The sequence below is a fragment of the Corapipo altera genome, unplaced genomic scaffold, assembly GCF_003945725.1.
Source record: "Corapipo altera isolate COAL_440 unplaced genomic scaffold, ASM394572v1 77b, whole genome shotgun sequence".
NCBI lineage: Eukaryota > Metazoa > Chordata > Aves > Passeriformes > Pipridae > Corapipo > Corapipo altera.
Genome location: NW_020884933.1, coordinates 3,515,245 through 3,644,714, shown reverse-complemented (window position 1 = coordinate 3,644,714; position 129,470 = coordinate 3,515,245). Strand labels below are relative to the sequence as shown.

The 129,470-nt window shown below is 57.0% G+C and overlaps 5 protein-coding genes across 7 annotated transcripts in view; 2 read left to right on the top strand and 3 right to left on the bottom strand.

The window, feature by feature from the left end:
• Nucleotides 1-19,041: 19,041 nt before the first annotated feature.
• FOXP4 (forkhead box P4) lies at nt 19,042-55,751 on the top strand. 2 transcript variants are annotated; one of them, XM_027659604.1, is made up of 16 exons: nt 19,042-19,233; nt 27,274-27,363; nt 34,564-34,686; nt 36,349-36,435; nt 41,743-41,890; nt 42,376-42,580; nt 42,868-42,972; nt 45,262-45,349; nt 47,241-47,324; nt 47,697-47,898; nt 48,000-48,076; nt 48,297-48,398; nt 52,389-52,510; nt 52,637-52,703; nt 53,057-53,223; nt 53,440-55,751. In XM_027659604.1, the coding sequence occupies exons 1-16, from the start codon at nt 19,048-19,050 to the stop codon at nt 53,582-53,584; spliced, it is 1,998 nt and encodes a 665-aa protein (XP_027515405.1). In that variant the 5' UTR covers nt 19,042-19,047; the 3' UTR covers nt 53,585-55,751. The 2 variants fall into 2 exon arrangements, with proteins under 2 accessions (XP_027515405.1, XP_027515404.1); XM_027659603.1 differs by having other exon boundaries at nt 19,048-19,233; nt 47,241-47,330.
• Nucleotides 55,752-62,201: 6,450 nt separating this feature from the next.
• MDFI (MyoD family inhibitor) lies at nt 62,202-78,981 on the top strand. The gene is made up of 5 exons (XM_027659646.1): nt 62,202-62,302; nt 67,050-67,105; nt 73,946-74,128; nt 77,236-77,487; nt 77,861-78,981. Exons 1-5 carry the CDS (start codon nt 62,202-62,204, stop codon nt 78,115-78,117), a joined length of 849 nt encoding a protein of 282 aa, XP_027515447.1. The 3' UTR covers nt 78,118-78,981.
• Nucleotides 78,982-98,928: 19,947 nt separating this feature from the next.
• TFEB (transcription factor EB) lies at nt 98,929-113,376 on the bottom strand. The gene is made up of 9 exons (XM_027659612.1): nt 113,196-113,376; nt 104,058-104,297; nt 103,722-103,976; nt 103,555-103,635; nt 102,783-102,903; nt 102,547-102,603; nt 102,068-102,143; nt 101,764-101,911; nt 98,929-101,430 (listed from the first exon to the last, which is right to left on the bottom strand). Exons 2-9 carry the CDS (start codon nt 104,250-104,252, stop codon nt 100,990-100,992), a joined length of 1,374 nt encoding a protein of 457 aa, XP_027515413.1. The 5' UTR covers nt 104,253-104,297; nt 113,196-113,376; the 3' UTR covers nt 98,929-100,989.
• A 1,784-nt stretch (nt 113,377-115,160) lies between these two features.
• Nucleotides 115,161-120,211, bottom strand: PGC (progastricsin). Of its 2 annotated transcripts, XM_027659613.1 has the most exons (9): nt 119,931-120,210; nt 119,503-119,656; nt 118,985-119,102; nt 118,244-118,362; nt 117,734-117,933; nt 117,439-117,561; nt 117,087-117,231; nt 116,319-116,417; nt 115,163-116,167 (listed from the first exon to the last, which is right to left on the bottom strand). In XM_027659613.1, exons 1-9 carry the CDS (start codon nt 119,984-119,986, stop codon nt 116,015-116,017), a joined length of 1,167 nt encoding a protein of 388 aa, XP_027515414.1. In that variant the 5' UTR covers nt 119,987-120,210; the 3' UTR covers nt 115,163-116,014. The 2 variants fall into 2 exon arrangements, with proteins under 2 accessions (XP_027515415.1, XP_027515414.1); XM_027659614.1 differs by lacking the exon at nt 116,319-116,417 and having other exon boundaries at nt 115,161-116,167; nt 119,931-120,211.
• A 4,346-nt stretch (nt 120,212-124,557) lies between these two features.
• FRS3 (fibroblast growth factor receptor substrate 3) overlaps nt 124,558-129,470 on the bottom strand; it is a 10,223-nt gene continuing 5,310 nt past the window's right edge. The window contains exons 5-7 of the mRNA XM_027659605.1: nt 129,149-129,310; nt 128,465-128,622; nt 124,558-127,496 (exon numbers count right to left, since the gene is read on the bottom strand). Coding sequence (XP_027515406.1) covers nt 126,633-127,496; nt 128,465-128,622; nt 129,149-129,310 — 1,184 coding nt within the window. The 3' untranslated portion in view covers nt 124,558-126,632. The remainder of the gene's footprint in view (nt 127,497-128,464; nt 128,623-129,148; nt 129,311-129,470) is intronic.

Below are 129,470 nucleotides of genomic sequence, written 5' to 3'. Positions count from 1 at the left end.
GCGCCCTGGGAAAATCCATCGCCGTGTCCAAAAGCGTAACCCAGACTGCAAGGTGAGGGAGAGGAGGACAAGGCACGGCTTCGGATGGAGCTGGAGAATATTCCCGAGGAATCCCGGCAGGTTTGGATTCCGGAGGGGGTGACGGCAGCCGGCTGCCCCGCGGTTCACCCGTGCCTGTGTTTCACCCGCTTGTAAAGTTTGCGAGGGTTCGGTGTGTCTTTGTTTGGACAGGGAGCGAGGCTGGGGGGGTTTTCCGGGGCCTCGGGGGGTCCCTCTAACCGGACACCGTGCCCGGTGCCGCGGGAGCTCGGGGCGGGCTGGCTGGGACGCCGCCGGCAGCGGCTGCTCCTGGTATCGGCAACAATAATGGGCTCGGAAGGAGTTTTTATTACGGAGCGTCGTCTTCTGGGAGTTCAGAAATTCCCGGGCAAATAGCATGTGGCAGAGCTGGTGGTGGGTCACCTGGAGCCCCAGATCAGCCTCTTCCATCCCCTTCCCGCCCCGGTGTCCGCCGGCGTTTTGAGATGCTCTCCCGGCGCTGGCAAAGTTCAGATATTTCTATTCTTCCCGGCTCCCTCTCCCCGGTCCGTGGGATAAACAAACGCGCCTCTGTCTCCTCTCCCCTCTCCCCCTCTCAAGGAGAAAAGGCACTTGGGGAAGTGCCTCGTTCATGGCTCTGGATATTTCTTTTGGTGTAGGAAATCTGGTTTGAGTTGGCAGGCGCGTTCGGAGGTGTGGATGGGAGAGAACAAGTGGAGCGTAATTGGGTTTTCTTTTTCCATTTGGGAGTGATTCTGGTTTTTTTCTTTCCCCTTTTAAAACAGAAACGAGCCAAGGGCCGAGTCTCTCCCTGTCTCCCTCCTGTGCACTTTTTAATACAAATGAAAAATGTGCTGAGGAGAAAGCAGGAATAATTCAGAGGCGCCTGCGAACCCCACTTTGCTGGGAGTCGTGGTCGGGAAGTGCCCGCTTGGAAAACTTGTGCTGGGATTATTTTTTTTCTTTGCTGCTCTTAATATAGTCCTGGAGGAATTTGTGTCCAGATTCCTGCCTGGGATTGCTCCTTGGCTTCAGGCAGCTCTTCCCTCCCCATCGGTTGATACCCCAAGATTTGCCTTTCCCCACCCTCCAAACCAACTTCCATTGGATTGAGACCTCACTTTTCCACGAGCATTGTAAAGCTGTGGGGCAGACAATAAAATTGTTATTAGTTTCTGTATTAAAAGGTTGGGTTGTTTTTAACCCAAACCAGAAGGAGGATTTACTTTTACAAATTTCTTCTGGTGTGTTAAAAATTTACACGAGAAATACGTTCTGTGGAGAGCAGGGATTTGATGTTAAATCAACCCAACATGTGTCTGGCGCGGGCGGTGTGACCCGGTCCCGGGTGTCGGCGGGGACGTGTTCCCTTTCATGCCTCCCTGTATCCTCAGTTAAACATAGCAAAGTCTCAGGGTTTTGTGAGATTTAACTCTAAATTAGGTGTTGTTAATTTTTTTTAATTTCCACCCCACCTTAAAGTCCATCCAAAAAAAAAAAAAAAAAAAAAAATTTAACAGGCTCCAGGGGTGGGTGGATGGAGAAAATAATCAGATTTGGAAAAATTACCTCATTCTCCCCCTTTTTATTTATTAATTTTTATTTCCCCTTTCAGGTCGCTTAAATCGAACTGGGAAGGGGGAAAATGTGGGGGAGAAGGGACAGAATTCCCTGTGCCGAGCCTGGGAGCTTTGTCAGGTCTTGGAGCCCTGGGAGGCTCTGGCTCCTGCCTTTCTCCTGCCCTTTGTGGAACCGGGCTGGGGGCTGTGGGGAAGAGCCCGGAGCCCTCCCGCTGCCTCTGCTCCGAAATAACGCTCGGGAGCGCCCGGTTTGAGATGCTCCCTGTTCATTTTTATTTTTTAATTTTAATTTATTAGTTGTTGTGGGTCCCCCCCCCATCCCGAGCCCCTCGGGGTGGGGACAGGGGTGGCTCCGCTCCCAGCCGGACCGAGCATCACTCCGCTGATAGAAGCCAAGGCGGCCCCGTTGCACAGCACGAAGTTGGGTTTGGTGGGGGGGGAAAAGTGCAGGAGGACGGGATCGGCGTGGAAAAGCCCCCCCTGAACCCGTGCAGCCCGGGCTGTGTCGCCCAGCGGGGTCAGGGAAGGCGAGGGGAGGGCGGGGGTCTGCGGGCGGAGGGGGGAAGGCTGAGCAAACAGAGCGAAATGAAATAAAACGGATTAAAGTTGCTGCTGGGGGAGGCGGGGAAGGGGCTACTCTCAACCCTGGAAAAAGATAATATTGGAAATATCTGTGAACGCCGTGTCCAGCCCTGCTCTCCTCCCTGGAAGCCGGGCGGCCGCAGGTTTTGCGTCCCCTTCGGAAAGGGAAGAGCAGGGAGCGTTTGAGGGGGGGAAAAAAAATCTGTGCAATGTATAAAATCAAGTGACACTAAAATATCTCCTCGGGCCCTCGGCCTTTCTCTCCTAATAACCCGGCAGGAATGCGAGTGCACTCAGTTGTGAAGTTGCTGCCCGGAGAGCCCGGGAGCTTTTCTTTTCCGCCGCTGGCGAGGGGGATGCTTTGAGTCTGCTGATGTTTGTGTCTCGCTGTGGGGCTGGGAGGGGGGGCCCGGGCTCCGGCTTTCAGGGTTTTCTCTCCTTTTATTTTATTTTTTTCCCCCCCCTCCCTTTCTCTTTTCTTGTCGGTCCGGCGGGGAGCGGGGCCGGGGGGAGCGGGGCCGGAGGAGGAGAGGTGCGGTGCTGGGCTGGCCTTTGTAGCAGCAAGGTGGGGGGCAGGCGGTGCCCCCGGCCGGGAACCGGCTCATTCTTCCCTCCGGAGAAAGGCGGGAGAGCCCGGAGGTCCCCGCGGGCAGAATTAATACACGGTTGTGGCTCTTTGCGCCGTGTTTCCCACTGCACGGGCGGCTTTGGGAGCCCGAAGGATTTGGGAAAATTCCCTTATTGCCAGAAGGGAGAGCTGGGGTGGTTTTGCCCCTCCACCCCTGTTCCCCGTGGTGGGTTTGAAGCCTGGGAGAGCCCTGCGTTGTGGCTGGCAGGTGGTTCGTGGGGGTCTTGAGGGGATGCTCCCTGTCCTGGCATCTCAGCGTCTCCCCGGATGCAGGGGGGGGCTCCCATCTCCTCCTGGGGGGCCACCCTGGGTTTATCCTCCACTCCTGAAGTGACCCTGCGGCCGCCTCGGCATCACCTGCCACTTCTGGGAGTGGAAACTTGAAATTTCCTGTCCCGTCCTCTTTGATTTCCAGCTCCTCCAGCACAGGCACTGGGATTCCATGGGCTGGGGGGCTCGGTCCTGCCCCAGAGGGGTGTTCCATGGGCATCTTCCCCATGGAGGGATGAGCTCTGTTAGTGGGAGAGGAAAGGAAAAAGGGGGAGAATAAAACCGTGAATGCACTCAGAGCTTGAAATTCCATGGGTTTGCCTCGGAAGGTGTAAAAATCCTCCTTGAGCTACTTCTAGAGCTCCTGATGCACCTGATTGAAACTCGGGGGTAGGTGCTGGCTCAACAATAACCATCACTGGCTGGTGACCCTTGGGGTGGCCCCTGGCCCCTCGAGCTGCCGCAGGGCTGTGGCCAGTGCTGGCTCCTGGGCTCGCACCCATTTTATCGCCTTGCAAAACCTCCCCTGCTCACTGTGCTGTACCTTTTAAAGTCAAATAGAACAGCTGGAAAAACTTCCTAATTTTTTCCTCCCCCCCTCCACGAGTGTTTGTTGTATAAAATCCAGCCAAGATGCTGCTCGAGGTTTGTTTTGTTTTTTTTTAAAACTTTTCCTTATTCAGACTGCTTTTGGCATCGTGCAGACGAGTCTCCACGATAAAACACGTTGCTGGTGATCCGGCTGCCCGTGACAAAAATGTGTTTGCAAGTGGAATGGCATCGGGGAGAGGGGAGAATGGAGAAGCAGAGGAGGGAGCAGAGGAGGAGAGCTGCTCCCTTGGGAGTGAGGAAGAGGCAAGGACAGGCGTCCGTCCATCCCGTGATTTATTTGGTAGAGATCCTGCTGGAGCAGAGATTAGATCTGGGACAGAGCTGGAGGGAAGTGGAGGGAAGTCATTAAGGGATTACACCGCAGTGGGCACGGGGCAGCCTGTAACGGTCCCGGGGTGCCCAGGGCAAGGAGCCCGGCGGGAGTGGAGCACTCAGCCCGGGGAGTCGGGATCCTTTCTCCCATTTCTTTTATTTTTATTTTTTTTTTGAGGAAAAAACAGTGCTGTGTTTGCAGGGTGTGCTGCCGAGCCTTCCCCGGGGTGGAGCGAGCGGGTGCCGGCGTTCCCCAGCCCTGGGTGACACTTCCCGCCGGCTCTCCTGCCCTGGCAAGTTGGCAGCAGCCCCTGGCAGCGTGTTCCGGCGGAAGCTGTCCCTCCTCCCGGGCCGTGCAGCCAGCCTGGCAGCAAACACACGGGTTTTTGAGTAAAATAGGGAGTGGAGGGTTGCTCTGGAGGGAATTTCACCCGGTCCCGGCTCTGCTGGGGGCTCAGGGTGTGTTTATCAGAGGCAAAAGTTAGGGTAATAAAATTATTTTATGGAAGGTTACTTGCAAAACTGTGGAAAGATGGGGGGAAAAAATAATTTAAGGTGGTAGAGGAGGAAAAAAAATCTCGTGGGGGGCCCTGATTTGGAGGTGGTTTGGAAGCTGTTTGTTCTGCCTTGTTTGCAAACCTTCTCCATGTGACTGGCTCTGGTGGGGAGCTGGAACTGGGCGGATGGGGCTGGAGAGCACTGGGATGGTCCTGGTGGGAGCAGGGGAGCTGCAGCCCCCGGGAGGAGGAGGAGGAGGAAGCCCCAGTGTGGTGGGTCTGTGCTCTGGGTGCCGTGCAGGGCGTTTGGCAGCTCTGAGGCTCAGGGAGATGCTGCTCCCATTTAAACAAACATGGATCCGTGGCCGGGATGGGCCGGGATGAGCCGCTCCCCCGGAGCAGGTGGTGATGAAACAACTTATTTCAACACACCTTTGCCAGGTTGCTGCAGAGCCGGGTTTATCCAGTGGGACTTAACTGCTCCGAGGCTGATAAAGGCACGGAACAGCAGCGGTGCCACCTGGGGCAGCAGGCAGCTCCCAGGAGCCTGGGCAGGACTGGCTGAGCATCCCACTGCCACCTTCCTTTGGGATCTGTCAGCTCCGATCCCAAACGCTCCCTTCACTTGCTTTTTCCAAGCCTTGGTTTATTCCACGAGCTGTAGATTTTAGGTGAGTGATTTTCATTTTGCTGCTTACTGTGAGTCTGTGAGCCAGGGACTGGCCTTTATTTGTTCGCCTGTAGCGAGATGTGGATGGGACCACCTGGGAGAAGCTGTCATGGACTGGGAAAAGATGCCTTCATCCTTGGAAAAGAGGGACAGCGGAGGAGTGCTTGAGGTTGGTGACAATGCAGAATACAAGGCTGGGACTGGTGCTCGAGAGCGAAGGATGTGCTGGGATTCCATGATCCCGGGAGCATCTCCTTCGTCTGGTGGCCCCCGGGGTTTGCATTCCTGCCTCCCAGGTGTCTGCTGTGCCTGTTGTTGGGGATGTGTTTGCCCAGTGACCTTCTGCTGGTGCTCAGGGAAAGCTCACTCGTGTCCTGGGGCTGGCACTGGGCTCGTGGCTCGGTCAGTGCCGCCCATCCTGTGCCGGGATCATGGCACATCCATTGGTTTGGCCACCGTGGGATGGGGGTTCCAGCATGGGGGATCCTGCTTTGACCATGGAATCCTGGGTCTGCTGGGAGGATGCTGCTGGTGCAGGACTGTCCCCAAACGCTGCAGGGATGGGGGGCTTTGGGGGTACCTCAGCTCCTGGATGCTTCACCTCCAGCTCCTGGGGAAGGAAAGGCCTGGCTGGGATGGCAGAGAGTGGCCATGTGGGAATGTCTTGCCGTGTCTTGGGGTGTCACGAGTGTGTTGGAGGAGCTGCCCAGGGTGAGGGCACAACTTGTGGCAGGAAATACCTGGCAGAGATGAAGTTTCTTGTTGAGCATTGGGAGTTTTTGGCTGAACTGGACCAGGGTCAGGGTGGGAATATTGGGCAGAGACTTTGTACTGGAGAGGGAGAAGTGCTCTCCTGTGACCTGGGGTGTTGTGTCCCCTCTGGGTGCCACTTGTCAGGCTCTGTCCCTGCAGCCACCGTGTCCCAGCCGGGAGAGAGGCAGGAGGAGGTGCTGAGGTGCTCTGTGCCACCAGGAGGGTTTCCCAGTGGGTCACCATCACCCAGCAGGTTGGTCCTTCCTCCAGAGTGTCCTAGCTGATCCCTCTGGGATGCTGCCAGACCTGGCAGCAGGAGGGAAATTCCCTGGAACGTGGGGTAACTCAGGTCTGGAATAGAAATACGGGCCTATTAAGAAATGGAAGAAGAAGAGAAAATAAAGGTGTGGGGAGAAGTGCCCCATAACTTTTGTGGCAGGAAATGTGGATTTTGGAAATGTGCTGTGCCAGGCAGAGCTGCAAAACCCCTGATTTTTGCCAAGGTGGATTCAGGTGGGGGCAAAGCCGAGGGTTTATAAAGTGCTGTCTCCAGCTTCACGTTTCCCTGGGATTGTTTCCCAAGAATTTACGCTTTCTCCTTTACACCCCAACCTGCTTTCCCTGCAGTGAAATCTCTTCCTAGATGGAGCAATCCCACCTCTGTTCTGTGTTTCTGCAGCAGGGTCCTGGTGGGATGTGGTTTGTTTTGTGGGCAGGGGATGGTGTCCCCCTCCCCATCTCCTGCTGCTGTGCCCTGTGCTCGGCTCCAGCTCTGCCAGAGCAGGGTTTGGGGAGCCAGGCTGCCACAGATGTTCACTGTTAGTAAATTAAACCCTCCAAATCGGCAGGATTTCTCATTTGGAAAACAAAAGGGGCCCTTGTCACCTGCTGAGGGGGTAAATCTGGGGCTGGGGGAGAAGGAGGAGGGTGCTGCTGTGCATCCTATCGCTCCCAATTTGTCTCAGCCTCTCAGCACCTCCAGTCGGGTCCATTCCCATCCTGCAACCCAGCTCCAGCACTGGGGTGGTGGGTTTGTAGGGTGCTGCTTGCACCCCATGCAGAGGTGAAGGAAAGGAACAGGCAGGCTTTGCATGGGACCTGATCCTGACGGGGTCGGAGCTGACCTGGTTTCCTCAGGAGCCCCTGATGGGTGGGGATGAAGCCTACGGAGGCATCTGTACGGTCTTGGGGAAGCTCTCCCCAGTTTTAGGTTTGTTGTGAGTGTTGGGGAGGGGAGATACCCAGTCAATGCACTCCTGAGAGAAACAGGTTGAGGAAAATGTCCTAAAATCCATCCTGTGGGGGGTGGGGGTGCGAGCGTGCCAGAGGAACCCTGGGAAGGGATTCCTGCTCTGGTGGCGTGACACAGTGTTTGTTTCATCCCTCCTGTGCCGCAGTGACAGGCGGAAGATTTGTGCTGAAATTTGGGTCTGAGTTTTCCCGGCTCCTCTGCTCCGTGGCTGCAGCTGTGGGGCTGCAGGGTCCAGCTCAGCTCCTTTGCACAGGATGGATCCCAGGGCCGGGCTCTGCCTGCCCTGAAGGATGCTCGGGACCCTCTGGCTGTGGTGGCAGGTCGGGGTCAGCACAGCTCTGTTCGGGTTATTCACACTTCTCCTTTGAACCCAGGTTTTTATTTATACCCAGCATGGCCTGTTCCAAAATCCTTTGAAGTCTTTCCCTTGATGCTGGTGGGCTCAAGCCCTGAACAAATGTGTTTTTCTCTGGAAGTGGAGCCACAGCTCCAAAACTGGGTCAGACTTTGGAGCTGTCGGAGCAGCCCCGTCCATGGATCAAACCCCACCTCATTCCTGCTCCACACAGGAGTTACCCCCGTGCCCACACCGGTGCCGGCAGCGCGGGCTGCGGCTGGGCGGGAGCAGCTGGAGCGATTCCCCTCTGGTGGGTCTGAAATATCCCTGATGATGAGTCTGGTCCATTTAGGAGTGCAATGGAGTGGAGTTTAACAGGTGAAGGGGTCATTTGGGGGTTGTTACTGGCTTTGGGGAGGTGGTCCCTCGTGTCCCTGCCGTGCAGGAGCAGCGGGTGCCGCGGTGGGGAGCGTCGGTGCTGCTGAATTTCCAGCTGTAGATTTGGGATGATGCAGGAGGAGACAGTGGCTGTGCCCCTTCTTCTGGGAAAGGTGCAGAAGGACAGACCCCTGTCCCCTGCCCTCAGAAGGAACGTGTGTCTCCTTCCATGGCAGGGTTGGTCCTTTCCGACCGCAGTGGAGATCTCCGCTTGTCCTCGCTGTTACGGATACAGATGCTCTGGGAATCACTCTGGGAACAAGCACAAGTTACTGGTTTTAGAGAGAGGCTTTAAGTAATAATTGGTGATTGAAAGCTCCTGACAGTGGACAGGAGCCGTGGACTGTATTGGGGCTGGAGTGGACAGGTGCTGGTGGCTCGGGCAGGGAGGTGGGTTGTGTCCCTGGGGGACTTGGTGATCCAAACTGTGTCCTCTCCATGTCTTGCCTGATGCTGTATCCTGATGCTGTATCCTGATGCTGTTGCCTTCCCTCACTCTGATGTGATGATTTTTGGTCCAGGGAGGATGAGGGCTGTCCCCTGGGTTTGTGACAGCCCCCGTGGCACCGTGTCCTGCAGCGAGTGATCCCAGCTCTCGCTGCCTGCCCAGGGCCATGTGCTCTGGGGACAGGGGAGGGGGCTGTGTGATGTGACCGGGTTGTGGGGGAGTGGTGCTGCGGGGAACCGGGAGCTGTGGTGCAGCTGCCAAGGGCAAAGCTTCCCGTGGGCACCCTCATCTGTGACCCCATGGGAGAGCCCTGGGCTGGAGGTTTCTGGGTTCCCCCCTAAAGAGAACAGTTTGTGCCTTGCTGTGCTTCCCATCGGCCAGGAGGGAGTCTTGCCCTGTCCAGGGGACACAGTGGGAGCCAGAGGGGCACTGGGTACCTTGAGCCCCTTTCTGCCCCAGCACCCAGAGGTGCTCGCAGGGTCCCTGGATGGGGCAGCAAGAGCTGGGGTGAGGTGTGGGGTGTTACTGCAGTTGGTGAATCATTGACTGACATTTTAAAGGCTGAGGGTTATTTTCAGGAGGGGTGGAGGGAGCACAGTTAATGGAATAACCCCCCAGATTTGCACAGTGCTGTCTGTCCCACGCCTTCCATGGCTGCTGAGCCTGGAGAATCAGCAGCTACCTGGATGCTGCTCCTGGGGCTGTGCCTGGTTCCTGAAGCTGGGCTTGTTTGGGTTCTCGCTGTTCTTGGGATGAGCAGGGATTTGGGAGGTGCACAGCACCTGTCCCAAACGAAGCTGCCTGGATTTGGGGAGATGCTGAGTCCTGCTGTGCTGACTGGTACGGGCTGAGCTGTGGGGGTGCACAGGGCTCAGGAGTGCGGATGGATTTGGATTGGTGTGACCTGGGAATGCTGAGGGTGATATTGGAGTGATGCCATGGGACCAGATCGCCTTCCCATGAATGTGGCTCATCCAGGTGACAGAGGGAAGGAACATGGGGCACCCTTGGTGACCTTTTGACTTCAACACAGGGTTTGTGTGGGGAAACACTTCCTACAGCTTGGAGGGATGCTCTGCTGAGCCTTGCTCTGTTCCCGAGCACCCCAAATGTTAAATGCACCTTTCCACTCCCCTCTGTGGGCAGTGTGGCCCTGTGGCCACCCAGCACCATTCCTGGTGCAGGATCCCAGCACAGCCTCTGCTGAGCACGCTGCTTCCCAGCTTTTAAGAAAGCACTGGAGAAATGTCTGGTGTTATTCCTGTGCCAGCTCCGAGCTGAGCTGTCAGGAGCTGTGTTCGTCTGCGGGGCTGGCTTTGCTCTAAGAGGGTGCCAGGTGCCCAGGGAGACCAGGAGATGTTGAGTCTGTGCATGGAGGAGCCGAGCTGTGCAGGAATGAAATCAGGGAAGTTGTTTGGGAGTGTGGAGACGGGCTCTGGCAGGGCTGCGAGATGGAGCCGGCCTCGGGTCACGGTGCCTCCGATTGGGATGCAAAAAAAAAAGGACTTCAGACCAGGAGTTTGAAAATGCCCAAGGATAGTTCTCCCCCGCACTGCCTTTTTCTTCTCCCTCCTCGTGAGCAGCTTAATTTCTGGATGGAAACCAGGCCTCTTCCTGCACAGGAATGGGACTCGCAGTGGAAAGCATCGGCGTGCAGCAGGGAGCGTTTAACCAGAGCGTTTTCTGGATGAATTTCTGCACAAACATGACGGAGTCTGGGAAAACTTGTGGCATCTGAGTTCCTCCCTCCTGCTCAATAGGCGCTGTGACTGTTTTTTCCTTCCCTCTGGATTATTTAAAGGCCAGAAGAGACTTTCAGCAACCTCCGGTCTGACTTCACACGACTCAGCTGGGGAGTTTCGCCGGGGTGTGACATGGGAACTCGAGTCCCAGCGCCGGGTCTCTCCTGGGGATGGCCCTGCTCCTCGTCCTGCTCCGGTGTGTCCCTCACCTGCTCCAGGTCATTTTCTTCCTCCCTGGCTCTTTCCTTGCCCTTTGCAGCCTCTCCCCAGGGGATGGGGCTAGGGCAGCTCCTGCAGTTTGGAGTTAATTTCGATGTAAGATCTTCCCCCATCGCTCTCCCTTGCTGGGAACCTTTGCCCTTCCCAGGGGTGCCGGGTGCTGCTCTCGTGCTGCCGCACGCCTTTCTCCCAGGGAAGTTGCGATGCCTTCCCATGGCCCTCCTCTTTCTCAGCTTGCAATGTCCTTTGTGCCTCTATCCAAGAGGAAGATCTCTCCTCTCCCTGGGGTTCCCCAGGCTCTGGTAGGCGGGTGCCTCCATGGGGACACCCGTGAGTGTGGGACCATCCAGGCTGGCTGCCTGCAGGAGGCACGGAGGTGATTTTGGGGGGGTGTGGAGTGTTCCGTGTGCTGCGGGTGGGCTGAGGGCTCTGGCACCGCTGGGATGCTGCAGCAGGAATGCAGGGTGGGATGTAAACCAGGGCTGTGTGTCCCCACTGCACCTGTGGCCGATGGGGTAAAAAATAGTGTGAGCCGGGCACTGGGTGTGTAGGCAGAGGCTTGGACGGAGTTGGGATTTTTGGGGAGAAACCCTTGGAAAATTCATTTGGGATGATGGCTGCGTTGGTGGCATCTGCATCCCACCCCACGCCAGGGATGGGAGCTGCTGTTAATTATTTTAGTAGGATTTGGGGGGTGATTGTGCTGAAAACCTTGTCCCATATCCTAAAACCCTCGTCCCATGTGGAAGCACAGAGCGGCTCTTGGCCGCGAGTTGTGCATGGTGGGAACTGCACCTTCTCCATCCCGTGTTATGGTTTTTTTTTTCTCCCTGGGAGTTTGGAGGGCTTTTTTTGTTCCCTATGATTTTTTTTTTTTTTCCCCACCCTCTTCATTATCATTTTTGTTAATTAGATTGTGCTGGGGAACAGTCTCTATTCAAAAGAAAAACCTCCGAGATGGGTTTTTACAAGTGCGTCTGCGTTTCGGGGCGGGAGAGGGGGGGGGAGAGCAAAGATGCTTGAAAGAAATAATTTTTAAAATAATTTCTTCATAAAGCTCTTTTAAAAAGAGAACTCCAGGTCCCCTTCCCCCACCACGGCCACCTCCCCTCGCCCCCCCCCAATTAAACGATTTGAATTTTCACGTTAACCGCTTGGTGCTTCCTCGGCGCCTCAGATGATTAGAAAGGGATATTCATTTATGCCTTTTAAACGCCGCCCCGATTAAAATCAGAGAGATTTTTTCCTTCATCAAAATCTAACATCCTTGAAAAATTAATTTGATGCCTCTTGTTATCAATTAATTGAATCTCGTTGGGAGAGAGGCTCGTGCGGCGGGTGGTTGGAGCTGGCCCTTCTGTTCTTAGTTGCTTTCCCCCCTCTCTGCTCCCTCTGCTGCTTCCAAACACTGTGACATTATAAAACTCTGCCTTTTTTTTTTTTTTTAAATATATTATTTTTAGTCATCTCATAAAATAAAATAAATGAATAAAACTTGGTCTCTCTCCCCGCCCTCCTCCCCCATTCCCTTGAGTTCCTCTCGTATGAAAGACCCTTTTTTTTCCCCTTCTTTTCTCTCATCCCTCTTTCCTATAACTTCCAAGGAAGGGGGAGAGAAAGAAAAGTTGGGGCTTTAGCAATTTCTCAGCGTAGCAAAGCGGCCAGGGTCCGTCTTTCTTCCTTTCTTTAACGGGGGATATTGGATATTTCATTTGAATCTCCTTTTTTTCAATTAAAAGTGCCCGGCTCCTTCTCTTCCAGCCTCTCTATTCTCCTCCTCTGGCTCGGCAGCCAGAGAAGCGATTTTCCTTTCTTTAATATTTCAGCTCTTCCCCCGAGACGGGCTGCCTGCCTTATTTTTTTTTTTTAATAGACTTTTTCTCCCTCTATTAAACTTTTCCAATCTTCGTCCCTTTATTTTTTTTTTTCCCTTCCCACCTCTTTAAACAAAAAAAAAAAAAAAAACAACAGAGAAAGAGGAAAAGTTATAAAACGTGAAGAACTGGGTCATTCAGGAAGTTATTGAAATAACTTAAAAATTAGGCGTTCGCTTCATTTTCACTCTCCTTGGAGTCATTTTCCCTGGTTGCTGTTGGATTCAGACCCTTCCCTGGTGGCTCCATTATTTATGTCCTGTCGGGAATTTGGGATTGAAGGTTTTGGGGATAACTTGAGTGAGAGCTGAGAGGTGGTTTGGTTTTCTCCAGAGGACGGATCTGTACCGGACACTGGTTGATTCCTGCTGGGATGGGGATGTAGGTGGGAGTGTCCCATCCATGGACTCCTCATGGCTGGTGAGGGGACGTGTCCCCCCAGTCCAGTGCTCTGGGCAAGGGGTTATTTGGTGCCAAGACCCCTGGTGGGGGCATTCCCTGTGCCATGAGGGGGTTTGTGCCAAGCTGGATCTGGGATCCTACAGGTGATCCTACAGGCCTTTGCCTCTTCCTGTCCTCACTGAGGTGCCTTTTCTGCTCCTGGGAGGGTCACCAAGGATTTTAGGGATGCTCTTGGGAGGTGACCCTGTTTCCATGGGTGCAGAGGGCCACGTCTGCATTTTGGGATGTTTTGCCTTTGAATTCCCATTTGGAACATGCTGGGCAGAGGGAAAGCAAGTTTGTTTTGGAGATGAGGAATTGGGGGCTGCTTTAAGCTCCCTCCCTGGTGCCAGGGCCGGACCTGGCACTGCAGTGGCTGGTGTAGCTCCACAGGGACTTCCCAGAGCTTGAGTCAGGCCTTGCTCCCAGTGTGCATCCACTGGGACACGGGAGCCAGACCTGCATCCTGACCTGATGGGACACGGGAACTAGACCTGAATCCTGACCTGATGGGACATGGGAACCAGACCTGCATTCCAACCTGATGGGACATGGGAACCAGACCTGCATCTCGACCTGATGGGACATGGGAACCAGACCTGCATCCCAACCTGATGGGACACGGGAACCAGACCTGCATCCCGACCTGATGGGACACGGGAGCCAGACCTGCATCCTGACCTGATGGGACATGGGAACCAGACCTGCATTCCAACCTGATGGGACATGGGAACCAGACCTGCATCTCGACCTGATGGGACACGGGAACCAGACCTGCATCCTGACCCACCGGGCTGCTCCAGCACCGCAGAGATGATCCATGCTGGGTGCAGACCACGGGCACCCACCAAGGGGCTGCCCTGCCCAGGGTCCCCTGGGCCCCCACGTGTGGCTCTGGAGCAGCGAGGCGGGAGCCCCCCATGCTCCACGTCACTATTTAATTAGACATCCCTGATTAACAAAACTTGGCGTTCGGCTTCCTCCTGCCCTCATCTTTCCTGGCTCCGAATCAATGGCTTTGATATGCTAATTAGGGAGTAATTTAATTTCAAAAGGCCGCAATTAACAAGGGTGTTGTGGACATGCTGTAGTTAAGCGGCGTAATCTAATTTGCATTAGTAACAAGCAGGGACTAATTAGAAGCTTAATTAGACACTTAGACGGCTCTTGTGTTTACTTTCTTAATGAGATGGAGTGGGGCTCTTTTTTTTAATCTTTTCAAGAGCACAGCGAGGGAAGCCAGGATGGAGCGGGATGGAGCAGCAGCCCCGGTGCCTGGCACGTGCCCAGGGAAGCCAGGATGGAGCAGCAGCCCCGGTGCCTGACACCAGCCTGCCTGTGTTCAGCCCGTCCCATGTCCGCTCTGGGAGGGATTTGATATTCCTTGAAGCTTGGCAGGGCTTGGGAGAGGTGCCAGCCAGCCCTTGGTGTCTCTGGGAATGCCCTGCGTGGGATGGTTCACTGGGATGGGCACAGGGATCTCCCATGGGGTTGGCTGTGGTCGGGGTGTCTGCTGTGAGCTCTGGAGAGCAAAGGATGCTCGGAGAGTGATATGGTTTGGAGAGGCAGGTGGGGCAGTGCCATGTCCCGCTCACAGGCACTGTCCCAGGGCTTCCCTGCTGGAGGTGCTCGTGCTTCCAGCTGATCTGACCCCCCTTCCTGGGGAGAGGAACCTCGCTGGGGTCGTTCCTGCTTGGTTTCTGTGGAGCAGCAGACGCTCTCTGGTGCCCCACGGTGATCCCGTGAGCGTGGCCAGGGTGTGATGGCACCAGACAGGTGAGGAGAGCCGGGGGGGTGAAGGTGAGCACTGAAGGCTGGCTCTTCCCAAAGAAGTTGCTGGGAGCAAGATGAAAGTGGGAGATGAAAGTGCCCAGAGGTGAGATCCCATTAAAGCAGTGCTTGGGCTTAGCCAGTCCCTGGTTCCTTAAATATCTTCTAATTTACAGTAATGCTCTAGATTCGTCTCAGCTCCCCCAGACTTTTATTTTAATCCCCTTTCCACATTTCCATGTGTTTATGTGTTAATTAAAGGGTAAAAAGCCACTCTCGGAGCAATCCTGGCTGCTGCTTCTCTTCCAGCCAAAGCCTTTCAAGATTAGGAGCCGCTTCCTAAAGCCGGCGGTGCCGGAGCAGGACGGGCAGGCTGCTCAACTTTCCATAGCTCGGAGCAGATCCGGTGCCTGGGATCCATCCTCCCCGAGTCCTCTTCTCCCAGCTGTGCAGAGGAGCATCCCACAGGCTTCCAAGAGCTCTGGGAGGATTTGCTGGGTCTGTTGCACCTCCAGCATTTGCTGGTACCTGCGGGAGCAGCTGCTGGAGGGAGGACCCCCAGCGTGCAGCCTCAGCTCCCCTCCAAGTCCTGGACAGGCTGGGGCTGGAAGGAAGGGTCTGGAAAACGCGTGTTGAGGCTGGGATGTGGTGGGAAGGGTAGAAATAGCCTCTGGAGCGTCTCAGTGCTGTGCTGTGTGTCAGATTAGAGGTGTCACCTCTGCTATCCCGTGCTGGTTCATCACCAGGGCCTTGCTGAGCTCGTGGAGATGTGGGAGCATTTTCCCACTGGTGTTTCCCACCATTCCTCCTCATCCCTCCTTGGGTAACGGTTTTGAACTCTTTGGGTTTGGATCTGGGGAAACTGAGGCCGAGGGGCACCCCCAGTGGTTGGGGACAGGGATTTGGAGACAGGGACTCGAGGACAGGGGCAGTGGGGAGGAGGTGCCTGTGGCACTGGGTCCATACGTGGCACTGGTTCCTCTGGCAGCCTGTGAAGGGCAGCCCAAAGTTACGGAGCCCCTGAGGATCGTGGTATCGAGGATAATTAAAAATAGGGAAAGCTGCTAAAATAGGTGTTGAGGCAATTGCTCTGAGGAGCTCGTGGTGGGGCTGTACCTGTTCCTGCGGGTCCCAGGGGCCAAGAGGTGCCATTTAATTTTCGTGTCCGTGGAGCAGAATCAGGTGGAGAAGTGGCATCGCTTTGGGTGGGTCTGGACACCCCAAAATTCCTTGGGAGCTTTTGGGGAGAAATCACTGTAAATGCTTCATCTGCTCTTCCTGCTCCTGAAGATCCCACATCCTTTGGTGCAAGTGTTTGTTCCAAGTCCGTCGTCTCTCTCTTGCCTCTGTGTCCATCCTTCCCTTTCTCCCAGTGCTCCAGAAGGCTCCGTGGCAGTGCCAGGCTCCGTGGCAGTGCCAGGCTCCGTGGCGTGGCACACACGTGGTGCTCCCAGGGGAAGCGTGGCACACGCGTGTCGCTCGCATGCGGCGGGAGCCGTGTCCAACATCCCGGCGGCTGATCCGCCCCCTCCCTCTCAGGGAAGCTCCGGGCATCCATCAGCCTGTTAATTGCGCTAATTAGAGAGTGTGGAGGTGTTAATTGGAAAACTCTGGGATCGTGCCTGTTTGCGGGAGGGATGGATGTCAATAAAGCGGGATTGATGACTCGGCGTGGCACGTGCACCGCGCAGGTTCGCGGCGAGTCGGGGGATGTCAAGGAAATGTTACTGCTCAGACGAAGCAACTGTTAATTAAAAGCAAGGGTAATTAAAACACCCTCGTTGCCATATGGTCCCGCTGAAGGCAGGGGGATTCGTTGCTCCGTTTGTAATCTCCGTTTCCTTTTCTTTGTCCTATGGAAGGTGCGTGGTTGAGTAAAAGGGAAAAAAAAAAAGGCAGAGCGGTGGCTCAGCGAGGAGATTTTGAGTCTGAAATGGTAATTAATGGTAATTAATGATCCACTGGCGCAGCTTCTGTTGCTGTTGCCATTGGAGGGGGCTCCTCCCTCCCTCCCCTTTAACTAAACCAACCCTTTCCCACTTTATCCGGGTGTTGCATCTTCCCGCTGACTGTGTGGACACAGTCCCTGCCTTTCTGCCTGGGGGAAGGTCTGATCCTGATTAGACCCTCCGGATACCAGCGTAGGGAGAATCCCTGAAATCCTGGCTGTGTTTGAACTGCAGTAGATGAGAAGCAGGAGCTGGGATGCTGTGGATCCCCCCTGGCTGTGTGCAGGGCTGCACGTGTGCTCGGCATCGCAGCCGCTCGCGAGGCTGAGTTTCACTCTTCCCAGAGTAGCCTCAGTCATCCCGGATCAGTCCTGGCTGGAAAAGTGCTCATTCCTAGTTTAAATCCACTTTATAACGGTGCAGACACTGGCTTCATTTTTTTTTTTCTTTAAGGTTTTGTAAAACTTTTATAGGAATGGAAATATTTTCATTATTATTATTATTATGACTTTCTTTTATGACTTCCCTTGCAGCGTTGGGATCCCAGACGCTCCAGCATCCCGTGGGGTTTGGGAACGGGAAGTAGAGTTTTACTAGACTTGGAGAGGGAACCCAACTGGCCCAGTGTCCCCGGCTCCGGGAATCACCCGGCCTGCGGGAATCTGCTCCAGCATCCCGCCTCTGGCAGGGCCGGGGCCGCCGGAACGAGCCCACAGCTCCTCCACCAGAAGAGATTTCCTCCTAATTCCCAATAGTTAAGCTTCGGTTTATGCCCGAAGCCAGGAAAGTTTTATATCCTTTCCAAAAACTTTTTTTTTTTTTTTTCCCTTTTTTAATACTTCCTGTTGTAACTCTGGATATTCTTGTTCTCCGTATAAAAGTCAAATCCCTGTTTGAATCCCGACGAGTTTCTGGCCGTGGTGATGCCGTGTGACTGCTGGACATGGGCAGAGCCCGGCACTCCCCGTGGTGCCTGGTCAAAACATGGAGCAGGCAGTGGATTTCAGAAGGAAAATGGGAATAGGAACAGCAATAATTTAACATTTCTGCAGGCATTTGTTTGAAATTGAAAAGGGGGAAGGAACAAATGTAGTTTTTAAGGCAAAAAGTGTTGTCTTTCTTCTAGATTTTTACTCCTGACGCAGCATCCTGTGAACACCTCATCCTTTCTTGAACCTCGGGAAGCTGCTCCAACCGTACCATGCTCTCATTCCTTCTCCTGTGCTTCAACCAAACCCAAATCCCAGTAATCCCGTTAACCTTGAACTGTCCCGCAGCTCCTGGTGTGTCACCCTGTGTGGATTCGGGAGCACCGGGACAGTGGGAGGGAACCAGCAGCTCCCCATGGGAATTAATGTCAGTCATATACCCTGCGGAAATGACTTTTGAAATGCATATAATCTCAAACATGCAAATGAGCAGCTCGCTGCACCCTGTTTAATATGAATGATCAGCCCTGAATAGCGATTATTACACGCCACATTTCAGCAATTATGTTGTTCGTGGTTTGTCTCTCCAGCTTTTGGGGCGGGGGGGGGGGGGGAAATGGGGAAAAAAAGAGGGGGAGAAAAAAAAAGGGAGAGAGAAGCAGTGTTGCTTCTCCCTGTCCTCTTTATTCCCCTCTTGTTTCAAACTCTGTGAGCGGCGCTAGGTGAGACTGATCCCACACCGGCACCCACCGGCGGGGATGGAGAGGGATGGAATGGGATAAAACTCTCCTCTGCTTTTCCACAGAGGAAAGTGTGCTGGAAGGAGGGAGAACCCCTCACTCTGGGGGTGCTCCCTCGCCCCTGATCACTCTGTGTGTGTGTCAGGGCTGGATGTGGCCCCGGGGGTTCTGTGGATGCTGTCGGAGTGGCAGGAGTTGATGTTGGATGCGGTGCTTCTGTTTCCTCCAGTGCCAGCCCAGATTCAGGAGTTTCTCCCAGAAAAGGGGACCCTCAGGTTCATGGCCAACAACCTGCCCACTAATCCAAGCCAACTGAGCAAAGGCTGGGAGGAAGGGAGGATTTTCCAGCTGATGTGTCGCTGTGTTCTCGTTGCCGCGTCCCAGCTCTGCCGAAACTTTGGGCTTCCTCAGCCTGCCAGCAAACCTTCTGCCGGCTGGTTTTTCCTGCCAGGTGGTTTTTCCTGCTGGGAAGTGCTGGTTTGCTGGGAGCTGAAGCACTTTGAGGAAGTGTTTCAACTTTGCTGGGATTTTCACAGTGAGATCTGTGGCACAGGCTCCTCGCACTCCGTGTGCAGCCTCGCTGGGACTCCAGCTGTGCTGTCTCCAGCATCTCAAAGTGAAATGTTTTGGGATTCAGTGAAAATACCCGGATTCCTGGGGCTTTATGTCTTGCATCAGGCTCAGAGAAAGCTGGAATCATGGGTTTTCCTGAGGAAGGGGTTGCACTTGCCTTGCCCAGAGATGTGCAGGGCCGACAGAGTGTCTGTGGCACCTCGTGCTGCTGCACGTTTATTTTTTGGGGTAAATTGAACGCAGCTAAAACTGGACAGGGTTTGACATCCCACCCCTGCAGGATGTCACGGGGATCAGGGGCAGGGCAGGCGGAACGGGGATGCGGACCCCGGACTGCGTTCTCAGCCCCTACTCTCTCCTTCCTCCTCCTCCTCAGGTCCTGCTAGCGAGTCATGATGGTTGAATCTGCCTCGGAGACGATACGTTCCACTCCCTCTGCCCAGAACGGGGTGAGCAGCCTGAGCCAGCAGCCGGATGGCGGCGGGGGCAGCGCGGGGGGCGGCGGGCGCGACGGACCCGCCGGCGAGGCCAACGGAGAGATGAGCCCCGTGGAGCTCCTGCACTTCCAGCAGCAGCAGGTAGGACGGACATCCCCGTTCCTTCTTGCCAGCCTCACACCAGGCAGCACAGAACTGGGTCTTTCAAGGGTGTGGTTTGGGGGCAACACTTGGTTTTACCCCTCCTCGTCCCCTGGGTTCCACCAGGCTTGGTCGTCCCTGTTGAGGCCGGGGTGCAGATGCTGCCCCAAAAAGCAGTGCCTGTCCTTGGGGTGCACGTCCCTTGGGAGATGGAGCCCATCTATCCCTGGGGTTCCTGATGCCCCAGAGGTGGCTCTGTTTTGAGGGGGGAGATCCTGCCTGCTCTGTCCCCCATCGGTCTGGGAAAGCGGTGAGGAAGAGGAGGAACGTGAGGCCAAAGCCTTTGGCTGTAGCACAAGAGCAGGTGTTCTCCAAGTCTGTATTTGGTTGTCCAGGTGGGTGAGCCAAGCTGGTCCCCCATTCCCTGGGGCTCCTGTAGCCTTCAGCTGAAGAATTAACCTCACACACATGGCTGAGAACACGTGTGACTGTGACATGTGTGTGCAGCAGCTCTGTCCCTGGGCACACGTGTGTGCCCCTCGGGGAGCCCCTGGCACACACGTCCCCTCGGGCAGCCACAGGGAGGGGGGGCCGTGCCTGCAGGTTACCTTTCAAAACAAACTTTGGCAAAAACATAAATTTTCCTCCTCGGCTACTAAATAAGGCAATGATCCCTGCCTCGTACGGAGATCGCCTCCCTGAGCCATAAATTCCAGCGTGAAAGCTGTAAAAAATTGCTGTGTCTGATACTTTAGTAGTGAGTGCTGTAAATCCATTACCTGGATAACAGCCGTTTCGCACGCAGTTAAGCCCCTGTTCCCCGGATCCGAGGGGTAATCATGCGTGTAATGCTCCTGCCAGTGCCCGCCGAGGAGCCGCCCGCGCTCCCCTCCCCGAATTTCCCCTCCCCGAATTTTGCCGCCCGGCACCCGGAGCCGGGGATGGGGTGGGGGTGGAACGGGAGACCCGTGATCCCACACAGCCAAAATGATGCAAATCGTGGGTGTGAAACAGGGTATCTCCTCCAGAAAATCAGCATTAAAAAGGCTTTTCCGAAGCAGAGCGCTGTGCTGTCGGCTCATCCCTGGGGATGCTCCCCGATCCCGCCCTGCCCGAAGCAGGGCTGATGTTTAATTTCACCCTTTTGCATTTCTTCTGTCGGGTTCCTGCTGTGATCACCCTGGGAAGCTTGTTGGCACATGGAATTATTAAGGCAGAGGGTTTGGTAAACTTCCAAAACCAAATGGCATCTGCAGTGCCAGCGCCTTGGGAAGGGGGAGGACCCATCCCCAGGACTATCAATCTTCCTGCTTCAGGGAGCAGGCTGAGCACCAGCTGGGGTCAGGAATAAATGTCCCCATATCGGGAGTTTTGGACAATTAGGTGCTTTATGGAGGCTTTGCACCATCCTCGGGAGCATCCCAGCGTTCGCCCCGGGTTCTCGGACCACTGGGCTCTTCCCGACTGATCCATCCCGGCTCCCGAAATGTCGGCACTCAATCCTTATTCTTACTGAACTTTATGAGATGCCCAAGAAACCTTTGGAAGCCTGGAAGGGTGGGGGTTTGTTTGGACGATGCAGCTCCCGGGGGCTCTTGCTCTGCCCCCGTTTTTGTCCGGTTTGGACCTTTTCCAGTGCCCGTGGCCCCTCTGCTTTCACCCCCTTCAAGGGGTGAACCCAGGCAGCTCTTTGCAGGGACTTTGTGGGTTCAGGCTCCTCTCTGAGGGTGCTGCTGGAGATGGGTGCCCTGGGTGGGATCTTGAGGGGAGAGGGGGGTGTCATTGGGTGCTCAGGGACCCCTGAGGCTGTTTTGTGGCTTCTGGGATGTCCCCAGAGCAAGAGGCTGTGGGTGTCTGGCAGCACCAGCCTGGTTTGCTGAGACAGGGTGGGCTCCCAGCTCAGTTCCAGCTCTGCTCCCCCACGGAGCACAGCGTTCCATCACCATCCTTGTCCGTCTGTCCTTCCCGATCCGTGCGACTGCAGAGCATCCCATGGTCTGGAGTGTCTGAAGGGAGAGCAGGAGAGGAAGAGGGGCAGGTCTGGAGGGAGAGTGGGATGGGGTGGGGAAGGAGCATCCCCCTCCCCTGCCTCGCTCTCCCCCAGCCTGGGGGCTGGCTCTCGGGTAAATCCCTGGATTTCAATGGTGGGATTGGGCTGAAAAGCCTGAATAGCTCCCGCCCGCTTTGTGCCGGGGTTGGCGGAGGGGAGAGGTCGGCCGGGGGCACGGGAGGGCCCGGGACCCCCCCGCTGTTGCTGTGGGAACGTGGTGGGACCTCCGGCACTGCCGGGCTCCAGAGGGCCCCGCTGGCCCCTCCTGCCATGCCAGACCCCCCCGGGATTCCTGGCAGAGGAAGGCTGGGCAGGAAACGGGGGCAGTGGGGTGATGGGGGAGTCACATCCCTGGGCTGGGAGCAGGAGGGGGATCCTCTGGTTTGGGTATCGGGAGTGATGCAGCGAGGGGAGACCCAGGGCTGGGCTTTGCACAGAACACGGCTGCTGCTCTCCATGGTTTTGGGTTCTCCAGGGTTTCCTTGATTCCTTAAAAAAACCCCAGGTTTCCAGCTCTTATCCTGGAGCTGGAGTTTAAATCTATGGTGTGCAGAGAGCCTGGGGCTTGGGGGTCGTTGCAGCTTTGGGGTGCAGGGGTGAAAAGCGTGGAGGTGCTCGTGCAAGGATGTCCTGGGAGAATTGTGGGGAAAATCCCCGAGGCCGGCACTGCACGGGAGCTTCTTCCAGCTTGCAGTCCTTGGAAAAGGAGCCATCTGGAAAATCCAGCTGCTCTAGCGTTGTTTGGTGTTATTTTATTATGCAAAAAGTACGTTAAAAAGTGCAGTTTATTGCAGACAGACGTCAAAGAAACGGGGAATAATAAACAAAAATAAGTCTTGTTTTTGAAAAGAAGCAAATGGGACCTTTTTGGGAGTTGAGGAAGGGTGTGGAGGGGGGAGGAGAGGCACTTTGCTGCCCTCAGAGAGATACCATTCCATAAAACATGTGATCACATCTCAAATATATTGTGTAATCCGCTATTATTAGGGTATTTAAGATAAAAACGAGGCTGGAGCACTTAAGTGAAACTCATCTCTCTGTTCGCTTCCCTGATTCATATTTCATATTTTACTGAGGACAAACGCAGGAGCCTTTTTTTTTTACTCTTTTTTCCTCCTTTTTTTCCGGGGAGTGGGATTGTCAGGAGCATGTTCCCTGTGTTCTTCATTAGTGGGCATGGGTTTAACCCCTCGCCTGCGAGGACTGAGGAGGCAAGAGCAGATTCATAAAGTGCAGGAGCGTTAGAGCAGGGGAGCACAGCTGGGGCTGAGACACAGACATGGAGCTGGGTGTAAAAACTACTTTTTTTTTTCTTTTTTTATTTCCCTGTGAAGAATTGTGTCATTTTTGTTAATTTGGATCTCTTGGAGTCATTTGGTTCTGGTTAAGCGGGGCCGGGCTGGGCTGGTGGAAGTGCTCCTCAATATGGCATCATTTACTGTTAATATCCAGCTAAAAATATCCCTCTGTGTTGTTTTAACGGCTCTAATTCTGGAATGTGACGATGTCATTTTTATGAGGTTAGTGTAAAAAATCTTCCTTTTTCTTTTTTGCCATTTTTTTCATCCCTTCCCAACCCCTTTCCACCCTCTGAAAGAATCAGAGGGAAAAGGGAAGATGCAAACTCTCTTACAGGTCCTCTTTCCCTGCAGAATTCTCGGTCTGATGTCATGTTCAGGTGGTTTTTCACTCGTTGGAGGGTAAAACCCCATGGAAAGCTTTGATCCAGGTAGAAAATCCCTTGGCTAATTTTGGGCACCATCCTTGGTGGTGACCCTGCTCCTGGCTCTGGCAGCTGGAGCATCTGGGCACTGCTGGGTGGAATTAAAAGCTCTGTCGTCATAAAGTGAAATACCTGGTAAATAAGGGAATTTAAAATGTCCCGGGCAAGATTTTCCATTGTACTATGATTTTTTTGTTGGGTTTGTTTGGGTGGTTTTTGGGGTGGTTTTTTTTGGGAGGCTGGGGCTTGTGCTTTTAGGAAGACCTGTGGATGTCTCCACCCTCTCCAAACTTTTTTGAACCTCTTGACCTGTTTCTTCCCAATTGGGAGGCCCTGGAGAGGCTCTGCTCGGGCAGGTTTTGAGGAGAAGAGGGCAACCAGGCAGAGATGAGGGGTTAATCCAATGTTATCCAGGCTGTAGAGTGGGATCCTGGATGGGATGGGAGCCGCTGTCTCCTCAACCTGGGCTTTTCCAGGGCTGGGACCAAGTGGGACCTGGTGTTCCCTGTGGGAGAAAGGGAAGTTTGTGGTGTTTGCCATGAGGAGGGCAGCCAAAATCTGCCCCTCCTGATGTCTGGAGGAGCTTCCATCATGTGCAGGAGTGAATTTATGGAGCCTCACAGGCTGGAGCACAAGCCTGTGGGGGAAGAATTAAGGATTAATCCCAGCAGGGTTTATTTATTGACCCCCTGCCCACCCCAGCACCCACCTTCCAGCATCTCCCATCTCTCCCTGCAATCCCTGGTGTGTTCTGTGTCCCTGCACGGCCAGAGGGAGTTGTGGGCCTTCCCCAGCCTGGGTCACCTTCCTCTTCCTCAGCCCTGGAATGTGCTGCTGCTCTTGGGGAGGGCAAAGCCAAACCACATCAGCTCTGAATGTGCCTGAGACATTACAAACTTTTTATGGGATAATTTGCTGATCAAAGGGAGCCATCCAGGAGCTGACACAACCCATTCGTTCCCAATTACGGGTCTCAGTGCTAACCACTGCTGGATGACACCGTGCAGCAGGAGAGGGGCTTTTTTAAAACAACCACTTTTTCTCTGGTTCCCAGAGCTGGGAGGTGAAAGCCCATCCACTCCCACGAGGGGACTCTTCCTTCTGGTTTCCCATCTCCTCAGCCCCAAGGAGAGCCTGTGGACGACGCCTTCCCTGCTCATCCCTACAGAAAGGCTTTGTCTCCCAGCATCTGGGCTGCTCCTCCTGCCCTGGGAGGGCAACAAGTGCAGATAACCAGGGGCTCTGCATCCCAAAATTGGATCCCAATCCCATCCTTGGTGCTCCATGTGCTTTGTGCAGCCGTGCAACAGGTTTTCATCCCTTGTTTGCAGGCTGAGCTCAGCTTAGGCTGGAGTGGGAATCGCTGCTGGGCGGTGAGGGAGGGAGGGAGGGGGCAGCTCTGGGGCTCTGGTGGAGAGGCCCCTGTGTGCAATTGTAAGGCCATGTCATTTTTTTCCCTCTAAATCTTGTAATTTCGTGCTTCAGAGCACAACAAAGTGAGAGAGCCAGCGGGGAGTGAATTAAATTCCCCCCTGAGAGGCGGCGCGGTGGGGCCGAGCCGGGCGGGTGCTGGGGGCTCAGTGGCAGCAGCCACTGTTTGGGTTTAGGAAGAGAAATTCTGGGAGAAGTCCCATGTGGCACTTAGTGCTGGAATTATGTCCCTTCTGGTTTTCCCCCCTTTGCTGTTTTTTCTGTCCCTGTTGCACTGATTTTTGCTGGGCTGGGGCAGGGACCTGCCTTGTCAGGTCACCTCTGTGAGATGGCCCTTACAAACACCGCAGGAATTCCACGTGGCGTGCATGGAGAAACCAAATCCCTGCAAACCTCTGTTAAAGGACAGGTGGAAAAGCAGATAAGCTGAGGCAGTTGGTGCATGGACACAGGGTGCAGCCACAGTCCAGCACCCATCCTGGTGGGCGCCTTGGACGTGCCGCGCGCCGGCGCTGAGCAGCCGCCGGTTGAATTCCTCCACCCTTGGCTTTTAACTGGAATTACTGTTTTCATTTCAAAAAGTAATTAAAATATCAGACCTTGAGCTGTCATAACTGTCACATGGTTTTTGTGTTCGCATTACCGATGCACATCTATTCCTGTTAATAACAGGGAAGTAACGTGCCCGTGGAGAAACGCGCTGGGGCTGCGGCGGCTCCGCGATCTGGACCACGGGCTCGTTCCATCGGTGATTCCCAGCAGGGAATTGCCGTGTTTGTCCTCCAGGATTTTAATTTTTAATTGTTTGGATAAAGTGAGTTTGCTGGTTAGTGGTTGTGTAGTGTTTGAGTACCCCCAGGGGTGCTCACTGGCCATGGAGCAGCCCTGGGTGTTCCCGTGCTGGGCACACCGAGCTGGGGGCAATCCTGGGATGCAGCCCTGGTGATTCATCATAGGAGTATAAAATTAGGATCCATCTGCTTTTGGAACTCCTTGTTTTTTTACTTTCTTGGGGCTGTTTGGTTCGTATGATGGTGACAAACACAGCCAGGCAGGGCAGAGGGTGCCCAGTGCTGCGTCTGGGGCACAGCTGTTGGGTTTGGACCCCTTGCTATGAAATTATAATTTTTTTAGTGATATAAGCGAGACTGTATCTGTTAAACCCTTTGCTCAGCCTCCAGATTCAGCAGCAACTTTAAATTCCCTCTCATTTTGCAAGTGCTCTTGTAGTGCCTGTCCTCCTGTATGGAGCAGGTTGGGTGGATTTATCCACCAAAAAATAACATGGTACAGCTCAGGCATCCTTTGCTTTAGATCTGTTCATATGCTCTTCTCAAAAAACCCTGTGCAAAGGAGCACAGGGGGGACCTAAAATGCAGGGAATGAGTTTTCTTGGATGCTCCATTTGAGGAGTGGCCCTGTCTTGGGGTGCTGTGGCTGCTCCTTGGTTTCAGTCACGGGGTGAGCTCTGTGCTGAGGTGCATCCACGGGTGCCATGGGCAGTGCTGCTCCATGTGCCAGTGGGTTTGGGAGAGAGGGATGGAGAGGCGGTGCACAAGGCTGGGATTTATTCTTTTTAACTGGAAACACAGGCATTTAGCAAGCAGCCCTTCCTCGGGGTGCAGGGCTGCTCCTGGAAGCCGGGCAGGGATTTATGGGGGATGACAGGCAGGGACCCGCCGGGCTCTGCCCCCACCCTGGCCCTAATGCAGCCCTGTCCTGCAGGCAGGGCTACAATACCCTGCTTGTTCAGAAACGTGCCCCAAAAAAAAACAGAAGGAAGGAAAAGAATTTTTTAAAAGCAGAAATAAGGAGCGAAGGAGGAAGCAGGTCTGAGAGCAGTGGGTTGTTTTCCTCAGAGCTTTATTCCTTCTCCTGGCTCCCAGCTCCTCAGTGAAACTCCTTTTCTCAGCTCACACTTGCTCCTCTCTCCTTCTTGTCTCTTCACAGGATTTTCCTTCATTTCCCCTGCTTTCTCCAGCTGTCCCCAGTGCTGTGCACAGCTCAGTTGTGCCTGGGTGTGTTTCACAAGTGTATTTGATCGATTTATGTTGGTTTCTCCCTCTTTTGCCTGTGGTGTGATTCCCAGTGAAATGCCTTCATCCCTGTAAACAACTTAAGGAAACTCATCACTTTTTTTAGACAAACACCCCCAGAAATAAACAGGTTTAGTGGGAGTTGCTTGTGGGAGTTGCTGAACATCTGCATCACCATCAACTCCATGCAGACACATTCATGGATTGATTCAGGGTGTGATCCTGCACTTGGCCTCACCCAAGTCTGGGTGGTGACTGGAACTTTCTGGTGCTCCAATGTAACAATCAGATGTAAAATTAAATATTCACAGTGCTTTAGACATGAGGGACATCAGTGGCAGCAGAACTGTGGTGGTGGCTCTGTGCAAGGCTGGAATAAACCAACCTGGAGCTGGAGCTTTGGTCAGGTACTGGTTGTGCCTGGCCAGGGGACACCTGTGCCAGGGCTGGAGTCTGGGAATGACCCTCGGGACAGTCTGCCAGTGGCACGGGGCTGCTGGACCTGGTGACTGCTAAAGATGGGGCGGGGGTTTCTGGAAGAGGATGGAATTGCTCCCAGCTTCCCCTGGCCTTCCATGGCTCTGGGGGGGGGGTAGGAGTAGGTGCTCTGTAATGGTGTGTACTGGTCATACTGGTGTGGCAGAGAACACTGCCCTCCTCGTGCATCCCTCGCACCCCGTGAATCAAAACCATGGAGAACCAGAGCTGGAGGGGGAGTGTGCCCAGAGGAGGAGGAGGAGGAGGAGGAGGAGGAAGAGGGCAGCCTTCCTCCTGCCCACGGTGCTGTGTCTCTCTTGCAGGCTCTCCAGGTGGCACGCCAGTTCCTGCTGCAGCAGGCCACGGGGCTGAGCTCCCCCAGCAGCAACGAGGGCAAGCAGCCAGCAGTGCAGGTGAGCCCCCAGCACGTGTTCTCTGTCACCCCCTGGGTGGGAAGGGCTGGGCTACAGGCGTGGGACAGGCCACGGGTCACCTCCCTGGTCGGGATGGCTGGAGCACACAAAGAGTTAAATCCTCTGTAAAGTTCCTGAAATTTCTTGGGAGTTTTTTTTTCTGGGGGTGGGGGGTGGTCCCCGTTTTGTGCTGATGTGGTGGGAAAGGGGGATGCCAGGGAAGGGTTGGCTCCAAAGGAGAAAGGAGTGGGGAGGGGAAGGTAACCATGTGCCACCTTACCATGGGACACACTGGGAGGCACAGTTTCCCAGGGTTCAATGCTGGGTGCAGTGAGTGTGCCACAGGGGCTGGAGCCAGGGCAAGTCCTCCCACGTGGGACAGCTGCTGGGACAGAGGCCTGGTTGAGGTGGGATTTGTAGCACTGACAGGGAAGCAGGGCTTTGGGTGGGCACAGCATCCTGCTCCCAGAGGGATGGGGGAACCACCCCTTTGCTCCACTGCTCTGCCAAAGGAAAGGGGCTGAAAATGGGAAGAGAAGGAGCAGAAGAGGGGGGAAATCTGGAGAGAGGAGGAGGCAGGAAGAAGCAAAGCCCAAGCGATGGAAAGTGACAATTTAAATAGCTGTGTGGAGGGGCTCTCCCTTCAGGCTAATTAAATTTATCGGAGAACAGCAGGTTACCTTATTAGAGCCACGTGGGTTTAATTAACAAAGGAAAGTAATTAGCACAAGCGCTCTCGGAGCTGGAGGTCCTGCCTGTGCCAGGCTGAGCCGTGTGGCAGTGGGAGGGCAGCGGGAGCCGGGCTGGGATGGGCAATCCCGGGCTCCTCTCCCAACTTGGAGAGCCAGGGCACGGCTGAGCCAGCCGGCAGCGGGTCCTGGGGCTCCCAGGGATCAGGGCAGCCCGGGACCCCCGGCTGCCCCTCCGGATTGGGAAGCAGCAGCTGGGTACGAGCAGTGGGAATTAGTCAGGGCTCCTGCAGCACAAACAGGCGGCTTTTTCCAGCGGTGCTCGCAGGAAGGAAATGCAGTCACTGCATGGAAAATGTCTGCAGAGGACAAAGGCAGCGAGGGTGAAGTCAGATTCCGGTAACTGGCGCCTCGCTCCCCTCCGTGGGTGTGTGTCCCTGCACTCCTGCTGCCTGTCCCTCGGTGCTCTCCCCACCGTATTCCCGGCTGGATACACGTGCTGCTGCTTGGACATCCCGTCCTCCCCTTCCCTGCTGCTCTCCAGCCTCCCCTCCCTGCCCATCTGGCCAGCGGCTTCGCCGGAGCGAACTGGATCTCCTTCCTCTCCCCTCCTCCCTTTCTGTGTTGCAAAAGGACTTGTGAAAGTTGTAGACGTGAGTCAGAAATAGCTCATAACTCAGCAGCGACCGGCTCTTCCCCCCCCCCGCGGCCCCGCCGGCAGCTGGAGCGGGATCTGACCGAGGGGAGATAGAGGATTAAGCAGACTCCTTTGAAAGGAAGTTTATCTAACGGCAGAGTGGTGTGGATGAGACTGGCCAGGACGGCAGGAGGAGGAGGAGGAGGAGGAGGAAGGCTGGGTCCCAGCGCAGCAGCCCCTGGCTGGGGAGGGAGCAGGGAGTGCGGCAGGATGGGAGGGTCATGGAAGTGTTTGGGAACTGGGGTGTCCGTGGGGTGCCAGCCTGGGCTCCCATGGGCTTTGCCTGTGGATGTGCAGGCTGGGGAATGGATTTTCACACCGGTTGGGTATTTTGGGGAGGGGGGAGAAGTTGTGTCTGTGGCCTCCCCTCAGCTCTGTGCCAGCCAGCTCCTGGCCCCCAATCCCAGGGGGAGAGAGCAGGAGGGTCCCAGTGCTGGCAGAGAGAGCAGGAGCCCCCACAGCCGGCAGTACCACAGACCCCCGTGCTTGCCCACACTGTGCACTCTCCCTGTCACCCCCTGATGGGGACGGGACATTTCTGGGGCACCAAGCCAGCGGGAATATTAATGACATTCCCGATGGTGTGTGCTTAAAAACAACCAGGGAGCTGCTGGGCTCCGGAGCATCCTGGAGTTGGTTTTTTTTGGAGTGTGGACCCTCTCTCTCCCCAGATGCTTGGAGGTGTGTGTGGAGAGCTTCATGCTGACACTCGAGTTACAGCTGCAGCTAAAAAAAAGGCAAAAAACCCTCCACCTTTGGGTGTTTTAAAAAATGTAAAAATGGTTTTATTTCTTTGCAACTTTAAAACTCTTGGAAACTTGGTGGGTGCTGACAAAGTGTTGCATTCGGGGACTTTTGGTGCTGATGGACCACAGGGTGTTCCCATCCTGCATAGGGCTGGTGGAAGCCAACATATCCCCCTGGGATCCTGCTGGGATCTGGGGACTGGGAAATGGAATGAAGTGCTGGAAAGGCAGCACCCGTGTTCTCAGTGCTGGCTTGGAGACCCCTTGGAATCATGAGGTGTCCTCTTTGGGGTCCCTCAGCCCTCGGAGCTGGGGGGTCTCCCCTTGCTGAAAGGGGGAGAGGGGCTGAAGGGTGCCAGGGGAAGGGAGAGGAGTTTGGAGCAAACTGCGGGAAATTGCTTTTCTTTTGTCTGCTGCGCGGGGAGGGCAGCGGAGCGGAAAAGTGTATTTTGTTGATTTGAAACTTGAGTGAAATGGGTAATGAAGACAGATCAATACCAGCCCTTCTGCGTTCCCTCTCCAGGAACAAGCCCAGCAGCCCGTCCGTCTCGGCTCGCGCGGCACTAGGTTTTTCCATTTGAACTTGCAGCATCACTGTCTGTCCCTGCTCCCACTCCTCCTTCCCAGAGCCCCCGCCACCATCCTGCTCTGGGATTGGCATTTTGCATAAACAGAGGAGCAAAGTCACTTCAGTCCCTGTAGATTGGTCAGTGTGATGAGCTGTGCCAGTGCCCCGTGCCCGTGGTGTCCCCCCAGGGACACTGCCTGGGTGATGCTGAGGGCAGGGGCTCACCAAGGAGGGGGCTGTGGGTACTCCAGCACTGTCACCTCTGCTGCCAGTATCCCCAGCCAGCTCCTTCCAGCTTCCTGGAGCCCAGCCACGTGCCATTAGTGCCTCCCTGGTGCGAACACCATGCTAACGAGGATGCACTAATGAGGATGCACGTTGGGCTGAACACGCTAGGGATTGATTCCTCCTTTTCTTTACATGGAGCTGAACATCAGAGCCTGGTGTCCTCTACGCTGGTGTCTGTTCCCTTGCCCTCCTGCTGCCACCCCCACCGAGGGCAATCAGTCCTTTGGTGCTGAGGCTGTTCAGAGGGTTCATAAAACAAACCACAGCCTCAAAACCACACGGAGCTGAGCTCAGTTTCCCCTCTGACCCCGGACAGACTTTAGTCCGTCCTCTCTGTCCCGCCCTGGTGAGGTTCAGACACAGTGTGGTGTGAGTGGAGGGGTGGCAGAGCAATGTTTGGGTGGCCCTGTGCCACCCTCAGGGTTTATAGACCATGGCTGGGGTCACATTGGTGTCAGTGGCATCAGTGCCTGGCCCCGGGCACTCGGAGCTCTCGCAGACGGTCTGAGCCAGCTGGATGCTGGAGCTCTCCCAGGGACAAGAGTGCAGGAGAGGACGCCTGGATGTGCCTGGGGGATTTGGTTTGCTCTTCTGTGAGAAGTGGGTGTTCTGGGGTGGGGATTTGCTCATCCCCTGCCCCTAAAACAGCAGAACTTGAAGCTGCTCCTGGTGTTTGTTTCCCCTCTTCTACTTGCGACCTCCTTGGTTTGTTTCTGTTGGGTTTGGATTTGAAAAGGGTGTTTAAAATTAGGAAAAAAGAGCACAAACATGTTTTCTGTTGTTTCTAATGGGGACTTAAACTCCAAGATTAGATCAGAGCGAGGATGTGCAGCCTTGGGCTCTGTGGGAAGCCCGGAGCACTCCAGGCAGCTGCTGTGCACAGGGAGAGGTGTGTTCATCCTGGTGGTCCCCGAGCCCTCCTCGGGTCAGCAGGGCTTGGGGATGAGCTCTGGGCTGTGCCTGCCCTGGCGAGGGAGCTGGGCTGTGTGGTTTAGGTGTGGTTTAGGTGTGGACCAGGAGATGCTCCTTCCCGTAGCTCTGGTGACGTGCTGCCTCCGGCTCCCCGGGGACATCGTGGCTCCTGTGATGACCTCCTGGCGTGGGTGACGGCACAGCTGGGAGGTGATGGTCGGAGCAGGGATGCTTTGAGGCTGAGCAAACCACGGGCTGACGGAGGATGTCCCCACGCTGTGCCAAACCAGCTGTCCCTGGGGTCAGGAGGGCACTGTCCCTCTGGCAGCCCCACCGTGCTGAGAGCCAGGAGCAGCCGTCGGGCCGTGGCTTTCCCTGCTCTGCCTCGTGCCTGAGAGTTCAGTCTGCTTCCCATAAAAAAAAAAAAAAATCCAAGAAAAATTTCCCTGAAGAGCCTCGCTCCCTCTCCTGCTGCGTTCCACCCAACCAAATCCTGGTTGTTCCCTCAGCTGGCTTTGGCAGCGCTGCTCCAGGCTCCCGCCGAGCTTCCTTGGAATACCTGCCTCGTTTTCCACCCACTGCCTGCTGATCCGTGCCCGCCCGTCCTCTGGCACGCAGGGATTACGACCGGGACCGCCTGGAAAATCACCCCCGGAGATGCCGCTGGCCGGCGGGAGCAGCGCCGGGTGTTTCTGGGAGCAGCCGGAGCTGTTAGTAAGCAGTTCTGCGGAGTGGCAGCCGGCCAAGGCATGAGTCAAACCCTTCCTGACTCGGTGTCTGGCAGATGCCAGCCCGTGACGCGTCGGCCGGGGACCAGCCGCTGCTGGGACCTGCTTCCCGAGGGATGTGCCGGCTGTGAGGACATTCCCCAGCTGCTCCGGTGCCCGGGGGTGTGGAGGAGGCAGCTGAGTGACACTCACCCCTCGTACCACCCCTGCTGCTCTGCTGGTGCCCTTTGGCTCTCGCTCGCCTTGTTGACCACTCTGTCTGCCCGGGTCTCGGCTTTTGAGGTGGTTGTTGCCCAGAGCCCCCCGTTCTCCAGGGATGCCAGGCTGGCCTCCATTCCTGCCGTGGGGAATCTGGCACACCAGTGGTCACCGAGCGCCGTGGCTGCAGGTGAAGGGGTGTCCCAGGGCCACATGTGCCCTCACCCTCCCCACTGGCAGATCAGCTACCTGTGGGTGCCCCTGTGGGGCATTTGGCCAGGTTGGGATGGACATTTCCATCCCCCTCTTGTTTTGCCAGGGCAGCAGCTGTCACCTCCCAACAGAGGTGTCTGGGATGAGTGGCTGCAGTGGGAGCAAAACTGGCTGTAAGTGGGAATTTCCCCTTTTACTAAAGAAAGTTTCCGCTCTCCCTGGAAACCTTCACTGGGAGAAGGATGTTTTCCGTGCTGTGGGGAAATTCTTCATGTGTCTTTGGCATCCCCTGGGGCTCGAGGAGGCAGCAGAGCCGGGATGACCCTCACAAACACCAGCACCGGTTCGCCCCGTTCCCACCTCAGCCCCGCACGAAGCCACCACCATTTCCCCATGTCAGCTCTGCATCCGAGCACAGAAGAAAAAACCATTTAATGCAGACAAAGGTTGTATGAAAATATAATTCTGCTTTTGTTAGCAGCCATCAAACTCTAAAAAGCGTCACTTTTGTTTTCTTGTAACATTGTGAAAACCTCGTGTCGGATCGAGAGCTGGGGCCCTCTTGACTAATCGCCTCTCCTTTGTGTTTTTAGATTATAGGGGCAATTAGTGTTGTCAAAACCTCTGGCAATTCTCTTTGCTCTTGACAGGGTGTCAGTCCGCTGGGCGAGAAATGGAAGGTGTTATAACTCTCCGGTAATTAGGATGCCTCCGATTTGAAAATGCCAGCAAACGTGTTGGAGGGGCCGCGCGGTGGGGGCGGGGAGGCCGCCCGGATGGGGGATGCGGATGAGCAATTAATTAGGGGCTCTCATTCCGAGCACGTTTGCCAGCTGATGAATTGGCAGAGGGAAATTAGCAGGATGCTCAGCTCCCGGGAGCGGGCGCACACCCCGCCGGTCTCGCCCTCCTCGCCAGCTCCCCTCCTTCCCAGATGTTCGCCGAGGGCTTTGCACAGCTGGCTGGGAGCACCTGAGCACCCAAACAGCAGCTCTTCACTGCTGCTGCTGCTGTGGGGGGCTTGGGGCTCTCTGGTGGGTGCTGGAGCCCTTCCAGGGTGCTGTGGCTCATCCCTGAGGATGCTCCCCAGCCTCCGAGCCCTCCACGGCCGGAGCAGTGGGAGCAGCCCCAGCCCTTGGGTGGGAACTCGCAGCAATTAATCAATAACTGTGACATGAGGGCGGCTGGAGGGGGGATCACAAATGGAGCTCGACCCGTGTCCCACGCCTCTCTCCAGCAGAATGCCTGAGTAAATAGATAAGCCTTGGCAGCCTCCCTTGAAGGTCAGAGCGCTCTGAACACCCACCACGGGTGGGAGGGACTGCACGGGGCCACCCTGTGGTCCCATCCCCACTGGGCTGGCTGGAGGGGGAGGCAGCAGCCATCTGCTTTCCAAGGAAAAGGGGGGCACCCAGGAAGGGTTATTAAATTGCAGCGAAGCCATAACTTTGGGCTGGTGGGATCAGCGGAAGACTGGGACGAGGCAGCTCTCGATGGCTGTGATTGGGAAGGCATCATTGCTCCACATGGGCAGGACTCAGTAGGGCTGGAATCCATCACTGACACCTTCTCTGGAGCATTGCTGGGGGTGTGGACCCATATTTTGATAACCAAAGGCAGGGGCTGGCAGGTTCTCTCAGCCCTCCCTCCTCTTGGCATGGTAATTACGTGGGTTACCAGTGTCAGCTGGAGGTAAAGCTTTGATGTGTCTGTGGAGAACCTGGTAACCTCTTCCTCCGTGCTCTGCTTTGCGAAGTTATTTGGGTGATCAGTATCTTCCCACTTCCCTTGTGTTTCCCTCTGCCCTGCATGCTCCGGCACCTCAAGGGAAGGAGCTGTGGTTTGATGCCCAGTTCCCCCAGCTCAACTGCATTTAAAGAAGAGCACCCTCTCCTCAGGGTGGGGGAGCTCACGGTTTAGGAAGCTTCACCCCAGTGCCAGCTGCACCACGGGGCACCTCCCTGCCATTGCCATGTCCTGGCAATAGCCTTGGCGTGCCAGGATGGACCAGGAGCCAAGAGCTTCACCTGAAGGTGAGGCAGGGATGGAGGGGCTTGGAGGATGTTCCAGGAGAGGTGGGAGGCACCTGTAGGCTGTTGGCATTTGGGGAGGGTTTCCCAGGGGTGGAATGGGGAGTGGTGACGTGTCCTTGCTCTCACAGGTGCCCGTGTCTGTGGCCATGATGTCCCCGCAGATGATCACGCCGCAGCAGATGCAGCAGATCCTCTCTCCGCCCCAGCTCCAGGCCCTCCTGCAGCAGCAGCAGGCAATAATGCTGCAACAGGTAACGCTGCACCTGGGCTGCATCCAGCCAAGCAATTCCCACTGGGTCCAGGAATGCTGGAGCTGGCTGTGGGCAGGCAGATGGGTCCCTTCCTCCCTGGGTTCTCGCATTCTCCACATATTTCCTTGGGGATTCCCAGCACGTTCAGGGACAAAAACAGCTGCAGGTGCTGACAGTGCTGGCAAAGCTGGATGCTGCTGCTCAAAGCCCAGAAAATTCCTGCACGAGATCTGGTTTGGGGCTGCCCAGCTCCTGGGAAGAGCTGTGGTTGGGGTGGGTGCTCTTGGCTTGATGCACCCCAAGCAGAGCCCCTGTGGCTGCTGCTGGGCCTTGGGCATGTGCCTGTGTCCAGCTCCAGACCTGAGCACGTGGGTTTGTTTCTCATGGCCTGCTCAGCTTTTCCGGAGTGTTCAGTCGGATGGGGAGGGAAGAAAAAAGAGGAGAAGAAAAATAACAAACCTCAACTCCGAAACAAAACAGGTCTGCTTGGGTAAACACCTCCTGCCAGCGGGAGGGAGAGAGGGAGAAACCCCACAAGCATCCTCCACACCCTTCCTCCTGCCTCCAGTACCTGTTTACTCCAAACAGGCTGATAAGGATTCAAGGTTGGCCCCAGGGAAAGAACAAAGGGTAAACACTACCCTGGGTGGGTCCTTCCACAAGCCTCTTTGGAGCCGGATAAAGAAACACGTTTGACTGCAAATTAAACAACCCAGGCCGGAATAGCTCGCATTCTCCACCGGCAGAAAACCAAACATCACACCTCTCACCCCTGACCCAATGTTCCTGCGCCTGCTCGGCCCCGCTGCAGCCCTGGCTCCGGCTGGCTCTGGGGTAAACACCCAGCCCCTCCAAACCTGTTCTCCGGCAGAAACGGCGAAGTTGCTGCTGTCAGCGCTGTCAGCCCCGAGCTGATAAAGGATTCCCGGCATCCACAGGGGCATTCCTGAGCCCCTGCCCGGGGTACGGGCGGGTGGGAGGGGGCTGCGGGGTCTCGCTGACCTCCCCGTGCTCTGCCCCCCCTGCACACACCAAATCCATCACCCACAGTTTATTTAGGGCTGGGGGGGAGCTGCCTGCGGACACTGGGACCCTCTCTGGTGGTTCATTGTGGGGCTGGGGGTTTGTCCCTGTGTTCCTGGACCAGCAAAGCTCTCTGCTTTGGCTGGGGGGCTGTGAGGGGCTGGGCTGCCCATGGAGGGGGTGCAGGGCTGAGCCCCCAGCACTCGTAGGGTTGCACCAGCCAGACCAGGGGCTGTGGCTGCTTCTGACCCCTTCCCAGCTGGGAGTCCCCCTGACTCCCACTGCGATTGCCAGGGGGGTTTTGGGGTCCCACTGTGCCGAAAATGGGGTTTCCCCACTGCTGAAACACCCTGCTGCCAGAGCACCCAGGGCTGCTTCTAAGGGACATTAAAACAAGCAGCGGGTTTGGCACTGCTGATGTTGGGAGATTTCACTTGCTGTGGGGATCCAGAGCCTTTGGGAACATGTGCTTAGGGTTCTTCTGGTGCCCTGACTCCTCTGGTGGGTCCTTTCCCTCCACCCTGCAGCCAGGAGCCTACCCTGATGACACAGTGCCAGGAGCTGACGTGGCTGTGGCAAAGCCTGGTACTGGGCTTGGGGTGTTTCTGCTGCTAATCCGGTTGCTCTCTCCCCTCCCAGCTGCAGGAATACTACAAGAAGCAACAGGAGCAGCTTCACCTGCAGCTATTGACACAGCAGCAAGCTGGAAAGCAGCAACCCAAAGAGGTGAGCTCACGTGGAGGGCACTGGGCCATCAGATCTGGCGGCAAATTAAAGGAGGACCGGAGCACAACAAGGTGTGCAGGAACCCCAGCACCCCGGGCAGCAGGGAGCCAGCAGGGATGGGACACAGGGGCATCCTGCTCCGGGGGGTGTTGGATGGCCAGTCCAGGTGCTGGGAGTTGTTGTTCTTCCTCCTCCTGTCTGTGATCTGGCACGTGCACCGAGCTGCATCGTTCTCAGCAGCGTGTCCAGAGACTGTGGGGTGTGTGGGGAGTAGTGAGGTCAGGGCTGTGGGGCTGCTGGACCCTCCCCAGGGACAGGGGCAGGTCACTGCCCCCAGCACAGAGCAAGGCTCCCCAGTTCCCCCTGGGATGGGGGCAGAGGAGGCTCAGCTCAGCCCTTGCCTGGCACAGCTCGAGTTGGACAGCCCAGTCTTGGCTGAGCTGGTACAGCAGCACCCTGGCAAGTAGGCAGGGCTGGTCAGATGGGAACCCAAAGCAGGGCTTTTCCTGCCAGGAAGGGCGGTTTTCCAAAACCCCAGCACTGTGTGGAGTAGCAGTGACGCCAGCAAAGGGCTTTTCCAACGGGAGACACTCAGCCAGGGGATGCTCTCAGCCCCTGCTGGCACCGTTTTGGCAGCAGTGGGCCCTGTGCTGGGGAGGTGGGTGCCTGGTGGAGAAGCATTTCATGCCCATGTGATTCCATCAGTGTTGTATAACTCCCTTTACACAACAGTTTTTGCTGTCCTTTCCCACAGTGATGCCCTGCCTGGTGTTGTGGCTGTATTTTGGGGATGTGCCAGTCACACAGAGGCTGGGGACCAGCACCAACTGGCAGATAGCACCACTCCCTTCCTTTTCCTTATATGTTTTTGCCTCTCTCTCTCCCCAAATTGCTGCACATGGTCCTGGGTGGGGTGTTCTGTGCAGTGCACGTGCTGATTCATACCTGGCATTGCTGCCCTTCTATCCAGTGTCCTTCCCTGGGTGCCCAGCACAGAGGGACGTGGGGCTGAGCCACTCACTCCACGTCCTTGGCCAAGCATCAGTGCAAGCAGGGGATTGGGGTGCTGGGGCTGTTCGTGGCAATCACCCCTCCACAAATCCAGCACCCTGATTAATACTCACCCGTCCTCAGGGCTGAAATTCAACTTTTTTGGGGGGGCAGGAAAGATTTTAAGCCCAGACTCTGCATTGGTGTGGCAAAGAGGGGACTTGATGGCAAAAACACATTGGCATCAGAGGACCAGGGTGGCTGGAGTGGCTCAGGGTCGGGTTGGCACCTACTGCAGTCTCTGCAGACTGACCTGGGCTTTCACTGCGGGGTGGTGGCATATTTACAGGGTCAGGTTTATCAGAGCCATCTGCAGGAGCTGGAGTGGCTGCTGGTGCTCCAGGAACGGGGGAGGCATAAATCTGAGCTTCCTCAAGGACTTTCCTCTTGGCCGTGGCGATGTTCTGTTGCAGCTCTGAGCGGGGATATAATTAAGCTCTAACAAAGCACTTGCTTAGCGGGCTCCGGTTTAAAAAGCACGTGTTAACTTCTAATTAAATGGTACAGAGGAAACGGGAGATTCATCCACTAAGAAAGAGAGGCTGGTGGGGGGGAAGGGGCATCAAATGCTGCTGGAGAGGTGTGTATCCAGCTCCTGGCAGCATCATGGCTAGGAAAAGCACCCAGGGGGTCCCAGCAAGTGGATGTCAGTGTTTCCCCTCCCCAGACCCCCCAGACGGGCTTTGTGGGGTTGGGCTCACCCCAAGAATGTGGGCAGCTGCTGTTCATAAAGCCCGTGCTCTGCTTTGCCTGCCGTGGCTGCCCCGATGGCACAGGGAATAGCTGGCGTGTCTGGGATGCCGCCGGAGAGCCGCTCTTGGCCGGCGTCGGCTCCTTCCTGGAAACCCGCGGCCGGGTTTCATTACAGCCCCGCTGCGAGGGTTGTAAACCTTCTGCTTCCCCTCTGCCCCATTCCGAGGGCTCCTCTCGCCGTAACTGTGAGCCAGCAGCTCGGCTGCGGGAGCAGGAGCTGGGAAGGTGCCGAGAGCAGGGAGCAGCATCTCCTGGAGGAGCAGCTCAGATCTCCTCGGGAGCAGCACAGTTGGGAGTCCCCCAGCAGGGAAGGGGAAGGGGAGAACAGGAAAGGAGGATGGAAACGTGTCAGAAGAGCCTGTTGGCAGCATCCTGTCCTGGGGGTGCTGTGTGTCCCTTGGCTGGGGGAAGCTGTGCCACAGTGGGGGCGTGAGGAAGGGGCCAAGCAAGGCAGCTGATCCATGAATCCATGAATCCCACTGGGATGGGGCTGAGCTGCAGCACATCCCAGTCCTCCTGGAGCATTTTCCTGTGCTAGGGTGTGATGGTGAACCCCCACCCCCAGCAGCATCGTGGGTGTGGGGGGAACAAGGAGCTGTGGTGCAGGGCTGGAAGCTCCAGGCAGCCCCTCACCCTCATATCCTGCTCTTCCCTGAACACTTGGCTTCTCCAAGCCCAGTGCTGCAAGGGGCATCCGGCTGCAGAGGCCCCAGTATTCCCTGAGGGCGAGGCTGGAGGGTCTCTGTGTGCCCCCAGAGCTGCTGGGGGCGGGGGTTTGTCCCTCTGCCGAGGCAGGAGGGGTTGGGGAGGGGGTGGCGCAGGGGGGCTGCTGGCGCCTCACCCCAGTGTCAGCTTAATGAACTGCTCCTGTCAGTCCCGCGTGTCACAGTGAAACTCCTCCTGATGTGCTCATAAATCAAAGTGACGGCGGCTCTTACCCCGTAGCTGCACCCGCTCAGCTGCGTCTAATGCACGGCAGCGCTCGGGACCCTGGCCCTGCACTGGGACGGGGGCTGGGAACGGGCTGGGGGGGCCCCAGTGCAGGATTTGACCCTTACACAGAGCCAGCTCCTCTGGTGGGTGCTGGGGGCCCCCTCTGGGGGGGACTCGGGTGGCTTTTCCGAGGGGAGCAGAACTCGTGGGGTGAGGACTGGCACGTGAGGTTTTCCGTAAGGCTGGGGCTGTAATCCAGGTTCTCCCTGCCCTGCCTTCTCCAGGGAGAATTTGGCATGGAACCTGCAGGTTGGAGGGTGAGTCTGCAGGTGGGTGCACCTCCTCAGCCTTCCTCAGGGGTTTAGAGGTCTGTGGTGCCACAGTTGTTCCCCAGTGATGGCGAATTGGCTTCCCCGGGTCCTTGGTTTGACTCAGAGCAGCACCAGGACTCATATTCCTGGGGTTGGTCCCTGTGTTTGTGGTCTGGTGAACTGGAGGGATGCACATGTGGATTTGAAGCATGTCAAGGTCCAGGTTCAACCTGGACAACACCATCCCTGCCAGACCATGTGTGGGTCAGGGCTGCCCGGGGGCTCGGGGTGTCCGACTCCACCGGCCACAGCTCCGGTCAGGCCGGGCTGGGAGAGCCCAGCCAGGCTGTGGGGCTCAGGGACATGTGCAGGGATCCTCATGACTTCATCCCTTCATCCACTCCCAGTTCCTCCTGCTCCACAGTCTGGAAGTGACGTGAATGAGGCTGTGCTGGAGCAGAGCTCGGGCTTGCCCCGGGGCCCCCGGGGAGGGCGGTGGCGGAGCCGGGAAGAGGAGGAGAATCCCATCCTGTCCCATCCCATCCCAGCTGCTGTTTCTAACCAAGGCAAGGGCACTCGTGTCCATCCCACGTGGTGGCAGAACTTTCTCTTGCCGGGAGGGGACACGGTGGGGGACAGAGCTGCCTCTGTTGAAGCCCTCTGGCTGCAGCCTGGTCCTGCCTGTTTTCCTGTATCCTGCTGATCCCATGGCCTGAAGCCTTCCTGGCTCAGAAGCGAGGGTGAGCACAGGGATTTCTCTTCACTGAGCAGAAATCGCTTTGATTTGTGCCTTAATCTTTAAGCCTCAGAGGTGCAGGGCTGAGGCAGAGCCAGGGAGGATCTAGACCTGACGCTGGGGAGGACAATTCCACCGTGGCCCAGAGGTGGACAGGGCAGGGAGGGTCTGCATATTCCTCTGAGGCTGAAGAAACTGGAATAAACTGTCTCTGTGCCCTAGATAGGATTCGTGGTTGTGCCTGACTTTGCAGAGCATAGGGGTTTGTAGGGCAGTGTCTGGATCTTGTCCTCTCCCTCTGATTCACAAAGCCACGGCTGAGCATCCACAGGGATCCGCCTGCATCCCATGGGCCCATGTGGGTACAGCAGCATGTGCTGATTCCAAACTCAGTCATGGACTGGGATTGCCATGGAGAGTCTGTCTACTGTTCTCTGCTGATGTAGCCTCAGGGACCATCAGGAGATGTGCCAGGTCCCTGGGATTCCCAGTGCATCGGGGCCTGAATCCCTATAACACTCAGGAAGAACAAGGACATTTCCCATAGCACAGCTCTTGTGCTCATCAGTAAGGACACGGACATGGAAATACATCTTTGGGGGGCTGCAAAGTGCCCCCACTCCCGAGTGCAGTGAGGTGGGGGATGTGCTCCAGCAGGGGCTTGGCCGGTGCTCTCCGGCTCCTCACTCCCTGCAGGCACCGTCTGCCCAAACAGGGGGGTTCGGGGGGTTCACGGGGTCACGGAGCCGCCTGCCCCGCTAATGAGGCCGGGCAGCCCCGGGGCAGCTCCCCTCTCCTGCCCGGCTCGGATTAGCAGCTGCCTGTCCCCAGCCCTAATTGAATTCTCTCCCCTTCACTTAATTCTCATGGATTTCTCGGCGCCTCCCCAGGGACCCGTCCTGCCTAACTAGTTTAGGGCCAGCGATGCTGGTCAGAGCACGGCTGGCTCCTGGGGATGGGGGGAGAGTCCCCTACCCGGGGGGTGCCTGTGGCTGGGGTGGGGGCAACGGTACTGGCACTGGGCACCCCCTCCCTGCAGACAGTTGGCTTCAGCCCCTCACCACGGAGGGGCTCATAGCGGTCGATTTTGGCAAATAGGGATAATTTTCTGGCTTAAAGGAGGGTCCTGTGCATCCAGGGTGCTGGGAACCCCCTTTTTTTACAACGACATTGCAGCTGAGCCTCCCCCATGGTACCCCACAGTTGGGGTTCACACCCACCTCCCAGCACAGCTGGTTCTTTGCTCCGAGCAACTCCCAGCTCCGCTCACTCCCTCTCTTTCCAGTGCTTTATTTTCCCTTCCCCTTTTCCTTTCCTTCCCCTCCTCTTCCGATAGATCAAAGCCTCCGTCCGGCTCAGCCGTGAGCTGAGCAGGCCCGGCAGCAGGATGGGGACAGGGGCAGCCCCAGTGCCCCCACCACGGGCACCCCTGGCTGCCAGCACCCCTCCCCTCGGCCCCCAGCCCCTGCCTCCCCTGCGGGGCTGGGAATAAGGCGCCTGGATTTGTCCCTTTTGTCTCGGCAGCCGTTGGGGAACAAGCAGCTGGCCTTCCAGCAGCAGCTCCTGCAGATGCAGCAGCTCCAGCAGCAGCACCTGTTAAACCTGCAGCGCCAGGGCCTGGTGAGCCTCCCACCAGGGCAGGGCACGGTGCCCCTGCAGACCCTGCCCCAAGGTAAGGACCCCCAGTGGGGTGCCCTGCATGGGGGGGGCCCATGGCTGCAGATTGCCCTGCTGTGGGTGAGGGGGGCTGGGGAGGGGCTGTGCTGTTGCTTTTTCTAATGCCCCCAAAGTTGGGGTCTGATGGCATCAGCGGGCAGAGCTGGTGCAGGGTTGGGCTCCGTGTTCCTTTGGCAGAGCAGTGCAGGACTGGGGCACCTCTTCCTCTGGCATAGGGGTGCCAGGGTGTGGGGAGAAGGGGTCGCCTCCCTTCTGGGAACAGCTCTGTGTGGCTCCCTGGGTGCTGAGAGCACCTTGTTTTGGGCTCCCTGATGGGGCTGTGCAGCCTCCCCTTGCCACTGCTGGTGTTGTGGGCTGGACCTGGCTTTGGGTGATGGTTTCCCCGTGCTGGGCGAGGTCTGGGGAGCTAAGCTGTGCCAGGGGGCAGGGAAGGACCCTGTGGGTGCCCCTGCTGACCCCGAGCTCTCTCTCCTGCCGTAGCCGTGTGCCCCTCAGACCTCCAGCAGCTCTGGAAGGAGGTCACGGCTGCCCAGCCCGTCGAGGACAGCATTAAGCAAGAAGGTCTTGACCTCACCACCAACACCTCCAACTCTACCTCGTTTTCGGCCGCCAAGGTCTCGCCTCCCATTTCCCATCACCCTCTGCCCAATGGACAGAGCACCATGCACACGCCCAGAAGGGACAGGTAGAGCCGGGTCGGGCCCTGGCACTTTGTGTTTTTATTCCTGGAGAGGTGGAAGGGGCCGGGGTCTGTCGGCTGTGGGGTTGGCAGCAGGGCTGGGCTGGGTGAGGGGAGATTCTGCCTGCCCCATAATCGAGTCCTGTCGCTGTTTTGCTGCACCCGTGTGCCCGTGGAGGACAGTGAGACGTCACTGGGGGATCTCCTGTGGGTGCCCCAGGGCTGTCCCTGTGCACGGGAATGCTGGAGCATCCCAGCTACCCTGTCTCATGGCCCCTTTCCCTCTTCTGCAGCTCTTCCCACGAAGAGACCCCTGGCTCCCACCCACTCTATGGCCACGGAGAGTGCAAGTGGCCTGGCTGCGAAACCCTCTGTGAGGACTTGGGACAGTTTGTCAAGTAAGTGTCCCTTTTTTGAGGGAGGTTTTTTTTTTTTGGACAAGGGGACAACCCACACTCTGAGGCTGGGGCAGAACGGAGCTGGTGGAGGGGAAAACTCTGGAAGTAGGTCCAGACACCCCAAAGTGTCTGCCCAGAGCAGGGGGACCCCATGCAGAAGGAGAAAACGCACCAGGGGTTGCTGCTGGAGTCCCCCATCCCTGGAAGTGTCCAAAGCCAGGTTGGACGGGGCTTGGGGGCACGGTGTGGGCTGGTGGAAGGTGTCCCTGCCCATGGCAGGGGCGTGGAACTGGATGGGCTTTAAGGTCCCTTCCAACCCAAACCATTCGATGAGTCGATGACTCCAGAGAAGGAGAGACCCCGTGCAGGAGGCAGGAGCGGGCAGGCGCCGGCAGCAGGCACGGGGGGCTCCCAGCTCCCTCCTGGGGGGCGCGGGGGGAGCAGATGGCGGCGCGGGAGCCCCGCTGACACCGCTTGTGGGCTCCGGCGCTGACTGATTAACTCTGCTGTCGCAGAGCCCTCTGCCAGCGTCAGGGTCAAACAAATTGTTTTCACGCTTCGTCAGAGGTTTACTTAATTAGTTCATTTGCAATTAGATCTCTTTGTAGCCAGGATTTTTAGCAAAGACATCAGAAGGAACTGACGGGCTCGCTCGCTGCTTCCCCCGCCTCCCCGGCTGTCTGCTCGGCCGAGGCGCCGGGCTCTCCATCAGCCAGGTTTTGGGGTTTTACAGACTGACCCTGCCCTCTGCCACGCCTCTGGCTCCGGTGAGAGCATCCCTCGGACCTCACCAGCCTCCTCATTCCCAGGGAAGGAGCTGGGCAGAGGCCTTACACGGGAGGATGAGGAGGTGTGAAGGCAGCCTGGGGAGGTTGGGGTGGTGAGTGAGTGAGTGATTCAGGCTCCTGTGTCCTCTTTCCTCTGCCTCTGACTCATGGGGTGAACCCAGATGAGGCATCTCCTCCCACCTTGCAGGGCATGTTTGAATGGCACAGGGCAGATGAGTGAGCTCTGGTTTGGAAGCTGGAGCTGGAGTTGGCAGGGGATGGCCAGGGCTGGGTGACAGTGTCAGGAGAGCTGTGCTGTGCCAGCCAGGGCTGTGGGATCCCTGCGTCCCACCTGCCTGTCCCCCTTCCCAAGGGACAGCCTCCCAAAAACACTGGTGAAGGGCTTCTGTCCCCTCTCTGCTAATGTGGGGACATGTCAGGCTGTGGGACAGGCAGATAGAAAACTTCCAGCTCCCAAAGGCCGAGCCCAGCTGGAGAGTGGGCCTGGCCTTGAGTCTGAGCACTGGCTTTGAGCCTGCTCTGAGCATCACCTCCGTGGAGCAGCTCAGAGAGCCCCAGGGTTGGGGTGGAAAGGGGCAGCATGGCCTTTGAGCAGTGATTTATGAGGGACAGGGTCAGTGGGAGATGTCTCCATTTCTGTTTGGCACAGCCTGGGCTCTGACAGCCTTTTCCCTGGAGAAGCAGCTGTGCCCTTGCTCTGCTGTACAGGGAGAGGAGCGGGGCTGGGGCACAGGGGGGTTTGCTCACTACAGGCTTGGCAGCTGGTCCCAGTTACCTGCCTTGTTTGTGCAAGTTGGGGCTGGAAGTCTCTCACAAACAGCCGGGTGAGACTCCTGCCCTGCTGCTGGGGCACCTTCTCCTGGGGGCATCCCCAGGCTGCTGCTCTGCTGGGTTTGGGGGTGAGGACCCCCACAAGGGGCTGCTGGGATGTCCCTGCCTCTGCAGCAAGTGACATCCCCAGGAGTCCTACCCCTCCCCGAGGAGGAGGGAGAGCAGTGAGGACCAAAGGTCCTTCTGCTTCATAAACACAAAGCGCCTCATAAACACGAGGCATGAAAGTGGTAGGATGAGGAACACCCTGGAAATGCCACCTTCTGCCTTCGGGGGTTTCCTTAGAGGGTGTAAGTCAACCTCCATAATCACACCTTTGTCCTGGAAACCTGCTTCTCAGGTCTTCCTGGCACCTCCTGCCAGCAGCCTTCTCCAGGAAAATCCGTGGGCTTTCCATCAGGCAGTGGCTGCTCCTAAACACCGTGTGGTTGCCACAGGCAGGGCTGGGTGGGTATGGCCCTCTTCCAGCCCAGGTCTGGGGAGATGGCACAGCCTGGTTTGCTCAGTCACTTGTGTGCCTCAGTTTCCTTTCTGCTCATCCCACTTGGGGCACCAGTGCCAGACCATCCCTGAGCAATTTGCAGGTCAGGGCTGATCCCAGGTGTGGCCCCAGCTGAGGGGGAGCATTTTGGGCATGTCCAGGCATAACCCTCTGTGTTCTTCTCCCCAGACACCTCAACACAGAACATGCACTTGATGACCGAAGCACGGCCCAGTGTCGAGTCCAGATGCAAGTGGTACAGCAGCTGGAGATACAGGTGGGTGCTGCCCCTGCCTCCATGGACATGGGTGTAAAAAGCCATCTCCTTCTCCCTCTGCACTCCATGCCTTGGCTGCTCTCCTCAGGGGGCAGCAGGGAGGTTGGGGACCATAACCACCCACCTGGGGACTCATTTCAAACATCCTTCCCAAACAGCAGTGTTGGCCCTGGGCTGCATCTGGGTGGAAATGAAGCCCTGGGCAAATCTCAATATGGTCCCCCCATACCAGCATCCCTGTGATGGGGCTGGAGGAAAGGACAAGCCATCCCTCCTGCCCAGAGTGTCCCTGTGGGTTCAGGGAGATGCCACAGATGTGGGAGGCACGTGCTGCCAGGAGGGTTCATGTCCCACAGGTGGGACATGAGCTGTGCCACCTCCGTGAGAGCTGCAGGGCCACTGGGGTCCTTGGAAATCAGGCCACTTATTTTGGTGGCTGAGCGTGGTCTGTGGAGCCCAACTTGGGGTGCTATTTTTGGAAAGGCAAGTTCTTTAAATAGAGCCTCTCTCAGCATCTCTGGCTCCCCGACGTGCTGTGCATAATTCGGTTAATGGAGAAGGGAGGGGGGGAAGAGGGGAGGAAATGGGGAGTTTTCATCTCAGGACTTGAAAGAGGGACAGGGCAGGGGTCTGTCAGGGGGTCAGTCACCAAGACCCCCGTGGTGTCTCAGTGCCTGGGTGCCCGGCTGGGGCTGGCAGGAGCTCAGGGCAGTGTGTGCGTGACATCACAGGGTACACTGGCCCAGGGGACAGTGGGATGTGATGTGGGGCACCCTTGGGAGCCTCCACCCTGAGTCACAGCAGCTCGGGGGGAGCTGTGGGATCGAGGAGAGGCTGCAGCCTCCTGGGTGATCCCTGCAATCCATCCTGCTCGCCGGCCCTCGCCAAAGCGAGAGGTTGAAAGCAATTACTGGGGCTTAAAGAGGGGAGGGAAAGGGAAAAAAAAAAAAAGCTGAAGGGCGAGCAGAGCTGTGTGTGCAGAGAGGAACCTGCCACGGAGCCACCAATTATGAAGTTTAGAGCGCGGAGCTCCCGCTGTGCCGGCGCGGAGCGTCTGCATCACGAGGGGAGACCTGTCAGCTCTAATGAGCACCACGACAGCACGAAAGCATCTGAGCTGCTCCAAACTTGCAGCAAACTCCGCTCTGGCTCCTGCCTTTAACTCCTTCCTCGCCTGGCCCCGGTGCCTGCCCAGGGATGGGGCTGGGCTGGGCTGGTGGGAGCTGGCGGCGTGCGGGGAGGTGGCCGAGCCCCAAGCTTTGAGGGTCCTGGTGGAAAGGGAAGGTGACGGAGGAGAGAGCGGGTGTCAGGTCCCATCGCCTCCGCCGGGCTCAAAATCTCTCCTGGTGCCACAGTGAATATTTCACCCTGCTCCGCACTCCGGGGAGTAAACAGGAGGGAGGTGCAGTTAGAGCAATGTTGGGAGTCCAGGGGGATGGATGGAGGGCTGGGTGGGGGGACAGGGAGCTGCTGGGGAGCAGGAGGAGGGCGAAGGGGACAGGGGCAGCAGACACCAGGGCACAGGCATGAGAGCACCTGGGAAGGGAGCATGAGAGCTGCAGTGGGTGGCCTTGCTGGTGAGTGGCAGCATGAAGGGATGGGAAGGGGCTCCCTTTCACCATAGATTTTTCATCTAACTGCACACACGGAGCTGGAATGGCCCCCGTGCCCCCCACAATGGGTGCTGCAGACCCCATGGAGCCACAGCCCCACTGGGGCTCTCAGGAACCAGCATCAGGCAGGAGGTGGCACCTGGGGAGACACAGAGGGTCTGGGCTGCCTGCCCAGACCAGGGCTGGGGGCTCATTGGCAGCTCCTCCAGGCCACGGGCACCTCCATGGTGAGTTGGGCACTGCCTGACCATCTCCCTCCTGCTCCTTGCCTCTCACAGCTGGCCAAGGAGAGCGAGCGTCTCCAAGCAATGATGGCCCATCTTCACATGAGACCTTCAGAGCCAAAGCCTTTCAGCCAGCCTGTAAGCGTGAGTTCCCTTCCTGCCCTCTACATCCCCACAGCCACCCCCTGTCCTCCCCTTCCCCCTCACTGCTGTCCCCTCTCTGCCCTGTGCATGGTCACCACCGGGTGGGCTCTGTGGTATGGACAGAGTGGATGCATCCAGGCCCGTAGGTGCATCCCATCCCATGGTTGTGTCCTCTCCTGCCGTTGCATCCCCATCCCTTGGTTGCATCCCATCCCTGCCAAGCCCAGCAAGTGTCCCCCCTGCGAGCCCCTCCCTGCCTGCTCTGGGGCACGAGCCAGCTCAGCCCTCCCAAGCTCCCGCTGTGCCGGGGGCTCTCCCAGCCCCTGCCTTCCCAACCACCCGTCCTGCCTTCCCCTGTCTGTGCAGCTGAACCTGGTCTCCAGTGCCACCCTCTCCAAGAGCACTTCCGACACGTTTCCCGACGGTTTACCTCATCCCCCCACCTCAGCCACGGCGCCCATCACCCCCCTGCGGCAGGGCCCCTCCGTCATCAGCTCTTCCACTTTACACAACGTGGGGCCCATCCGCAGGAGGAACTCGGAGAAGTTCTGCACCCCAATATCCTCAGGTGAGCTCCGGGCTGGGGCTCAGCACCCTCCACGCTGCAGTCCCTGGGTCCCAAAGCGGGTCCCTTCACCCCTCGCCCTCCCCTTTCCTGTCTCCCCCCAGAACTTGCACAGAATCACGAGTTCTACAAGAACGCCGACGTCCGGCCGCCCTTCACGTACGCCTCGCTCATCCGGCAGGTCAGTGGCTCCCCGTGCCCTGGGGTCCAGCTCTGCACCCCGAGACCTGCCTGTGGAGCACCTCGGGCACAGCTGTGCTCTCCCCCACTCTCTCTGTCCTGGGGGAGCCCCCACATCCACTGAACCCCCCGTTCTGCCCCTCGTGCCTCACCGTGGGACGGGTGTCGAACCCCAGCAGGGCATCGTGAGTGATGCTCTTGTCCCCTCTCTGGTTCCCCAGGCCATCCTGGAGACCCCCGACAGGCAGCTAACGTTGAATGAAATCTATAACTGGTTCACGCGGATGTTTGCCTACTTCCGGAGGAACACGGCCACCTGGAAGGTGAGAACAGCCCTGCTTGGCACCGTGGGCTCACCCCATCCCACCCAGGCTCACCCCATCCCACCCGGGCTCACCCCACCCCACCTGGGCTCACCCCATCCCACTGGGGACTCCCTGCTGCAGGAGATGCTCCAGCTTGTGTGGGCACCTCTGGTAAAGGATCGGTTCATTGCACAGCTCTGAGATGGTGCAGGAGATGATTTTATGGATAAATCCCCCATTTTCCCTGCCCAAAATGCATCCCTGGTCTGTGAGGGCACATCATCCCTGTGCTGGGCTTTTCTGTGGAGCTGAGGCTGGAGGAGAAGGGCAGAGACAAAAGAGAGACACTTGAAATAACAAAGAAGGTTAATGATAACCTGGGGGCAGGTGACTCTGAGAGATGAGGTGGCTGGGCCTCAGTGGTGGCTGGGGGTGCAGGTGCTGGGCCAGGGGGATGAAGGAAGAGTGGGGATGGCAGGGGGACCATCAGTAAGGGGAACTCCTCTGCCAAACCCCACGCAGGTGCCTGTGCCCGTCAGGTCCCCCCCACCCGGTGCACGGTGCTGTACAGGCAGGTACTGAAAGAGGGGGGGGCTGATGGAGGTGAATTTGGGGGCAGCACGTGGGTGCTGGGGCTGCTTCCCCCTTGGTTATTTAGAAATTGAGATTTGAGAAAACACATCTCAGAGGAGCAGGGAGTTGTGGAAGGAGCAGTTCTGTGATTTAGTTATTGCCTCGTCCAGGGAAGATTCACTTATTTATTGTTTCCTGCTGCAGCTCCCTCCTGCTCGGGGCAGCAAGGAGTGAAGTGGCAGAGAGACACGTGTTAGTTTAAAATAAAAATAATTAGAATCAGCGAGGTGCAAGCGAGGTGGAGCATTTTGAGAGGGTTGAGGAGGAGGAGGAATCAGTTCTCCCAGAGCCCAGGGCCCCCGTGTGTCGCTGTGGCAGATCCAAACTGGGATCTGCAGAAAACTTTTGGGTGAATAGCAGGGGTTTTGGCTCCCCAGCACTCTGGGTGGGCCCTGCCATCTGGAGCATCCCGGCACTGGGATGGGGCTGGGCAGGAGCAGCCGGGTGCTGGGGCAGTTTTGGGGCTGGCCACGGGCTGTGTCGGTCTGGAGTGCCCCTCGCTGCACACGGGCAGCACTGCAACTGCACCACGAGAATCGCTGGCCCCTGCCACTGCTGCCACCACTGCCACTGCTGCCACTGCTGCCACCACTGCCACTGCTGCCACCACTGCCACCACCACCCCGGCCTGGGGACACCCCACACTGGGCACACGGTGGGCAGCAATGGGGAGCACTGGGGCAGAGCCCACTCTGGCTGTCACTGCTCCCAGCACTGTCCAGGGCAGCACTTCACCTGCTCTGTGCCTCAGTTTCCCCCTCTCTGGAATGAGATGATGGCAGGTGAAACGTCTTTTTCCCACCTTTTTATTAGCTGGAAGGAATAAATATTTTGGGAGGTTTTTTGCGGCTTCCCCGCACCCTGTGTTACCAAGGGCAGGGTTGGAGAAGGGCATCTCCCAGCCCTTCTGCTTCCCATTGTTTTTTTCTTTATTTTTTCCTATTCTATCACCAAAGGGGATGGCAGGAGATTAAAAAGAGCTGGAGGGAGGGATACTTCTCTTCATAACTTCCAGTGTCCAAGGTCAGGCTTCTTCTGAAGGAGTGGGATACATGGAAAAAAATTGTGTATTTCCTCTCTTTGAAAACCACCATTTCTGCTGCAGCTTCTCCCTCATCTCCTGGAGCTCCCCTGGGATGGGACAGGGGTGCTGGGGACCAGGGTGGGTGCCCCATCCCCATAGCAAGGGGGACCCACAGGAAGCCCCCAGCACAGCCCAGGGAGTGGGTGGAGGGTGTAAAGCAAACATCATTAGAGGAGAGAGATGAGAAGCAAACAGAGCAGCCGGGTCTGGCTCTGAACAAACACTGTCGAAACACAAAAGCCACGTTGGGCTGAGGCACCGTGGGGGTGGATCCCATGCCATGGGGGGCTCACCTGGCACCTCCTCCGTGTCCTGGGCACAGCACCCTGCCCAACACCCAGCACAGGGATGGGGCATCCCAGGCTCTGGGGATGCTGAACCACATCCTGCCCACTGCCAGGATTTATTTTACCTCCTCTGGAGCCTTTGCAGGCACATCCCCACCCGGGTGCTAGGGGGTTGTCACCAGGGAGAGAGGGGGATGTGGGCACTGCTGGGCCTGTGTCTCTGTGGGCAGGGAAGGTTCTGCTTTGCCATGCTCGTGGCTGCAATCAGGGCATTGCTTGGATGAGGAGCCCCCTGCACAGGGAGGAGGGAGGAAGGGGAGTGTGGGCAGGATCCGGCCAGGGAGGGATGTCCTGTGTTTGCTCACCAGGGACAGGGTTCAAGGGCAGTGGAAGGCCCCAGCCCTGGCTGGACTTCAGACCCCAGGCAGGGGATGGTGCAAGGACAGAGTGGGGTACAGGGGCTTGTCCTGCTCCCCCATGGGTTTCGGGGTCCTCCTTGGAATTCCAGGTCCCTGGGATGTCTGTCTTCACAGTGCTGTGCAGCCCGACCCTGGGAGGTGCCAGCACAGGGTTTGAGGCTGAGTGGTGCCTCCCAGCAGGGCATGGCCCAAATGGAGCATGTCCCTTTGGGTGACAGTGACAGTGGCTCTGAGCTGGGACCCCAGGACCTGGCTTCAACCACGCCTGAGAGGCTGGGTCAGCTCTTGATTTGTGGGGTCCTGCAGGGGTTCCCCCCCAAAAATCACATCAGACAGCACTGGCTGGGCCCAAATCTCCTTCCCCGGGAGCTCTGAGAGCTGCTTACAAAGTTTCCCCTTTGGACTGTGCTCTGCCAAAGGGCCAGAGGAGCCAGAGCCCGGCCCTGCTGCCTGTCACCGTGTCACCTGGCCGTGGTGTCAGCACAGGGCACTGTGGCACGGCTGGAAGGGGGTTTGGGGGGGAAAGGATGGATGGAGGACAAGGGAAGAGCCCAGCTTTGTTTGTTTTTCTCCTTAAATGAGAAGCAAAAGGGGTGATGGTGCCATCTGATGAGGTTCTGGGCACTGGCAATTGCCTGTGGAGGGGGGGCTCAGTCCTTGTGTCTCCTCTCCCTTGTTGTGCTGGCCAGCTCCTTTGTTTATACAGCCCCCGTTCGACCTTTTAAATTGCTGTTAATGTTTTAGCGTAACGAATTAGTCTCTCATCACGAATCAGGACTCGAAATAAAAAAAAAAAAAGGGAGAAAAAAAAAACCCTCCGAGGCCAACTTCCTGAAATTGGGGTCATTCTCATTTGCAAGGCAGAGAATCTGAGAACCTTAATGCAAGGAAATTTATTCAAAGGCAGAGCCCCGGCGTGATTAGGCCCTTTGTAATTATAGCTCGGAGAGATTCCACTCCAGCCTCCTGCCTCCCTCATGGATTAGCAAGTGAGTCGGAAAAATACACAGGATTTAATTAGAGGCAAATTAAAATTGGTAATGAAATAGGGGCAGTAGCAAATGGCAGGGAGTTGGAAGGGGAAAAGGGAGCTGGTATCTCTCGGGGCTGTGCTGTCTGCCTACGTGTGTGTCTCTTTATTTTACATTTAGAAATGTAAAGATGGTCGATGTAAAGAAGAAAGGGAGGGAAAGGACCAAAAGGGGAGGGTGGGGGAAAGGAAAAGAAAGGGAAAGATTAGCTGGCTTTGCCAAGCAGAGAGGGTGGTTCTGCTCCCAGTCCTTGCTGCTGTCACTTGTCCCATACTGTCCCCCCTTCCTCAGCATCTGGCCAAGGTCCTCAAAACGGGGTCATGTCCCACGTGTGGTTTGGGGGCTCAACAACTCAACCCCCTCAGCGCTGGTGGAGTGGGGGAGCACTCACAGCAGCCTGGGTGGCTTTGGGGGGGGAACGTTGGGGTGTCCAGGACAGCCCGGAGCTGTGGGGACCTGCGGGGCTGGCCAAGGAGGAGGATGGTGAGGAAGAGGAGGGTCTGGGCAGTGGGATGAGGGTCACACCACTGAGCTCCTGCCCTCTCTGCCCGCAGAACGCCGTCCGCCACAACCTGAGCCTGCACAAGTGCTTCGTGCGCGTGGAGAACGTCAAGGGAGCCGTGTGGACCGTGGACGAGCACGAGTACCAAAAGCGAAGGCCACCAAAGATGACAGGGTGGGTGCTCCTTTGCCATGGACACAGCCTGGGGGCTGTGCTCACACCTGCCCCTGCCGCCAGCGTCCCTGTCCCCAGGCCAGCAGCGCTCAGCCCTGCGTCCTTCTGCTTTCTCTCTTTCTGCAGGAGTCCGACCTTAGTCAAAAATATGATTTCAGGACTCGGTTACGGAGCACTTAATGCAAGTTACCAGGTAAGGACCCCGTCCTGTCCCTGACTGGGACATGGGGGCACTAAACCCCTCCACGGTCTTGTTTCATCAGGAACTGTAGTGAGGGACAAGGGGAATGGGTTCAAACTGAAACAGGGGAAATTTAGGTTAGAGATACAAAAGAAGTTCTTCCCCATGAGGGTGGGGAGGCCCTGGCACAGGTTGCCAGAGAAGCTGTGGCTGCCCCATCCCTGGAAGTGTTCAGGGCTGGGTTAGAGGGGCTTGGAGCAACCTGGTCTGGTGGAAGGTGTCCTTGCCTGTGGCAGGGGGTGGAACTGGTGTTTTTTGAGGTCCCTTCCAGCCCAAACCATTCTGATTCTCTGATGCCCCTGCAGGCTGCGCTGGCAGAGAGCAGCTTCCCGCTGCTCAACAGCCCCACCATGATCAACACCAGCTCGGCCAGTGCCATGCTGCACGTGGGCCACGACGACGTCAGCAGCACCGTGGAGCAGGTCAACAGCAACGGCAGCAACAGCCCGCGCCTGTCCCCGCAGCAGTACAGGTCAGCCTGGGGGACAGCAGGGATGGTGCTGGTGGGGGGCACTGGGGTGCTGGAGGGTCTGGAGCTAAAGGACGGTGACACATCGGGCACCAGGAGCTGCTCGTTGCTTCCCATGGCTCCTGTCCCCTGGGTGAGGAGGGTTTTGGACCAAGAGCTTTGTGGGGTTGTGGCTGGGGGGGAGCAGCCCCCCGAGGCTGAAGGCTTCCCCCCCCACAGCCACCCAGTGCACGTGAAGGAGGAACCAGCTGAGGCGGAGGACGACAGCAGACCTGTGTCGCTGATGGCCACCACCAACCAGAATGTGACGATTCCCGACGACAGGGACCTGGAGGAGGAGCTGCCAGTGGAAGACTTGTCCTAAGGACTCCTTCCTCCTCCCCACCGAGGGGCAAACCCTTCCCACCCTCCCGGCCGGAGACCAAGCGACGCTCCCACCTCCCCAAGGTGACCTTCGGCGTTAACCTGTTCTTTAAAGGCACTTCCACGAAGCAAAAGGGTTTCCTTGGGGCAACAACCCGTTGCTGCCGGCGCGTCCCTCGCGCTCCCACTGCCCTGCGCCGCAGCCGGTGACTGACCGACCCCGCCGCGGGCACGTCCCGCGGCACGAGAAGCAGAAACCCAAGAGCTGGACTTTTTCTCCCCTCCTCCCTTGGTTAGTGACTGGTGAACGAGGATGGTAGGTTGTTTCTGTCCGAAATGGTCCCTTCCTTCCCTCCCCGTGCGCGGCGGGCGCAGGGAAGGCACCTCTGTCCCCTCCTCCCGCGGTGCTCGGCCGCCCCGAGGCAGCGATGGCAGGAACCCGCTGTTGGCAGGAACCCGCTGTTGGCAGGAACCCGCTGTCGTCCCTCGGGCCCCCGGTGGGTTTTGCACTAGGAGGGACCGTGGACCCTGCCCACGTGTGCTGCCTCCAGCCAGCTTTGGGGGAAGAAACAGCAGAAACGGGGCTGAGCCCTCTGCCGTGCTCTGGATGTCGGGCTCACACCGTTGTCTCGAAGCTGGGGAAGGACGAGGACCGGCACGTCAGTGGGACGGGGTCTCCTCTGCCTTGTCACCTCCGGCCAGTTGCTAAACTGCCTGGCAAGCAGAGCGGCCTCCCAGGCTCTGCCCTCCACGGGCTGGTGGGGGCTCCTGGCACCCAGCACTGCTGACCATCCGCAGCCGACTGCCAGCGCCAGCAGTGAGGACTCGGTTCCCCCCGTCCTGCTCGACGTGGCTGCAGCGGGTGACACCTCCCAGCCCATGTGGGGATGGCCAGTGGCCCAACTTCAATTTCAGGGAAAGGCTCCCGGCCCCCTGCGTGCCCCGTTCCACCTCCAGAGCCCGGGGCAGGGTCTCAGTGGAGCAGGAGGGCAGCATCCCCCAACACCGAGCCTCCTCCTGGGGGCACCTGCAGAGGAGCTGGGGGTCATCCCATCCCGCTGGGAGCAAAGCTGAGCCCAGTGGATCCCCGTGGTGGCCAAACCTGGCCACGGCCCCCAAGCTGAGCCTGTTGCAGGGGGGCTCCCGCTTTCATCTTTTCTTTTCCTTATCCTTTTGTGTGTGTCCAGATGGGAAGATACCAAAAGATTTCTAGAGACAGAAGGTCCGTAGTTCAGGTGAACAGATGGTATTAATGCCAAAAGAAAAAAATATTAATAATAATGAGAACAACACAACCAAACACCCCTCTTCTCCCTGCTCTTTTTTTCTGGGGCGGTGATGTGGGTACCCAGTGCCAGCCTCCTCCTGGCAGGCAGCGTGGCATCCCCAGTGCCCTGTGCTGGCTTCAGGGAGCATCACCTTCCCTGGGGAGCATCACCTTCCCTGGGGAGCATCACCTTTCCCGGGGAGCAGCACTTTCCTGGCACAGCCAGGCTGGCACTGGCTGTCCTGGCACACAGTGGGGTCTTTAGGGGCTCACTGTGATGGATGTGGGGCTGCTCACGTTTTTGAGCCCAGCTCCAGGTTCCCCCAGAGCGATCCTGAGGGTTGCTCTGTCCCTCCCTGTCCCTGCTACTCCAGGATGAGACACTGGGGGGCTGTGTCACCCCCACGGGACATGGGGCTGACACCCTGGGAGCAGTGTTGAAAATGCAACACACAGCTGTGGGTCACGGGGGGTTGTGTTTGTCTGTCCCCATGACACCTCTGTGACCTCCCCAAGGGGCTCCTGGTGCTGTGGGGTTTCCCCAGGGTGAGCCCATACTGGACTCATCCTTTTCACTGCCTGAAGCATCCTCGGTACCCAGGTGGCTGCAGAGAAGGGGGGGTGTCCCTGGGTCCCCCCTGCAGCCGGGGGGACGTTGAGCAGAACCCCCCACCCCAGCCCGTGTTCCCCTGTGCCACCCCGTGTGCCACCCCCTGTATCATCCCGTGTCACCATCTGGGGGCTGCCGAGACCCTCGGGGGGCAGCGAGGGGTGACACAGCCCGGTGGGGCTGTTAACGGGGGTCACCGGCACCCTCCCCCCCCGGCTGGGGCTGCAGGGGGGGCCCTTTCCCATTCCCAAATCCAGGGTTTTCCCTGCTCCCCCCGCCCTCCCTCCCGCGGGTCCCCAACACCCCTGTAGGTGTCACCCGCGCTTCTCCCGCTGCCGAGCGCCGGGACAGCCCTTCCCAACCCCTTCCCAGCCCCTTCCCAGCCCCTTCCCGGCCCCTTCCCCGGCTCCCGGCCCCTTCCCAGCCCCTCCAGCCCCGGCCCCGGCCCCCCCCGGGCTCCGCCGGACACCAAAGACCCTGCCCGGGCCGGGGGGCACCACCCGACCCCCCCTTTTGCTGTCCCCCCATCCTGCCAAAGGAGCTGTGAGGCTGGAGGCACCGGCAATTTTCCCCACCTACTTTATTTTATCCTTCTTTTTCCTTTTCCTTTTTTTCCCTTTCCCCTTTTTTGTTTTTTGGGGTTTTTTTCCTTGTTTCTTTATTCCCCCTTTTTTTCTTCCCCCCCCCTTTCTTTCCCTTTATTCCCTTTCCCCCTCCTTTTTCCTCTTTCCTTTTTTCATCTTTCCTTTTTTCCTCTTTTTACCTTTTTTTTTCCCTTTTTCCTTTTTTATTTTCCTTTTTTCTTTTTTCTGCCCCGTTTTCTTTTTTTCCCCTTTTTTCCCATTTTTTTCCTTTTTTTTTTTTTTTCTTTTTCCTTTTATTTTTTCTCCCAGTTCTTTTCATTTTAAGTTATTGTAGTACCAAGTTTACAGCTGGCACGGGGGGTGTTGCTGGGGGGACCTGTTGCTGCTTTACTCGTACGAAGGGGAGGGGAGGGATGGACAGGCTGGACCTTGGGGTGCAGCCCCTGAGCCCCTCACTGCTGCTTGGCCACAGTTCCCCCTCTGTGGGGAATCACCTGCCTCCATCCAGGTTTTTGGGATTTTGGGTTGGCATTGGGGGTCATTGTGCCTCTTGGGGCAGTGCCAGCACCCTGTGTTAGACCCCCTCACTGTTTGGAGGAGGTTTCAGTAGCTGCTCCCCTTTTTTTGCCCTTCCTGGTCCTTTTCCCTCACCTTCCTCCCGCTCTTTAATTTTTTGGCAGCTTTGCACCCTGGATTCTGCACAAATCCAAGGTGGCCCCGGCATTGCCGAGCCCTCCAGGGCTTCTTCCTCGGGGTATGACTTTTTTTTTTTTTTTAAGCTTTTCCAGAGGTACAGACACCCCTGAAATGCCTCCCAGGGCCTCCAGATCCCCGTGGATTCAGCCAAAATCCCCGTGTGCCATCATCACCCCCAGACCCCGTGAGGAAAACCTGGCACCTTCCCCTCCGTGCTGAGTATTCCCAGAGGTTTTCAGCTGCCATCCTGGCTCCCAAGAGCACTCTCTCTATATATTATATATATATATAAATAAATATATAAATATAAAGGAGTTTTTTTCTTTAAACACATGCACAGGTTTGGAAAGTCCTGTGGCTCCAGGTGATGCCTCTTCCCCGGGAATCCTGGTGGGTGATTTCACAGGAAACGTGCCCGGTTTGATACTCAGGGGTAAATTTAATTCCTTCTCTTACCCCCTGCCCAGCCCAGCTGCCTCTGCAGGGTCCCACCTGAACCAGGTACTGTGTGTGTCCCCCCACCCTCACTGCCCCCACCCCTCTCACCCCTCTGGTTTATTTTTTGCTGGTTTGAATTTTACTGAATTCTGCGTGTCTTACCTCAAACACACGCCGGAGGCCAGGGGGGGAGGGAGGATCAAGGACCAAACACAACGTGTGGCAGAATTGTATGTCTGTATATATTGAGATATATATATTCTGGGTTTAAACCTACCAAAACAAATGGTTCTTTTTGGGCTTTTCTGTATTTTTGTGTTTTATTTCCTGTTTTTGCCCAGCCCAGGGCACTTCTACGAGGGGAAGCTGTGGGCACCTCTCTGTACGTAAAGGCATTTTTCTGGTATCTCCCACTGAAGGAATTACTAATTTTTCCATGTGTTTTTCTTTTTTTTTTCCCCTCTCAATGATGTCTTCCCCCAAATAGCTCAAACAGGTACCCAGGGGAGGGGGTCAGAAACCAGCACTCCGAGGGAGGGGGTGCTGGCAGCACTGGGGGCTGCTGGGGAGGCCGGTGGAGGGGAAGGGAGAGCAGCAGCTGAACCTGCATCAAACCAAAGGGTTTCTTTGCTTTGTTTACACCCCTGGCCAGCCTCACGCCCCAGAGGTCCTCCCTGGATCTAGGTTTTTGTCCTGGAAGTGTTGGGGAAGGTCGGGACAGGCCAGAGCCAGGGGCTGGGGGGCTCTGCACCCCCGGAGGTGCCCGCTGTGGCCCCGGGGGAGCCCATGGCTCGGGCACATCCCACCCCCGGCTGCTCCGGGAAGCGCCAGCCCTGCCACAACCTTTTCCTGTTTTTCCCCGTTTGTTCCCATCCTCTTTGGCGCTGGGTGGGAAGGTGATGCTGGGGAGGTGGGACCAGGTCCGAGGGGGCCGGAGGGTGGAGGGGAGGGCGGATGTGTAAAGAGCGACCCCTCCCCTCCCTGCCGTCCTCGTGCTGTATAAAGGAAATAGCCTCGCTGTGTATTTGTACTCTGAGCTCCGTGTGTCTGCGTTGGCAGACGGTAAACCCTTGTACAGTAGGTCTAGCTGCATGTAATCTGTATGGACAATGGCATTATAAAATGCAATAAAATAAATTACCTATCGTGCCGCTGTGCTGGCTGCCTTCTTAGGGTTGTTGGTTTAAAAAAAATGTGCGTTTTTACAGAGTCGTTGAGGTTGGAAAAGCCCTCCGGGATCATCGAGTCCAACCTGTGACTGATCACCACCTTGTCAACAGACCACATCCAGTCATTCCTTGAGCACCTCCAGGGATGGGGACTCCACCACCTCCCTGGGCATCCCCTTCCAATGCCTGGCAACCCTTTCCCTGAAGAAGTTCTCCCTGCAGATCCCTGTAGGCTCTTCAGCAGCGAGGGAGCGATGGCCGGCAGCGGAGAGGGGATGGGGATGAGGTTCCAGACTCCAGCCTCCTCCTGGCCCCCCGAAATGGCTGCTCCCATCTGTGTGCAGACCCTGCCAATGTTAACAGACTGTTACATCCCCTTTCCCTCCGCCGCTCCCTCCCGGCCAAACTCACTTAATCTTTTTTCCAGTGGCCCTTTTCCAGGGCTCTGAGCTGTGTCCAGCTCGCCCGTGGCTTCCTGGGGTGTGCTGAACGTGCCTCTGCAGCCCCTCACCACCCACCCAGAGGGGCTGAGCCAGCACCCATGGGTGCCCCAGCGTTAGGGGGGCTGCTGTCCCTGTCCCCCCCCCCCCGATGTCCCCATCCTCCACCAGCTCTGCAGCTCCCTGGGGAGGGCAGGGGAGCATCTCTGGGGGGAGCATCTGGCTCTGATCGATTTAACACTTGCAGCTTTTAACTTTTAAACTAGAAACTTTTTTCCTTTTTTTTTTCGACATGAAAAGCTTTCCAGGGTTGATTGCTAAACCAGTATGTGGATGGGGGGGAGAGACTGGGACCAGTCAGCCCCTCCCCTCAGTTCCTGGTGCACCCAGAAAACGCTGGCAGGAAGCACCCACCCCTTTCCTGCTCTTCCCTCCTGGTGCTCCAGAGCTGCACCCACATGGATACCACCCTTCTCTCCAGCTTGCTCGATGCTTTGCTCCAGATCCATGGGATTTTCACACACCCCTCCAGCAGGACTAGAGGGGAGTTGCTGCCTTGAATGCACAGAGCCAGCACAGCTTCCAAAGAGCTCCAAGGAGCCAAAAAAAGGAGCGAAGGCTTCGGGTTGCTTGGTTGTTTTTTTTTTTTTTTTTAAATGAGCATTAAGAAATTGGAATATTGGGGCCAGGAGGGAAATGGCCAAAGGGTTCTTGCTCTGAGGTCGGGCCCTTCCCTGAGTTGATGGTGTCTTGGGGGTTGCTGGTCCATGTGGCTGTATCACCCCAGGACTGGGGCTGAGAAGGGGTCCCCAAACATGATGACCACCCGCCCCTGGGCTACCAGCAGGCTTGCTGTGAATCCACCCCCTGCACCAGGGGCTCACAAAGTGTTGGGAAGAATAATTGTGGCTTTAGTAAGTGGGAAGGAAAAGAGCAGGAATGGGGGAGCAGGCACTGGATGGGTGTAGCACCCGCTTTTGCCACCCCAGCCTCTCCAAAAGCCTCAGCTCCTGCCTCACTGTGCAGAAACCTGGGCCATCAGCCCCCAGCCTGCAGGTCCCGGGTGGGAGGGAGGACAAAGGGGACCTTGTTGGTGGGTGTGAGCACACCACACCCTGCCTGCAGCAGGACCTGATGCCTGTGGGGCTCTGGGGGTGTTGGGAACCCAGGAGAGGCTCCAAACGGGGGGGCTTTGCTGACCCTGCCCAGGAACGTGCTCAGTGTGAGCCCCAAGGCACCTGAGGGGCACCTCCCCATCCCTGAGTGCACCATACCCTCCTCAACATCCACCTCAGCCCCTCCCTGCAGAGGCCACAGGGATGCTCAGTCCCTGGCTGGAACGGGGCCCTGTCACCCCACACCACTGGAGATCACTGAGACCCCCAAGCTGTGATCCCCAGTGGTCCCCAGGGCGAGTGGCAGTGGTGGGGCTGCCCCAGCGTGCACACCATGATGCCCCTGTGCCTCTGCCCCCAACACCATCACCTGCCCATAGCCCCCCAGGGCAGAGCGTGGCACAGAGGGGATGGGGGAAGTCTTTAATTTTTCCATCTTCCAAAGATGAATGTCCATGGGGCCCTCTTTTTTTTTATTAAATGTCCATTTCCTTCTTTTTCTTTTTTCTTTTTTTTTTAATTATTTACAGAAATAGCTCGTGACTCATCAAAATCTTTCAGCAGCGAATGTAAAACAGTGGGGTCATTCACTGCGAACCCAGCGAGGCAGGCAGAGCCTCCTCCCCCCACCGAAGGGCTTGAGAAGGTTATTTTGTTTAGAGACTCTGTGTGTGCACAGGGACGGGTAACTCTGCTCCGCAGATCAGGGGGAGATGGCTCAGACCCCAAGCAAACACGGCTGGGGCTGCACAGCCCGGCTCTGTGCCCCGTCCTCGGCGGCTCGACCGCACGCTGCGGCTCCAGGGGTGTTTCGTTCCTTGTTTTCGGATCACACGCGTTTTCTCTTATTTATTTATTTTACTTTCAAAGGTTTCGCCGAGGGATAGATGCCGGGAATGTTGCAAAACCCTCTTTTGAACTGGAAAGTCGAAGCTTTAGTGCTAAATCCTCGCCGGAGACGGGAAGGTCAAGGAGGTTTAAAATCTCCGCCGCCCCCAGTCTGGGGGACCGGGAGCTACGGGGTGCTGGGGGACCCCCAGACCCGGGGTGATGGGGGCAGACCTGTGGGTGAGGGGGTGCAGAGCCAGGGCAAGGGGTGCAGAGCCTGCTCCCCCCGAGGCACAGCCGGGAGCTGGGAGGGCTCGAGTGGATTTACTTTGGCGGCGGCGGAGCCGGGAGCGGAGTTGGAAGCCAGAGTTTGTGAATGTGGGTCAGTGCAGTCACACACCTACAGAAATGGCCTTGTTTTCCAAAATCCAGCCAGCTCCCACAGCGTTCCTCGGAGCGCAGCCGTCCTGGGTGTAGCCCAGGATTAGTCTGGGTGTAATCACTGTGGGATTGAGTTGGACACTGCAGGGTGCCCCCAGCCCCTCTCCCACCCATCCCTAGCCCCCTGCTCAAGCTTCTCAGGGGGAGTTGTCTTTAGAGGGGACAATACTTTGGGGAAAGAGAATTTTGTTTTTGTGGAAAACACTGTTTAGGATTATGGCAGCAGAAAGCTGTTGGCATCATTATGCCGTGCCAGTGGTGAGTGAAAGGAGGGTGCAGACTAGTTTTGCAAGGTTGGATCCTGCTCTTGGCTTCACTGTGATCCCTGTCACTGGGAGGGGAGCAGTGCTACACCACTGGCACTGGGGTGTCCCCACTTGGGTACAGGAGGCTCAGCAGGATGGCCCACGGGGAAGGCAGCACCATGGCCCCTGTGTTGCTGTGGGTAAAGTCCTGCTGCTCTGTGGCCCCAAAAACCTTGTGAAGAACTTTCTTGAGTGGCACAGCTCCCACTGTGCCAGGGTCTGCCAGCTTGGGGAGCCCTGTTGCCCCCCAAAGCCAGGCCTGCACAGGGGGTTGATCCTGGACCACCAAAGTCATGACTCATCTTCCCAGCCTCTCCTTAATTAGTTTCTGGGTTATCAGGTGGAGCTGCCAGTGCAGAGGAGGAGAGTTGCTAATCCCCACCCAGCCGTGCATCCTCATGGTCCGAGCTGAGCACGTGGCACCTGCATTCCCGGTCCTGTCCTTCCCCAGGCAGATGACTCCCTGCCCGGGCAAGGCACCCTCCACCTCCCCCCAGCTCCAGGCAGCCCCAGGGCTCCCGGGCCCTTCTCCCTTCAGCCCCCTCTGTCCGGTGGGGCCGTCCCTCGGGGCTGCCCTGGGGAGCGAGGGTGGCTCTGCCCCGGCAGGGCCGGGCCCGGGGTGTCTGGGCAGGTAAACAGGGAGGAATGTGCGACGGCAGCACATGGGGCTGGTGTGATCCCAGCATGATCCCAGCGTGACTCAGCCACTGCCTCAGCAGCCGGCGATGCCGGCACACCCCACGGCCCTGCTTGCCATCGCCAGCACGGCCAGCTCGGCAATGAACGCCATGGAAAGCTGGCAGGGTCCTGCTGAGAGCGGTGTCAGGTGAGGGGAGTGACCCAGCCCTGGCTCCCTGTGCCGGGGTGGTTTTCCCAGGGACTGGGAGTCACAGTGTCACTCATTGCTTCACCCTCAGTGACAATCATGCACAGAGAAGGCTCTCTGCCTTCAGGATGGAGCTTTCGGAAAGATCCTGAGCAGTCAGATCCCTCCAGTCCCACTTTGTGCTCCAGGCTGCCTCATTCCCACTTCCTGACCCATTTCCTTTCCATGTGGAAAGTGCAGTGACATCTCCCTTATCCCTCACCCCACCAAATGCTGCCCCAGAGCGTCGGTGACAGCCCCGATGGCAGCAGGGTTGTGGGATCACCAGGCAGGAGGGCAGTGGGATGTGAGGAGTCACCAGGGCCGTCCCCTGGGTTCAGCCCTGCCCTGGGAACCCGGAGCCGAAGGTCTGGATTGCAAAATCCAGTTACTGCCCAGACTCCGGCATGTCTGGGAAGGGGTGGCCGAGGGCAGGGCAGGGAGGGCAGGGGGGCAGCCCCTGGTGCTGCCGGCTGGTCCAGCTCCGGGATCACACTCCAGGCTCCAGCATAACCCACAGCCATCCAGCCTCTCTCTGTTGTGCTTTGCGAGTCTGGGCTTTTAAACACAGGAAAACACAGCAGTGGGATGAAAAAACAACCTTGCAAATGTCCCGCCGGGTCCTACATGACACTCAGCACGGGGATGAATCCTCGTGGGGCCCTGCAGGGACACGGTGTTGGAGCAAACACTGAACTCTGGGTTGGCCCTCTCGGGATGTGCTGCTGCTGTTTGAACCTGGGTGTCACGCTGGTCTCGGGGCAGCGATGCCGTCACCTCCGGTCCCAGCAGCTCCAGGCATCGCCCCCAGGACCAGAACCCCATTTTCCTGTTGGGGAAACTGAGGCAGGGAGGGGTGGGAGAGGCAGAGGCGTTCCCTGGACAGGCCATGGAGTCAGGCACAGAAGCTCCCTCTTTGCTTTCCTGCCTGGGGGAAGGTGGACAGGCTGGAGCACCCACCCGAGGGACCTGAGCACCCCCCCAAAGGGTCCCAACGCCCACCCGAGGGGCCCGAGCACAGCTAAGCCCCATTACTCCCCCCCGCAGCTGTGAAATCCCAAATCCAAGGCTGGCCCTGGGAGCCACCACCTCCGCCTGCCCCGCGCCTCTCCCCTCCCGGCTCCGCTCCAGCCTCCAGCAGAAGCTCCCGGAGCGCTGCGGGCGCGGGCGGCCGCGTGTTTGCGCTCCCAGCTTTTTTGTTGTTGTTGTTTTTGTTTAATTTTGGGCTTTTTTTTAAGGAACTGGAAAAGAAAAAAAAAAAAAAAAAAAGGCAGAAGCCCTGCCCAGAGGCAGCCCCGCGCCCCGGCCGGCCCATCGCCGGGGCGGCGGGGCCGGGGGATGCGGGGCGGGCGCGGGGGCGGGCGCGGCGCCCCGCGGGGCCCCAGGTGAGCGCGGCGGGACGGGCGCGGGGCCGCCCCGCTCTGAGCCCGCACTGAGCCCGAACTGAGCCCGCACCGAGCCCGCACTGAGCCCACACTGAGCCCGCACCGAGCCCGCACCGCCTGCCCCGATGTCCCGGCCCGGCAGCCCCCGGCCGAGCCCCCCGGAGCCGCCCCGCGCAGAGCCGGTCCCGCCGCCAGGTACGGGGGGTCCTGCCTGGGGGGAGGGAGCGGAGGGGAGAGAGGGGGTGCGCGGCTGGGGGGACACGGGTGGGGACCGTGGGGGGCACGGGTGGGGAGGCTGGGGGGCGCTGCGGCGGGGAGAGGGGCTCTGTGTGGGTGTGTGTGTGTGTGTGTGCACGGGTGGGGGGCTGTGGGTTCACGGGAGGGGGATTTGTGCACGAGTGGGGCTGTGAGTTCACCACGGGGAGTGGAGGTGTGTGCACGGGTGGGGGGTGCGTGCAGGGCTCCGGGGGTACACGCCAAGGGGATGTATAAATACATATACGTGTGTGTGTGTGTGTACAGGGCTGGGGGGCACGGGTGGGGGGCTGTGGGTTCACGGCTGCGGGTGGGTCTGCACAGCGCCAGGGGTGTGTGGCTGAGGGATAGATACGTGGAGAGGTGTGCACGGATCGGGGGTGTGCAAGGTTTGGGCGTGTGGGTGCCCGGCATGGGGGGCCCCGTGGGGGTTTGCATTGCTGGAGACGGTGTGTGTGCACAGAAGAGGGGAGGATGAGTGTGTGTGCACAGAAGAGGGGAGGATGAGTGTGTGTGTGTGGCTGGGGGGCTGTGGGGGGGTAGCAGGGGGGTGTGTGGCTGGGGGGGTGAATGTAAGCACGTTTTGTAGGGGGAGTGTATGTGTGTGTGTGAGTGTGAGTGTACACGGCTGTGTGGAGCTGAGGGTGTGTTGGTGGCCCTGACAGTGTGTCCATGCCCGTGTTTGTGCGAGTGCAGCAGCTGCCGGGACCCCGCGGGGACTGTGCAGCACAGACTCTCCAGCAGTTTCTGTAGCGGGGCCAAGCACAGGGAGCGAGTCAAACCCCCCCCCTCCCTCGAGGGATGGGTGGAGGGGCTGGGGGCTGCTCTGCAGCCATGGGATGCAGGGGAGTAGGATCAGGCCATGGAGAAGTGGATGGAAAAGTTTGGGGAATCCTCCCTTTTTCCACGGGGCAGAGCTGAGCCCCCCGGAGCCCCTCCAGGCTCTGCCCGGGTCGGTGCTCAGTCCCTGCCAAGGCTCACGTGCAGAAACGGCATTAAAAGTCTCAATGAGAGAGAGAAAAGGCAGGAGGCTGTTGGTGATGGTGGGACACGCTGTGGTGTGTCTGTCAGGCCAGACACAAAAGGGGCCAGACCCTCATGCTCTGAATGGGCCGCTGGGCTGAGGGGCCGCGGGAGCACCGGGCACGGCGAGGGGCAGGACCCAGCACAGCTGGACCAGTCCCGTGTTGGCTTTGGCCCGGAGCACGGCTGGGCCCAAGTTTTGGAGAATACATCCTCTTGTTCTCTTCTCCCCTGCTCTTCCAGCTGGATGCCGCAGGCTCCGCTTCCCGGCTGGGCTCTTGTGCTGCTCTGAGCTGCAGCCCCGTCCCGGGGCCCAGGCAGCTGCAGGGGCTCTGTGGGACTGATTTCCCTGGATTTCCTTCCATTCCCTTTCCTTTCCAGGTGGGAAGTGGTGAACTGTTAGTGCACAGACCCAGTGCAAAAAGCTTTTGCATGGGAACTTGCCTCCAGCCCGGGTCAGGAGGAGTGCTGTGCACGGCTGCTGCACCATTAGTTGGAGGGTATTTTAAAAAGTAGTTTAAAAATCTGTTAAAAATATATTGGGAAAATGTTGTTGGAGCTTTTCTATGCTCCCTGTGGCTGCACAGGAGTGGTGTGTAGGTACAGTGTGGTTAAACTCCCAGTTGTAACTGTTGTCCTGAGCAGGAGTGGTGGGACCCAGCCAAGGTGCCTGGGGGCATCCATGAGCACCCAATTCCATGCTGGAGGTGTGGCACCTCCATCCCAGAGCAGCCCTTAACCCACCCTCCCCTTCCCCAGCTCCTCTGGAGGGGAGTGTGGACCTGGTGTATGAACTCAAGCAGAGCTGGACCAACTTTGCCTCCTTTAGTCCCTGCTTTTGCAGTGTGGGGAGGGCAAGGGGGTCTCCGGGACACCCTCAATTTCTATCTGACCAAGCACCAGGGGCTAAATTTCATCCCGAGAGAACATCCCTGTCCTGCCTCAGAGGGCAGCTCTGGGGTGGCCCGTCTCGAATCCTCGCTCACCCCACTCCTTCCTTTGTCTCCCTCTGTTTTTGGGGGATGACTCTCCGGGCCCGTTCGCTGTCTGTGCTGTTGGGCCCCGTGACGGTCGGGTGCAGAGCCCTGATCCCTTGGGCAGTGGCCAGAGGCTCTGTCACGCACCGCCGAGCCTGGGAATTTTCTCTCCATTCCCCTTCTGAAGTTTTGCAAACTAGACCAGCTCATCTGGAAACACCAAGGCTCTGGAATAAACAGGGAAACTGAGGTGCCAGGGCGGTTTGGCCCAAGTTAGCGTGTGATGGGCAGGTCGGGTTGGTTTTGCTGTGCTTGGTGCTCTTTCCCAGCCTGAGCAGAAGCTTATTTCCCGAAGTTTGTTCCTTGGCATCTCTGGAGATGGGCTGGGTGCCATCCCAGTCTCCTCCCACCCAGGAGGGACAGGGACATGGCAAACCAAAGCCTCGAAATAGCCACAGGTAGTTTGCAGAGGAGCCAGGAGAGAAGAGGCGACTGTCTGCCTGGAGGGAATGGGGGTAATTACTTTTCAGAGGAATTAGCAGAAAACAGGAGGAAAACAGAAAGATTTTTGGCTGAGGAGATTGTCTTTATCCTTCCTTCACGGGGAGGAAGAGGAGGGACAGCAGGGACAGCAGGAGAGGGTCTTTCCTCGTGGGCAGCAAACCCATGTAAAGATGGTCGAGGCAAATCCAACTCCAGAAGCAAAACCTACCCCTTGGGTTTGACTCTGCTCATTCCCCTCTCCCTTCCTTCCCTTCCCAGCAGGACATCTGCTGCATGAGACCACCACCCCAGCCCCTCCCTGTCCCCCTTTATGCCCCCTCTCCATGCCTGTGTCCCAGCTTGGCCCCTGGCAGCTCCCTGTGCCTTTGCTCAGAGCCAGCTGGGGATGGGACACTCACACGCACTTTTTTCCCTTTAATTCTTTCTGCCTGTTCCCAAGGATTTTGCCCCGAGGTGTAACAGGAGGCCAAAAGCTGTTGTGTGCTCAGCCCTGATAATAATGCAGCATTCAGACCCAAAATACCAGGGTGTGGGTGACTGCACGAGGGTCTGTCACCCCCTCAGGGGGCTGAGCCCCGAGCAGGGGGTGCTGGGCAGGAGTTGGTGCCACTACCAGGCAGGTACCCATTACTGGGACTGTCCTGCACTGGGATGGGGGTAGGAACAAAGGGAACTCCCTCCATGGTCAAAAGAAAAGGGTCTTTGCTTGTCTTAACACTGATTTAAATGCAGGATTGCAGAGTTGTACACAGGCACCTTCAAAGTGCAAAAAATCCCCCCCCCCCCCAAAAACCCTAAAAGAAACAAAATGATTTTTTTTTTAGCCCCAGATAAAAACTTTTTGCGCCAAAGGGTCAGTTTCTGGTTTTCTTTCAAAGATTCTTGTCAGCTTGTGAAAACGCTTCGTTTGTGTTTTTCCTTTGAACAACAGCAAAACTTTGCAAAAAAAAACCCCCAAAACAAAACAACAACAAAAAAACCCAAATGCCAAACAAAAGAGACAGATTCCTGGCTTTTTTCAGTGTCTCTGGGTTCGTGCAAAACAAAGCAGGGCCTTCGGGCTGCGCCGCCCCAGCGTCCTGCTCCCACTCCAGCTCCTTATTGAATTTCCTTGGAAAGCTCCTGCTCAAGCCTGGGAGCTGCAGAAACCCAAGCTCTCCTCGGGGCGTTTGCTGGAGTTCTGGTGATCTTCCCCAGAGCTCTGTCCTGCCCAGCACAGCCTCCTGTGGGATGGGCACAGCAGCCCCCGGGATGAGCCCCATGGTCCCTCCCTGTCTGGCAGCTCCTTCCCATTTCTCCCCCCTCAGGGTGCCAGGTTGTACCAGTGGAAATGAGCTTTTACACTGGTGCGGTGATGGGGTAATTGGGACTTTTTTTCCCAAAAAATTCCAGTCTTCACCCATCTCTGATCTTGAGTTGCCTCGTTGGATTTGCAGACAGGGAAGTGGGCGGGAGTTTTGGGAAGTGTTTTCACCCCAGTCCCATCCTGTGTTGGGGTGGGTGCACAGGAGCTCCAACTCTGGCTCCTTCCCCCAGGGCAGGACAGGGCTCACCTGGTTGGGCTGCTTTTGGTGCCAGGCTCCATCTCCATGGGACGTTTCTTTGGGTCAATCCCATTTGTGTGCCTCAGTTTCCCCACCGGTCTGAGCTGTGCCAAGGTTGTTTCCACTCAGAGCTGCAGCTGAGCCCCTGGAAAATACCTGGAGCTCAGGTAACGTGTGATGGGCCCTGGGTTAAAGCCAGGGATGAAAGGGGCTGCAGAAGTGCAAATTATTATCCTGGTTAATAACAGTGTCCACCAGCTCCCGTTGATCCGCTCCTCAATTAACTTCCTTTGAGGACTCTTAGCAGGGGGAAAGACACAAATTTTCCCTGGCAGGACCTGGGCTGGTTTAACCCCAGAAGGTTACACAATTACTGGACTGGCTCGGTCCTTAATTACTCTCTCCATAATTTTCCCCAGCACAGCTCCTTGCTCTGTAATTCCCAGAATCTCCTTGGATGTGATAGGCATCTCCTTAGCCACTTTCCAGGCTTCTGGGATAATTGCTTTTCCTTAAGGACACCCAGGATGTCACAGGATTTCCTCCTGCATCCTTCCCCCATGCCAGGCTCCCATGGCACAGGGTTGTCCCATCCTTTGAGGGGTTGTCCTGCCCCAGGGAGCACCGAGCTGGCACAGAGCTCCTCACACCCAGTGGAAGTTGTCTCAGTCCCAGGCTGGGTCTCCGTGCTTTTGTTTTCCCATCATTTTCCACCACTCCTTGGCCCCACGGTGAGTCTGGGAGGTTTCATGTTGCTCTTTGGATGAGGCAGAGCCCAGGCCTGATGCTGGGAGAGGAAAAGAAGAAAGAAACCTGGTCCTGCTGGTCCGGTTGGTGTCCTGGGAAGTTGTGTTGTCCCTGGCCTCCAGTTCAGGCTTAGAGATTCCTTCTTCCCTTGCAGCTCCAGCTCCAAATGCTGCCCTAATATGTATAAAATATATATGTTAAATCTATTCTTACTGCATAAGTTATAGCTCCTCCCCAGTGCTGCAGTGACTGAAGTGCTTCTTGCAGTGATTTTACTTTTTGTCTTCCCCGAAATCCCTTCTCGAGGGTTGCCCTCACCACCCAGCTCCTAAGTGGGAGCAATTCTTCTGTGAATTTGGTTGTTGCCTCCTTGGCAGGAGCTGGTTGGATCAACAAGGACCTTTGGGTGATGGAATTTACAGGGACACCTTGGCACAGGGTCTGTGCCCCAAACCTGGAGTCGGGGTTTTGTCACTGAGGTCAAACTCCGAACACGGATGGACTGGATGGACACTGGTCCTGACCTGTCTGGCCCAAAATTCCTCCCTTCCTACCCACCCAAGGGCTATAAATAACAAATAACAACAACTCCCAGGCTGCTGAGCTATTTGGGGTTTTGTGGGTTCTTTTGCTTTGTTTTGCTTTTTTGCATTTAGGAAGTAACTTTTCATAGAAACCACTTTTTTTTTTTTTTTTTTACCGAATTCCTCATTGTCCCAGAACTGAACTGTTTATCCAAAGCACTGCCCAGGTGAGCAGAGAGACACTGGGGCAAAGGGAGGGAAGCAAAGATGTGCTGGGTCTGTCCCAGCTGTGCTCCAGTGCTCTGGGCATCTCTCCCCCTTCCCCTCCCACCCTCCTTTTCCTTTCCCTGAGTATCCCAGAATCTGAGAATGCTTCAGTGCATTAATTTCAGACTGAATGTAAATAAGCCATTTGGATTTTTCCCAGTTGAGCAAACTTTCAAACCAGAATTTTGCTTTCCTCTCCTCCATCCTGGCTCGTGGGATTGGAAGGATTTGCTTCAGTGCCGTCTCTTCTGCACTTGAAACCACTTAATCAGGCTCTAAAATACCCCTGGAATAGGTCAGGCAGGCACCTGATTGGGCCAGGCAGTGCATACGGGAAACCAAGAGAGATTACACGCTCATTTTATCTGCATAAAAGAGATTAGAGAGCTCCCAAACCAAATACTGCTGCATGTTGTTCATGGCAAACGCCTCCCTAGACCGTCTCTGTTTGTGTCTCCGTCCAACTTTACCTGGTCCCTGTCCAGCCATTCCCAAGGGATTGAAGGGAGAGGGAAGGGGGCACGGGAGGCTCTCCTGGGCAGGAGTCACATCCCATGGCATCAGGCTTGGATGCTCCTCAAGAGCTCGGATGTGGATCCAGATGTGCTGGGACCCTTCTCCCTCCCTTCTGTTGACACCACCTAAGGCAAACATCTGCCTTGCCAAAGAGGTGGGATTTGCTTCCACTCTCCCCAGCCTGTTCTCAGCTCTGTGTGTTGGAGGCATTTTCCCTCCCGTGCTGTGTCTCTCTGCCCTTGGGCAGTGGGGATGGGGAAAGTGCCATGCTGAGAACATGTCCATCCATCTCCTGCCACCAGATTTCTTCCCTTTGAGGCAAAGGCAGCCGGGAGGAAGAGGGGAGATAAACGAGACCCCAGGAGCTGGGCAGGTCATCAGCTACAGCTCAGGAACACTGAACAGGAGCTGTGGGACAGCCTGGGGGGGTTTGACCCAAAACCATGGCCTTGCATCTTCCCACATCCTCTGAGCCTTCCCAGCTGGGGGTCTGGGCACCACAGCCAGCTGGGAGAAGGGAATCCAGAGGTCCCTGGGAGCTGTGGGATGCTGAGGCAGTGCTGCCTGTGGGGTGGCTCCTGTTTATGCTCTGCCCCATCCCGGCTCCCACCAACTGCTGACACGATGCAGTTGCCTTTTGTTTGTCCAGCTCTTTGGTTACCTCAGTCCTGCAAGCTCATCAGGAACTCAGTGTGCTTCCCACCCAAAGCACAGAGCAGTTTTTCCCCCAGTCAGGACCATGGGGGTGGCCCCAGAAACTCCTGCAGACACTGGTCATGTGGAGAGGGTCCTGCAGCCATCGCTCCCAGAGGGATGTTTGTACTTTGGACTTTGCAGGAATATTACAGCAATGAAACCCTCCAGCTTTACATCTTTCCCTCCTCTTTTCTCACCCTCTTAATGGACTTTGGAGCTGACTGATGTCTCGGGGCTTTCGTGATGGTTGGATTTGGACTTTGGAAATGGGGAGAACAGTCAGAAAACCAGATCCATGTGTGTGTCGTGGGCTTGGCAACCAGGAGGCAAAAGAAAGTAGTGCCATGTCTATCGCTTCCCTAATCTTTTGTACCTTAGGGCAGTGCTGTGATTTATTGAAGCTGGGCTTATTATTTTTAAATGCCTTATTACCTCTGTTCCCATGAACAAGACACTGGAGTCGCTCTCCCTGTGCCACCCTCACGTCTCCCTCGTGTTGTACAAGAGATGGTGCAGAATGGGGGAGTGGAGACCCAGACCCTCATCTGTGATGGGCATTTATCCCACCCGGGAAGGGTCTGGGGGTGCAGCTACCTTGGGGGTGCAGATGAGGGAAGGGATGGATGTCCCATCCTAGGGCCATCTCTCCTTAGGGCTTTGCCTGGGCTTGTGGTTGGTTTCAAACCTGAGGGATTTTGGTCAAGCCTGGTCTTGTTCTGGTGGCAGCAGGGGAGGGAAGGAGCCAGACCCTGCCCTGTCGGAAACTGGGAGAGGGGAACCCAGGGGGGCCTCCTCTTGACAGGGCACCCCTGGAGCAGGGGGTGGGGGGGATTTAAAGGAGGAGAGAGAGCCAGGAGCTGTGGGATGAGCCTGTGCCAGTGCTGGGGGTCTGTCTGTCCATCTCTCCCTGTGTCAGCAGAGGTGATGCCTCCTCTTGGGTGCATTTTGACAGACTTGGTCTCCCCGTGGCCCTGCAGCAGCAGGGATGTGAGGCCGTGCAAGGCAGGGAAGGACCAGCTTCCCCAAATTTCTTTCCTGTCTATTTTTGTCTCTCTCCTGGCCACCTTGTTCCCGTGGGAGTTAATTTAATTGCCACCTCCCCCCCTGCATGGCTGTGGTTGTGTGTGAGACCTTGTGCAGGGTAATTACATGTGTGAGGTGGACACAGCAGAAACAAGCCCTGTCTCCATCCCGGAGCAGCACACTGGGCATCCACACGGATCCAGACAGCCAGTACTGGGCTTTCCCTCAGAGCTCAGGGTCTCAACAGGCTGTCCTTGTCCTCATCCCCCTGGAACAGGCACAGAGAGGGCAAGGGGTGTGATGGAGACAGCACAGGGTGGCCATGGCAGGGGCAAGGATCAGCTGGAGCTCTCCCTGTGCCAGCCCCTGTCCCGCTGCAGCACCTGGTTTTCCAGCTCTTTTTCCTAGTGTAAAATCACTGACCTGCAGGGAAGGGGATCTGGTGGTGATGGGGCTGCTCTGGGCAGCCCCAGAATCTGGGCTGTGGATTTTTAAGCCCTGGACATCTCATAGCAGAACCCAGAGCAGCTCAGATCCCTTCCGAGGGACCTCGGGGGAGCATCACCTCCATGCTGGGCACCTCTGGCTCAGGGCTTCATCCAGAGCTCCTCAGCCATCAGGGTTCCATGTCTGGCTCTAGCAGGCATTAGATCAGGTCTGACTCAGGCTGGTCCAGGTCAGGACATGGCAGAGGTCGTGGATGCAGCAGTGTGCAGGAATTATTCATCCCCACACCTCGCCCATACCCTGTGGGTAGATGACAGCTCTCTTCACCTCTCTGTTTTGCCCCGGGCTTCCCAGAGGCATGGGAACGACTTTTCTCCTGTCTGGGACTCATGTGCTCACACTCTCCAGCCAACACTGCCGTGTGAAATTCAGGTGGAGCCACTGGATTTCCCTCTGCTGAGCCCCAAAATCACCCCACCTGTGAGAGCTGCGAGCAGGGCTCTGCTGGGATGAGCTTTCCTTCCCAGCAAACCCCCTGTCACAGGAGCTGTGGAACCCAGGCTGGATCAGCACCCTGGGGAGGGCAGAGAGGGTGGTCCTGTGGGGAAACCAAGGTGTGTGGGGTGTTGTGGAGCATCAGTCCAGTCTGGCTGCAGCCCCTCTGCAGTGTGTCCAGGCTCCTGCTGACCCTGGGGTGCAGAGGAAGCCTCTCCCTCCCTCGTTGTACTCCTGATTCCCCTTGTGAGCTCTGCCCACCTTCCTCCCTGGCTCGGGCATGTAGGACCCTCATCAGATGGAGGATAATGAAGTGTCCCAGGTCTCTCTCCCTGTGCCCCCCCGCCCCTGCCTGCCTGCGTGTGGGACCTCTTGTTATAGCCGAGGAAATTATGGGTCTCTGCTCTCCCTCCCTTCGCCCAGCCTATAATTTAGTTTTATATAAAGTGTGGTCCAGCCCCTGTTGTGCAAGAGGTTGCTATTCCGGGGGATGGGGACAGGGATGGGGCAGCAAGGAGGGTGGGGGGGGGACTGTAGCATTGCACTGAGCCCCCCTAGACACCCCACAGTTCCCCTGGACATCCCACATTCCCCGTGGAAACCCACCTTGAGGGGTAGAAAGCTCCCAACCTGCAGCCCTGGCTCTGCTGAAGGGGATTGTGGGTTTCTGCAAGGGGGTGTGTGGCATCAGAATTGATCCCATGGGGAATAACTTGTCTCCTTTTGGGTTTTACTTGCCCCATCGAGGGGTTCTGCAGTGGCTGCCCCTGTCCCAGAGTGCAGGAAGATGAGGGGAGGTGGCAGCCAGCTCCCACAGGGAAGACAGTGGCCCTTTCATGGGAAGGGGGATGAAAAATCCAGCTTGAACCGCTGAGTGTAACCAGATCCCTTGGCTTTTTGGAGAAGGAATGTGGGACCTCAGGAGAGTTTTTGGGATGGTGCTGCTGAGCTGCTGGCGCTGCACGAGGTGAGCAGCTGCAGAGTGGTGCAGCCTCCCCTGCCATCCCGAGCAGCCCAAAATCCCTTGTGGTGCTCCTGCTCTTCCCCCTCACTGTGTGCAACAGGGGCAGCTGGATTTGGCTTGGGAATCAGAGCCCAGACGCCCTGGGCGGTGCTGATTGCAGAGTGTGGGGATGTGCTGTGGGTCTCCGTGCTTTGGGTGACCCCAGGGGGCTCAGCTGCAGCCCCATTTCTCTTGCAGAGGCCGGGGAACCCTCGCGCCCTTCGCCGAGGCCGATTCCAGCGGTGCTGTCGGCAGAGCCCCGGCCACCCGCCCGCCCTGTGGTGCCAAGGAAGGAGAAACCCCTGGAAGATGAGGAGTCCCCAAAAGTCCTGACGAAGAGCCCCCGGGCCGAGCTCGCAGGCACTCCCAAAGCTGTGACATGTGAGTGTTTCCCTCGTGGCAGCTCCGGCCACCTCCAGGTGCCAGTGCCTTGGGCTGCTGCCGCCTCATCAGGAGCAGGGCTCGTTAGAAAGGAGGGCAGAGGTGGGAATCCATCTCCTCCTCGCTTTGTTCCTCCCCACATCAAAGCAAAAGGCTTAAGCTGAGCGTGAGTCAGCTGGAGTGGGGAAAGTGGAGGGTGGCATCCGGGATGGCTCCGGCTCTCCTGCCTGTGGGCCCGGCTGGAGGCAGAGGGGCAGGAGGGTGGGCAGCTGGAGGAGCTCTGGGTGGTGTTGGGGTCCCCTGGGATGCCATAGTGGGAAGAGGGACCAGCCCCCCAGGGAAGGAGCTGGCTGCTCTATGGAACACCCCCCAAAGCCACAGAGGGAGAGAGGAGACCCCTGGCAGAACAGCTCCGTGGGCGCTGCCGCGGGACGGGAGCACAGCAGCCACTTGCTGGAGCAAAGGGAGATGCCTCCCCCCGGGACGGCTCTTGCCTTGGCGAGTCCAGGGCAAGGGTGAGGCTGGTGCAAAGCCCGGGCGAGCCGGGCTGGCTGCTCGGAGGAGCTGGTTTTGCCGGAGGCAAATGTGAAGCCAGGCAGCACCTCCCCAAATCTGCTGCCGCAGCCCTGCTGGTCCCCTCCTGGTGAGAAACACCGCGGTGGGGAAGGGGTAGGAGTGGGGGCCCTCGATCCATTTGCCGTTGCAGGGGTGGGAAGGCAGAGCTGGCAGATGTGGAAGGCCATGGGCCAGGTGCTCCTGGAGTCCCGTTGTCCATCCTTTCCCTGGCCCCCAGCCTGGATCCCAGGGTTTCACTCCCAGGCTGCCCTGTAGGCACAGCCGGTCCCCTTCTGTTGGATGCGAGAGCGCAGCTTTCCCTTCCAAGGGGTGTAAAGTGGACGGATGCTTCCCAACGGGATGAGGGAGGGTGGGAACGAGGTTGCACACTGCAAAGAGCAGGCAGGCGGGGTGGGAAGGGGAGGGGACGGCGCAATCCGGGCGCTCCCGAGGGCTACGTGGAGCGAGGAGAGCGCACGTTTCCTCCAGCAGAGTTTGAGCCCTTGCGAAGCATCTGGGAGCTGGGCCGGCTGCCCACAGACATTCTGCACGTCTGAGTCACTCCACAGCCGCTGTACCCCGCAGGCCTGCACAGCCCCCTCCCTATCCCACCCCCCGGGCACCCCCCTGGGCCCCAGGGCTGGCAGGGACCACCTCGGTGGGAAACCCCAAGTGAGCACCCAGGAGGGTTTTGGTTGTTGAAGATCCACAGGCAAGCTGTTCTGCCCCAAATCCCGATTTCCCACCATGGTGCTGGTGGGTGGATGCAGTGGGGACCGTCAGGTGGGCTGGTCCCCCCCACTCCTGCCCTGACACCCATGTTGCTGGGGAGCACCACACAGCTGAGCTCGGGTTCAAAGTGTCTCTTTTAGAAGAGCTTTGGGCTCCTGTGAGTTGAAGGCTCTCCTAAAAAATGGAAGCTATTTTCCCTAACTTAGAGGGGGGGGATTCCTGGCTGCCTTTGGCTGCCACTCTCCAGAGCCAGAGCGTGATTTTGATTTACAAACAGTTTAATCTGAGGAATGCAGTGAAATGGGGAGCGCCAAGGCGAGCGCGTTGCATCCTGCTGTAATCCCAGAGAACCCAGCTGCTGTTGGACACTGCTGGGCTGCTGCTGCTGCTGCTGCTGCTGGGTCCCTGCAGGCTCAGCCCCTGCCTGGGTCCCTGCTGGCTCAATCCCTGCCCGTCACAGCTCTGGGCAGCCCCAGGCACTGTGGTTCATCCTCGGTGCCACTCGGTGCCAGCTCGGTGCAAGCACCAGGGCACAGGCAGGTGAGGGCACTGGAGAAGGGTGAATGGGAAGTCAACACCATGTGAGGTTTTTCAGGGAGGGGACACAATTCCCATTTTATCCAAGACCTGTTTTCCATGTCTCCAGTCTGCTCTTCTCCCACTTGTCCTGCTTCCAGCCCACTCTTCCCGCTCAGCCCTGGTTATTTTAAGTTCCCTTCCCAATGTGTGTCAGAGACCAAGCCCCCAGTTAAACCTCCCTCTGCAGCCCAAGTCCACCTCAGCCTGGCAGAGCCAGGCTCCAGGACCATCCCCTTGTGTTTTTCACCTTCACCTGTTTTATTTTCGTGGGTGCAGGACAGGGCCCATCAGTGCCCACTCCACCCCTGCGTCCCCCTGTGCCCTGCACAGAAAGCAACTCCTGTTCCCCAGTGCCAGAGGTGCCTTTGCCCTCGAGCCTCTCGCCTGAATCATCCCTTGTTTACTGCCACGGGAGAGCAAAAGTGAAGTTTGGCCAAAGCACCATCACACAGGATTTTATTTGTGGCTTCCATTGGCATTGCTGTGGGGGGCGATGGATGCTGGAACCTCCTCCCTTGTGCTGGTTCCCAGTCCTCTCCCATGGATTTGTGGGGACAGGACATGGCACTGGGCAGGAGCAAAGGGTTGAGCCTCTGGCAGGACACAGGGCACTGGCTCTGGCAGTGTCCCAGCAGGACATGGGGCTGTGGCCGCTCGCGGCTCCAGCGTGCGAGGCTGGAGGGAGGCACAGACAGAGCAGAGAGTTATTTTCCTCCTCCTGCAGAGAAGTTCAGCCAGAGGTTGGGGAGACCTTTAATGGAGCAGCCAGTTCCCGCAGCCCCGGAGAGATGAGCACTCCGGCTCTCCAGTGGTGCTTCATCTCCTCCAGCTCTGCCGAGGATGGTGGGGACAGCCAGGAGCTCTGTCTGGCAGCCTCGGTGGCTTCATCCCTCCTGCCTGTGCCGGCAGTGCTGAGATCCCGGGAGACCTCCTCCTCCTCCTCCGGGTGCTCTGCTGAGTTTCAGCAGTTGCAGCATGTCCTTCACAAAAAAATCTCTACTTCTTGCTCTTACTTCATCCCTTCGTCTTTTGGAGCCTCTGCCTCCTTCTCTGCAGCCACCTCTTCTTCTCCATCTCCTTTTCCATCTCCATCTCTTGGACCATCCATCTTTTAGCATCACTTCCCAGCCACGCTGGGGACCATGTTCCTGTGTGGTGACAGGGGACCAGGCCCGTGTTCCTCCTCGGTGGAGCACTACAGGAGGGCTCTCGGGGGGGTAACGCGCTGCTCTGCCCCCCAGGCCAGCCCCAGGTGAGACCAGCCCTGCAGCCCCCCGGCCCCTGCACCCACCTCCTGCAGAACGGCGCCGGGCGGGGGCCGGACCCGGGCGGTGCCAACGGGGACGCGGGGAACGGGCTCTTCCGGCCCCTCCCCAGCACGAAACCTCACCGAAAGCTGCAGCCGCACCACTCCATCAACAGCCAGAGCAGCAAGAAGAGCAAGGGCAGCTCCAAGTCGGCCTCTTCCCACATCCCTATTGAGGCGCAAGAAGGTACCAGCTCTCCCCGGGGGGGTCCCCTTCCAGCTGTTTTCCAGCCCTTCATCCCTTGGGGTCTCTCGTGCAGCATCCTTTCAGCCCACCAGGACCCCTGGAGCTGGGAACCAGCCGAGCTCCCCTCCTGGCAGCCTCTGTAGGGTGGGTGCTGAGTGGGGCCATCTCCTGTCCTCCAAAACTGATCTCTCTTGAGGCCTGGGCGTGGTGTTGAGGGAGTGCCTGGCCCTCAGACCTGCTTTCCACCCCTTCCTTTAATTCCTGCGGGAGGATTTCCACCCTCACAGTGCTCCCCAGGCATCCATCCGTGCCGGGTGCTGCCTCACCCATCCACACCCGTCCCCTCATCCACTCTCCGGCCGTTCCTCCCCAGATTGCTGCGTCCACTGCATCCTCTCCTGCCTCTTCTGCGAGTTCCTGACCCTCTGCAACATCGTTCTGGACTGTGCCACCTGCGGCTCCTGCACCTCCGAGGACTCCTGCATCTGCTGCTGCTGCTGCAACTCGGGCGAGTGCGCGGACTGCGACCTGCCCTGCGACATGGACTGCGGCATCATCGACGCCTGCTGCGAGTCCGCCGACTGCCTGGAGATCTGCATGGAGTGCTGCGGGCTCTGCTTCTCCTCCTGAGGGGCTGCTCGGCGGGGGGACCTGCGGTGGGACCCCCCCAGGCCCTCCCACAGCAGGTGAGGGTCCCTGAGCCGCTGGGAAATGCTGAAGGACAGAGCCTGGTGAAGGAGGAGAGCACATCCCCCGCTGCAAACCTCATCCCGGAGCTGGTGAGCCGGACCTGGATCCTGCCTGGGGAAGGGTGACTCCATAGGGCCACGGGGACTCCGGGGGTGGTGGCATGCTGTCATGCTCTACCTCCTCCCCACGCTGGGCCGGTTTGTGAAGCACCTCCTGCCACCTGAGCCGAGAGCAGGAGCGCCCGTCCTGCAGAGCCCCCGGGTGCCACCCCATGTCCTGGCCTTGGGGACAGCCTGTCCTGCTGCCACCGCCCGGGGCTGCCCCAGGACAGTGCTCCAGGTGCACGGGGGGCTGACATGGGGGTGGCACAGAGCAACCCCTTCCCCCCAGGACACCTCCAAGGCTGGTGCTGCACAGAGCCCTGCTCCCCACCGGGACCCCCAGCGCTGCTGGAGCCTCCAGCCAGGCACGGGGTCCTGTGCTGGGGACACCTCCTGCCAACCCCCCCTCGGTGCTGAGACTGGCAGCCAAGTGCAATACAGGCAGCCTGTCCCCTTCTGGGAAGAAGCTTTTCCTGCACCAGCCCCTGCAGTGGGATCGAAGCTGGGGCTGGGGAGACCCTGGAGCTGTGCCAAGCTGTTCCTGACCCCCCTGTGTCCCGGGGCTGGTGGGGCAGGGTGGCTTGGTTGGTGCCCAATGACCCCCACCAGTTGTTGGCCCCATCCCACCATCCTGGGGAGAGGGATCTTGGCTGGGTGGGGGTGGCAGACACCCCGTTGAAGGGCTGGGGAGAAAGGGAGGGAACTGTCACAGTATTTTATTTTTTTTGTCCTTTTTGTTTGTTACTGTAAATAAAGGTCTTTCTTCATTTCTGACCGACAGTTGCTCCACCACGTGCTCTGCAGGGCACTCCCTGGGGACAGCTCTGTGTCCCCCATCTCTGTGCCTGTGCCCTGTCCTATTCCCCGCTGCAGAGGGGCCTTGGGGACATGGGACAGGTCAGTGACAGCCCCAGGGTTCTCCTGTTTTGGTCCTTGTGCCAGAAGGGAAAATGTGAGAGGACTCTCTGTCCTTCACTCCAGGGAACAGGTTGAGGTCCTGGAGCACCCCAGCTCCTGTGGGACAAACCCTGGCCCTGTTGTCCCACTGTTGTTCCCTGCTCCTTCCCTGCTCCTTTCAGGCTCCTGAGCTGCTTCACCAGACCCAGGGCACAAATTCCCTAAAGGAGACAATAAATCATGTGAATTCCTGGTTGAAGGGCTGAGGCTGCCCGGGGTTGGCATGAGGCTGTGGGAGCTGGCATCCCTTGGAATGTGGGTGGCTTTGGCCACTCCTGCTGCCACCCATCATGTCCCAGCCCAGTGTGGGATCACCAGCCATGCTGTGCCATGCCATGCCAGGCCATGTGGGTCAGGGACCACAGCCCCACACCAGGGTCTCGCTGCCCCTGGGGGGGCTCAGCCAGCCCAGCTCAGCTGCTGTCTGGGCTGAAGTTGAATGAGGAGGGAAAAATACTTAAAAATCAGGGCCAAATGGGTCAGTTGGTCACAGTGACATGGACTGGTTTGGGATCTGGGCTTTCTGCCCTCCGGCACTGCTGCTCAGCCGGGAAACCTATTTTTAGTGGTGAGCGAAGGGCGGTCGGAGCCGGCAGGGTGCAAGTGCACAGAGGGGAAGAGGCTGGGGCAGGCAGCCTTCCTCCACCCCACACACCCCAGGGGAGGGCTCGGGGTGCTGGATTGAGGCTTTATCCCTCGCTAGAGGAGTGAGGGGCCAGGGGATGGGATGCACATCGCTGCCCACCCCGGGGTGGACAGGATCGGGGCCCCATCCAGCACTCGCAGGGTCGGTGGGAGCTTTTCCACAGGCTCTTGCTGAGGCTCTGCTCCAAACTGTTTGCATCCTTGGCAAGGAGGGATGGAGGCGCTGGCCTTCCCCAGCCTGGCCTCACTTGTGCTGCTAATTAGGGAGGTTGGGGCTGGCAGGGCTGCTCCCACCAGCCACGGCACTGCCGGAGTCGCTTAATGGGGAACAGATTCCCTTCGTGTGGGAGGGCCCTGCTGGTGTCCCACGTGGGGTGGGGGTCTCCAAGCACTCAGCTGCCCCCCCCACTCCCCCTCATTGCTCCAGCCCTTCTAATGCTGCTCCCAAGGGCCCAGGTGCCCATCCCAAGCAGGGGGTGGGGGGCAGAGCTGGGCTCCTCGCAGAGATGATGTTCTGCTCAATGGATGTGATGTTCTGCTCAATGGATGTGGTGTTCTGCTCGATGGATGTGATGCTCACCCCTAAGAATGTACTGCAGTGAGAGCTGCTGCACTGAAAAAAGTGCAAATAAAAGAGCAGTAAGCAGTGCAGGGCTACCCAAAAACTGCTGAGTGCTGCAGTGCTGCTCTGCAAACCCACCCTGAAAGAGGTCCCACCTTCTCCATCAGCTCTTCAGGGCTGGGTGTTGGAAGGGGCAAAGACAGATTTACTTCAGCCCTGACCCCAAACCTGAGGCACATTCGCTGCCCTGAGCAGTGCTGGTTGCTCTGCTCGTGTCCCAGGTGCTCCTGACAATCACAGGGATGGTCCTGGGATGGATCAGAGCAGGGAATGATGGACCAGAGAAACTCAAGTCCCTGAAAGGGCTTGGAAAGCCAAGTGGAAGCCTTCCTTTAATGCAAGTTGACGTTGGCCATCCAGGTTGCAAAACATCGGGGAAGGCAAGAGTTAAACTCTCCTGCCTGGGAATTAATTAACAACAGATGTGCTCTGGTTTAACTAATTACTCTCCTGCCAGCACTTGGTTTTTATGGTTCTCTCAGAGCTGGGGCTGGACCACTGTGCCCATGCAGATGCTGGCCCTGCAGGCTGGGCTTTCCTGGGCACCCTGGGGTTCCCTGCCTGCCTTCCCAAGCCTGGCTGGCCCCATGTTTGCTGTCTTAGGTGAAACAACTCGGTGAAATGGGCTAAAATTCCTTAAAAGATCCAGTCACCTAAATTAGCCTCGCTGTGTTTCAAGCACTCGGTGCAAGGTCCCCCCAGTGCCACGAGGCTGCTCCTCAGGATGGTCAGAGCCTGATCCCAGCTGGCCAGCAGTGTTTCCTTCTCCCGTGTTCCCCTGCTGGTGATTCATTATGGATGGCACACTGGGGGTGTTTATGATGGGGGCTCATTGTCTAATTGCTAATGGGCTGCCAGGGCTGCAGCCAGTGCAGAGCAAGATGTGCCACCCGAGGCTTGGAAAGTCTGCAGGAGCCGTGGCAGGCAGGTGAGGAACCCTCTGGTTTCAGGGCTGGCTCATCCCAGTGCCGGGAGCTCTCTGGGCCCCGCGTTCCCCGCATGCTGCAGGAGCTGGATGGTGCTCACGGGATGAGCCCCACGTCCAACATTTGGCTGCTCTTTCAGTGGGGATGGCTTTCAGCAAGCCTGGGCTATTTCTGTCCTCAATCACGATCAATAAAGCAAGAGAGGGTTTTTATTTTCCACTCCAAATACTTTCTTCATCCTGTTTCCTCCCGGTTCACACGGCGGACTGGGGTGCGCTCCAGCAAGGAGGCCCACAAAGCCATTTCCTCCTCCTCCTCCTCCTCCTCCTCCCAGTTGCTGCAGCCCCCACTTCTGCTCCCACTCCTGCTCTTACCCCATCCCTGTGCAGCCCCAACAGTCCCCTCTAATTCCCAGCAATCCAAGGGGCAGGTTCAGCAGGAAGATGAGGGAAAGGCATCACACACTTGCGTGCACACACACACACACACACACACACACACACACACACACACACACACGAAAGAAAACACTTCCAGAGCCAAAGGGAAAAAAAATAAAACCAGGACTTTGGAGTACAGAGCAGCTCATGTAATCCCAGGTTCTGCTGGGATGGGGGACGGGCCGAGGGGAGACGACTGCAGTCTATTAAACTTCCTTTGAGAACCTGCCAGACTGACAACAGCTGGAAGGAATTAACATTTCTGGTCCACCAGCTCCTCTCCTCACTTTCACCCTTCCCCAGAAACCAACTTGAGGCCAGAGGCCCAGCAGCATCGCTTTTTTCCACTCCTTGGTGTCCCACAGTCTCTGGCCAGAGCTGATCTCTTTAATCCTGAACCTGCCAGAAGCGTGAGCATCTGCTGAATGAAAAATCCAGTGCCTGTGCTGGCACAAGCCCCCAGTCTGGATCCTGTGTGTCCTGCAGGGCTGGAACCAAGGTGTGGTGTCACAACAGCTCTGCAAGGTGGCTTTGAGCCATCTGGCACCTCTCAGCCTCCTGCACGAGAGCAGCCCTGCCAAGGAAGGGAAAAATACCCCGGTAGGGGAGGGAAGGGGCAGGAAGGGTTTGCTTGGCCCGGGTTTGCTGTCGCTTCGTGGTGGGGGCAGTGGGGTGGGACAGCTCGGGGCTGCTGTCGCCAGCAGAGCTTACCCAGAGCTGGGGTGTCTCGAGGGGAGGGGGTGCAGGAGCACCCTGGGTTCTGTGAGAGCTGAAGCAGTGCAGAGCTGGCACATGCCGGGGCTTTGGCTGCCAAAGGGCAATTTGCCTGGAAGCGCCGGCTCCTCCAGCCAGGCTCGGGGGCTGGGACCCGAGCAGAGCCCAGAGATCCCCACGTTCTGCCTTGCTACCAAGTTGGAGAAGGAAAATTCAGGAGTGCTCGTGTTAACCCTCTCCTGGGGCTTGGGAGGGGGGTGGGGAGAAGCCCAGCCAGCCCCTCACCCTTATACACTGCCAGAGACCTGGGCAACGAGGGCAGGAGAGGGGTTTGTCCCCAGAACAACACCAGGGACAAAGTCAGGATGCACAGGACAGCTGGACCCGTGCCCATACACAACAGGGACATGGATCCAGGGACCCACTGGATTTAATGCTGTGCCTTCAGCTCCTGCCCAAAGGGAGGTGGAACCCCAGGCTCAGGAGAGCTGGACAGACACTGTGAGCCCCTTGCTGGGTGCTGGGCCCCCTGTGCCTGCAGAGCAGCGGCCTGAACCAAGAACCATCACTAATAAAACAGATCAGCTTAATTTTGCTTTTATTACAGCATTTATTTTTTTTATCAAGGCATTTCTCATGCCTTAACACACTCCCTGTTTCACCTACAGAGCTGCCACAAGCCCCAGCAGCTGGAGCATCTCCTTTTTTTTCCTGCTACAACAGCCTTCAGCCTTCTGAGTGGCTCTTGAGCCAGGGGCTGGCACAGGACCCCGCGGCACAGCAGTACCTGCCCGCAGAGCCTTCCCTGCACGGCTCCTCAGGAAGAGGTGCCTCCAAACCCAAATAGTGATTTCCTGCTGCAGTCGGGGGAGTTGTTTTCTTTAAAACTGCAGCTGAAACTGGAGAGGGGCTGGAGTTTGCCGAAATATCTGGGAGCTGGGGGGAGCTGCTGCGAGGGAGACGGCGCCCGCAGCCAACACACACACCCTGCACGCACCCGCCGGGGGTGCCAACATTTGAAAGCCATTAACGGGGATATTTGGGGAGGGAAAATTCGGGCCCTGCCTTTAACCCCACACGGAACAGCCCCGGTGAGTTATGGGGTGAAAAAAGTGGCACCATTTCTCCACGGTTATTTTATATATTATGTATGTTGTATAATATATATAATATTTGTGTTTGATATATAAAGTGCAATATATATAATATATGTTGAAAAAAATATATATAAAAATGCACACACACACACACACACATATATATGTGCATGTGTATATAGACACATACCTACACACACACATGCACACATATGCACACATATACACACTCATACACACACACATATTTTTGTGCACTCATTCTTCTGTATATATTCTTTTCTATACTTACCTTAGTAGTACTATATTTACACTTATATATAGATTTATTAATATATATTTTGCACAAAAAATATTTTCCTATACTCACCCCAGTGGTATTACATATATATATATATATATATATATACACACACATATATGTACATATATATATATATACATATATATGTACATATATACATATATATATACATATATATTGACATATATATATAAAAATACATATATATTGACATATATATAAAAATATATTTATATGTACATATATATATATAAATACATATATATGGACATGGATGTATGGTTGTACTTAATGATCCTAGAGGTCTTTTCCACTGTTGATAATGGTAATGATTCTATTATATTTTGCACTAATACTTATTTTTCTATACTTTCTCCAGTGACACTGTCTGCATTTTGGTACTAGATATAAATTTATTCATATAGATTTGCACACACCCCCACATATATGTATATATATATTTTGCACAAATATATATTTTTCTGTAGTTGCCCTGGTGGCACTATATATATATATATATATATATGTATGTATGTGTGTGTGTGTGTGTGTGTGTGTGTGCATGTATTTATAAGTATTTTTATAGGGAGATTTGCACATATATATGTATGGTTGGACTTGTTGACCTTCAAGGTCTTTTTAATGATTCTATGACTCTAACAATTCGATGGTATTTCACAAAAATATATTTTATTTTATGCTCAGCCTGCTGGTACTATATGTTTTATATATCCATTATTATACATTTATTTTTATCTATATTTTTAGCTACTGTTTTCTATTTTTCTATTTTTATTTTTAAGTTATTAATTGAAGATACATGTTATTATATCTCTATTGTCCCGGCCCCAGGGACACTCTGCTCTCTTTTAAAGATTCCCCCTGGTTGTTGGGTGTCTTGCTGTGGTGCCCCTTCCCACCTCAGTACTCCCCTCAAAGGGCAGACGTGCCCCTCGTGTCTGCTTTGGGTGTTTGGCTCAGGATTTTGGCAGCACGGAGGGGACTCTTGTGGCACCCACGTGCCGGGTGTGCTGCTCCCTGCAGTGAGTCCTTGGGGCTCCCAAACCCCTGTGGTCGTGCCCAGCCTCCTCCCAGGGAGCTGCTCTCCCCTCTCCACACACCCGCCGGGCAGTGGAGCCGCTCACAAATGGCTTCCAGATGTTGGGAGCAAGTGGCTCCTGGAGGAGCTGGAGCTCAGGAGCTCCGGGCACATCCCCCAGGTCCCTCCCGACCCCAAAAAACGCCCCGTGCACGCAGCTGGGCTGTCAGCTGTGGCAGTGTGGCTCTCCGGGCAGCTCCCGGAGCACAGCCCTTGTCCCTCCACGCTGTCGCCCTTGAACGCCGTCCTTGCCCAAGGTGTGAAGTCCTTCGGATGCTCCCACCTGGCTGATCCCAAATTGCTGCGATCCTCGGCAATTTCATCGGCTGGATGCTGCCCTCTAGTGAAGGCACGACCAGCGCTCCCAGTGTCCCCACCGCGCTCGCACTGGGCCCAGTTGCCCAACAGCCCTCGAGCCCCTGGTTTGTCCCTCCATCGGGAAATCCAGACACGAGGATCACGTTTTTATTTCGGGAGTGCTCACGGCTGCACCTCGTGCAGAGACACCCATTACACCGGCAAAGATTCTACACAGCTTGGTCTGAAGCACTTTTCTTAAAAAAAAAAAAAATTAAATAAATAAATAAAGTAAAATAAAATAAAATAAAATAAAATAAAATAAAATAAAATAAAGTAAAATAAAATAAAAAATATAATAAAATAAAAAATTAAAATAAAATAAAATAATAAAATAAAAATAAAATAAAATAAAAAAATAAAATAAAATATAAAATAAAAAATTAAAATAAAATAATAAAACAAGCCCCAATAAAATTATTATAAGAGAGATTTAAAGCGATGACAGAGGCTGCATTGGCTCCAAGGTCCCCGGCCCTGGTTCAGTGAGACCCCCAAACTGGAGGTTCCCTGGGCTCTGAGGTGGGTTGCACAGCCATGAAGATATTCTGGAGCTGTTCCGCCCGGGGAAGTGTTTCTAAGTTATTTTGAAGTTATTAATTTTTAACTTAAGCTAAAATTGAATTATCTGGACACCGAGTGCCAGCCTTGCTGGAGCACAGGGTGGAGAATGGGGATGGTTGACCTTGTGGTGGCAGGTGGGTGGGCAGGGAACAGAAAAACTCTTCAGAAACTCAAAAAATCACAGTAATTCTTAATTATATGGTGGGGAATTGGGCAATAACTGCACTTGCTCTTTGGCAAATTCCTTTTGCTTTTAGCCCAGATGAGCCAAGAGGTGCTCGAGGGTGGCAGGTTCCTGGAGCTGAGCTGGCACCTTCTGTCCACACAGGTATTCCAGAAATCTTGAAGCTTTAGGGAAAGAATAAATAAAAGTTGGTTGTTAGTTGGTACCAGCCCTGAGGACTCCTCCTTCCTGCAGAAGAGTGTGGAGGAATGAATAAAAGTAGTAAAAAAGCTGGGGGGAAAAAAAAAAATCTATCAAGTTCTTCTTTTGCCACTATCTCCAAGCATAAAAGAAAAAACCCTGTCCCTTTGTCCCCTCACTTGTCCTCTACAGATGCACACGCAAAATCTAATTAAAATTTAGCAGAAGAGGGGAAAAAAAAAAATTACACAGGGTTTTTAGCTTTAAAAAAAGAGAGAGAAAGAAAGAAGATCCTTAACAAAGGCCATAATATTAACAGGGCTGATTCGTCAGCCGCTACCTGATAATCTAGAGTTGAGCGAGCTTTATTAACGTTGGAAGCCTTGGCTCTTTGTTAATTACGGGCTTTGCTAATGATTTGGAATATTGGCCGGTTCTGGGGGATGTTGATGAATAGAGACCTCGCCAAGATTTATTCCTAATTATCTCATTTGTCTCCCTCCATTACTTTTTATGGCTGAAATTTATGGAGCTATTACCGGGGACCTCGCCACGGCTCCGAGATGATTTGGGAGAAGAGAGATGTTTAATAATAATAACAATAATAATAATAATAAAAAGCCAGATTAATAGGAAAGCGATTACACGGCGGCGGGGGCTGTTCCGGGGTGACCCCCGGGCCCGCAGCCACCCGGCCCCCGATGGTCCCCGGGAGGGAGTGATGTCCTTGCTCAGCAGCTGAGGGGCGTCTGGAGATGCTGAAAGAGTTGGGAAAATCCTCGTGGCACCTGTAAGAGTTGGGGAACTCCTTACAGAAGGAGGCAGCAGAAATCCAGCAGGGTTTTTCCCCACGGCTTCTCCCCGCAGCTGTTCCCAGCCGGGGTCTCCTCCCTCCCCTCTGGACGATGCTCTTGAGCCACCGTGATGCTCTGGCTCCTGATAGAACCCGGGACCTCAAATCTGTGACCACGACAAAACCCCCAAAGCATCCCAGGGACATCAATTTAACACCGGTGCTGCCATTTCTCTGCTCATCCCAATAAAATAATTCAGTGCTTTAATATTTGACACCTCCAGATGTTCAGAAAGGGATTTTCCCGGGTCCCCATGAGGGGTTATGGTGGCCGTGGCGATAACAAGTCACGTCTGCCGTGTCTGGCCCAGAAAATCCAAGGGGTTTCCCAGAAAACCAACCCTTTCCCCCCACCCCATCCCGGGGCTGAGCCCACCATCCTTTAATTATCATGCAAAGCAATTATTTTTCTCGGCTGCGCTGGGGACTAATTCTCTCCCGAAGTCTCCCAGTAAACATTTTCCCAGTCCTATCAAATTTGCCACACAAAGGAGAGTCAGGGCTGCAGCTTATCTCCGTGGAGTATTATTCCCATATCTTCCAGTGTGTAAACCTACTCTGGTCCTGATAAGAGGCCTCACACAAAAGATCAAAGGCAGTCAGACTCTCATGGAGAGGAGGGTTTGCTGCTGCTTTTTTTTTATTCTTTCCCTTTTTTTTTTTTTTTTTTTAGTACTATTATAAATTTGCGGATCCAGAAGAAGCTGCATTCCCGCCCAGTAATGCAGATTAAAATAATTACCCACAGCTGGTTTCATTAGCCAAGAGGAAAAAAAATGTGAGCATTAGGGATCTGGGGAACCCCCAAATCACAGCGTCACTCGTGGGGGCTTTGCTGCGGGGACAGGGACAGGAGTGTCCCAACAGACATCCCAGGGGTGGGACAAGGGCCAGCACAGCCAGGTGGAGGTTGGTGCCAGCGAAAATCCAAGGCTGTCTGGAAGCTCAGGGAGCTCTTTCTTCCTTCAGGTTGGGAGGAAGATGGTGAGTGATTGCCATGGATATTTCTGGGCAGAAGCATCAGAGATGAGGATGAGGGGGATGGCAATGAACGGGACATCCAGCACAGCCCCAGTGATCTCCACCCAAACCCGCCCTCCCAGCACCCCAAGGACCAAGACAATGCTCAGACTCTCCCAGTTTTCCCTCTGGATCCAGTCTCTGCCAGCAGCTGAGGATCAGGCTCAACGTGGGATTGAAGCTCCCCCTTCCCACCCGAGCTGCAGCCCGTCAACACAGATGGCAAAATCTAAATGTTATGATAAGGTATTTCTCCCAAATTTCCATCTTAATAGAATTACGAGCCTGTAATTACCCTACAAGCCTGAAAACCTGCCGGAATCCCAATTAGGAATCTGAGGGCATAATTGGCCCCTAATTAGAAAGATTTGTCAAATGCGCACAATTTTCTCACCTCTTCATTTTTTTTCCCCCACTTTCTTTGCCTCCTCTTTTCCCCCCGGTGAAAATACAGATATTTTCCTTTCCCCTCCACCTCTTTCCCCATAAACACAGGGCTGCAGTCCCAGCTGCACCACACTCCACATCCCGCTCCTCCAGGCTCTTGGGAAAGACGAGCTCTGCAGCAGGTGTTGGGCCAGTTTTTTTTAATATTTCCTGGAAAACTGAACTATTAAAAAAATAATAAAAAATATATAAATGAGAAAGAGAGAGGGAGAGAGACCTGCCAAACTGCAGCCTTGGGGTTTTGATTTTGCTCCCCTGCAAGGATGGACACCTGGGGCTGGTCGGGGTGGTGAGGTGGATGCTGGAGCAGCCTTTGGGGATGGAAGATCTGGAGAAGGTGTTGGATGCTGGGCACAGTGTGCTGTGGTGCAGAGCATCCCCCCATGGCTGCCATCCCCACTGGGATCAGAGGTTTTTGGAGAGGGTTTTTGAGGTGTGAAATCCACCCCAGGAGCCGTGGTGGTTCTTGTGAGGCCCCAGCCAGGTAAGAGCACCCACTCACCCCAGTGTGCCAGTTTTGGGGAGGATGGACCCTCACCCCTGCAAACAAGCAGCCATGTGATACTTTGAGGGAGTTTTGGGCTCATCACAGGTAGAGCTGGAGGGAAGGGCCTGGAGTGGGGCTCCATGGGGTCATCTCCAGAGGAGGGTTGTGCTTCATCACTAACACAATATCATTAACGACCCCCATGAATGTTCCCACTCCCCCCCACAGGTGTTCCCACACCCCATCCCTGTCCAAAAACCCACCCAGAGCCACACACTGTCCCAGTGCCACGTGCTGGGAACACAACCACCCCCCTCACCTTCCTCCCCCTCTTCCCACCAGAGGCTCTTTAGTTAAAAGCGACAACAGGAGGGGAGGGATGGGGGGGGATAGGGGGAAGCCTGGTTTTCCTAATTAACAATTAGCACAGAGTGTGCTGCTAATTATGTGGTTCCATGTAATTAAGAAGCTAATTAGTGCAGTGTCAATTAAGATTTAATTAGTACCCTTGTCAAAAATACTTGAAAGCGCAGTTTATATGCAAGTACTTCAATATTTCAATGGTCACGATCTCGGCGGCGCGGGGAGCACCCGCTGCCAGCCCTCACCAGAGCCTGGGAACAGCAATCCCCCCTCTATTGATACTGTCCTTTAAAGCCCTGCCACGTGCATCCTGGAACAGACACCTGTATGGATTCTGCAGGCAGCTGGGGACACGGCAGAGCTTTGCTTCCCCCCGGGAAGGGGCTGGCGTTGCCCACCGGCATCCCCGGGGATGGGCCAGGTGGGCATGGAGCATCTCCTGCCTGGAGAACATGGCACAGGGCTGGGGGTGCCAGCCCCTGCAGGACCCTGCTGCTGGGAGCACAGGGCTGGCAGGGAATTCTCCAGCATCACCCACAACCCAAGCCCGTGCCAGGCAGCTTCCTCTCCTCCCCGGAGCTCCCAGGCTCTTACAAAGCCAAGGTGTGACACCCCACAGGGTGGGTATTTTGTGTACCCAAGTGCTCTGGTCCTTATAATCATTCCTGCTTCCTCCAAAGGTGACAACAACAAACCTGTGTCCTTCCAGTTTGGAAAAGAGTAGAGCAGCTGGACCACATTGCACGTCCCCAAAGGGACACCTCGAACCAGTGCTGGGCCCAAAGCTGCTCCACTCAGCTCCAGACACAAAGGTGGGGCAACAAAGGTTCCCAAAAAGCCTTGGGAACCAAAGGCAGTGATGGCAGAGCAAGGAGAAGGCGAGAAAGGGAGAGCCAGGAGGAATAACATCCACCCCAACACCCTCATTAACACAGAGAAAAGCCTCTCCTCGTCTCTGCCTGGCCCTGGTGAGGGTCCCACGGCCACCAGCAGCACTCCCAGCCCCTGCCCGGGGTCCCCAGGATTGCCCAGGAATTCCTCATGTCAGGAAGGGTGTGGGTTGAGGCAGGAGGAGGAAAGGAAGAAATATATCGAGGGCTCTCAAGGCTTCAAGAGACACATAAACAAAAACCCACCTACACAAACACGCCAAGGAAACCCTCTGCAGTTTGTAAATCATCCTCTGTGAGCGGCTCGGAGGCTCCCGAGCCCGGAGACGACGGAACAGAGCCAGACGTGGTGATTTTGCAGCTGGAAGGTGTGGGGCTGAGCAGGGAGCGAGCTGGGATGTGCCATGGGAGCAGCCGGGAGGGGACACGGCTTCCTGAGCTCACAGCCCGTTTCCACAGGCCCTGGGAGCTGCTCCGTGGTGGCCACAGGAGCTGCTGCTTGTTGTGTTCTCCTCCAACAAACCCCTGCCCTCGTCCCAGGAAATTATCCATGGGTAAATCCAGCCCCAAGCACACACTCCTGCAAAGCCAGTGTCAGCAAATCAAAGCCTTATCCCCAGGTAGCAGCTCTGTGCCAGGCCAAGGGACAGGCCTGGAGTCCAACAGAGCTGGCACAGAGCATCCCTGGGTGATGGAGAATTCCCAGGCAACGGAGCATCCCTGGGTGATGGAGCATCCCCAGACAATGGACTTCCTGCCTCACCAGAGGATTCAGCTCCTGCCCTGCAGTGGGTTTTACACCCCGGGGAGGAACAGGGGTGGGTTTCTTACCTCCACACTAATTGTCTCTCAGTGGGAAGCTCCCAGCAAAACGTTGAATAGTGGGAAAACATCTGAGGGACTGAAAATGGGTGAGGACAATCCCCCAGAGTAACTCCATGGAGGAAATGAGCCAGGGAGGAAGCAGAGACCAGGACAGCAGCAGAGTGAATAGCTGGGGGCTCCCAGTGCCAGCTGTGGGAGGGGACCCCAGTCTGATCCACGGACAGAGCCAGGACCTCGTGTTTTGGGGGCTGGAGGGGACAGACCCCGTGTCATGGCTTTGAGTAGGGCTGTCCCACGCACTCGGCTCCAACAGGTCTCTGTTGTCCTCCCATGGGAACATGGTAGAGCGGGACAAGGTGAGTTATCCCCTGCTCTTAAAGCAGAGAAAGGAGATGAGAGATGGAGCAGCTCACCCTCAGCCAGCTGCAGCCATCCCACCATCCCGAGCCCCGCAGAGCCGCCGCTCCCGAGGGACGGGGAGTCCGGGGAGCACAGAGGACGCACAGGAGGTGCAGGGATTTTTTTTTCCTCCCCTTCTCTTCTCCCTCCCCTCCCTGCCTTGTTCGTGGCTGAGCCGCTGCTCTCCCACAACGGCTGCCAAAATACAGCGAGACAGGGTATAATTACAGACACTTACTGCGGCCATTACACCACCAGCACGGGCTGCGCAAAGTGACACACGACCCGTCAACTCCTTATTCACGCCATTAAGGGGACTCATTAGCATCTTCGCTCAGAAGCAAAATTACCCTCACTGCTCATTTCAAGATGTCATAAATTTTAATTTAGGACCCAAAGATAGCACAATGGGAGCGAGCTGGCTCTCTCCGGCAGTCGCTGGCTGGCTGAGGGAGGTGGAGGTGGTGGGAGGGAGGGAGGTTGGTGGTGTTGGAGGGGGGAGGAAAGAGAAATGAAAGGGCTGGTTTGATAAAAGATGGTGGGGTTTTAAGGAGAGATGGGGAAGGAGGGAAGAGAAGACGTGCCCAAAGGCCTGGCGAGTGCTCTGCCCCGTTGGAGGCAATGGAGGAGGAGGAGGAGGGAGCCCGCTGAGGGAGCAGCACTTCCCAGGAGGAGCAGGAGAAAAGGGGCAGTGCCAGACCCTGCCAGGGCACAACATGCAGCAGACCTGGAGTTTTGAGCCACCAGCACAGCCCAGCATCACAAATTCTCTTCCTCAGGAGACTGACCCATCCTTGGAAGTGTCCAAGGCCAGGCTGGACAGGGCCCGGAGCAACCTGGGCTAGTGGAAGGTGTCCCTGGGCTAGTGGAAGGTGTCCCTGAGATGAGCTTTAAGGTCCCTTCCAGCCCAAACCATTCTGAGATCGAGTGATTTCATGACCCAGCAGCATCACCCAGGGCTGGGCTCCGGCTGGGGTTTCCTGGGAGATCTCCCCCAGCCCCACCAAGGGGGTTCAGGCTCCCAGCCCAGCTCCCAGCATGGGAAAGCAGAGTCTGGGAGATCATAACCCAGGGCTGTGATGCTGCAGCAGCAGAGAGCAAATCCCTGTGAGAGGATGCTCTCCGTGCCTGTGACACACACTCTGCCTTCGAGCCCATTAATGGGAGCCACAAACCATCTCCCACAATCCCATTACACGGCTCCATATGTTCCCACTCAGCTCTGAGAGCAGCGGTGGGAGTGCTCACTCCACAGGGCTCAGCTCAGCCTCTGGAGACTGAGGCACCCCCAGGACATCCAGCTGCAGATTTATCTGGATCTATCCCCACTGGACTGGGACCTTTGCAGCCAGGGACTCAGCAGAAGAGCAGAAAGGTGTTATAACTCCCACCAAAAAAAAATTGCTTCTGTTTTAGTGTAAAAGTAGCTGTTGGAACAGGGGAAGTTGCAGAGCAACTTTAGCAAAAGCCCCTCCAGCCCATCTCTCCTCCAGCCAAGCTCTGACAGCCTCCCTGACAGGTTTGGGGTACCCAACACATGCCAGGACACCCCAACCTGTGGATGCTGCTTAAACCTTCACAACGAAGGAGAGAGGAGAGACCCCTTCTCTCCCCCTTCCCTGCAAACTCTGCCAGCCCCAAACGCAATTACAAACCTCTTAAACTTTACCAGCTACCAGGCTCGTGATTAATGAGTTCAAATGTCCACATCTCTAAAAAACAGGGCAGGGGGGAAGAATTAGAAGAAAAGCAGCTCCAATTACAGGCAGCCGAGGGACTCTGGCCCACTCCTGTGCTATAAGAACATATATCCAGAAAGGTTATGTTAATTTTTAATGTACAAGGCTGTAATTAATTTCTGGGGCTGGCTGGATTAGCAGAGAGTGTAAATTCCAGCCTCAGCTCAGGCTGCAGATAAACCAACACTGCTGAGGGCTGGGGCCTCAGGGCTCCCCAGGGCTGGAGCAGCACCAGGACAAGGCCACAGCTCTTGCTGGCTCCTGGAGACCCCAAGTCCTCCCACCTGGCAAGAACCCCCTTTGCCAGCCCTGGGCACGCTGCTGGTGGCAGCAGGGATGGGGTTGTCACTGAGGGTCCGTCCACCCCTGCGCCACATCCAGCATCTGAGATGCTGAAGGACCCAAAGACACTTCGGAAAGATAAAAAATACCAAATAATCCCCCCAGAAGCCTTGGGAGAGGCTGGAAGGGAAGGGTCCAGACCTGGCTAGCAGGGATCATGTGTCCTGGAAAATACAGTAAGTTTTTAAAGGAAAGAAAAGGCTCCATTATTCTCCCATTAAAGTCTCCCCCTCTCTCCCTTCCCTCTGTCAGTCTCTCCTTTGCTCGCTGACTTCCCCCAGCCTCTCCGAAGACAGATCGTTCCCTTAATCATTCTGGAAAAGAACCCCAAGCCGATATAATATTATAATTAATTAATTCACTAAAAAGGTATTAAATTTCTTTTCCCCCCTGTGGATATTATCTGAATTCATTGACCTTTAGAAAAATCACCCTCTAATTGTAACCAGGTTCAAGTGCATTTCCAGCCTGTCCCTTTTACATTAATAATATCTTCCAGGACTCCACTATGCTGCTTAAATATTGTATAAATTTCACTGCCCCCTCAAAAAAGGAGAGAGAGAAAGGCATGAAATGAAAACTATGAGCTGATTAAACCAGCTCTGGAGTGTGGGGGGAAGAGGGAAAAGGAATCCACAGTGGTGTGGGAGATGGACAAACCCACAGTGGGATCCTGAAGGGGCTCAGGATGAGGAATCCCAAATTCCCAAGGTCCCTGTGATTGCCCAGCTGGGAGAAAAATCCTAGGATTGAGGTGCAGGGTGGCTGCCAGGCAGAGCATCCTTGGGAAAGATTGCCCAGGACTTTGGGGTGCAGCTTGGTGGGAGAAGGATTCCTTGTGCATCCCTGGGGAGCTCCTTGTGGTGTCCACGTGGCGCATGAGGGTTGGATTTCCAACAGGATTTCTAAACAAGACAATCAAGGCAGAGCTCCCCTCAGCCTGACCCTCCTCAGGGTCCCAGCACCCCAGGGTTCCACTGCATTCCAGGTGCCCTGTGCTGGTGGCAGGGACAGGGCTCTGCTGCTCCCAGCTCAGCACGACCACACTGGAGCACCCAGGCAGCAGCTGCTGCAGCATCCAGCTCTGTAAATCCGGCTCCAGCATGGAAAATCCAGATAGACTGTCTAGTCTACCGGGTGTCCCGGGCCACAGCTCACCCTGGCAGACATCCCAGCCCTGCCAGGGCCAGTGGAGCTGGGCCATTTGGCTCCAGAGGAGACTCGGGGGTGCAAACTCCTGCTGATCAACCCAGGAGGCAGAACTCAAACTCTCCCAGTGCCCCAGCTTGTCTGAGCCACACCTGAGCCAGGGCTGTGCACAGCCAGCCAGGAAACGGGGTTTTGCTCCCTGGGGGTTGAGCCTGGGAAGTTTTCATCCCATGGGAAATGGGATCACTGCTCCACAAAAGCTGCCACCTGCACCACAGGGGCTCAGGCCAGGGCCAGGTCCCTTCCCCAGAGCAGCCTCTGCATCCTCACCTGGGTGCTGAGGAAAGGGAGGCACCAACATTCTACCTGCACCTCATTTTCCTCTTCCCAGAGCTATTTTCCAGCACATCCACAGCCCTCTTCAGAACTCCACCAACTCTTCAGCCCTTTGGTTTACAGCACACAGCCACTTCCAGGAATCCTCACAGCCATCAAACCGTGAGAGCTCCACTCACAGTCCAAGGGGCTCCCCAACCCCACAGCCTTAAAAAGCTGCTGATGGAAGAACAACAGGCCAAACACATCCAAGGAGTGACCTTTCTGAGCCAGCAACTCACCCAGGGACCAGCCGAGACCCTTTTCTTTGGAAGAAATTTCTGGACAGGCATCAGAGGTTTTTCTGGTCTCTCCCTCTTTATTGCACGCAAAGATTTATTTGCAGGGAGCTGTTTTGGTTTCTGGAAGCCAAGGCGGACGTGTGGCTGTTCCCCCACCTGAAAAAGCCATCCCTTCCCCCTGACCTCATCCCAGCCGTTGCCACAACAACCCCCGGAGAGACAGCAGGGCAAAGGGTTTGGGCTTCAGGTGGGGAAGGAGCAGCAGGAGCAGCTGAAGTGCTCAAATCACAGAAAGAGCTCGGACAGAGCCAGGAAGGAAATGAAGGGACACGGGGGGAGAAGGAAAACTCAGCAAGAGCCCATCACTGAGGCAGGGAATGCCTTCCAGATCCCAGGTCCTGCTCTGCCCCGTGCCAGGGATGCCATGGAGCCACGTGGGAATGATTCAGCGAGGTTTGGGATGAAGCAGGGGAAGCCCCTCGAGCTTCCCACTCCTCTTGCTGCTCTCCACTGCTCTTCTGCTCCAGTTTTCGGGGCAGAGCTGCCTTGCTTGACCAAGCATCTCTCTCCAGAGGTGCTGATTGGCTTGTGCTCATTCTTTCTTCCTGCAGCATCAAGCCCATATTCTGTTTCCTTGAAGGTTTTTTCCCCTCCCCAGGAAAATTTTTTGTAGAAAATGGTCTGGGATTTGAGAAACAACTTGGCAACAGCATTTCTGAGGGAGTTGGAGATGTGTCCAAAGGCCAGTGCTGGGAACTCCCAGCTCTCCTTACACAGATCTCTGCTTTCAGACAAATCCAGTCTGACCATAAAACAACAGAACCAAACCCAGCCCTCAGACCTGTCCCATGGAGCAGTCCAAGGGGATGTGGTTCTATCCCCCCAGAGCATGGTACCCACTGCTCCTGCTCCCAGAGGGTGTCAGCTCCAGCACAGCACACTGAGCTCACAGGAACAGGCAAATTCCAGCATCACCTACTGGGGAGACCTGGGTTCTGTGTGGGGTAATTCCCACATAGAATCCTAAAATGTAATGGGTTGGAAGGCTCCTTAAAGATCACCCAATCCCACGCCCTGCCATGGGCAGGGACACCTTTCCACTATCCCAGGTTGCTCCAAGCCCCATCCAACCTGGCCTTGGACACTTCCAGGGATGGGGCAGCCACAGCTTCTCTGGGCAACCTGTGCCAGGGCCTCCCCACCCTCACAGGGGGGAATTTCTTCACAATATCCCATCTACACCTGCCCTCTGGCAGTGGGAAGCCATTCCCCCTTGTCCTGCTCCTGCATCCCTTGCCTCAGTCCCTCTCCAGCTCTCCTGGAGCCCCTTTAGGCCCTGGAAGGGGCTCTCGGGTCTCCCTGGAGCCTTCTCTTCTCCAGGTGAACGCCCCACCTCTCCCAGCCTGGCTCCAACCCTTGGAGCACCTCCGTGGTCTCCTCTGGACTCACTCCAGCAGCTCCAGGTCCTTCTGATGTTGATTCCCGGCAGCTGGAGGCAGCGCTGGAGGCAGGTGGGGTCTCACCTGAGTGGGGCAGAGAGGGAGAACCTCCCCCTCTCCTGTTGCCCCCACAGCCGGGTCTGCAGCCCGGGGCACGGTGGATTTTGGGCTGGGAGCCCAGATCGCCGGGTCATGTCCCGCTCACACCCCGAGCCTCGGGACGCGCCCGCTCCCAGACACCCGCCCCGGGCTCCGGGATGCGCGTCCTGCCGGGCGGGCTCCCGGCCGGAGCCCCGGCTGCTCCGCAACCGTCTGGCTCTCTCTTGTGGCTGCTCAGCCCCGGTGCAGCCTCGCTGCTCCCGCCCCGACCCGCCGGGAGCCCGCGGCGACCCATCCCGGTCATCCCATCCCGGTCATCCCATCCCGGTTATCCCATCCCGACTGTCCCGTCCCGGGTGCCACGGCCACGCGCGACGCCTCCACCCTCCCCGTCGCTCCCTCCTTCCTCCTCCCCGTGGGAACAGCCACAACATCGGGAAAAAGCGCCACAGGCAGCCTGGGACCGGCGATCCCACTGGGAGAGCCCGGCACGGGTGGGGGGACAGAGGTGAGGACCCCCCGGGTGCAGCCCCAACCCCCGGTGTGGTGACACCCGTCTGCTCCCCATCCCACGGCTCTGTGCACCCATCCATCCATCCATCCACCCACCCCCCCCCCCTCCCATCCCCTCCCCACCCATCCCATCCCATCCCATCCCATCCCATCCCATCCCATCCCATCCCATCCCCACAGGCAGAGCCCAGCCACAGCCCCAGCCGGTGCTGCCTCCCTTTTATATCCCACTCGGAGCCCTGACACGGTTTTTTCCGTGGGTGGCTCACAGACTGTAATTAAGAGCCTCCTCTCCCGCCTGCCCCAGCTCCCGTCTCCGCAGCTGCTGTGGAAGCCAAGGAAACCCCCTTTCGTCCTCTCTCTCCTTTGTAATTTTATTTTTCCCCCTCCCTTCGGAACATAAAGGGATGACAGTGCTCCGAGCCAGGGTCTTTTGCATTTCTGAGTTGGTTCTGTTAATTGGAAGGAGGGTTAAGAATCTGCAAGGTCGTTTCAATCTACATCTGACCTTCAGAGTAATCCTCTATGCCAACACCAGAGCATGTCATTAAAATGAGGCCCTCTTCCATATCCCGGCATCCCTTTATTCTCTCCTTGTGCACATTAATTGCTCATAAGTTGATTTGATCTCCCTATTCTGCAAGAAGTAAATTGCCCTCTTATTTCGCCATTTTCATCCTGTTTTCTTAATTAGGCCCTTAAAAATCTCTAGGGCCTCAGCCGGGCCGCAGGCCTCATCCTGGGAATAAATTTTGATCTCAGCCTGATAAAGAGTGAGCAAACCCGGAGATGGAACAATGTCATTCGCTCCCCTCCCTCCCTCCACACTATTCTCCTGACATGAAAAGGCTATCAGTTTTTCTCTGTGTTAATATAGGAAATAATTCACACTTCAGGCGTTGTTCTCTATTTAGTGCTCACACTCCCCAGATAAATCAAATCAGGGTTTTTTTTTTATTTTTTCTCTAAAGTGTCTGGAACCACTCACTCCTTTTCCCCCTCGGACTCCTCTCGCTCTTTTTTCCCCTCCTTCTTCTTTTAATAAAGTTTCCAAGATTAGCCCCTGTGATTTTCCATCCTGGGAAGTCTATTTTAAGGTGGATTTGCTTTCTTTTTTTCCCTTGTGTGTGTGTTTAACACCATCACAGAGGGGGAGTGATGGGGGGCAGCAGGAACCTGGTACGTGGCTGCAGATGTGGCATGGGATGAGTTTTGCCAGGCACGGGCTCAGCAGGACACTTTGTAAGCAGATTTTCCCCAGAGGTGATGCTAATCCAGCCCCAGCAGCAGGAAAAGCCCCCACTCCTGCTCCAGAGGCCACCCAACAGGTAGGAAACACAGGTGAGCTCCTGGGACAAGAAGAAACTGCAACGCTCCAGGGTGTTGTAAATAAATATATTTTAATGATTCTTCTTCCATTCCAGTTCATTCTTTTATACATTTATTTATAAAACAGTAGTAAAATTTTTTAATCAGAGCACAGTGCATTAAAAAAAAAAAAAAGAAAAAACAAACAAAACCCCCAAAAGATTAAAAAAAAATAATAATAATAATTATAATCCACAACTGTTTACTCACGGCTGGGGGAGACGCCACATCTCGTGCTCTGCTTGAGTCCTGTCAGTGCCCAAGGGCCCAACAGAACCACCCTAAAGCCACGACAATCCCAATTTCCTATGGGATTTCATGGGCCTGCCCTGAGGCAGCCACGCAGCCCCTCTGGGGTCCACAGATCCAGGGATCCCCCAACCCCAGGGATCCCCCATCCCCAGGGACCCAGCACAGCGCCGGGTGCTGTCACCCTGCCAGGGGATAATTCTCTTTACAGGCACTAACGGCAGCACACAGAGGGTGCCAAGGCCTCCTGTGAACACCCCCAAACCCAACAGCTCCTCAAACCAAGAGCCCAGCACCCTCCTTCCTGACCCCTGCCCTGTCCCAGCGCTCCAGGGCCACTCCAACACCTCCTCCCTCTTCCTTCCCCCTCTCCTCCCTCCTTCTGCACTTCCCCACACCCTCACACCCCACAGGCACCTCTCCAGGGGGGCACTGTGGCTGTCCCCCACTTCCAATCCCAAATCCAGCCACGACGGGGCATGTTTGTCCCACCTTGGCTGGGCTTTCCTGACCCCACACATCCCCCATCCTTGGTCCAGGATGAGGGGCACTCAGGGAGCCCCATCCCCGAGGGCACCCACGGCCCAGAGGGTGATGGTTGCCAAGGGGGTCTCCTCTCCCCTGCCTTCCCTCCTCTCCCTGAATAAATCCATGTAGTATTTTCCCTGTGAACAGTGTCCCCCTGCCCTTCCCAGCTCCCTCCCAGCCACCTCCCAGGCTGGGAAGGCAGAAGAGGCAGAGCCCAAAGCAGATCCCCAGCACGGAGCCATCCTGGCTGGGGAACGAGCTGGTGACACTTGGAAGGGAAACAACCCCCAGAGTCCAAGGCAGAGAGCAGCAGCTCAGTTTGGCAACTGGTACAAACCATTCCCTGGTCACAGCCCAGACCTTCGTGCCCACATGGGGCAGGACCTTCAACAGGTATCACCAAAACAGTGTGAAACCCCTTTATGCTTCCAGCAAAGAGCCAGGGCTCCGTGTCACAGGGCAGAGGCACCTCTGTGGGGGCATCTCAAGGGAGGCTGGAGGTCACCTGGCACCGTGCCCAGCCCTTGTCCAGAGGCCAGTGAGGTTCTGGGGTGGTGGGTGCTGCCTAACCCCGAGTTGGGGTCCCCCCACAAGGTGGGGTCACAGCAGGGGGTTGCTGGAGCATCCAACACCCCATCCCAGCTGTTCTGGACGCCTTCAACACCCACCTGAAGTTGCAGCCTCAGGCCCAGCTCACTCAGACAACACCCCGGTGCCATGTTAATTAATGTGCTCCAACTAATTGGAGCCCCTGGTCTGCCCCCAGCCCTGGGACCCCAAGAGGTGGCTCGGAGGAAGGAGGAACCGCAAGGGATGTGGCACCGTGAGGCATCGAGGGCTCGGACACCACACTGGACAAGATTCCTTGGGAACGGGGGCTCCTGGAGCGGGGCGAGGAGGCAGCAAAGCCAGACACAAAGCTTGGAGCATCGTCCCTCTGCTCCCAGGGGCTGGGGGCTCCCAGAGGCACCCCAGGGAAGGGGGTCGGGCTGGGAGGGTTTCGCTGAAAGGCAAAGCAGCCGAGACCACGCTCCCAGGAGACCACACTCCCAGGCCGTGGAATCTGCAGTCAGGCCAATGCCACAGCAAGCCAGGAAGGTCCATCCCCGCCCCTGGCAAAAACAAGCTGAGAAAGACACGGTGGCACCCGGCGGGCACGACCCGAGCCCCCGTTGCATAGAGAAAGGTACTCCTGGGAAGATTCAAGTGCGTGGCAGGACGGGCTCCTCCTGCCAGGCGTGTCCTGTGACTTCACACCCCAAACCTGACGGGCCAGTCCTCGCAGCAGCTCCTCATCACAGCATGTCTGTGTCCTCCATGCTGAAGCTGCTCCGGCGACTGCTGGCCTTGGAGGCCTCCGGGGACATGGCCGAGAACAAGGGGTCAGAGGCCAGGGGCAGCATCGTGTCCTGCATCAGCATCAAGTCCAGCTCCTTCTTGGATAGGGATGGGAAGGAAGCGCTGTGTCCAGGCTCCAGGCTGTCTGGGAAGCCCTGGGAGCCGTCGTCGAAGCTCAGGCTGTGGGTAAAGTCCAGCTGGTGGAAGGGAGACTGGGGCGGTGGGGGCAGCGCCGGCTGTGGCTGCAATTCGGGGTCCGGGGGTGGCAGCAGTGGCTCCAGTGTCCCCTCGTCCCCGCTGGCCTCCTGCTTGACCACCTGCTGAGCCAGCTCGGCCACGTTGACGCCCGAGGGCGAGGAGGTGGGCAGCCCATGGACACGTGCCTGCATCTCCAGCTCCTGCAACGGGACACGGCGGGGCTTTGGTGGGATGTCACACACGGGGACACAGCACACGGACACTTGGGGAGGTGGCAGGGACAAAGGGACTGAGCTCACAGAGAAGGAGCCCCCGGGAGAGGTGGAGGATGGAAAATGGGTGACCCACGCCAAGCTCAACAGGGTGCAGCGACCCGAGCCTCAGACGTCAGGTTTGTCTGAGGACTTTTGTTCCTGAGGACTTACCAGCCAGAAGAGGGATGAGAGCCCCTGCCTGTCCCCTTGGCAGGGCAGGAGTGAGCTGCCCGTGGGGCTGGAGCCGAGCAGAGGGAGGGAGCACCCAGGGAAGCTCACCTGGATGCGGAGCAGCAGCTGCTTGTTCGTCATCTCCAGGCGCCGCGAGTGATTCTCCAGGTCTCGTGACCTCTGCAAGTCCTTCTGCATCCTCTTGATGTAGTCCACAGATGCCTTCAGGATTGTCCCTTTGTTCCAGCGCACATCCCTGTCACCCAGGGTGGAAAAAGAGATGGGCCTGTGTGCCAGCAAAGTGTCCCCTCACCCCTGCTGCACCGAAAGCCCCTCTGCAGGTACCCCCGTGTGCTGAGCAAGCCCCCAGGACCCACAGTCATCCCCCCCTGCAGGAGCCACGGGTACATACAGGTCGTTGGCCTTGGGGATCAGCATCCCCAGCTCTTTGATGCGGTCGTTGATGTTGAACCTTCGCCGTCTCTCGACTGCAGGTGAGAAGAGAGGTGTGGAAATGAGGGGGCAGCAGGAGCAGGGGAGGCTCCACATCCCACAGCTCCCCCCCAGCCACGCTGCTGCTCCCGGCTCGTGGGGCTGGGAGCCACCACTGTGCCCCAGTGTCTCTGGAGCTGGGGGGCTCAGGATGCTCTGGAGCCAAACAGCAGCCACGGCCCAGCAGGTCTGACCTCCCCCCAGAAGGACAATGGGGTGTTTCCCGCACTGCATTTTGGAGAGTCAGGAAAGAGGGAGCCATGCAGGGTCTGGGGGTCTCTCCTGACAGTGAGGTGGGATGGGAAGGGAGACACAGCTCAGAGAAAGTAGGAATGAGGATGAAGAGTGATGGAGAAAGGGCTCGGGGGTTGGGACAGGGAGAGCCAGCACTGAACTCACTCAGGTTGTGATTGTCTTTCTTCTGGCGCTCCTTGGCCAGGGCTCGGCTCTCGGCATCTGCAGGAGACCCACAACATCACCCAGAGGGGACGAGGCTTTGCCTCACCCCACCAGCATCCCAGGCTGGCATCAGAGCCCCCCAGGACTCCCCAGAGCCGCCCTCCCTGCCCATGGGGACAGAGCAGCCCCAGCCAGTTCTGGCACTCGCTGTCACCACCCCAGCTCTGGGGACGTACCTGTGAGTTCCCTCTTCTGGGTGAGGTCAGCAGGGCAGGAGCTGCTGGTGACACCGACGAGCGAGGCTGTCACCTGGGGGTCCCCACTATAGACATTCATGTGACTGCTGGACATGGGCAGCTGAAAAGCAGAGGGACAGGTGGGTTAGTTCCATCCAGGATGGGGATCGGGATCAAGCCCAGCCCCTCGGCCTCTGGGACGGGAGTGCGTAGCCCGGGCAGGTGGAATTGTCTTCCCATGGCCCTTAAAAGCAGCAATAATCAGAGCAGCAAAGAAAACAGGACTTCAAAGGGCACAGCTGATCCCCTCCCACGGCCAACATCTAAAATAGGGCAGATGAATCACATCCGAGAAGGGCTCGGCAGGATGAATCCCACTGGGAGGCACAAGCTGCCATAAGGATCTGACCCAGGATCCCTCCCAGGGGAGGCTCTCAGGGAGCTTCTTGCTGGGAAACTACTCCGGGCACTCACATCCCCCAGGCTGTAGTGGACACTGGGTCCCTCCCCACACCCCTCTCCTGCCTCTCTGGCTTTTTAAAAGGATTCCCAACTGTCACTAGAGGGAAAGAAGCTGGAGAAGTGGCTCTCGTGGAAAAAGGGAGACATTGCTGCCTGCAAGGATGGGGCTGGCTTGGTCTGGCACCCCACATGTGGAGGAATGTCCCCTCTGTGCCACCTCTGTCCCTGCAAGCACGGGGCTGTGGGGCCCCCAGAACCCCCTCCCTCCCTCAGCCCCAGGTCTGACCCGTTCCTATCACCCCCCACTTACCGTGTTGGGCATGTGGACTTCAGGGTTCATGTAGCCCAGAACGTCATCCAGGCGCATGATGTCATCGATGACCTCATCGAACTGAAAGGAAAAGCGCAGGCGCCAATGGGCTTCCCTGCCCCTGCCAGCACCCTGTGCCCCCCCAGCAGCACGGTGACACCCCTCACCTCCCGCTCGGGGTTGGAGCCGATGTTGAGCATGGCCATGGGGCTGTTGGGAGCGCTGTTGCCCGCCGAGGAGGACAGGACGTGGCCGGGCCGGACGCCGGGGGACGCGGCGGGGGGCGGCTTGGGAGAGTGGCTGGCAGGGCTGACGTGGGCAGCAAACTTGTTCCCGTAGGTCTCAGAGAGATAAGCCTGAACCTTCTTGTCCCGTGACTTCTGCAGGTGGTACGTGGTGGGGTTTTCCAGGTAGGACTGGACCTGCGAGGAGACGAACCATGAGGGACCCCCGCGGGCTCCCCCACGCCCACCCGGGGTGGGAGGACACCCCCAGCACGGTACCTTGAGGACCTCTCCAGGCACGGGCGGCGGGGACTGGAAGTGAACGGGGGTGTTGATGGCCGGGGTGGAGGCCACGGGCATCCTCTGCTGCTGCATGTAGTTCATCATCATCTGCTGCTGCACCCGCTCCCGCTCCGCTTCCTGCTGCGCCTGCTGCTTCATCAGCTCCATGCGCAGCCCGATGCGCGACGCCATGGTGCCGGGGGGACACGCGGGCACCCACCGGGCACGGAGCTCACCCTGAGAGGAGGACACGGCACGTCACCAGCAGCCTATTGTGCAGGAGGCAAACTGAGCCACGGGGAAGGAGCAGACACCCCAGAGCACCTGCACCGGCCCTGATCCGGGATGGACACCCCAACGCCAGCTGGATGGGTCTGTCCTCCTGCTGCAGCCTCCCACCACACCACCGCTGTCCCCGGGGACAGCCAGGGACCCCGAGGGGGACAGGGAGCAGCCAGGCCAGGGACCCCGAGGGGGACAGGGAGCAGCCAGGACCCCGCGTCCGGCGAGCGTGGACTCACGTACTGCGGCTGGAGCGCACTTTGAGCCGCCAACTTCCCAAACACCGGAACGACAGGAAAACCAAGAGCCAGGGAGCGAAAGGGAAAGAGAAAGCAAGGCAAGAGCAGGAAGAAAAGGCCGGCGGGTGCCAGGAGCCGGAGGCAGGTTTAACCCCAGCCCAGGCTGTCCCAAAGCCGCGCTCCAGGGTGGGACGAACAAGGCGGGCTCTGTGCGGGGCCCGCACGCGAGCGCGGGGGCAGCGGGCGAGGCCCCCGCCCCGCACAGACCGGCCCTTGTTCCCCCGTACAAAGGGGACGGTGGCCCGCGGAGGGTGAGAGGATGCCGGGGCACGGGGAGCTGCCTGACCCACCCACCGCGGCAGCTTTCCACGGGCGCCTTTCCCACGCGGGGCCGGGATGCGGGATGGGGGGTCCGGATCCGCATCTGCAGGGTGGGTGGGAGGGAAGCAGAGCACAGGACCCGAAGCAAAGCTGCCAGGGGAACAGAACACCCGGGGGGCTTTGCTATTTAAATACAAGGTGTGATGGCAGACAGAGAGGCCACGGCAGACACAAAACACCGGCCCTGGGACGCGGTGCCACGCGCTGTCCTGGGGGGAAATTAAATCAAGGCAGCACGGACAGCAATATGATTACACAGCTCAAGAGCAGCTATTGACCGGCAAGGGGAAGGGAATTAATTAGCCATGGTGGCCCTTCCGAAGGGGGATGGGAGCTGAGAGCCTGGGACAGTTATCCACTGGAGCTTCATTAAGGCTGATGTTGCAAATGGCCTTAGAGGAGGGGACAGGGGGCTGTTTGAGATGGGAAACAGCAGAGGTCCATGGAAAAGACTCCAGTGACACCAGGGACAGCCCACAGAGGGTGTCACGTGAAGGGTGCCAGGGTGTAGCCACCCACGACACAGCACCCACTCACCCCCACTGGCTCCCAGCCCATTGCCCTGCCTGGCTGCAAGACCCCCCTTATAGAAAATAGGGGTGGGGGGCATTAAAAGCATCCCCTCTCTCCCAGGATGAGGATGGGGAAGGGTGGCCAGAGCTGGGCCTGATAATGGGAGGGGGAAAATTAGGTCAGGTTTAAAATAACCCCCTTGGTTCTGCTTGGCTTCCCTCCCACCCCCCGAAACACTGAGCAGCTTCTGCTTTCGCTCTGAGTCAGCCCTGGCGGGACAGGATGGGGACCCGGCTGTCACCGTGCAGGCACCCCACCCTGGGGGACATGTCCCACCCTGGGGGACATGTCCCACCCTGGGGGACACATCCCACCATCCAGGGGGACAGACATAGAGCACATGGGATGGCAGCTCCATCCAGGATACCCATTATTCCTGGGAAGGTGTCCTGTGGTTCTCCCACTTGAGTCGAAACCATCCCTGCACCAGTGGGAGCCCCAGACTGGTCTCTACTGGGAGGAGACCCCGGCAAGGGTTCATCCTGGTTCACAGGGAGGCAGGACAGTGGGAGGCCCAGGGTGGGTGATTGAGCAACAGAAGAGGGGCTGAGGGGTGGGAAGCTGGAGGGAGGAGGGAAAAGGTCATGATCCCTCTCCACACCCCAACTCCTCTTTTCCTCTCTGGGGGGGACACAGAACACAGGCCTGTCCAGGCTCCAGCCGTGTTCCATCACCACCCGCCAGACCCACTGCCAGGGAATGCATCTCCCTTCCAAACATCTCTGCTGCTACTTAGCAGCGTGGTTATTTCTGGACCTTTCTTGCTTTCCCTCTGGGGGGTGTTATTTCATCAAGAACCCAACATGCCAGGATGGCACTCAGGGGTGGCTCCAGCCAGAGGATCCCCAGTGGCACCCAGAGCTTCCCCAACCCTCCCTAATCCCCTTCAGGACTTCACAGAGCCCCGAGCTGTCCCTCATCCCTGCAGTGACAGCCAGTGGCACGGGGTCGGCTGCTCAGCAACCACCAGGCCGTGCTGGAGCTCCATCGGGTGCTGCTCCGCAACGAGAGGGGCCAGGCTGGGGACAGACCCAGAGGAGCCTGGGGCACCCAGAGACACCTGAGGGGACACAACACCTGCAGCCACACACCCGGGCCCCAGAGCACCCCCGGGGGCTCCTGCCCAGGCGTGGGTCAGAAATCAAAGCTGCCCTGAGGCAGTTTCCAGATTTAGCCCCTGCTGAGTGCAGGGATCAGGTTACCCCCCCCCAGGGTGGCCATGGGGAGGTGGCACCCGCGGTGCCCATCCTGCCCCCACTGCAAATGCCACACAACAGAGGGACAGAGGGAGCTGTGCCCCACTCGGCTGAGAACCCCCAAACTCAGTGCACACAGCACCGCTGCCCAGCCCCGCTCCTGACTGTGTTTATTTCCCGGTCGATCGTGGCCGTTTTATGAGCGGAAAAATCAATCAGCAGCTCCAGGCAGGAGCGGGGACCCCCGGGGAAGGAGGGGGGGCCGGGGCCATCCGCCCACCCACCCCTGCTCCAGGCTGGTAACTGAGGGGCAGCAAAAAGGAAAGAGAGAAGAAAGAAGTGAAAACAGCTTCGCTTCTCGCTACTGGCAGCGAGTGCCGGCTGAGCCTTCCCTTCCTTCCTTCCTCGTTTTTCGTTTTCAAATGCCAGGGGGGTGGGGAGAGACACGGGGCTGGCAAGTGAGGGGGCCCAGGGGTAACCCAGCCCAGGCAGGCACAGTTGGCTGGGTCCAGGTAGCCACAAGCCCAGTGGTGTTTGCTCCGGACCAAGGAGCATCCGCTCCAAGGTCACTGAGCTGCCACCCTGCTGGGCACCCACAAAGCCACCCCACGGGTGCCCACGGCCCGGGGATGGGCTCTGCTGCCACCCTGCTGTGTGGGAAGGGGGACAACGGGGCAGGGGTTACCTGGGCTGGGGGACCCTCCAGTGCCAGGGCCAGCAGGTCAGGACTCCTCCGTGCTCTGTGTTCCTCATTTTCAGGCCCCTGGTTTTAACGTGGCAGCAGCCACGCGGGGTGCAGGGGGGGAAGTTGCAAAAAACCTCCAAACCTGCTTGTTTTTCTCACTGCAGCACAGGAGTGAGTAATCAGGGCCACCTCCATCAGAATGAGGAGGGTGAGCAGCCCCAGGAAGGGGCAGCGGGACAGGGTCTGACCTGCAGTGTTAGGAAGGTAAGTAAGGCAGTAAGGAAGGCAACCTCCATCCTTGGAGACCCTGGTCCAGCACCAACATTAGCCATGCCCAAGGCTGCACCAGAGGCTCCAGAGGTCCCACCCACCCTATGTCCCTCTGGGGTGAGGATGGGGTGGTGGAAAAGCGGGGGGAAAGCCCCATTTCCAAACCCAGAGAGCAACAGCGCCCTCCCCATCACCCACCCCGCGGGCAGGAGATGTGTCGGGCAGGTGGACGGGCACGGCCACCCCAGCCCTGCCCGGAGGCTCCTTCCCCGCCCGGGGGTCACGCAGCCCTGAAAGGGAGAAGGAGCAGGCGGAGGGACTTGGCAAAGACCGGCCGGGGTCAGTTGACAGCACCAGCGAGGGACTGAGTCACCGGCACCGTTTTTAGCCGCGGCATCTCAGAAACGTGGCCCGCGACGCTGTTAACAGGCCTCGGGTCAGAGGCCAAATGTTTTCCCTGCCCTGCGCTAAACACCGCGCCTGGAAGCGGCCCAGGGATCCGGCACAGGAAAAACATTAACTCTGGGCTGCAAGGCAGCACGACCCCAGCGACAGGGCTCCCCAGAGCACCTGACCCACCGAGGAGGTGGCAGGGACCCAGTGGAGAGAAACCCTGGGTATCACACAGGGCTGAGTGTCCCTTGTCACAGTGTCACTCCCAGGGCTCGATAAATGGGGTCCATAAAAAGCCCCCTGGTTCTGGTGGTGCCAAGGTATGTCCACGAGAGCCCACCTGTGCGTGCCAGCAGTTATGAGGTTAATAAAAACACAGCCTTGCTCCAGTGTTTTTTCTTCACTCCAAAAAGCTTCTTTTTCACCCCAAAAAGCCCCTCTTCCCAGCGTGGCACAGCTGAGGGATGGCATGCAGATCAACACACCAGTTAGACACAGCAGTGGAGACTGGCACCCATGGGCCAAGTCCAGGGTTGGGAGAGGCAGGGGGACCCCCAGGACCCCACCACGGTGGGGCCAGTTCCTGCCTCCAAACCCGAGCAAAACCCCTTCCTGCGGAGCCTGGAGCAGAGCAGGAGCCCTGATTGAAACATCACTGTCCAAATGACCACCCGGGGAATTCACAGCCCCTGCCGGCAGCCCCTGGCCCCCCTCCTGCCCCCCCAAGAGCAGCAATCAAAAATAAAAGTGTGAAGAGGCAGGAGGACGGGGCTGAGCCAGCGGCAGCTTCACCACCCCGGGCTCGGTGATTAATCAGCCCCGTATCACGCCCGCCTTCAGGGGAGGCAGGAGGGGAGCGGGGTGACCTTGGAGGGGCTGGTGGGGACAGAAAGGCTCCACATCCCACTCCCAATCCTGCTCCACGTCCTGCTCACCTCAGCAAAGGAGACACCCAGGAGTGGGGCCCCAAAGCAAACCCTGTCCTGCCCCAATTTGGGGTGACTCCAGGCAATTTGGGTGTTGGCTTTTTTAAATAACCGCATAGATGAGCAATAAGGGGAACTGGCAGGACAGCACATCCCGGCCCCCAGCTTGGATCCAGCAGGGCAGATAACCCACCACAGCGCTGGGAGTTAGAGCCACCACACATCCCAAAATCCTAGAAACCATCCTGGCGAGTTGGGGTGCTCAGCCAAACCAGTCCTTGAGCTCCACGCGCCCCAAGTTCACTGTGCCACTTGCCACGAGCTCAAGGTGCAAGGTGACAGCGGCCACCCCGTGCCCCCCCCAGTGCCAGAGGGACTCCTAGCACCGCCTCCATCCCTCCTCCCTCCCTCCCTGCGAGCCCCATGCTGCTGGAAGGAGGTAATATTTATAAATACGCCGTGTCCAGCCCCCAGGGCCCGGCCCGGAGGCTCGGCGGAGGCAGAGCTCATGTAACCAGGCCGTGCCCGGCAGCCCCAGCCATGGGAGACACAGCTGTTCCCATTCCCCAAGAATAAACAAGTTGGAGACAGCCCATGACTTGCCCTCCCAAACCTCCCCAGGGCTCATCCCGCTGTCATCCCACCCCACAACACCCCCGTGCCCAGGGAGCTCCTGGCCACCGCCGCTTACCCGCTGAGGAGAAGCTCCTGCTCTTCCCTCCTTCCCCCTGGCTCAGCCCAGCGCTTTCCTGCTCCGTGAAGGTCAAACTGGTCTCTGGGGAGCCCCCACTGCCAATCCAGCCCCTGCCCTGGCACGGCACTGCTGCAGCCGGGTCGGGCCCTGGCCACAGGCGCTGCCGCCTCCCCGGCACACGTTGCGCCGGTTCGACAACGGAGGAGCCTGGAGGTTTTTCCCACCAGGCTGGGATTTCTCCAGGCAAGCCCTTCGCCTGCCCCGAGCCTGGAGTGTTCCCCGAGGAGCTGCAGGGCCGGGGCTGAGCGTGGCACCCACCCTGCTGCAGATAAGGCAGGAGCTGTAGCCAAGCCCGCTGGCACCAGCTCCCTCCTCCCCTGGGGTGTGCGATCCAGGAGCAGGGAAAAGCTCCCCGTGTGCCGGGTGGCTGCAGCCCCCTCTTCATTTCCTCCTCAAAATTCCCTACCCAATGTGATTCCACCAAAATCTCGAGGACACAGCCTGGCCAAGAGCCAGTGCTGCTGCCCTTGCTGGTCCCTGAGGCTCCCAAAACTCCCCTGCCCATCCCCACGCTGGGCATTTCAGGTTTATCCGGAAAGAAAGTTGCACCCATTTAACTAGAGGGGATTTAAGCAGAGCACAGGGTGTGGGGAGTTTGTTTGGAGTTGAATACGCTGGTAGGAAAGGTGACAAAACCCCAGGAGCAATTCTTAGAAGAGACTTTAAAGATAAGGTGGCACAACCTCCTCGGAAAGGCTGAAGGACTGTGAGGACGTGTCACTGAAAGACCTTGAACCTTCCCCGGGTGAGCCCATCCAGGAGAACCCACCCACCACCCACTGTAAATCCCTTGGGCATCCCACAGTGCTCATCCCATGCTCCTCCTCCAGTCCTGGAGAACCTGCCTCCCCAAAACACCTCCCATGCTGCGTCCAGGAAGAGAGAATCCCCCACTCCCTGTTTCCTCAGCAAAGCATTGCCTTCACCTCCAGCCAACTCATGGGTCTCCCTGGAAGGTGAGGAGAAGGACATGGACCTCATCCTGGAGCACAGACTTCCTGGATTCCTGGGCTGACCACGGCATGGGAACCCACTCTGACCGAAAGCCAAGCCCCAGGTGGAGGGGCACGACCTTGGACTGAACTGGGGGGAACCACTGGGGCTCCTCACGTACCTACCAGTGGGGGGAATGAAAAGATGAGCAGGTGCTTCCTGTGTGCTCAGGAAGGGACCTTCCCTTTCAGCCCTCCAGTGAGGAACCCCACAGCTCGCTCTGGGAATCACTGCATCCCATCCACCTCTGCTCTGGGACCACACAGTGGCTCAGGAAGGCCCAAGTGGTGCCATCCTGGCTCGTGGAGGTGATGCCGCTTCCTCTTTGTGTGGGAAGAGGGATAACCCCACGCAGGGGAGTTACAAAATGGCTCCCTTTGGGCAAGTGCAGCTCAAGGTGCCTCCAAAAACCACCTCACAAACTCCAGCTGTCCCCAGGGATGGAGCACAGAGGTGACAGGGATGTGCTGGCTCCATCCCTCCCCATCAGCTGTCTGCACCCCAGGAAAGGAGAAACAGCACTCCAGGGATGAGATCCCTGCTGTGCCATCACGACATTAAGCCTTCAGCTCCCCCCTCCCACACCCCATATTGTGGGAAGACCCACGAGGGTGTTTCTACCCTCAGTACTTGTGGCTTTTTGGGAGGGACACCCCCGGCATGGCCTCCCCAGCCCCGTTTCCCCGCAGGGCTGTTTTTTCCCCGTGGGGTTGTGCTGCTCCGACCACCCCACCCTCGGCCCCGGGGAATGTCCCCCCTGCTCCGATGATTCATCATTTTGTCCCACGGGGCTCTTCCCGTTCCCCACGGCACCACCAAAATCCGGCAACTGGGGCACCCTCACCTCGGTACAGGCGGTGCCGGGGCAGGGGGGGACCAGGAACACACGTGCCGTAAACTCTGCGCCGCGGAGCGTGGAAAAAGCAATAAAAGAGCTGGCTGGAATCACAACCCCATCCCAAACACCCGGATGCTGGATCGCCCCGCCGCAGCCAGCTCCAGCTCCACCCCGGAGCGGTTTCCTACTGATAAGGGCGGGCGGCCAGGCCGGCATCCCATGGAAAACACACGCGGCCAGCATCCCTCGGGAAGCAAACCCAGGATCCCTCAGGAAGCGAACCCAGCATCCCTCGGAAAACACCCCGCTCCCCTCCAGGCACGGCGGGGTCAGCACGTGCTGCTGTGACCCGCCACCACACCCACCCCGATAGCCCAAATCCGGCGGTTTCCCAACTCCGGCCGCCCAATCCCCAATTCCCACCGGTCCCAGCACGGTTTTCCCCGCCGGATCCCCCGGCGGGCAGGTAAGGGCAGGCTCGGCACCCGCAGCCGGGAGAAACCAGCCCCATTCCCTGCTCCGGCCGGAGCAGCCGTGCATGAAGCCAAGCAAACATGGCAGGGAAGTACAGAGGAGGGGGGGAAAGAAAAAATACCCCGCCGGTCCGCTGCTGCCGGACTCCCTGTTACATAAAAAACACAAACTCCCCCGTGCCCCAAGGGCCGGGAACGCGCAGGAGCGCCGGGATTCCTGGAAACGGGCCCTGCTTTCCCCGGACTCGCACCGGCTTATTTATTTATCTTAGAAGAGCACAATAACCACCAGATTTTCTCTGTCGTTCTGTTTGGTTGGTTTGGCTTTTTTTTTTTTTTTAAGGAAATTTCCCCATCATCTGACTCGCTGAAGCTCTGGAGGACACGGGGAGCTGGCGTAATCCTTCCTGCCTCGCAATTAATTCATGAATATCATTAATCGGCGGCCGTAGGTTCGGGGCAGCCCCTCCTATGCCCCCTAAACTCCCCGGGGAGGGGTGGTCTCTTGGTGACCCCCTAAAAGCCGCGTGACACGGGGTACCCCCCACTCCTCCCAGCCTTTGCAGACCCCAAAAGCAGCAGGGCTGGGGGGGGAACTGGACTCACAGGGCGGGTCCCACTCTCTGTCCCCGAAACCGGGGGGACATTTGCACCCTGTCCCGGGGGGGTGAAGGGGTGCGCGGCCCCTCCCAGCGAACCCCGGGTGTCCCGGAGCATCCGTGCCTCGGTTTCCCCACGCGTGGGGTGCCGGGTGCGGGGGGGTGGTCCCGCCGGGAAAGGCGACCGGGGCAGGTCCCCTCGGGCTGCCGGTGGTCTCGCAGCCCCCCGGGACCCTCGTTTTGTCGGAGGGGGCACCCGGCCAAGCTGCCGGAGACCCCCGAGCCCTCCCCGCAGCGCCGGGAGCAGCCGCGGCCCCGGCGGGGCTGGAGCCTCCCGTGCGCGGGGGCCGCTGCCGGGGGCGCGGGGAGCGCGGGGGGGGCGGTGTTATTTACCGCGAAACGGGGGGGAAAAAAAGAAACTACGAGTTCAAACCGCGCGGGGAGGGGGGGGGGGGGGGGGGGGGGGAGCACCCCAACACCCCCCATAGCCCCGCACCAAGGTGGGCTCCCAGCCGAGCGACCCCTGCACTCACCCGGGGGGGAGGACGGAGAAGGCAACCAAGTGGTTCGGCTGCGCTCAGCCCGGCTCGGCTCGACTCAGCTCAGCTCAGCTCGGCTCGGCTCAGCTCAGCTCGGCCCTCCGGCCCGGCTCAGCGGAGTTGGGCTCAGCCCGGCTCAGTCAGGCTGCGCTCGGCCCGGTTGAGCCCAGCCCAGCCCAGCCCGGCCCGGCTCGGCCCCGTGCCGAGGGAGGGCAGCAGCGCCCGCCCGGCCCGGCGCGGCCCGTTCCGCCCGCCCCGCTGCCCTCGCTCGCTCCGCCGGCCCCGGGCACGCCGGGAGCTGCAGTTCGCACCGGGGCCGGGCCGCCCGCGCCTGCCGGGACTTGTAGTCCCCGCCCGGGCCGCCGCGGCAGTTCGGGGTTGGTGGTGATTTCCTCCCCGGAACGGGAGGGCTCCTCCCTAAAAATGTTTTGTTGTTTTGTTGGGTTTTTTTTTTCCCCTCCCCAAAAGTGGGGGTTTCCACCCCCGGAGCGGGGTGTTGGGATGGGGGTGAAGGCAGGGCTGTGCCCGCGCCGTGCAGCCCTTTGCACCAGGATCGTGCAGTTCCTTGCACGAGTATCGTGCATCCCCTGGCGCGGGGATCACGCAGCCCCGGGGTCGTGTCGCTGCTTGCACCAGGATTGTGCAGCCCCCTCGCAGGAGGATCATGAGCGCCCTTGCATGACACTTTTTAATCCCTAATTTATTTGCAAATACACGTGGGCAATTCCCCCAAACCGAAGGAACCCGGAGCTGTTCACACGCAGCTCCTTGTTCTGCACGTCCTGCTCCAAACTGGTTCCTGAAGCCTCCAGCCACCACAGCAGCTCAGCCCTGGAGTCTCTCAAGCTGAGCTCTCCCACTCATCCTAGTTTTCCCAGCCAACCCCAGCAGGCATCCGGGTCCCATTAAAAAAAACCCAGCCCCAGTTTGTCATTGCTGCAATCCAAAGGCTCCGAGCACATCTGAAAGCCCAGGAAGTGCCTGAAAATCTCAAGCATGAGCTCAGATTTTGCTGTTCCATCAAGAAAAGCTGTGCCAGCCCCTGCTCAGCTGCAGCCAGAGGAGACACAAGGCAGCTGGATTTGCAGCCCTTTATTCACTCCTTATCACCCCACACAGATCCAAAGGAGGAGAAGGTGTTCCAGGGACAAATTCTGCCATGGGTGATGCTCAGCATCCCTAAGTTGCCAGGGCAAAGCCAACTCTGTTGTTGGCCATGTCGAAGATGGAGTAATACTGCCTGAGGAAGAGGTTGCCAAGGATCCAGAGGGGCTGGCCACTGGCAGAGGGCACATAAGTGCTCTCGACCCCCACGGTGCAGATGCCATCGTTCTGTTAGGGGAAAAAGAGCAAATTTCAGCTCCAGTGAGGAGCTGCTCTGGCTGGGAACAGGATCCCTGACAGGCAGCAAAAGCACCGTGGAATCGGGTGCTGGAGGCCTCTGTGCCTGAGAAGAAACTCGGACTTTCTCCCGAGCAGAACTGCCCTGGGATGGCAAAGACCTGTCAGGAATGGTCAAATCCCACCTACCTCTAGGACATAGACAGTGGGAGGCAGCGACAACCAGGCCCCACTGATGGCAAAGTAGAGGGTGGGCATGTTTGGGACACTGCTGCAGTCAACGAGGAACTGCAAGAGAGGCAAAGAGGGGCAGAGGGGTCAGGACCCCCGGGCTGGCACTGGCTTTATGCAGGTGGCCACACTCCTTAAGGGTCAGCACAGCTCTGATGGTGCCAGGGTTGTGCTGACCCACACTTGTCATGTTTGGAAGAATTATTTCTGTTTCACAGCACTGCAGGGCTGTTCCAGGTGAGATGTTTTGCTCCCAGGTGCCCCCATTCCCATCCAAGTCATGGAATGATGTTTGGAGCCTGCAGCAGCTCAGGAAACCCCTCAGCATCTTTCCTCCTCCATCACATCCTGATGGATCTGCCTCGGCTTGGACAGACCCTGCAGGGAGCAAAGGGAAGAGCAAAGATCAGCAGGGATGTGGTCAGCCCTCGCCTGTCCCCTCCTGCCACTGCCCCATTTCCACCAGAAACCTCCCAGTCCATGGGGAGGAGGGAAGCCCTTCCCTGCTGTCCGCGCCCACTTAATCTCCTCTCCCTGCACTCAGCCTGTGTCAATATTTTGACACAAAGCACAGAGCAGTTTGTGTCCTTCCCCCGGTGAAATGACAGAGCTGTGAATGCACCTGATAACGAGAAAGAGCTCCTATGAAACGAGTCTGGATCCCAGGAAGGAGCAGGGTTACCCAACCTCCCCCGCCCGAGGGGTTTCCCATCCCCTTCGGCCACACCACAGTTCTGGTGCAGTTTTACCCAACTGAACAGCCCTGCTTCAGGGGTTAGGGGTCATTTGGGTGTCATGACTCACCTCACATTCCAACTTGGACTGAATCCACAGGACTTTGGTAAACCTTTTCCAGCTGCAAGGAAGGTCGGGGGCTTCCCACATGAGTTTTCCCAGTGCCCAGGATGAGGGTTGGAGGTGGGGACTGACCAGCCCTGTGGCTTTATCCTCAGCCCTGGAGTTTGTCACAGCACTTACCTTGCTGGAGAAAGGGAGTCTGAGACCTGTAACCCATCGGTCTGTGCTCGGCCATCGCTCAACAAACCCGGGAGGTCAGAGGTGATTTGGGATGTTGTGGTTTATTTGTTACAGGAGACACCGTGAGGACACCCTCACGCAGGAATCCCGAGGGATGGGGAGTCATGTGGGCAAGTAAAGGAACATTAGAGGTCCCTGGGAATGCCGTGGCACTCGGGCAGTGCTGGGCCAGGAGAGGGGCCGGGTGGTGCTGCCCCACCGCTCTACGCCGAGCGGGCGAAGCCGACGCGGTTGTAAGCAGTGTCAAAGATGGTGTAATATTCCTTGAGGAAGACGTCACCCAGGATCCAGAGAGGCTGCGTGTCCTGGGAGGGCAGGTAGGTGACCTCGATCCCAAGGGTGCAGTAGCCGTTGGTCTGTAAGAGGGGAACAACAGGGAGTCAAACAGGCACCGGGCCCCTCCAGCTGGGCTGCAGGGAGGGAGAACATCACTGCTGGCCAAGGAGCTCCGGGTCCTCCCCTGGCCCTCCAGGACTCAGCAGGAGAAGCCCCTCAGCTGATACGCACATTCAGGACGTAGGAGGAGGGGTAGAGCGGGAGCTGAGCACCACTGATGGTGAAGGTGATGGGGGGCATGTTCTCAATCTCCTCGCAATCCACTGCATACTGTGGAGAGAGGGAGAAGAGGAGATGATGGGTGGGACAGCACCCACAGTGAGGGGAGAGATACCCTCATATGCCAGGGGGACATAAACTTCATCCCATGGCAGTGCCACCTCATGGAATCACAGAGTAGTTTGGGTTGGAAGGGAAGTTAAAGTTCATCCAGTTTCACCCCCTGCCATGGGCAGGGACACCTTCCACCAGCCCAGGTTGCTCCAAACTCCGTCCAGCCTGACCTTGAACACTTTCAGAGATGAGGCAGCCACAGCTTCTCTTGGGAAACTTATGCCAGTGTCTTACAACCTCACAGGGAACAATTTCTTCCCAATATCCCACCTAAACATATTCTCTTTCGGTTTGAACCAATTTCCCCTTGTCCTGTCACTACAGTTCCTGATGCAGAGTCCCTTTCTTGCTTCCTTGCAGCCCTTTCAGATACTGAAGGGAAGAGGCTGTGAGGTCTCCACACAACCTTCTCTTCTCCAGGCTGAACAGCCACAACTTTCCCAGCCTGAAAAGACTTCAGGGAAGGATGTGACTTCATCTCCCCTGACACACCTGCAGCACCATGTTCTGCAGGTGCCACATAGGTTTTGTGGGACCTGGTTGAGCCTACAGGTCTGACTCAAGGCTCCCACTGCTCCACACTCCCCCCAGAATCCCTGCACTCACTCCATAGCTGGTCTCCTGGGCACCCAGGGCCTGCAGGATGCTCTCGATGTACTCCTCGGGCACAGTCAGGAGGAACGTCCCCGTGTCCACGATGGCCTGGCAGCCCTGGCTGCAGCAGCCTGTCACTGACTGCCCAATAGCAAACCTGGGAGGAGAACAGGGGGAAAGACATCACTTGAGGCACCCACTGGCACCTAAACATGCCTTGGCTGGATCTGTCACTCTGGGGTGCTCTGAAATGCATCCAGCCTGGAGCCTGTGCCTGCTGCAAAGTGCAACAGCTGCACCTGGGGGGACAGCTGTGTGCCCTCCTTCCATGAGGATGATGCTCAGAGGCACAAACACCACTCACTCCTCAAGTGTGACCTGCCAGTAGAGCTCCTGGGTCACTGGTGCCCACGTGATGGCCCCATGGAAGAGCCGAGGGTCGATTCCCCCGAGAACCAGCTCTCCCCCGTACTGGTAGGTGGGTTGGCTGCAAAATCAGAGACACAGCAGCAGAGATCAGGATGTACAGAGATCAGTGGGATGTACATGGGCTAGAGAGGGATAAACCCAGAAGAAACGCTCCTGGGGACAGGCAGGGGACACCGAGCAGGGGACACAGTGCAGGGGACACAGTGCCGAGTGTCCCGGCGGGTTTTTACCGTGAGAAGTAGAAGCTGAAGATGGGCTCGGCGAGCTGGTCCTGCTGCAGCATTCCCTGCACGGCCGTGGGCATCCCTCCCACTGCCAGGGAGGGGAAGGCCATTCCCAGGATCCCGTCAAAATCAGCAAAGTAGAAAGGCTGGGTCGGCTCTTCCTGGCTGAGCCCAAAGTCCTGGTTTGTGACGGTGATGTTCTGGATCTGGAGGGGAAGGGGAGGCCAGGTCAGCAAGGCAAAGCTGAGCAGCCTTGGGAGGGGTGGATGATGCTCTGGAAGCCCAAGAGCACTGCAGGGTCACAGCTGGTGAGAACAGCACCAGGCAGCAGGGAAAATCAGCAGGAATTGGGTTAAAACACAGTCGAAGCCCAGCTGGGTGACTGAGGGTGGCAATAACCACTTTGCACCCACGCTTTGCCCAAGTCTTGGCTACATAAAATCTGCTCTTGGGCTGTCCCGGGGCTCCTTCCATCGGGACACCCAGCTGGGACAGGACAGGGCCGGGGTCCCTCACCCTGAGTGTGTCAGAGCCCAGCACGACGGTGACGGAGCCGCTGCCGTAGGTCACGGTGAGGGACCGGCCATTGGGGGCGAAGGTGTCGGACTCGCTGGGCTTGAACTTGGCGTGATTGACTGGGAGAGAGAGGAGGGGAAATCCTGGGCATGTGCTCGTCTGGCTGCGGTGGGATTTCACTGCCAGTCACTCCGTTGGGATAATGCCTGGGAATGCAGCTTCCCCGGAAGGGAACAAGTCCTGAAGGGCAGAACAGGCTGTTCCTCTGCCTTGTGGGACTCTCTCAGACAGGGGTTGCATTCCAGTTTTGCCTGGATCCCTCTGCAGGGATCACAACCACAGCAGCCACCCAGCAAAGCCATCAGCAGTGAAATCCCCGGCGCTCTCCCACTGGCAGAGTGTTACATGGGGTGAGCTGTGCTGGGAGCAGGACATCAGCTCCACTAGTCCTGGCTTTGCTCTTCCCTCTGCCCGGCTACAGAAGGTCAGGCATCACCACTGAGATTTCTGGGATGGCCACAGGGATTTGTCCACCTTCCTTAGCCGGGCAGAGGGCTCTGTGCTTCCCAGGGAAGGCATCAACCAGCTATCCCAGATCAGAATCCTGGGATCATTTCTGGTCTGGCACTGTGTTGTCCCTGACAGGACTGGGCTATGCAGTGCCCCAGGGTAGTAGCTACTACTGACTGCTACTACAGGCAGTAGTAGCAGCTCAACTCCCAGCACACCAGGGTTACTCACAGCAGGCTGGACTCTTGCAGTCGATGGAGGGCACCCAAAAGTTGGAGGAGCCGGTGTCAAAGAGCACCAAGAACTTTTGGGGAGGGGTCCCAATGCTGATCTCCCCAAAGTAGGAGGACTGCAGAGAAGAGAGGGGGCACCTGCATTGGCCACGGGGTCAGGAACAGAGCAGGCTCTCACCTGGCATCCCACTGCCTTGCAGGGAGGTGGGGAATGCCAGGCTCACTCTTGCCCATAACCAACCAGGCAGGAGCAGACTGAGCTCTCATCCTGCTTTTTTCCCCCCAAAATGAAATATGAAATAATTGCTGTGTTCTTTGTTACATACAGAAAGGTTTTTGTGGCTGGGGAAAAACTTCCCTGAAGTCTAAACCAGAAGCTCAGAAGAGTGGGAGAAAAGCAGTTTCTCACTCCTGGAGGCTCTGGGGTGACCAGATCACTCCAGCAGCTGGGAAGGATGAGGGAAAGGGGAACGTGGTGTGCAGAGAGGCAGCGAGAGGGGAACCTGGGGTACTCACATCCAGGTGGTTGGTTATCGGCTGGTTCACAACGTAGCCCTTTTTGGAGCTGTATTTCTTAACTGGATCATACTTAATTTTCTTCAGGTAGTCATCCAGCACTCCAGCTGCCCTCATCTTCTCCCGTATGGACTCGCCTTTCTTCAGATTGATTCTGCACAGAGGGAGGAAAAAACACGGCAGGAAATCAGGAGAAGATTTGGGCGTTTTCAAATGTTCACTTCTCTGGACTCAGTCAAACCCTGCCACAACAGGAGCCCTCCAGGTGCCCGGGGATGCCCTCCAGGGAGGGATGCAGCCTGGGCTGGGACCACAGTGTGGGGATGCTGGAGGCTGGAGCCGCTCCTGGCCAGGTGCCCTGCAGGTCAGGGCTGCAGCCGGGCTCTGCTCTCCGCCCTCTCCCGCTCCTCCTGCCGCAGGACACCCACCTCACCACCCCCTCTGCGAGCTGGAGACACGCCAGGGCCAGGACGAGCCACTTCATGGTGCCGAGCTGTCCACGCACACCCCGGGGCGACAGCGGCGGCCGGGCCGGGCCGGGCGGGCTCCCGGGTTTTATAGCGGGAGGCAGCGCCCGCCCTTATCTGCTGACCTCCCTTTTCCATTCCCATCGGGCACCCCCGGCCTCAAGGGCTTCTTTGTGCTTCGGGGCCACGAGGCTCGCGAGGAGCCTGTGCCCTCAGCGGGGCAGCTCAGGGCCGAGCTGGAGAGATCAAAGCGCTGCCATCCGATAAGGGGTCAGAGCTTATCGGGGCCGGGGCACCCGACGTCACCGCCGGCCGATATCTGCGCTCGCCAGAACCTGTTCAAACCTTTCCCTGGACAAAGGCGCTCGCGGCTCTTGGCGCGGGGTGGAAGCGCTTTGGTCTGCCCTCCTTCCGCCCGGATGGATGGAGGGAGGGATGGTTGCCGGCGGCCAGGCTTTCCCAGGACACGGGGCAAAGAGCTGGAGAACACCGGGATCCCTCTCTTGCTTTGTCCTGGATGGTCTCCAGTGCTGCTCTGCCTTCAGTCCTTCTCTTCAGCAGCCTCCCAGTCCTTCGCTCTCCTCTCCTCGAGGAGAAAAGCTCATTTCCACGTCATGCACCTTTCACTATCTGGACAGAAATCGCGTGGTTTTCCATTTATTTTTTAATTTTGGAGCACCCCATTCCCTCCCCATCCAGCATCCAAAGGCAGGTGCTGTGCCTCCCTGCGTGGGAAGGTGTAACTCACCCACAGGGGAAGCCCTCGGGGTTTAACCCACCCACCGCCTCCTCACACCAGCCCAGAAAGTCAGAAAATTCCTTGTTTGCTTTTTTTCCTGTGGAAAAAAAAAAAAGAAGAGGACCACAAACACAGACTTCCCAGATTGCCAACAAACATCCAAAGAGACAAAGTGTTTTCGGTTGTAACCCAAATATTTTCCAGGAAATTGACCAAAATGGGTTTGGTCATGATCTAAATATTTTCTAGCAAACAAACCAAAGCATTTTTGGTTATAACCTAAATATTTTCTGGCAAATGAGCCCTTATCCTCTCACTTACAGCCTAAATATTTTCCAGAGCTCCTCCAGCCCTGCTTGCATCCCCAATCCAAGCAGCCTGGCTCTTCCCAGTGGGGAAATCACCCTCTCCATCCTCCAGCACCACTATTGCTGCTCATCCCATGTCAATGCTCCACACGGATTTCATTCCCTCAGGAGCACCAGGGAGTGTGAGTCCTTTGCTGGATGTTGAGACTATAATAAAGCAATTATCTTGTTTGCCAGCAGGATTGATAGAAAGATCAACTTATTAAAAATGGATAAAAAGCAAATTCTGGCTGGAAGCAAAGTGTGGTTATCAAAACATCAACGGAGCGACGGCTCCCGGCACGGCCCCCCCGGGGCTCGGCCCTGCCACGGGACACAGGAATAAGGTGCCCTCTGCAGCACCCACACATCCCACCTTTTGGCACTTCTTGACCCAAAGTTGGGCAGCCCTGAGGTGTTCAGTCTAAGGGGAATCACGGATTTGCAGTTTCTGACATCAGATCCAGTGTCCCCACGTGGAGCAGGACTCGGCCAACTCCTCATTCCCAGGCAGGACATCCCTCGGAGCAGGGCCTGGGCATTGCCCCTCTGCTTTCAGTTTCTCTTCTGTGTTGGTGCCACGGCCCAGCCCACACACCGACAGCTCCAGCCCAGGGAATCCCATCTCCCTTCCCATCCCACGGCCGACTCCCCCACCATCCATGTGGGATGTGAAGGGGCCTGCAAGGAAGCTGGGGAGGGACTCCTCATCAGGACTGTAGTGACAGGACGAGGGGGAATGGGTTCAAAATGAAAGAGAGTAGGGTTAGATCGGAGTTTTGGGAAGAAATTCCCCCCTGTGAGGGTGGGGAGGCCCTGGCACAGGGTACCCAGAGAAGCTGTGGCTGCCCCATCCCTGGAAGTGTCCAAGGCCAGGCTGGACGGGGCTTGGAGCAACCTGGGATTGGGGAAGGTGTCCCTGCCCATGGCAGAGGGTAGAATGGGATGAAAATTAAGGCCCCTTCCAGCCCAAACCATCCTGTGATTCCATGATTCCATGAAGAAAGCCGTGGGGGAAGCTTTGCCTGCGATGGCACGTGTCTCCCTGAAGCAGCTGTGTTTATGAACCTACACAAGCTCCTGGATCCTTTACCCACTGCTGCAGGAGCTGGTTTTGGTGCTTTATTTCCAAAACAGAGATTACAGTACACAGGTGAACAGCTTCCATCCACATTAAAATAAAGGTTTCTCTTTTCCTACACAGCCATGAGAACCTGAACTAAATGGTTGGGCTCTAGCTTGGACATTTGACATCCCAAACCAGGTGAGGATCAGCCACTTCATGATGATGAGAACCTAAAAGGGTCTCCAAGGGAGCTGGGAGAAGTTTGAGGTAACACTGAGGCATCTGGGCCTTTCAACTGGAAAATCACATTCACTTAGGAAGAAAAACAAATTAGATCCCTTCTTTACAATTAGCCTTTTCCACTCCCTGGCCTGTAATTGCCAACTTCAAAGCTCTCAGAATTCTCACTAATGAATTCACCTTCAGTAACAGGAACCTAAACCTGTTCTGCTGCCTGTGTGTGGAATTTCTAGACAAGCCAAGGTTGGGGGAAAGACAAACTTCCCAGAAAGACTGAGGGCAGCCCTCCCAGAGGCTGGATTTGGGCAATGGGCTCATTAACAACTTTTCATTAATGATTTTTCCACAGGCAAGACACCACCCAAGAGGGCTGAGCAGCATCACACGGAGGGGCAGTGGAAAGATTCCAGGAGAAAATGGCTGAGAGAGCAGGGAGCTGCAATACCACCCCTGGCTTGGTTTGTCTCCCAGTGAACAGCAGGGCTCAGCTAACAAAGCCACCAGTGCCTCAGAAATAACGAACACATTTGAGTCTCTTTGCAGAGATATCGATCCTTTAACCCTCACCACCAGCCCCTCCTTTGCCACCCTCTCCCTGTAAGGCAGGAACACTCACAGCTATTCCAACCTCCTTCCCTGGGGGAAAAGCAGGCACTTAAAATGGGTTAAAAGGAAAAACCAAACCCTCCCACGATGAGAAAACGGAGCACTGGGAGAAGCTCTATTCCTACAACAGGTTCTTGGGAAAGGGAAGGGGAAAAGAGCTATTTATGCATTCACCAGGGAAGGAATATCAGGGGAACAAATCTGATTGATTAACTCAAACTTCATCAAGAACCACTCAAAAAAGTTAGGGCAGCCAAATTCTCTCTGCACAGCCCCTGGCTGCTCACCAAGCCTTCCCTCAACTTCAGCCCCAGAGTGGAGGAAGGAGCCCCCGAAGGGGTGAGAGAACAGGGACTCGGGTTCCCCCCTCACCTTCTGTCCCAAACCTGGATTCTCCTCTGGAACCGTTTCCCCCGCGGCCACTAGAGGAAGCTGCGACACCGCGCCGGGAGAATCCCAAATGTGTCACCTGTCCTTCCCTGCACTTTCACACCACCTGGAAAACCGAATATGAAGAAGTTCTCAAAGAGTCCTGGCGACTTAATGCAGACACAGCTCTTGGGAAGTTTTCCAGAGAAGCAAAAACAGTGGGAGAATCGCTGGGACGTGAACACCCCGAAAGCCATAAATGCCAGCTGCTTTCCCGGCTGCCTGCACGACACTTCCATGGATTAAACGTGGAACAACCCACTGTGAACAATGAGCTGTGACTGGCTTTTCATTCCTAAAGCTTCCCGGGGAGCTTGGGATACCTCTGGAGCAGAGCCTGCTGAGCCAGCAGAGCCGAGCCCCAGCGGGGAGGGCAGGACACGAGGGGAGATGGAGCAGAGGATGCTCCACAGGGAAGCAGTGGGTGCAGCCAACATCAGCTCCATGCTTTCTCATCAAGGAAATTCTTCTCCCTTCCTCAAGAGGTGCAGCATCTCTGATGCAACTGGGATAAAGGACATGTCAGAGAACAGCCCTCACGTATTTCTGTGTGAGCAAATCCCCCATCACTGCTGCTTTCAGTGCCCTTTGGGAGCACTGGATTTGCCAACGAGGAGAGAGAGGCCCAAGTGGGACAACCTAGACCTGGAGGACACGAAAATCAGCAGTTCAAAGGATCCAAGCCAGATTTCCCCACACAAAGCTCACGGGGAACCACTGAAATGGGACTGCAGCTGGGAGCTCAATGTTTCTGAGGAACACCAGGGAGAATTCCCTGCTCCTGGGAGCTCACAGATGTACAGACCCTCACAGCAGCCTCATCCCAGCCTTGGGGACACGAGGCCAGGCTGGTGGCCACAGGCAGCACCCAAAATCAGCCCCAGCCCTCAGCTGCTGCCACCCAAGGCACAAACAGCCACCCACCGGCCCCTTCCCTGGAATCCAACCCACCTGCAAACCCCCCGTGGGGGTGGGAAAGGGCCCTCACCTCCTCCTCCATGGAAATCCTCGTTTCATTTCATCCTCACTTCCCTTTCTGGGGAAAAAGGGAATAAGTATTTTGCATTTCTCAGCTCAGGCAGTGGAAAGGCAGGTTCATACAGAGGCTCCAGGGGGAGTTGTTGGTGCTCTCTCAGAGGGTGACATTGACAGCTCAGAAACTCTTTATTTAAATACTTTATTTAAAGCTTAACGCAGTTAACTTTTATATATATATAGATATAAACAATTTCTTCTCTCACTTCCCTAAATGAAAGCTGGATTTAGGGGGATACATTACTTGGGGGGTTGTTTTTTCCTTCAAATAAAGTCATTTGTTATACATATAAAAATATATTACTTGGGTTTCCTTTCAGTTATAAGTGACACGAGGGCTGGGGTGGACAAAAGAATGGAAGACAAGCACAAGGACTTCCAAAAATAAAAACAAAACCAGTGAATTTAAGCATGTGGCACACTTGGAATTTATAGTGCAACAGCAAGCCAAGAACTCCACGTTCTGCGACACAAACATGGCATCACTCAGACTTGGATCACACGTCCTTGCTCCCAACAGGGTCACGGCTCAACAGGACATTACAGCACCAAAACCCAAAAAGGCTGAACTTCCAAAATCTGGAAATCAAGTTCCTGGCCCTCAGAAGCAGGTTGGAACTGGATGATCGGGGTCTCTCCTCTTTCACGGACGTCAACACCAGAAAACATCGAGGACAAGGGGAACACAAGGTTTGGCAACATCTCTGCAGGGAGAGGGACCCTCGCTGAGACTGGATCCAGCTCCCGAGCCAGGAGGAAGATGGATACAGACAGCAGGGAGGAGGGACCCCAGAGCATCCCAGAGCACTTCTCTCCACTGAAACAGGCACAGGGTAACCCAGGGAGGGACTGAGCTGCAGCAGGACACGCGGAGAGGGCTCGGGGGACATCCTGGAGCAGGACAGGAGCAGAGACCCTGCGCAGAGGCAGCTCAGCCCAGCCCCGGTACCGAGACAAAGATCCACATCAAAGGCCACGAAATTTACCCGAGAGCTGAAATTTAGCCCTTCCAAGTCCGTAGTTGCGGGAAACAAACTGCACATTCACTCACAACACTGAACAGAGATTCCTCGAGGCCCAGCCAGGCACGGGGGTGGAGGCACCGACTTTGATACCACTCCAAGCTCGGCTGCCCGGCGGCTCCGCTCCCACTCCCACGGCTCCCATACCATTTCCCACCCACCCTGTGGCAGTCAGGCCCGGTTAATGCATTTTTGATTCCCAGCTGATCTTTTCCCCAACTTTTCTTCCCTCAGCAAAGCCACCAACCTCTTCTGAGACCTGTCCCCCAGACCGGAGCGAGCCACAGCGAGCACACGCTTCATATCGGCACCAGTTTGGCAATTAACTGGGAGGCAAAGGAGCATTTCATAAATAAATAGGTAAACAAATAAATAAATCGACAACACTTCTGAGCAGCTGCCAAAAAGAACCCTTCAAAAGCACAGCAGGATATGGCACAAGTGAAGTTTTCTACACCGAACCTCAAACCTCTCTCACGGTTGTGGCCTTTCCCTCCTCTTTTAGAGCAGGAAAAGGAATTTTAGGATTTAGGAAATCAGGTTTCTGTGATCACAGTGTGTGCCTATGGCTCTCTGTCCTCCTCATTTAATTTCAGCTGCCCAATTTAAACTGAATCTGAGAAAAGGACAGAAGTGTAAAAAGCTTCAAGAAAACAGGTAACAGTGAGGGTGGAAAGGCCACGGCACGAGCTCCCTCATCACCAGGGACCAGGGAAAACACAAGGCAAACCCTGACTTTGGAGTGACCTGGCTGCAGAGCTCTCCTGGAGGTGTCAAATCCACAGGGAACAGGCTGGATCTGCAGTGGAGCTCCTAAAGCAGCTCGTTTTTGGGAACAGGCCTCCCCCACACCACTGCCCTGCCCTGGCACTGCCCTAACCCACACGACTCTGTGCCCACGCAGTGCCACAGTGTTATTCCTGGCACCTCCTGCCCAAAGTTGAACCTTCTGAGTCGTCAAATATCCCACAAGGCTTCAAAAATGAACGACACAGAGACAGAGAGGGGGAAGACAGACAGACAGACAGACAGACTGACGAGCCTCAACAGCAGCTGCAGGAGCCCCGCCGTGCCCGCAGGGAACGGGCAGGCAGGGAAGCAGAAGGCAATGGCGAATGGAAGTCACGGCGGGCAGGGCACCGAGGGGCAGGACGCGGGGCTGGCACTTGGGGGGGGCCCTCAGAGGGGCAGGTCAGTGCTGTTGTGCCGCGTTTTCCGCGAGGTCCCGTCGTCCCTGGGCAGGGCCCTCTGCAAGCTGGACATGGCCGCGGTCTTCTTGAGGTCAATGACGGCGTACGAGTCGCTCCGGCGGGCACCGGGCGGGGCGGGCGGCGGGACACGGGGCGGCTCCCGGTGCCCCTCGCCCGGCTCGGCCTCCAGCTCCACCTGGATGTAGTTGAGCTGCCGCGGGGGCTCCGCGCGGGGCCGCGGGAGGAGCTCGAAGCCGAACACGCCGGGCAGGCGGGCGCGCCGGGGCCGGGGCAGGAGGGCGCTGCGCCGGGAGTTCGTGGGGCGGCTCCGCAGCGGGTCCTCCTCGCCCGCCTCGGAGAAGCCGCCGGGGGACGGCGCGGGGGGCTCGTCCCGCCGGGAGGGCTGCAGCTCCCACACCGGGGGCAGCGCCGGCAGGTTCTCGTAGTGCAGCAGCGCCGAGCGGCGCCGGGAGCAGCCGCCGTCCTGCCGGGACAGCCGGGACAGCCCGGCCCGGCACCGCCAGGAGCTGCCCCCGGGCACCGGCCCGTTGAGGTTCTCGTAGACGCACTGGGGCGAGGGACAACCCCCCTCGCACTCGTTGTTGTTGTTGTTGGGGGGGCAGAGCGGACCCCCGCACTCCCGGGGGTGCCGACACACCCGGCGGGAGCCGGAGGAGGGACCCAGCACGAATTTAACCTCCCCTGGCTGCAGGAAGACCTGGGGGTTGCGGTCTTCGAGGGAGCGGCTGTGGTTCCTAGGGGGGAAAGGAGGGTGGGCTTCAGGCAAGGAGTGCATACAGTGCCGGCCCCTCGGCTCCTGCTCCCCACTGGCCGTGTTCACGTAGGTGTGGGACTGCAAGGAGAGAAGCAGAGGGACAGTGAAAGGAGAAGAGAGCAGAGGCAAGAGCAAAGCAGCCGAGAGCAGCTGAGAAACCACCAGGAGGGGAAAATTCATCAGTGGCTGATGAAGCAGGAGGAGAATGGAAGAATTTCGTAAGTCGAGAAGGTTTTGGGAAGCAAAAGGCAAAAGCCATTTTAGGATTTGTGGGCTGGAGGAGAGACAGAAAAGAGTCCAGCTGCAGACACATAATGTATGTGTCCACATGGCTGGACATCAGGAAGAATTTCTTCCTGGAAAGGATGGTCACCAGGCATTGGAAGGGGCTGCCCAGGGAGGTGGTGGAGTCCCCATCCCTGGAAGTGTCCAAGGAATGACTGGACACGGCCCTCAGTGCTCTGGGATGGGGGACAAGGTGGGGATGGGGCACAGGTTGGACTTGATGGTCTGGGAGGTCTTTTCCAACCCCAGTGATTCTGGGATTCTGTCTGTGTCTCACTCGATGCACGTGGCACAGAGAAAAAGCAAAGCCACTTGCAAAATATTTCCTCAAGTGGCTCCCACGGGGATCCTGCAGCCCTCACACCTACCCAGGCCTCCTGGGGGATGGATCAGACAAGATGGATTTCACAGGGGAAAATCGTAAATTCTAGAACTTAAAACAAAAGAGCTGAACATCAAAAACAAAAATAAAATGGGTCCGAATTTGGGGTGCATTTGCACAGCAGTTTAGGGGCTGTGTGACAGCTGACACATAATTGCCACCCAAATACCAGTGGATTTAGGACAACTCAGTTGGTTTTGCCAGGCTGATGTTCTAGTGAAGTGTCAGAGAGCAGGAGCCTCCAAGAGCAAAATGAAGTAAAGAGAAAAACGGAATGACAAGGTGTGAGGATCCCCTGAGCTTTGAGTGGGAGAAACCCAGAACTGCAGAGCAAAACCAGCTGCTTGCCCCCAGCAGAGTTTAGGACAGGCAGGTTTACCTGCTCCTCAGGCCCAAGGAGGGGATGAGTGGAGTCTTCCCCCACGGAGGAATATCTCAGGCTGCTCACTGAGGGGTGCCGGGCTGAGGAGCAGGACAGGCTTTCTCCAGGGAAGCTGTGAAATCCATTGGGAAATCCTGGGACAGTGTACCCCAGACCTGGGAGAGGATCAAGGCAGAGGAGCATTAGGTTGGTACAAAATAAGAGTTATTTCAGTTTGCTGCACCCTGGAAGGCAGAACCAGCCTGCCTGGGGGAGATCCCAACAGCGAAGAACCCAGCACCAACACAAGGGCCAGGGCCTCATTCTAAAACCTCATGGAGACAGGAATTGAGTCAATCTGAGTTATTCCAGAGGTGGTTTCATGGAGAAACCACCTGACCTTTGTAGGTGCTACTTAGGAAAGGCCACTTGGCAGCCCAGTGGAATCCAACTGAGGGGTGACAGCTCAGGTGACTGTTCGAAGGGGGGTTTTGTTGCTGTTTCCTCAGAAACAAAATTCTACACAGGAACAAGTGGGGCCTCTAAATAAACGTGTTGCATGGGGTACAGGTGGCCAAAAAGACATGGGACAGCACATGGGAGAGACCCCTGGGCTGCACAGGGCAGTTTGATGGGAGCACTGCAGACATCACCCCATCTCTGTGTGCCCCCCACTCCTCCCCAGACACTGAGGGCTCTTACTGTTGGGGGCCTGGGGGGTCCGGGACAGCTCCCGCTCCGTGGTGTGACTGTTCCTGGTGATGACAACAGGCTCCTCCACCACGTTGATGCTGTTACACTGCATCAGGTCCTGCAGCAGATTGAAGATCTCCTCTGCTCGGGAGCACTTGAAGGCAAAAATCCCTGTGCAGTGACAGAGAGGAGGCTCAGAGGAGCAAGGAAGTGATCCTGGTTTTACAGGAGCACAGGGAATTCCTGGCTCTAAACAAACAGGGAATTCTGGTTGCTTTTGCTGTGTTTAACTCAATCAACCCACAGCCGCAGGAAAACAACCAACAACTGG

Coding starts and splice junctions, on each gene's coding strand:
- FOXP4 (XM_027659603.1), top strand. CDS start 19,048: ATGATGGTTGAATCTGCCTCGGAGACGATACGTTCCACTCCCTCTGCC. Junction 27,364..34,563: donor GCAAGCAGCCAGCAGTGCAG/GTGAGCCCCCAG, acceptor TTGCTCTCACAG/GTGCCCGTGTCTGTGGCCAT. Junction 52,704..53,056: donor CACTTAATGCAAGTTACCAG/GTAAGGACCCCG, acceptor ATGCCCCTGCAG/GCTGCGCTGGCAGAGAGCAG.
- MDFI (XM_027659646.1), top strand. CDS start 62,202: ATGCCGGCACACCCCACGGCCCTGCTTGCCATCGCCAGCACGGCCAGC. Junction 74,129..77,235: donor CACTCCCAAAGCTGTGACAT/GTGAGTGTTTCC, acceptor TCTGCCCCCCAG/GCCAGCCCCAGGTGAGACCA. Junction 77,488..77,860: donor CCCTATTGAGGCGCAAGAAG/GTACCAGCTCTC, acceptor GTTCCTCCCCAG/ATTGCTGCGTCCACTGCATC.
- TFEB (XM_027659612.1), bottom strand. CDS start 104,252: ATGGCGTCGCGCATCGGGCTGCGCATGGAGCTGATGAAGCAGCAGGCG. Junction 103,636..103,721: donor GCTCCAACCCCGAGCGGGAG/GTGAGGGGTGTC, acceptor TTTTCCTTTCAG/TTCGATGAGGTCATCGATGA. Junction 101,431..101,763: donor AGCTGCTGCTCCGCATCCAG/GTGAGCTTCCCT, acceptor GTCCCGTTGCAG/GAGCTGGAGATGCAGGCACG.
- PGC (XM_027659613.1), bottom strand. CDS start 119,986: ATGAAGTGGCTCGTCCTGGCCCTGGCGTGTCTCCAGCTCGCAGAGGGG. Junction 117,562..117,733: donor TTCAGCTTCTACTTCTCACG/GTAAAAACCCGC, acceptor CTGATTTTGCAG/CCAACCCACCTACCAGTACG. Junction 116,168..116,318: donor CCTCCTCCTACGTCCTGAAT/GTGCGTATCAGC, acceptor CCCCTCTTACAG/ACCAACGGCTACTGCACCCT.